This window comes from Haliotis rufescens, unplaced genomic scaffold, assembly GCF_023055435.1.
Source record: "Haliotis rufescens isolate VD_foot unplaced genomic scaffold, xgHalRufe1.0.p SCAF_85, whole genome shotgun sequence".
Taxonomy (NCBI): domain Eukaryota; kingdom Metazoa; phylum Mollusca; class Gastropoda; order Lepetellida; family Haliotidae; genus Haliotis; species Haliotis rufescens.
The window spans coordinates 195,305-317,200 of NW_025964378.1; the positions used below are offsets into that span (position 1 = coordinate 195,305).

The 121,896-nt window shown below is 40.7% G+C and overlaps 3 protein-coding genes across 6 annotated transcripts; 2 read left to right on the forward strand and 1 right to left on the reverse strand.

The window, feature by feature from the left end:
* Positions 1 to 45,393: 45,393 nt before the first annotated feature.
* LOC124146918 lies at positions 45,394 to 90,080 on the forward strand. 3 transcript variants are annotated; one of them, XM_048390177.1, is made up of 6 exons: positions 45,394 to 45,634; positions 45,975 to 46,219; positions 46,519 to 46,768; positions 85,905 to 86,046; positions 87,887 to 88,045; positions 88,551 to 90,080. In XM_048390177.1, exons 3-6 carry the CDS (start codon positions 46,663 to 46,665, stop codon positions 88,681 to 88,683), a joined length of 540 nt encoding a protein of 179 aa, XP_048246134.1. In that variant the 5' UTR covers positions 45,394 to 45,634; positions 45,975 to 46,219; positions 46,519 to 46,662; the 3' UTR covers positions 88,684 to 90,080. The 3 variants fall into 3 exon arrangements, with proteins under 3 accessions (XP_048246134.1, XP_046373435.2, XP_046373437.2); XM_046517479.2 differs by having other exon boundaries at positions 45,394 to 46,219; XM_046517481.2 differs by having other exon boundaries at positions 45,394 to 46,219; positions 46,583 to 46,768.
* Positions 90,081 to 99,429: 9,349 nt separating this feature from the next.
* On the reverse strand, positions 99,430 to 100,640 carry LOC125377272 (beta-1,3-galactosyltransferase 5-like). The gene has a single exon (XM_048390179.1). It carries the CDS (start codon positions 100,347 to 100,349, stop codon positions 99,531 to 99,533), a length of 819 nt encoding a protein of 272 aa, XP_048246136.1. The 5' UTR covers positions 100,350 to 100,640; the 3' UTR covers positions 99,430 to 99,530.
* Positions 100,641 to 109,304: 8,664 nt separating this feature from the next.
* LOC124146917 (beta-1,3-galactosyltransferase 5-like) lies at positions 109,305 to 112,047 on the forward strand. Of its 2 annotated transcripts, XM_046517478.2 has the most exons (3): positions 109,305 to 109,592; positions 110,810 to 111,062; positions 111,556 to 111,688. In XM_046517478.2, the coding sequence occupies exons 1-3, from the start codon at positions 109,584 to 109,586 to the stop codon at positions 111,585 to 111,587; spliced, it is 294 nt and encodes a 97-aa protein (XP_046373434.1). In that variant the 5' UTR covers positions 109,305 to 109,583; the 3' UTR covers positions 111,588 to 111,688. The 2 variants fall into 2 exon arrangements, with proteins under 2 accessions (XP_046373434.1, XP_046373433.2); XM_046517477.2 differs by having other exon boundaries at positions 109,310 to 109,592; positions 110,810 to 112,047.
* The last annotated feature ends 9,849 nt before the right edge of the window (positions 112,048 to 121,896 follow it).

A 121,896-nucleotide genomic window follows, 5' to 3' on the forward strand; every position in this document is an offset into this window, starting at 1 on the left:
TCAAATTAATGCCAGAAGTACAATAAATCAATTTGATCGCATCTACATTGATGTATTTTATTGTTCTGTTGAAGTGTGGTTGTTACTTGATCATGATGTTAGACTGGAAATCATGAAATTACTTTTTACCCTTCAAAACTGACTTCCAGAGGGGATAACGCTTCGGTAAAAATCAAGTGATGTAGCAATATAGTCTACGATATATCACTACAATAAAATTGCTTCACAATACTTTGAAGGCTGTTGTGACGTTCGGTTACGTCACAATACAAAGTCATCACTTATCTCTGACACTGAAGCTAGTTAGATGTACTTTTTACATTTAAGACACTGATTATAACTGTTATAATATGTCACCACGGAGAACTTTAATCGACTTCTGTTGATATATACGATATCAAAAGACACTTGGGTGAGAGTCGCTTTATGTCAAGATTATCATACTTTAAGTACCCGTATGCAGGAAACTCAGGGATAGAGACTTATCACTATGATAGGGTGTTTTCTTATGTGTTCATGAAGTCGAGCATAACTGACATTTTGTAGTTAATTTGTAACGCGAGGACAGCAGAACAAATTTCTCTATATCACCTTAAATCTGTGAAAACAATGAACATTATCTGCAAAATAAGGATTTTAACAAAAAAAACAGTATGAGTCGAATATAGCAAGGTCACTACAGTTTCAAAATATACTACCGTGGGGACCGGTGTCGTTGGCTCAAACGACTCCCCCTAAACTTGACTCTAGAGTCATATGGTCCTAGGCTCAAATGACTCTAGAGTCGTCTGATCCTGGGGAGTCATTTGAACCTCCTACACCGGGCAGCGGTAGCTGCTAATCGCCTTTGGCAACGGTAGAATTTTCGTATACCTAACTAGCAGCTTAGTAGCACACTAGTACCTGCACACACTCGGCCATTTAATCAACTCCCATCTCGTGCTTTTATTATAGGCACGGGCATCCACGGTTTGGTGACTCGTGCCTCTCCTCTGGTATATCACACAATAACATTTGTTTAGTGTGCAAATGACAAAGCTTAAACAAAATAGCATTGTCTAATGAAACATTTCTTATGTTTGTAATTATAAATCATGTGCGTATGCTATAGTCCTATGCTAACTATGTGCAAGCCAAGGTGTCAAGAGAATTTTAAGAACGTAGAAGCCATGATCCACGCTTGACGAGTCCCGGATGAGAAGGCATCTTTATCAGATGGTACCCAGAATTCTTTGATACTTACAGTCACGTGGCCGTCGTGTAGAATGAGCTCCCGTGCCTTTGCTACCACGTTTCCAACCTTAAGCATGATGTTGTGTCCATGCTTTACCCCGTTGTTTAGATGACGGATATGTTTGTCCTTGTTTGAGAATGAGGTCTTTGTGTCAAAGGCATGATGCCAACACGTGTTGGGACAACAGGACATGGTAGCGGAACCTGAATCCGCACTTAAAAATCCGCCTGCAACATACCATCTTATGATATCTACTTTCCCCAGTAACAAGGGATTTGTAGGTTGTGTATCGCGTGACGTATGACAGGTTACCTGCATATTCACAGTACTGATACTGCCATCTACGTCGTATGTATCAAAGTTAGGATTGATTTCCCCTTCAAATAGACTGGTCAGAACAGGTACTATATCATTGGCGGAGGGTGTGAATACGCACTGATCGTCTTTTACAAACCATTACTTTTCCTGGCGTTCCCATCGTCATCCACTGACATATGGGTGTACTGTCCGTCCGGGAGAAACAGCTCGAACTCACGCTGAGGGGATGTTTCAAAGGAATCCCAGGACGCTTTACTCAACCCTCTTACCGACCGGCCCAACATTTTCCCATTCAATTCGACGCGACTTGAATGGAGGTCCATAACCTTGCTGGAAAGGTTCAAATCAGCTTTGACGAAAGTGAATCAGGTCGTAGACGTTTACCAATTTCTTAAGACCCACGAGCACGGGTTTGGTACTGACAGACCAACAATCATAATCAGTACGATGACCTACAATCAGCAGATCCTGTCACGATGTCGACTAACGGACACAATTCTGCTCAGCGGATCACCTCACCTTAAACGTTTCTACTACCTGTATCGGGGACCTTATATTTATGTATTCTAAGCAGTGTGATGGTGAATGTTCTATTACGCTGCAGTCAGCAAAAGCACAGACCTGTTTCAGTTTTCGCAATTATAATTGCGATATAGTGACATTAGTTCAAGCCCCAATGCTTTTTATGAAGTAGAATCGCTCACCTGTACAAACCAAATCTGTTTGTGACCAAGTTCCATTAGACAGGCATACGGATGTTCCGGTGCCCGATGAAGAATACCCCTTCACGCAGAATGAGTTGGCTTCAGCACCAAACGTCGTCTTGACGCAGTCGACCAAGGCGCGGTCCTGATAGGGAGGAAAGCCGCAGTCAACAACTGAGTGACACAACATATCATTAGTCAATGTTTGAAATAAACATCGGCCTGTAGGCCCGTGGCCGACAGATTTGTTCTCGGGCTGCTACTTTTACATTTCAGCATGCTGTTTATTTAAGTAATTATTTATTATATATAAGCATTATTTAAGTAATGTGATAATCATGACCTTTATATTTATTTTCGGTAGGATTAGACCTTTCAAATGACATGTAGTCGATATTTTACACGCTGATAATTCCTGATAAATGTAGGCTTAATCTATCTATATTTTGTTTGGATTCTTGAAAAAGTCTAAGCTTAACATTAAAGAGTCCTTGTTTCTATTTGATAGGATTGTTTCTCCAGTCTTATGTTATGCATCATGTGTTTGGGGATTTGAAAGTGTTCAAGTTATAGAAAATGTGCACTGCAAATTTCTTAGAAAAGTTCTCCATGTTAATTCAAACACTCCAGCAGCAGTCTTGTATGGGGAGCTAGGACGGTATCCATTACATGTAACAACCATGTTCAATTCAATTAAGTATTGGCTGAAAATATTAAACATGTCCACAAATAGGTATCCTAAGGCTTGCTATCTGATGTTATATCAGTTAGATGGGGCTGGTAGAGCCACATGGGCAACTAGAATAAAATATCTGTTGAACATACTTGGATTTGGTCTAGTTTGGTTTGAACAGGGTGTTGGTGACATAACCCATTTCCTTAGAATTTGCAGAAAGGTTGCAGGATTGTTGGAAACAAACATGGGCACTATCTATAAGTGAAACAAGTAAGCTTAATAATTATTCCATTATCAAATCAGTGTTGGAGCCTGAAAGGTATTTGCACAATAAGAAGAAATTTAAGAATTGCTCTTAATCAATTCAGATGTGGTAACCACAAACTGGCTGTCGGAATTGGGCGGTGGGGAGGAGTTGCTAGAGAGGATAGAGTATGTAAATATTGTTTTGATAATCTGAGTGTATCAATTGTTGAGGATGAAGTTCATTTTATTACATCATGTTACTTGTATAACAAATTCAGAAATATGCTTTTGCCAAGTATTTGCACTAGTAATCATTGTACTCTCGACAAATTTGAGAAAGTTATGACAGATAATTCTTTGTCAGAATCTTTAGCACTGTATATTGTTAAATGCACGCAGGCAAGGCAGGTTTATCTCAGGGGTTAACGGGAGACAACTTTATATATAGTTTACGAGTGCTTCACTTACTTTTGATGATTATAGTAGATCTTTTCTTAATGATTATAAGTGTTGTTTGTAATTTAAAATTGTTGTGACTTGATTATATACACATGTACTCTGGGCTGGAGGCCTTTATTACAGAATAAAAGAGTCTTGAAGAGTGTTGAAGTCTTGAAGTAATCTATCACCACAGAGTCTCTAGGAACTCGGTGTGATAGAAGTAAAAGCTTTTGGTTGATTGGTTGTGTTTTGTAATTTGTATTGCAAAAGTATGTCTTCCTGCTTCAGCTAAAATGTTTGAGCCCACAGTTTTGTTCGACTTGGCCTGCAGTTTTTAAATGTGCTTGCCCTTAAGGATCTCAGTTTATTCTGCCATAACGTTTCGAAATGAGAGCTGGTATCTTTGTTTCATAATTTATCCTTCAGGTTTTACCAAACAATGAATTGTAAGCTGGATGTGCGGTATGTCGTAAACAAATGTGCTGTGACCAGCAAACAATTGTTCAGCATAAAACATTATTTATCTCCTACTGATAATTATATTAACACTGGCCTTACTTGTAGAACATGCATCTTCCCGAGGCAAGCGTGTCCACTTGCCTATATCAAAGCCTAGTTTCTACCCTTGCCACATCAAGGCCACGTTTCTTGGCTCAACATTGGTGCCACCTCGCGAAGATCACGTGTTGTGTTTCTTTAAATGAAAACGCGATATCCAATCAGATCGCTGTTCTTATCTCGTATAGCTTCACAAAGATGGCGACTACGGAGTCGATCAGATAATGAAAAGATAGGTGATAGTCATCTGGTCTCAATATTTTGTATGGCCCCAAATCACTGGCATCGTCGTCCCATGGATGCAATCAGATCCCGAATTGTGGCATGGTGAATGTTCACTCCCTTGCATGCAGTGCGTGTGCCAACTGTCGGAGGTTCTGTGGTTTGTTTCTGACGTGCTTGCATTCGTTGATGCAGTACATCCAATAAATATTCGATTGGGTTTAAATCTGGAGACCTGGAGTGCCAGGACCTGGATGTTGTGATTCCTGAAAAAGGCACGTCGTGTTAGGTGGAATGTTGTCTTGTTGGTAAATAACGTTCGCTTGTTGGATCATGGGAACGGCGTGTGGTCGAAGAATCTCATGCGTGTAACACTTTGCCGTTAAACTACCAAGAACTCGCACCAAGTCTATTGTACCAGTGCAGGAGATTCCTGTCCACATCATCACACCACAACCACCAAATCTGCACACTTCCTGTATGCAGTTTCGTGCATAGTCACAGTCTTGTAATGGTTCTTGGTGCTTAGTGGAATAACATGGCTGCAGATGAAGATGATTCTCCTGTTTGCAGGCCGATGGCGTTGTTGCCTTGGGATTCCGTTAGTCGTGGCATGTTTTTGATGTTCACTTGCTGTAAGATTGTGATGGCATGCAAATGAACACCCAACGTTTTATAGCCCACCAAGTGATTTCCACACAAATCAATCCAAGTTCATACAGACATGATCAATTCATTGTTGGTATTAATTTTGTATGGATGTCAGCAACACTGTCAGATATTTACGATTTTACTACATTTGCGTTTCCTATTTTGCAGAGTTTCGAACGATACCTGCCGGCTAAGTGAGAAATAAATGAAATGATGAGATAGACCCCATTTAGGTCACGACCTCAAATAGGTTTGTTTTGCAAGCTGATAACAGCTTATAGTGTGATTTCAGCACTTTCACTTGGACATTTTAATACTTTCTACGATTTTTTTTCTCACGAATTTGACTGCATTGGCTTTTTGTCCTTCCACGTTTTTTTCTCATTCGTTAGATACCCCCCATCTGACTCTGACGTAGTGGAGTAATGAGGACAATGCAGTGTATTGGAACAGTCTCTCCAGATTATTAACTAGGTTATCCAATTGTCATTCTGAGGCCACAGTCAGCTGTTCACTCAACCATAAATTGTGTTGTTTTTAACTGTCCAACGGAGTCGTGTCTCTGATGGTACAGGTGCAGCGGTGCAGCAGTAGTTGGCAAATGTTTTCAATGCTTGATTTGAAGACAGGTTAATTGGTAAGAATGCGTTTCTTTTCCTGAATTCATATGCAGGGGAAGTTCAATAGATGGCTCAGCACAGACCAGACAATTTAGTCGTTCATTTTTTCATCTGTATTACTGTATTTCCGTTTCTCGAATTTGATTTCAGTAAAAATGTTTGTGGTTAAGCATTCTCTGAAGTATTAAAATTACATTGTTAACTGCACTTGTCCTTTAAACGACGATGCACTTCAGGATTGCTGGGAAATAAACAGGATTCGTTCTTGTTGTATATTACGGCACCGAATGTTTTATGGCAGTGTATATGTTAACTATATTTCTCATGCTAATTGAAACAGCAATTTTTTTGAAGCAATAGTATAATGTTATGTTGTGGCGGTGACCTTGATACAGATTGACGTCCTTGATGTTTTATCGTCCGCACTCCAGACACCTGCGTTAACCCTACCGGTATGGAGAGTTCGGCTGTGAAGAGCAAGCTTGCTAGCCAAAGACCTGACTTGCATCTATCTACTTGCCTAGAGCGGACGGAATACCAATCAGATACATTGTAACTCGGACTTGTGAGTGCTCTGACATTTATCGTATATCATGATATCGTAACAACCATACTTCAAAAGAAAAAGAAAATACAACAATGTAGGTGCGATTAAGAAGAGACCAAATTGATTTATTGTATTTCTGGCATGAATTTGAGAAGCATAAATACAGACATGATAAAAACGGAAAACGTCAAGACAAGCAGGTTATGACAAAGAAAACAATATATATTTTGACTGGCAGTTCAACACCACAATGATAAATGGCACATACATCTAAATGACGTCACACTACAGATACTTCACATTTCTACTTATAGGAAGCCGAAGCCTCTATTTCTGTGATTTTAAGAAAAAATTCTTCAACGTCTGTAACTTTGACCGAAGCCCTGATGGACGTACGTTGGCTTTGGTGAGAGCAATATATTTGTTGTGACGTTTTAGAATTTGCCTCAGTACCTCGTCAACCCTGTCATTCTTCTCAGCTGATATCTCAACATGTCCGTGTTCCCATTCACAGCTGATATTGAGGTCCCTGTAAACTCTCTCGGTCTTGTCAACTGACTCACCAATGTCTTTCTTGTTGGCTACAAACACAATAGGAACGTCGGGTCCTTTCTGTGCCAGGATCTTTTCTCTCATGTTGACAGCAGTCTGAAAGGAAGCGTCATCTGTCATTGAGTAGATCAGAAGATAAACATCGCTAGTTGGTACTCGTTTCAGAAAGATTGTTCTATCTGAAGATGCTTTTTGAATATGTATGTCCAGAGTATTTCTCAAAATGTCCAGGATAGCATCTGTAGTCTGTCGAGAAACTGAAGTGGCGGTCTCGCTCCAACAGCTCATCAATCTGGACATAAGAGTGTGCTTCCCTACACCTTGATCTCCCGTTACTAAGAGGCTGAGAGATTTAGCACCCCTTTTATCACAGCATTCTTGATTGATGGTAGATTTCTGTGCCATCATAGAAAGCTGATATACAATGCTGCTGTTCATGAACCTCAACCAAAAATGCTATTACATGCTTGAGTCCAGAGGAATTTATACTATTTGTCTGAAACATGTTCATGTTCAGGGACATACATGTCTATACCATTACACGTGAACATGAATAATATACTTTTATCTCACGCATCGACTGTAGTCACGATATGTGAAGAGAATGCGTCATGGTTTGTGTTGCCACCTAAGGTGTTGGTTATATTATCCATACCAACATCAAATTCTTTGAGCTGACTGTTTTTTAAACAATTCCCATTCATGTATAATGTTTATATTAATGTACCGTACTTTGCAGTGTTTGTACTTTTATAAGCAAATGAAATGAAGCAAATTCTCATTATGTTCAAGCTTTCTTTTTTCGGAAGGGGCAGAGTGTTATATGGCGGTGTATGTAAATTATTTGTATTACAACATGCTGTCATTGGCAGGGTAGTTCTTAACAGACTTTTCTAATCTAATTGTTACATGGTAGTGTATTTTATTGTTAAACAATGATATTAACTGTGTTACATTGTTTCTGTTAAGAAGTTCAAGTTACTTTATTGCTGATGTGGTGTGTAAACTTCCGGTGATATTATGTTATAGAAACATTTGAAATGTTCGAGACCCGCTAGACTGGTGAGGACACTGTGTAGAAGTTTCCAATAGCTTGTTAGGATGTATATATAGTGGGACAAGAGCGTGTTTAAGTATTGCACACACATTTCATCACATCGGAACCAGCTTTCATGTGAGGATTACTCATCATACCTGATGCCCTGCTTGCTCATCTCGATATCTTTATCACTGTCGCCGCTGGCTGAATATATATTATTATCACTGACGTTTGCCATCACTACTGTGTTTGTGTATTTCATACTGATCACTGCCATCATGTTAGATATTGTACCACCATTCTATTATTTACTGCCATTGTAATTGTTGTGCAGTAATTTGTAATTATTTGTAAACTTACTTATTTTTTGTAATACATTTGTTGATTGTATACTGCTTATGGGTTGTTTGTTGGTTACACACAAGGTTCTATTACGTACAGATTTCTGGCTTAACACATTGTTTCAATTTGGGAATCAACACATAACACTTTTAAACATATGTATCTTCTTGGTCTTAGAGCAGTTTTAATGTCTTGGTCAAAACAATTTTTTAGCCGATTCAGCATCTATAAATGCTCCTAAGCTTATTATGAAACTCAGGGACTACAGCCCAACAGCAGAAACATCGACCCAGTTCAGGGAAATATATGTTTTTTATTTTGAAGTTTACACGATGTACGGCTTTTCCATTGGACGAAAGGTTGGTCAGATGACCCCGAAATTGACTTTCAAATGTGTATCAAGAACGTGTTTTTCACGAGACTGTGTTCTTGAAATGACAGAAACACTGACTACTTCTACATTCTAGGGGGAACCCCTGGGAATTCCCCAGCACGAAATAATACAGAAGCTTTGTTTCTCATCATTAATGCCCTTTAACCTTGAACTTAGCGTTTTAGCATACATTGGAAAAAGTCACAAGCTCTCACTCTATTAAGGTCCATACTCCAATGAACACACACAAAGTAAAAGTCAATTCTTAAATAAAAGCGTCAATGCAAGAGATTATCTCGTTTTGATTATCTGCCGAAACAGATTCAATTTGGCGTTAAGGGCAAAATAGCCCTCAATGAAATGTCACGTGATACTTTGAAATGCAAACTGTGATGAGTCTCCTGTTGGTGTGATTGTGACGGCGTGCTACCTATAATATTGTCTGCAATAAAAACTGATGGTCGTGATATACATGGAGCATAATGTAGGTCTATGACTCAGATTGTGTGAATCCAGTCGCCCATGGTAACTCTCCTTTGCAATGAGAAGAATCTAGTTTACGAGCTTCATTTGATCAACAACCATATATTTCAAGAAACAGAAGAGAAGCACATTTGATTGAAAACGATACAATAATATATGTATTTGCATCAAACTGCAGATGTGACAGATCTCTGTGACATGAAAGTCACTGACATGCATCACTTCCGGCTTTTCCTCAACATCAACATTTTTAGTTGTAACTTTGTTGAATGAATAAAATATCCTTTATTTTCCCCAAAATACACGGCTGCGTATCATAAATGTTTGCATCCTTCATATCTGCGGGAATAAACGATTGTCTTTGATGACGCTAATTCCTTGGCGGTAGATGCAGGCCAGAGAAGCTGAATAATTTTCCCTTCAAAATGTTTTCCCATCACTCTTGTTGCTAATATGTGGACGCGGGTACTTCTTCAAACAATATACATGGTGATGTTTTGTGCCCATGGAGTTTCCAATCAACAGCCAATCAATCATTTCAACATTCTGTACTTTGGCTAAGTTAAACATTTCTTAAAATGGTTATCAGGAATGGAAACTCCTTTCCACAGAATCACCTGTTGTAAAGAAGCTGCATGTTTTCCAGTTGGTCGCAAGAACTTGGTCATATCATATAATCAAAGAAGCAGAGGCAGCAACGACAAGGGTTCTTAAACTACCATTGTCATGGAACAGCTAGAACACATGTCTTTAGATCATCGATTTCGGTTTCTATATTTAAATATTAACCTGTCATCTTGAAATAAATATGAATGAGCTTTTCAGAAACTTAATACAGCGAACGATTACAATATAATCTTCTTTGAAATATATAGAAAGTCGCGCTGGATATTTTGCTTGTGTAACATACAAAGTGACTGCTAATATAATGTCTCTTTGTGTACAAGGATTATTGATGATACCGGACTAATCAGTAGCTATGCAAGAGACACTGGTTCTTTTTTAACAAACTTCTGACAGAGAAGAAATTTATTAACTATTTACTCAAGAGTGATTTGGCAGCCTCAAACACTTCATGAACTGGAAATTTGTTTGGTGCGAGAAAGGAAAGGTTCTGCAAGTCTTCTTCCAAAGACATGTCGACTCAATGAGATGGCGATGTGCGGCCTGTATTGTAGCTAAAGGTGGCGACACACGCCACTGATAGACATAACTGACACTTGTCATTTTTCTGTTTGGGAGTACCCTGTCCTTGGTGGGATGGAGGGGATGTTTCAATAAAAAGGAATCACAGGTGTCAAATGTTTTCTCTGTCATCATTTCGTAGCTAGTATTATCTTCATATCATTTATGGTCTTAACGCTATTCGTATTTTATGTACAACTTGTGTTTTTTTCGCGTTGAGTATATAAGTACGTCTTGCATTATAATATTTCAAGCGTATTAGAAAAGAAATATATGTTTGTAATGTCAAGCCTCAGTGGTTTAACACAAAAATGATTTTAGATTCACCTTATAATAATTCAAAAATGATCAGAAAAAAAAATGTTTCGGAAAATGTAATCGATAATTCTGTCAATGCATTCAATCGCGTAATAGCTAATTTGTTTATAAACATTAAAAATATATCATAAATCAGAATATTAGTTACAAATGTAATACGAAATTGGTTCACTATTTAATAACTCCATTTATTCAGTAATTTATTTGTTTATATGAAAATATATAATTGAAATTTCACTTACTTTTCAGTATTTCTGTTTTTCTAGTGAATACGCTTTATGTCCATTTTATTTCAACATGGCATCGTTTGACCGAGGTGTTGACCGGGACATTGGTGGCATAGTATACTGAACCACAAAATTAACGGAACGTCACCATGGATAGATATATGAGGAACCTTATTTGTCCAAACACTGTAAACATACTTTGAGACATATTGAAAAGATGAAACTTGGCAAAACTGATCATCAAGGTTGAAATTGAGGTGACAAATGTTCTTAAAGTGAAACACAACACTAGTCCATGAGAAAATGACATCACAAGTCATGTTGTGTGTCCGCCATGTGCATTGATGACTGCCGTGCAGCGTCGATACATGGAATGGATGAGGCGGTTGCTGAAAGCCAAAGGCACTTGAGCCCACACTCTGAGGAAGGCCTGACGAAGTTCAGCTGCAGTTGTCGGCCTCGGTCGGACGTCATTCAGCCGTCTTTGAATCTCGTCCCACAGGTGCACAATGGGATTTTAATCGGGACTAAGGGCAGGCCACTGAATGGTTCTGATGCCATTCTGCTGGAGAAAGTCACTTGTTGCTCTCGCAGTGTGGGCACGGGCGTTATCATGCTTAAACTCGTGGTTGCAGCGACGTGCCAAATGAGGTATGGCGTGTAGTCTCAGGACTTGATCAATGTACCGAGCTGCTGTGACACCATTGCCTCTCCCTGGACCGATGTTCTGGAAGACCACAGGGCCGACCCTCTGTGCAAGGCCAATTCCATCCCACACCATGATGCTCGGACCACCCCACGAGTCTCTCTCAACAACACAAGCATCCGAATAACGATCCCCATGGCGTCGCCAGACTCTCTCCTTGCAATCTGCAGTTAAGATACAGTAACGGCTCTCGTCTGAGAAGAGGACTCTTCTCCACTGCTGGTGGCGCCAATGCTGGTGCTGTGTTGCCCACAGAAGACGGTACCGGCGATGTCTTGGTGTCAGAATGGGTCCTCGGTGTGGCCTGTGACAGTGGAGGTGTGACGCCCTATACCGAGATGGGATATAGACTACTGTTGTGTATGTCAATCTGGTCTCTTGTGGGTATCCATGGCACTGCTGCAGCAGTGTGGACCCCACAGGTTATACTTATGTTGATACCCCCTTCAAACTTGTGTACCCCAGATAAGATCTGTGTGATCTCTCCCGTGGGGACCAGTTTGTTTTCGTATCGAAAACATGAGACTTTTGCCACTGCTAATGTATCCATACCGATGCTTATAATCAGATCCGGCGATGTTGAGTTGAATCCTGGGCCTTTGACTACAGAACTTGATGAAATGAAGAACGTAATTTTAAAACATATAAAAGAGTCAGAAGACAAAATCTACAATAAAATAAAAGAATCAGAAAGTAACCTCTACACTGAAATCAAGTCAATTGAAGGAGGACGTAAAATCTCTCAAGCCCGAACTCCGCGATTTAAGACATGCGGTATCAGATATCAATGGCCATTTAGATGTCCACAGACTTGACATTGATGCTGTTAGTTACAGATGTCATGAACTGGACAGCATGTACATGGATTTAGAAGCAAGGGTTGAGGGTCAAGAACGCAGAAGCAGACGGAACAACATGGTCATGTATGGTGTGAGTGAGTTGCTTAATGAAACCTACACTGAATGTAACAATAAAGTATTAGATATTCTTAATAAGGCTAGAGTCACAAAAGACATGGGTCCACTTGTTCCCAGGGATATTGAAATAGCCCATAGAATATCTACGAAGCGAACTGACAAAATAAGACTAGTCATTGTTAAATGTGTCACTGGGAAGATAAATGGCAATCTGTTAAACTCAGGTCAGCGCTGAAAGAACAAGGCATTGGGATCGCTAATGATCTTACACTGTTTCAGCGTAATGAGTTAAATAGACTTAGAACTGAAAAACCAAATTTCAGATTCTACTATAAGGGAAACAAATTACTGCAAGAGGAGAAGGAGGAGGATAGAGCTGATAACCCAGCACCCAGTCAGCAGCGAGTGCCCCGGAAATCCCCCCGAGGTACCATGAGACAACTGAGATCACACTCACGACCGGCTAGCTCCGGGAGTGGACAGACTGAATAGTGGTGTGGTCAGGGCAAAGGTGTGAATGGTGTCCAGGTAAATTTTACGACACTTCACAGTGACAGTGAAAGTAACCAGGACTGTGATGACACAGCCACTGTTAGTTTCATTTTTTGGAACGTTTCAGAACTTGTATATAGGTTAATGGACAATGACTTTTTTTCATACCTACATCAGTATAATATAATTGGCCTCACAGAAACTTGGGTCACTGACCATAATTTATCAGATATATTTACTGAATATGGATATGTGTATAAAAGTGCAGACAAATTAGCAGACCATGGAAGACTCTCTGGTGGAATTACAATTTTGATTAAAAAGATGTTTTATAAGTATCTCATCTCTATTAAGATAACAAAAAATGCTATTTTCTTTGTATTTGACAAGTCTATGTTTGGTTTTGATCACAATTTCTTATATGCATGTGCTTACATCCACACAGAACGTTCCACATGGTACACTAAGATGCCAGCAGATTGTAAAAATGGATTGGTATATTTCACGAGAATCTGTATAATATTTTAACATCTGAAAATGACATGTATATTCTCTGTGGCGGAGACTTTAATGCCCGCAAAGGAACAAAGGCTGACTTTATTGAAGATGTAATAGTCGAACAAACAGAAAAGCATTGCCAGTCGCGTTACGACTTTATACTAGATTATTTTAAAGAAACATGCTACTCTGTGGATAAGAACATTAATGCCTTTGGTAGATCTTTACTAGATTTGTGTTCAATTTTCAACGTACATATCATGAACGGGAGATGTGGATCAGACTCAGGGCGTGGAGATTACACATTTATTGGATCACTCGGTGCCAGTCTTGTGGACTATGTAATTGCATCATCTTTTATATTTGACTGTGTAGATGATTTCGAGATTTCATCACGTGCTGACTCTCCACATCTTCCAGTTTCTGTGACTTTACGGACGCTTCATCCCCACCCATGTAGCAACAATAGTTCTCGTAGTGATAGCGTTTCTGATTATAAGTTTGTTTGGGATGTTCAGCACTGTGAAACTTTCAGAGAAAATTGACTTACAGATGAGGTACAGACTGTGTTGAACATGTCCCGGGAAGAAGTGTCCGTCAATATTAATAAGATTATCGATTGTATAGTTGAGGCAATCTCAAAAGCTGCCTGTTAAATGAAAAGAAAAGTTAAAAGTTCAAATTACTCGGAAAGGGTTAATAAGGGGTTTGATAGAGAATGTGAAGAATTGAAACGACAGAGGTGTAAGTACCTAAATAGGTTTAGACAACTTAAAGACAGGGATTCATTACAACTTTATAATGCAGCAAGAAATAAGTACAATGCCATTTGTAGACAAAAACGAAATAACTACTTCCAAAAACAAAGGATACTCTTAGCAAACAGTATATATGACCCAACCCAGTTCTGGTCAATATCAAGAAAACTTAGAGGTAATTTTTTCCAAGGCAATGATATCAGCACAGGTGAATGGGAATCTCACTTTAAAACTCTTTTCGAATCAAATAGTAATATGGATATGGACCATGTACATACTACAGAGTGTGGCCGAATTCGTGAAACCGATGATGTCGTAACTGACATTTTAGATTCTCCAATTTCTTCTCAGGAAAAAATGAATAGCATAGATAATTTGTAAAACAATAAATCGCCAGGAATTGACAAAATGCTACCGGAATTCTTCAAACACTGTGCAGATATCATAATACCATATTTATCACTTGTTTTTAATCACATTCTACAGAGTGGGAATTTCCCCGAATCATGGACGGTTGGCATAATTGTCCCCATCCATAAACATGGTGATATTAACAATACCAATAACTACCGAGGTATAACACTTTTAAGCGTCTTCAGTAAATTGTTCATTTACATTATAAATAAAAGATTACAAAATTGGGCAGATATAATGGGGAAAATTAGTGAAGCACAAGGTGGTTGTCGACAGGGTTATTCTACCATCGATAATATTTTTACACTACAAAGTCTAATAGAGAAATGTCTTAGTAACAGAGGTGGAAAATTTTATGCACTTTTCGTTGATTTTTCAAAGGACAAAACTATGGACACGGTTAGAAACGCACGGAATTAGCTTGAAAATGAGTAATCTTTTGAGAAGTATATACACCAATGTCAAAGCCTACGTGAGAAATAATAACAAACTGTCAGAAAGTTTTACTATTGAATTAGGTGTTAGACAAGGCTGTTTAATGAGTCCGTTTCTATTTTCCTTTTTCATTAATGAATTAGCTACTCAAATACAAGAAAATTGCTCCCATGGTATACAGTTACATCCAGATCTTACGGAATTATTTCTGTTGCTGTTCGCAGATGATGTCACACATTTCTCCACGACAGTGATTGGTTTGCAAAGGCAAATTAATGAACTTGAAAAATTCTGTAAAGAATCAAACTTTGTTGTAAATAGAGAAAAACTGAAAGTTATAGTCTTTAAAAATGGCGGAAAACTAGCATCAACTGAAAAATGGTTTCACAATGGAGAAATTTTGGAAGCCACATCTTCCTATAAATATCTAGGTGTTTATTTCATAAATCAACTTTATGGCATTTTCACGTCAATCAAGCTGATATACAAGCTAAAAAGGTTTGGACTGGTATATTTAGACAGTCTCCATTTCTAAGAGACATCTCATTTAGATCATATTTTAAAGATTTTGATAAAAGATAATTCCAATACTACACTATGGTGCTGAAATCTGGGGTATAAAAATTCATGATCAAATTGAAAAGTACATTTGTTTGTTTGCAATAAATATTTAAGAGTTAAAAATAGTACGTCCAGCATAATGGTATATGGAGAAACGGGACGATATCCGCTGTATATTCAATCCTACTTAAAAGTGATTAAATACTGGCTTCGCTTGATAAACATGACTAATGATAGAAACCCTAGAAAGTGCTATGATATGTTAAGACTCTACAACAGTACACGAAAACGAAATTGGGTAACAAACGTAAAAGAATTATTATTTATTACGGGTTTTAATTATGTGTGGTATAATCAGTGTGTAGAATCAGAACCGCTCTTTTTAATGTCCCTCACCCAGAGACTAAAAGATATGTATTTGCAAAAATGGTTACAATTAATGTCCAAATCAAATAAATGTTTATATTATAGAATCATGAAAAGTAATATTGAAATTGAGGCGTACCTCTGTAAACTTGAGTTTTAAAAAATTAGAATTGCACTAGCACGATTTAGATGTTCCTCTCATAACCTGTATATAGAGACTGGTAGATATAATCACACTGATAGAAGAGACAGAATATGCACATTGTGTAACACAAATACAATTGAAGATGAGTTCCATTTTCTCCTGGTATGTCAAGCTTACAAACATTTACGTGATAAATATTTGTCATCTTTCTACTCTGTACACCCGAATGTCCATAAGTTTGTAGATCTTTTAACTTCATCTAATGATACTATGTTATGTAACCTGTCAACATATGTTTATCACGCGATGTCACATAGAAACGGAATTGCTAGTTAACAACCACGTCACCTACATGTAAATACGCATTGTTCTATAGGCCTGTGGCCTTTTAAGTACTGAATAAAACTGCTTGACAGTGGAGGTGTCTGCTCGTCAATAGTCGACACACGGTGTCTGCACTGATGTGTCGCTGGTGTGTCCCCATGGTCTGTCGAGCAGTTTCCGCAGGAGTAACAAAGCCATCTTGGAGATGCTGTCGCACAATCTGACGATCCTGACGTCGGGTGGTGACCCTTGGTCTTCCACTACGTGGTCTGGTACAGTTGCTGGAGCCTGTATATGGTCCTTACGTGGACTTGAAATGCACTGGCTACTTGCCGGGCGGTTTGCCCAACTTGAAATCGTCCAAGGGCTTGGTGTCGCTGACCTCTTGTCAATCTTGGCATGTGGTAGCAATTCAATAACTAATGAATGATATCCGATCTGGGTGGATTTTTATAGGGCAAGAAATGGGGGAGCGCATGTGCATTTCAATTTGTAGGGAACTCACGTGCATCGGGTTACCATGGCCGTTGCCGTGATGCGTTTCGGCGAAAGATTCTACTGTCATCTGGTTTGTTTTTTCAATCATCAAATTTCATTTTTCATTTGTGATCTCACTTAATTGACCTTGTTTAACAAATCTGACATTCATCCAGACAGCACAGCCCCGGTCCCGTCTATGGTGAAAACTTTTTCCCACTGTCGTGAGTCTAGAAACCAGATGGAGGGTTTCCCACCCTCTGTTACATCCTCGACGAAAACGGACCCAGGAACGTGGATACACTTAGCATCGCGACCTGTCGTAGAAGCCATGATCCACGCTTGACGAGACCCGGGTGAGAAGGTATCTTTATCAGATACCAGAAATCTTTGATACTTACAGTCACGGGGCCGTCGTGTAGAATTACTTACCGTGCCTTTGCTACCACGTTCCCAACCTTAAGCATGATGTTGTGTCCACGTTGTACCCCGTTGGTTACATGACGGGTATGTTTGTCCTTGTTTGAGGATGAGGCCCTTGTGTCAAAGGCATGGTGCCAACACGCATAGGGACAGAAGGACATAGTAGCGGAACCTGAATCCGCACTTAAACCGGTTACCTGCACATATACAGTACTGTTACTATCATCTTCGTCGTACGTATAAAAGTTGGGATCGATTTCTCCTTCAAACAGACTGGTCTGAACAGGTCCTTTATCATTGGTAGAGGGTGTGGATACGCACTGATCGTCCTTCACAAACCAAATGAAATCTCCGTCATACCTGCTTTTCCTGGCGTTCCCATCGTCATTCACTGACATATGGGTGTTATGTCCGTCACGCAGAAACAGTTCGAACTCACGCTGGGGGGATGTTTCAAAGGACTCCCAGGACGGTTTACTCAACCCTCTTACCGACTGGCCCCAAATTTTCCCATTTAATTGGAAGCAACATGAATGGAGGTCCATAACCTTGCTCGAAAAGTTGAAATCAGCTTTGACGCTGAGTTCAGGCTTACAGGCTGCGGCAATTCGAGTCTTTAAGTCATATCTCTGGCCACTCGGCGTAGTTGATGCTGTTATCGTGGCCACCTCTTGCCATGTGCTATGAGACCGTGCTGAAACATTTAAAACACACAGCTCAATGAAACATATAACAATCAACTTTGTATAAACGCTTCTTTAAATAGCAGTTATACATGTAGCTTATCAAAATGAGAGAGGAAAGCCCACAATGAATCAGGTCGTAGACGTTTACCAATTTCTTTAGACCCACGAGCACGGGTTTGGTACTGACAGACCAACAATCATAATCCGTACGATGACCTTCAATCAGCAGATCCTTGTACGACGTCGACTAACTGACAAAATTCTGCTCAGCGGATTACCTCGCCTTGGACGATTCTACTACCTATAACGGGGACCTTATATTTATGTATTCTAAGCAATGTGACGGTGAATGTTCTATTAAGCCGCAGTCAGCAATATCACAGACCTGTTTCCGTCTATAATTGGCCAAACAGACTAGTGGTTCGAAGAACAAGCAATGGGTGCCCGTGTCCGTCAAAACCCAGCCAGGTCACAAACTGTATGCACCCGATCCCCTCTTTAATTGGCTCCCACCACAGTCGCGTGCCATATCCTGCCTCGATATTCCCGCGAAGGTTTTAATGCCGACTATTTCGTTCATCCTCAATTGACTAAATAGCATTGCTCTGCTACTAGCCAAACATTCATTACTTCGGTATGTCGAAAACAAATGTGCTGTGATCAGCAAACAATTGTTCAGCTTGTCGTTTTCAGAGATAGAGATTGTCTACTGCCTCATACTGATAATTATATTAACACTGGCCTTTCTGGCAGAACATGCATCTTCCCGAGGCAAGCGTGTCCACTAGCCTCGTTTCTACCCTTGCCACATCAAGGCCACTTTTCTTGGCTCGACCGTGGCGCCACCTCGCGTAGATCACGAGTTGTGCCCCTTGAAATGAAAACGTATATCAAATTAGATCGATGTTCCTATCTCGTATAGCTTCACAAAGATGGCGACTACCTTGTCGATCAGATAACGAAAAGATTCGCGATTTCATCCCTGACACAAAAAGACATAGGCAATCGTTGGGGGGTTTAAAAGATGAAAAAGACATATTCGTGTCAACAGGAACGGTAAATCACTTTCATACGAAGGTGTACTAGTCGTGGATGTTGATTTTGTGAAACCATCTCCGATTGGACTATCGATATGGGCGATAGTCTAATCATATTTAGCACAGGAAAGTGGGCTTGATGTGGGTGGAAACAAGACTTTGATAAAAAAAAAAGGCTAGTGGACGCCTTTGCCTCAGAAAGATGTAGAACATGCAACTCGATTTATTCTTGCAGATTCCCCACATTTATGCTTTCACTGAAGCTTTCATAATGATGGTAAAAACAAACTTAAGACACCATCAACCACAAAAGTAATGAACTTGTTTAATTTTGATCTCAACTGTAACCTTCAAAGATGTTGCAGTTCGTTGTGCTGAGCTGTGTCTCGTTGATTCGAGCCCAATGTCTGCTGTTATATCTGACCCTACGTCTGTCAGCACCTCGTGCTCATGGGTTTCACCAAAGAGGGTTTCAAAGTCTTACATGCGTCACATTGTCAGGGTTTAACCACAGTAACCGAAATAAGTGTTCAAAGTACCATCAAACCGCACTCATTCGCCCTCAAAGCCTAATTTAGAGCCGCCACTTCCAGACCTCTTCAGCACAGAGGTAAAAGGTATATTTAAAATAGGTTTGGATGTTCTAAAAGTAACCAAAGAATGAGATTATAATAAAAAAAACACTTACTTTTACAGTTCAGCTCAATATATAGTTGACCAGTGTCCCCAGTGCACGTGCTGACCCTCCGAAGTCGTCAAAGGCTTCTCTGACGGGTATGTGGAGTTGAATGACGTTGACGCCACCGTCACATTTAACTCGACTCAAGTATTTGACATTTACCTCGCTGAAGAATCAGTGATAAAATCATTCCAGTACTGTGACACCTCTAGGTGTTCACACAGTTTTTCTCTCTGTGTGTAACGGTTTCATACCCAAGTGAAAACATTGCTCAAATATCATGCCTATTATATATTATCGTCATCCAATATTTATAAGTTCAATGTATTACTGAAATCAACTACAAAAACGATACATGAAAATGATTTAACTAAAATACCACCACAGTAATGCTGTCAGATCACTGTTTTTATCTGTATGGAAGGACCTGAAATCAACATTGGAAGTATTGACTTATAAATGGTCAAGATAACCTTATTCCCAGACATGGTCGTCTCACATCTACATCTACAATTGATTGAGGGCGGTGGCGTAGCCAAGTTGTTAACGCGAAGACCCGGGTTCGATTCCCCACATGGGTACAATGTGTGAAACCCATTTCTGGTGTCCCCCGCCGTGGCATTGTTTGAATATTGCTAAAAGCGGCGCACAACTATACTCACTCACAACAATTAATTGAATGTGCTCCATATACAGGTACTACCGGTTGAACACACGCGCAATCCTCTCGCAAACACCGGGTGTTATAGCTACAAGTTAGCAATGAAGTTGTGGCGTCGGTTTGTTTCATTCAGAGACTGAGTTTTCTTTAATGCAGCTTCCAACATTATTTCAGTTTTATCAGTCGTTTGTGAAATGGGCTTCACACATTGTACCAATGTCGGGAATCGAGCCCGGGTCTTCGGCGTGACGACCGAACGCTTTAACCACTTGGCTACCCGACCGCCCCTGAAAGTGTATGCGTTTACATATATATAAGACATATATATGAGGATATATTGTACCATAAGTAGCATGACAAATGAGACACATGTCAGCAATAAAAACTGAATATTGTGTTCATATGACGAGGCCAGTTAATGAAACGTCAATTGTAAAACCAAGGTATTACAATTGAAATGTAAAACCTCAAAGCAGATTTAGAAGTGACTCATTTAAAAACCAAGGTTTGGAAGATGAGCTGGATTCTAGGTTTACCCGAGGTTGTCAGGAACCTAATGCAATATATGGTAACACGGTGATTCATAATTGACATGCCTGTCATATACTTATATGAAACCTGTGCTAATTTGCATTCAAATACAATTAATTTAGTGATGTGGTTTTCTGAGCGGCCTCTCCTTCCTTTGAAATAGGCGTTGATGTGGACCTCTTTTTCCCGAACCGTATTGTTTTCTCCTTAAATATAAATGTTTTAAGTTTGAGAAAAGCATGATTTCACACCCATGGCTGAAGTGTAAATAATTGATGTTGCAATAGTTTCTTTTTTACGAAAAAAAATATAATCGTATTTAATATAATATATATAAATATAAGGAGGTTTGAAGGAGGTTTGAATGTATTATTCCATATTCACGCTTTCTTGTGAATTCGTGCGGGTTCACAAATCAAGGGGAGGATGCAATAGCCCTTTTATTCAATGCAGTCGCTCATAATAGTAGTCGAAGTCGGGTTGAATGGGATCGGTATAACGAGGATGTATTATTCCATATTCACGTGTTATAACGTCTATACTGTCTCAGAACATCGAACGTGTTGAGTGTACAGAACCACATGTGATACCACTCGGTGACTCTCTGGAAAATTCAACATAATATCTTGTTGTCCATTAACGAAGTGTTCTGGCAAAGCTAACACTGGTAATTGCTGTCTCTAACGTAGGACTTAGTATGGCCTAGAATCACTATCTCCTACGTAGGACTTACTATATCCTACGTAAGAGATAATAAGTCCCACGTAGGAGATACTTAGACAAAAATAATTTCACAGTGGCCCTACTACGCTTCAATAGTGATGAGCCATCTGTTGAGCTTTCATTCTTATGAATTCAGGAAAATAAACGCATTCTTACCAATTAACCTGTCTTCAAATCAACCATTGAAAACATTTGCCAAGTACTACTGCACCGCTGCACATGTACTAGTAGATACACGACTTAGTTAGACAGTTAAAAACAATACAATTTATAGCTGAGTGAACAGTTGACTGTGGCCTCGGAATGACAATGGGATAACCGAGTTAATAATCTGGAGAGATTGTTCCAATACACTGCACAGCCCTCATTAATCCACTACCTCACAGTCATGGAAGTGGGTATCGAACTTATGAGAAAAAAACCCTGGAATGAACCATTATGACAAAGAAAAAAATGATTGCGATTCTGTTGTGAATATCAATTTCTGAGAGAAATGCAGTCAAATTCGCGAGAAAACAAATCGTAGAAAGTATTTAAAAGTCCAAGTGAAAGTGCTGAAATCACACTGTAAGCTGTTATCAGCTTGCAAAACAAACCTATTTGGGGTCGTGACCTAAACCGAGGCATTCTCACTTCGCCGGCAGGTATCGTTCGGAACTCTTCAAAGAAGAAACGCAAATGTAGTAAAATCGTAAATATCTGACAGTGTTGCTGACATCCATACAAAATTAATAGCAACAATGAATTGGTCATGTCTGTATGAACTTGGATTGATTTGTGTGGAAATAATGAGCAACTGCAGCATTTTGGTGAAAAAATCGCAAGAAAGACATCCGTGTGAGAGCCTGGCGCAGAAACACTTCCATGCAAGTGCAACACCAATTGCTGGGCTATAAAAAAACGTTGGGTGTTCATTTGCAAGCCATCACAATGTTAGAGTAAGTGAACAGTAAAAACATGCCACGACTGACGTAAGCCCAACGGAACAACGCTTTCGGCCTGTAAACAGGAGACTCATCTTCATCTGTAGCCATGTTTTTCCACTAAACACCAAGCATACGGAACCTGGTAAATTGACAATGATGTGTGCCAATTTCAAGGAGTCGATTACCGTCTGTTGCTTATATAAAATATACAGCTAAAATCAGTTTCAATCAAAAGTCTTGTTTCCCCCCTTGCCACATCAAGCCCACTTACCCGTGTAAGTATGATTGGACAATCGCACATATCGATAGTCCAATCAGAGAACGTTTCGCAAAATCAACATCCACGATTTGTACACCTTCGTATGAAAGTGATTTACCGCTGCCGGTACCTGTTGACACAAATATGTCTTTTTCATTTTTAAACCCCAGGAATGTCAGGGATGAAATCGCGAACCTTTTCGTTATCTGATCGACTAGGTGTTCGCCATCTTTAAGAGATAAGAACAGCGATCTGATTGGATATCGCGTTTTCATTTCAAGGGGCACAACTCGTGATCTCCATGAGGTGGCACCAATGTCCAGCCAAGAAAAGTGGCCTTGATGTGGTAAGGGTAGAAACTCGGCTTTGATATAGGCTAGTGGACATGCCCCGGGAAGATGCATGTTCTACCAGAAAGGCCAGTGTTGATATAATTATGAGCATGAGGCAGTATGAGATAAACAATGTTTATCTCTGTTTATCTCTGAAAACGGCAAGCTGAACAATTGTTTGCTGGTCACAGCACATTTGTTTTCGACATACCGCACGTCCAGCTAACAATTAATTGTTTAGTAAACCCTGAGGATAAATTATGAAACAAAGATATCAGCTGCACTCGTTTCAAAACCTAATTGAAGAATGAACTGAGAGCCTTAAGGGCCAGCACATTTAAAAACTGTAGGCCAAGAGGAAAACTGTAGGCTTAAACATTTTAGCTGAAGCCAGGAGACATAATTTTGCAATATACATTACAAAACACAACCAATCAACCAACAGCTGTTACTGCTGTCACACCGTGTTCCGAGAGACTATGTGGTTGTAGATGAAGCCTACATTTATCAGGAATTATTAGCATGTAAAACATCGTTGCGACTACATGTAATTTGAAAGGGCTAATCCTACTGTATATAAATAAACTAAGCGGCATAAGAAAGCATAGTTTGGCAATTTGTAATTTTCCTAAAAACAGCGATAACTAGTGGAAAGTGGGTTTTGGGAATATGACTGCTCAGGAACAGGTTCCAAAAAACACCTCACCCGAACGCGCCACCTGTGACGGCGCTCGTGCAGTGACAAAGAAATGGTGAAACATGTTTCCCGCCTATGGCATAAACTGCACGTGCATGTTAGCTGTATAAATGCGTTCGTCTGCAGGGTATAACCACACGTGATGAAAGCACACAAAAGAAATGACACGACTGTCACAGGAGCAGAGAGAGAGAGAGAGAGCCATCGGTATGGCCGAAATGGGGGCAACACAGGACCCAATTGCCAGGAGGTTTAGTTGTTCACCATTGACAGTAGCCAGGCTGATTCAACGGTACAGGCAGACAGGGGGACACAGGACAGGCCTAGAACCGGACGACCCCAAGTGACCACACCACTGGAAGACGTTCAGATACGGCTCATTCACCTGCGAAACAGATTCGTAACGGCGACGGCAGCAACAGCGTTGGGACATCCCATTAGCCAACGTACAGTACTACGACGACTTCGTGCTGCTGGAATCCGAGCGTATCGTCCTTTCCGAGGAATGGTACAGACTGCTCAACATCGACGCCTGAGACTGCGATGGGCGAGGCTTGTTCGACGCTGGCAAGTGAGAAATTGACGTCGAGTGCTGTTTACTGATGAAAGTCGGTTTAACTTGTTTCGAAATGACGACAGAAAACGAGTTCATCGACGCAGAGTGGAACGTCTGGCTCCGGCGTGTATTCGAGAGGTCCATCCATTCGGCGGGGGAGGTGTCATGGTGTGGGGCAGTATTTGTGGAGATCAGAAGACTGATTTGGTGATTATTCAGGGAAACCTGAACGCTGTGCAGTACAGAGACCAAGTGTTGCAGACAGTTGTGCTTCCGTTCTTACAAAACCAACAGCAGAACGTTGACGTTTTGCCCTGGCCTTCCCACTCACCCGATATGTCCTATTGAACATCTGTGGGACCATCTCGACAGACAGATTAGAGCACGCCATCAGCCTCCCGTCAACAAACAAGGCCCTGAGAGACGAGTGGCAACCGATTCCAGACCACGTCATCAGAAGACTGACGTCATCGATGAGGCGGCGTATCACAGCATGCATTGAGACAGCTGGAGGTCATACACGCTATATAAACATACTAGCTACTACATAGTCGAATACGTTGAAAATATTTACGGTTACATTCTACGAAACATTCTTGTTTCTAATCATTTTGAATTATTATAAGGTGAATCTAAAATCATGTTTGTGTTTAGCCAGTGAGGCGTGGCATTACAATCACAATCACGTATTACGCTTTCCTATAACTTTTCTAATCCGCTTGAAATATTATGATAAATATTGACATAATTATAACCAATGAATCTGGTCTTCAGATTCTCACAAAAACAACAGACAAGTGAATTATATTTTACGGGCCCTTCATGTAGTTCAGTCATGATTGCATTTTTCAAACCGAAATTTAAATCAACTGAGCCTCTTACATGTGGCTTTCTCGCTTTGCATCCATATAAAGCATGAGACTATAGCATACACGCATGAGTTATAATTTGAAATATAAGAAATAGTTTTGTCATCTTAATAACATAATAAATGCAATGAAGTAAGATTGCAGCACTTCTTTTCCTATTTACATGCTTGTTTGTTTGTTGTTTAACGCCGCACTCAGCAATATTCCAGCTATATGACGGCGGTCTGTAAATAATCGAATCCGGACCAGACAATCCAGTGATTGACAACATGAGCATCGATCCACGCAATCGGGATACGATGACATACATGAACCATGTCAGCGAGTCTGACCACCCGATCCCGTTAGTGGCCTCTTATAATGCTGATCAAAATGCATCTGGAGTCGTATTTCTGCTTGATATGCCCAATAGACGGTAAGGCGGGGCTATCACATATCGAACTGCCTTATCGTCTATTGTGCATAACAAACAGAAATTCGACTCTAGATGCATTGATCAGCAGCTGTCTTCTTGAGTGCTTTGAAGCCAATCCCACACATATGATGAATTGCACAGTCATGAATGTGTAACTGTAGGCATTGTAATGTTTTATACAATCATGTTATCACGACCAACCCTTCGATAAAATCGTTCTACAGAGAAAGTCAAGTGTTACCCAGCAGACGAAAGGTCGATCACATGACAGTGAAACTGACAGTCACAGAATGTGAACGGCACTGTGTAGAGTCCATAAGTATTTAAAGAAACCGTTCTGAGCCGTCCATGGTAATCCTAGTGAAGACATCCTCGTTCTATGCAAGACCGATACCATCTCCCAATCTTGATTTTGCTTATCGCTGAAAAACGGTTTTGATTGCTTGTGTCTTGATAAAAGATGTTACACGTAGCCTTGACCTATTGACCTTGAGAGGTATTTCCATGGTCAAAAGCATGTGTCTATGAATCGCTATCAATCAGTAATAATGCCAAGCGTTACCGAAAGAGGTTCTTGCAGACGAAAAGGCACCCGTCACAAACACATGCAAAGGCAATAATGCACACAACAAACAGCTGACTCAGTGATTCAAGAGACGGTTGCAGTCGACATCATTCGTTTATGTATTTACGTCGTCATCTTATCGACGCTCAAATACTATAATTAACAACTTGCAGATAACCCAACGTTGTGTTAACATTGATGGCCATTTGACGTAGTGTACTTTGCAGTCGATGTACATGCATGCACTGCAACTTTCTTGAGACAGGTCCTGACATTACTGTTGATATGAAGCTAATATTTATAAATACATCTTGCCTTGCCTCAATCAACTGGATATAATTTATCATATAATTGGCAGGTTTCTCGGCAGGATAAAGCCAACGGATAAAAACGATATCCGTTGGGGGCCATATGCGGATAAAGGTCAAGTAGGGACTACTTTCAGTGTTTACAAGCATGGCGTCGCCCTTGTCATTCGGCGATCGAGTCAGAATTAACCATCGGGAATCTGGAGAAACTACTGGGATAATCAATTATAATTATCAAAAGAAGCATACTGAAAATCAGTGTCTAACTGAAATTACAAATTTTGGCAACTTTGGAGATATATAAATTGGGAAACAATGTTGCCAGGGCACTAGCCAAGCGGGATCAGTTGCCATATCTGTGCTTATATCTTTTTCCACAAACTAAAACAGTTGGATTTGGCCGAAATGAGTCATAATCGTTAACTTGTCTCGTTTTGTCGCTGTGTGTACATCTGATTGCACTTCGTAACGTAATGTCAGGACAGGCCTTCTGTCAACAACGTCTGACTGTGGCCGTTACGTCTCATAGACTAGGGTTAGAGTAGCTACCCTTTGATAAAGGGCAGTTAGTTAAGCCGACAGACCGATGGATTGCCACGAAAGGCAAGGAGAAACAATATGTGTAGGCAGCTGTTGTTTTGTATATATATAGCTACGCTACTGTATAAGAAACAGGTGTCAATTGGAATTATACTGGCTACTGTCATTGTCCGACTGACACATCACCTACCTTCTGACGTAATATATATTAATGCGCACATTCCAGGAAAAATTGCAATATTCAGGTAATGTTTGGGAGAGATGGGAAGAGATCAGAATTAGATAATGAGATTTGTGTTTGGATTTGTGTTTGGGGATATTCTGTATTAGGAATTAACACTGTGTATATAGCTCGTCATGGCTCGCAAAATACAGTTCTTATTCCTTATACAGGATATTAAAATCGTGAATATCTGAGATCTGAATATCTGGTCATTTTTGCATGGAAATCGATTTGAGTGGAAAGAATGAGGTACTGCAGAAATTAAGGGAAAAGATGGAAAAATCGCAAAAAACACAACCACGTGAGCCTGGCGCCGAAACACACCAACATAATGTGCACGTGCAACTTCACGTGTTGGGCTATAGAAACGTTTGGTTTTCATTTACATGCCATCATAATCTTCCATCAAGTGAACAGCGAAAACATGCCACGAGTGACGGAAGTCCAACGCAAGAAGGCCATCGGCTGAAAACAAACAGGATAATCATGTTCAGCTGTAGCAAGTAATTTCCTCGTAGCACCAACACCATTACAAGACCGTGAACCTATATCAGACACACTGGACAACACGGGACCTTACCACATCCGGTCGACCACGTATCACTATTAGAGCACAGGACAAATTGATACGGCTACGGCTTACGTCCAAGAACTACCACGGCCACCTCTACAACTACGGCAATACCAGGATTGCGTAGGATATCAGCCCAGACAGTAAGACACGTTTACGCGCTGAAGGTATTCGGGCTATACGACCAGTTCACGCTGTCATATTGACGGATCTGCATCGTCGGCGCCGCGACGTCAATGGTGTCAAGGTCAAAGAGTATGGCCACAACTGCAATGGAGACAAGTTTGGTTCAGTCAGGTTTTAAGCTTCGCTGTGCGGATGGTAGACGTCGTGTTTACATCCAATAAAACGCAGGTGAATTATCGACAGCGTGGTGGATGTGTAGCGGATCAATTGCACCTGGCTGCCTTACTATGTTTCTTTACTCACTGGATACAATAAACAACAGAGTTGCCCTGATATAAACACTGTGGTAATTGTACACAGATATGTTGCATTTCTTACGATAATTGGAAGTAGCGACAAATAGTGGTGTATTGATTACTGTCTTACATCCTGCCCTGTTTATTTAAAAGAAACAGACGACAATTAACAACGTGTGTTCCTTCCACTCGTATTACGCTGGTGAAGACACCGCCCATGTTTACTGCACGTCCGAGTAAACATGCAAAGTGTATAACTTTTTACATATCAATGTCTTCTGTTAGAAACGAAATAACGGTTCCATATACACTCTTCAGGAAAAGAAACGCACAGGTAGTATGTAGTTCATTTAACCTGACTACACAAAAAATCCGGTATATAAATTGGATATATGTAATCGGAAAATGTTGGTAGTCTGGTATTCGACAAACGGTGCGTCAAAACGCAGGTATTGTCGATTTGCAATGTCTTAAACGGCATTGTTTTCACACTTGTTCAATCATGTCATGGAGGAAAAAAGTAAAGCAAAATGCACGTGCAAGTTATGGCATTTGTAACTCGTGGTAGTGGCTACTAAAAGGCAAGCATAAGCCAATAATTTGTTATTCAATTGTCAACAAGTTCGAAAATGCCGATACTCAGCGCTACCGATCGGAACATCGCCTTAGGGCGTTTTCAAAGAAAGGAATCGCAGTTTTTGTTGCACGCCACTTCAACGTCCACCACAACACCATTTGCCGCCTGGGACCGATATGCACACAGTTCAATTCCACTGCAGACCGCCCGAGAACCGGCCGACCAAGAGTGACCACCCCTGCACAGGATCGCGACATTCGACTGTTCTACCTACGTCATCGCAATGCAAAGCTACGGAGACTGCAGGAAGTATTCCTGGTTTGAGGAGGATATCGGACCAACCTTTCAGGAACCAACTTCGCGAGGCTGAAATCCAGATCAGTAGACTACCCCCATAATGCCAACATCAACGGCTTGCCCTGGCCGTCGAGATCTCCAGGTCTCAACCCAATCGAACACCTTTGGAAAAAACTCGATTGATGTGTACGTCAACGTCAGAACACGCCGCAGACACTCCCACAACTGGACAACGCGTTACAAGCAGAATGGCGCAGAATTCCGCAGGACAGAATTCGTACACTTATCCAGTCAGTGCCGGGGAGATGCAGAGCCGTGAGTGCTCCCCGGGGCGGTCACACGAGATACTGAGTTCAACGCCACCTTGAGGCCTTATGTGACATGACAACGAACAGTTTTCAGTGCCGTTGTACAACGACAACATTTCATATTTGTATCTATGATATTAAAATAAATATATCGCCATTACTAGCTAGGTACAATAAATTTACTAAAAATCGTTTCTTTTTTGAAGAGTGTATACCTGTACTTGATAACTTCTATCTATTCATTTCTTACATTCACATGGTTCGAAACAGGTCAAGGTATGTGCCGTTCAGGTATATTCTCAAATTTACATCAAACTTATTAACATGTATACTTGCTGTAAATAAAGTCACAAAATCATTTCCATAATCATAAGATACATCTGCTAAAAGCTGTCTATTGTACGATTCTGACTAGTAGTAGAGCCGTTTAGTGAAAAATTGTGCACTTTGTGATAACAGAATGAAACTTGGCACAATTGTTGGTAATGATATTCCAAATAATTTCAGATATAGGGCCACCCGAGGATAACCAATATAGCCGCCATGGAAGAATGAAATTCTCAAATCTCGTTTGAGCATTTTAGACATACTAAATATATTATAAAAAATTAAGATTTTGGAACTCAACACTACATGTTTAAAGTAAATAATTATATTTTAGTAGACTATTTGTTTTGATTTAGGTAATCTAATGTGTGAAAAAAATAAGGAATATGCATCTCTTTCTTTTTTGGCATATCTTTAAGATACATCATCAAAGCCAATTAACAATACCAATATTGTATACTCTTATGGTAAATAACAGAATATTGAAAGAACAAAATCTATTAATATGCTGTTACATGGCTCGTGTATTGTATGGCTTGTGACAAATTAATGTGATCACATTTGCAAAGTGGTGTACTAATTAAATGTGGCACAACACAGTCACACCTTGCTTTGCTCTCTCATACTCACAGCTACATCTCAGAAGCTCTAGGCATTACTTAGAAGCTTGTGGTTGTGTAGTCCACGAAGGCACATGATCATGTACTACTGATGTTACCCATCCTCTCTCAGTTGGTGTGGAATCATCTGTTTCGGCCTCCAGACTTCGTCGCCAACAGTGGCCAGCTCTTTTGACATGTTGGTACAATGCAGATGATGGAGGAGGAAAGGAATCAATTGGTCTACCTTTCTGAGTGAATAAGTCTTTGGTTACCTCATCAACCATTGTACAGATGCTGGCCCGGTCATAAATTACGTCCACAAAACGCTGAATGACTGGCATCGTGTTCTTCACATCCTGTTCAATCATCAATGAGATTGAAAGCCTGTGTTTTTTCATCATACACATTCCATGTTTCCCACGCTGTCTTTTTGCTTTTCCCTTCAGAATGATAGCTGGTCACAACCAGTAATTGCAAGAAAAGCTCGAAGAACAGGCTTTCCCTGATCTATCTGGCAAGGACATGAACAGCCAAATGTCTTAATTGTTTGCCAGTTCCAGAAGCTATTCAGAAGTAAGACGCATCTATTATGTTTTACCATGTTTTCTAGTGGCTTACACATTGCCTTACACATACTTTCATTCCGGTTTCCTGAGACGCTTGAGGGTTTTCAGTATCCTTGGTTTTCTTACATTCTGTGTTGTGTATGTATGTAGATTCTATGAGATCATGATGTAACTGTGTGACGTAGTGGGGCAGTTAGTTTTAGGTTAACGGTTGCGAGAGTGATGACGTGGTTCGGAGGGCTGAGCCGATTGTGTCGATTTGTCAGTTGTACATTGATTGCAATTTGGGCCAAAATATTGACCCTTTTCACACTTTCTTCATCTTGGATCGAATACCAGGCTTGGAGAGCAAAGGAACTAAATGTACCCCTGTTTCACTGAAGGGCAATCCAAAATGGTATCCTCTGGTAATGGCATCCAAAATAGATTGTTTTATCATTATTACCTTGGCGAACTCAAGATCGTCATGTTTATTTCACGTGTTTTGGTGGTGTATGCTGCAGCCTTCACTATCCAAATGCCTTGATTCCAGTAGAAATAAAGAACTCTTTCTGGTATGACCTTCATCTAAACATATTACGATATGAATGAAAATAGTTTACAAAGTAATTCGTGTGTCAAAATAAGTATTCAGAAGGGGTGATAACTCTCTTCAGTTTTTACAATGACAGATAAAACTTTACTTTTCCTTCAAACATCACTTATTTAACCGAATAAGATTGCATCGTGCACGACAAAGGTAGGAATGTGTGGAATGTTTTAAATAGATTAAAATAAAATAACTAAAATTTAAATATTGCATGAAATCTAAGAAATCAACGAATTGAAACAAACATATGATGAATATGGAGATAGGGAATTATAAATCAAAAGGAGGCTACTAATACACAATGTCTGGATCAGATATGGGTACAGATGAAGGAATCAAGGATGAAAAGGATGTTCAATCGGTAATCAGATCAAGATGAAACAAAAATGTACAAACTACATGTATGTTGATGGAGTGAGACATAGTAAACTAACTAATCAGTAAATACCAATCCCTGTCACAGGTTGAAATATGTGATGTGCAATCTTTGACATCGAACTGAAAAAGCCAAATACATGCTGGCTGTTGCTATTTAGTCGCAGGACAATAATTTCAGAATTAATTTCAGAATGTCAATAGAAACCTTGTCAATGGATTAATTAACGTAGCGATCTGGGCCTGTACATATATTTTGTTACACTTCAGTTCAGAGTGACATGAGTATACATAAAGTCATCTTTTAACAAACGATGGTTTATTCTTTCTTGGACACTGATCAGGATCCACTAACAACCAAACTATACATGTAAATACATTAAATCTGCTAAACATAATTGCACAATTATTGTGGAGTAAGAAAATAAATTTGGCTACCTTCAGGGAAAGAGTTAGTGAAACAGATATCCGAATGTACCAAGTCTCTCTGGTGAAGATAATGAAGTTCAGGAAGTTAAATACATTATTTGATAAAAGTCTTGACCAAACAATATTTTGAAAGTATTCCTTTCATAAATGTTCACTAATATATACACAAATATTTATTTACAGTCTATTTTCAGTACTTCTTGAAAGCTGGATATGTGTACATATTATAAACTGACGACCAAGAGAAACTTTACCAGAGTTTGTAATCACTCTTGCTCAAATACAACAAAACATACATGCATGAAGTAAAGTGTATTGAGAAGATAAATATATCAACATAATCAACACTGAAAATGGCAATCATGCCGCGACCGAGAATGACGTCAGAGCCGCCCAAAGTTGGGTGTGGTACAAAACTCGAGCTTTCAGAATCATGGACAATAGGCAGAGTACATAAACAATCGCTCACGTTTAATAACAAGTCATTAGTAGCGTGTGTGACCACCAAATGCCTCAATACACGCAAAAACTCTTCGACGCACAGAAAGAGTCAGTCGTCTGATGAGGTCACGTGGGATTTGACGCCATTCTTCTTGGAGGGCCAAGATCAGTTCTTGCCGGTTGGCTGGAGAGTGTGGTCGTTGTCGAACACGACGATCCATCAAGTCCCAGAGGTGTTCTTTGGGGGACATGTCGGGTGAGCGTGCAGGCCACGGCAGGCCGTTGACGTTGTTTGCTGCGAGGAAGTTAGTGACAATTCTGGCTGTATGGGCTCTAGCGTTGTCATGCTGATAAAGACACCACGTGGCTGCTGTTGGAGAAATAGTGGGACAACTAGACGAAGAATGTTATCCATGTACCGCTGAGCTGTCAAGTTTCCGTCAACGATGACCAGCGGTGTCCTCTCCTGCCCACAGATCCCTCCCCACACCATGACACTCCCTCTACCATATGGAACGACGTCCTGCACGCAACAAACCGCCGTTCGTTCACCCCTTCGGCGGTAAACACGTTGTCGTCCATCAGCCCTAAACATAGAGAATCGACTTTCGTCAGTGAAGACAACCCTCTGCCAGTCACGTCGTTGCCAACGTCGTACAGTCCGGGCCCATCTCAATCGCAGACGACGATGTTGCGCTGTCAATAGATGTCCTCTGTATGGTCTATAAGCCCTGATTACATGAGCCCTGAGTCTCCTGGCCACTGTCTGTCGACTAACCCTGTGACCTAAGGCATTTGTCGTCGATGACGTCACTGTCAGGAAGCGATTTCGGAGGTGCAAGGTACGCAAGTACCGGTTATCATGGGGCGTGGTCACCCTGGGTCTGCCTGTTCTTTGCCTGTCAGCGGTCCCTGTCTGTCTGTAACGTTGTATCAAGTTGGTAACGGCAACACGGGAGCAACCGAAGGTTCGTGCAATATGGGCGTGGGTGGTTCCAATCTGTACCATACCCAAGGCTCGTTCACGTTGTTCGACTATGAGTCGTGGCATTTCTTTTGTGTTTTTTTTATCACTGTGGATGTCTGACCTGCCGTTGCAATCGTTGCAATTTTCTGCATACACTATTGTTGCATTTAGGTTATGTTTTAGATAGACTTTGTCTGAAATTTATATTTTCAGTTGGTAAAGTTTCTTTTGGACCTCAGTTTATTAATATTGTTTATAAAGAATTCAAGACTGATTACATATACCATATCACACATATCAATTATTATGTTTCTTGATGCCATGTTCAGGTGAACTAATCAGGGTTTCGAAGGAAATATTGAAATTGTCATTGTAATATGATTTCAGCCATTAAATGATTGAGATATCACACGAAAGGTTCGGCATGCTTAGAATATCTTTATCATGTTCATACGTTTTTCAGATATTATCAAAATCTAATAATATAATTTGCCAGCAAAACATGTAATTTTATCCCCAAACTGGAACACAATATAATCTCAGAGAATTTATAATAAATAACTATCTGACATATCATCCCCAAACATTGTTATTATTACTATATTTCCAAAACCCGACAATGCATTTGATGAATCACTATTATTCTAAGTTGGACAACCTAAAAACCAAATAATTAAAATCAATTCTAGTATCTAGAACAGGTAAACAAAATGTTTGTGGGTTCAATTAAATGATTCTGATCAACCTTATGGTTGGATATTATTAGTGAGTGCTTGATATGCAGCTATCTAAAATATTCCGGATTTGCCAAATTTAACATTCCAGATTTGCCATATTTAACAAAACAACAACAATAACAACAAAAAATACCATGCCTTTATTGATCACAATATGAGCTTGTTTATCAATTATATCAATTATTCAGACTTTTCAAAAGTGAACATGGCATGTCCTTTGCCCAGGTTTCTTTGTGAGTCAAAAGAACCTGATTAAATTTCAGGAGGCAATAATTTTATTGGTTGTAAACAAATCGTAAAATTGTCTTTTTCAGAATAGTGTCTTTCATAAATCATAAGTCTGATAAATATAGACCACATGGCAGGTGAATATGGTTTTTCACCACAGCGAGTACCATTTAGGTAAAAAAATGACACATTGACATAAATGAGACACATTGTACCAAGTGTGTCACTATCAGCAGAACACTCCTCCAGACCTCCACCACCTGAGACGTTTTCAGTTTTCACAGCCTACATGTTCTTCATCTAGAAAGGGAATCAAATGAGGCGACTCTGTACACTTTGTAGATATTAATTTTGTTGTGTTGACTCAGGACTCCAAGTCTGAAATACATATTTCAATAATATTGTAAGTGAGTGTGAGTGAGTTAAATTTTAACGTCGCTTCGGCATCAATAATATTGTAATACCTCTATGATTGTTTTATAGACAATACATATTCATCTACTCTCAAAATAGTTTTAGGAAAATTTATCAGAGTGAATCATGTAACACGCTACTTCAGTTCTGTATATCAATGTCACACACATATTCATTCTTGTTTAAATGGGGTGAGATGAGGTGAAATGGGGTTTAACGTCGCGTCCAAGATTATTGCATTTATATAGCGACGTGCATGCACGTGTGTGTGGCTGCTTGCACTAGTCCAGACTGATGCCGATTTATAGTGCTAGCACGCTGAGATACCATGCCGCAGTTTAACATGAATACCCTACTCAGACACAGTGTACTGACTCTGAGCCGACCAGTCCTTGTTTTAGCCCTTTAATGCCGAGCGCCAGACAGGTAACAACAAGTACCATCTTTTAACGTCTTTTGATATGACGTGGCATGGGATCGAACCCCAGAACTTCCGCTCTCCGGGCGGACGCTCTACCACTGGACCACGGAGGCTGTTTGTTTAAATGATCAGGTATTGTGTTTGACAGGTTTTGATATTGACATCAAGTATTTAATCACGAAATACTTTGTTTGGTCCGAACACGCCGAAAAAATACTTTAGCTGGAGTGAAATCACGTTATGTCACAGCCACAGTCAGTCTTCCTCATGAATATTGAAAGTATGGTTTTCAGAGTAAGATCACAAAGAAAATATGATATGAATAAAACTTGTATTGATTGGCATATTAACATGTTTATCTCATCTTGTGGTTTACTCAGATTGATATGTTGTTGTGGCTGTGCCACTCATGAAAATATGATCTTTGTCAGATCACAAGATGCGATACATACATGGTAATTTACAAGGACAACCAATCTGTTCTATGTATTTATAAATTGAATATTTATTGTATGTTTGTTGACTTGATTGATTTATCAAATGATCAAAATGATCACACCACTTGAGTTCTAAACAGTGTTTAGAAAAGCCAAATATTACATTATAATAACATAATTATTGTTTCGCCGCTCAACGGCTCTTTGGGTGAAATATAAATCGTGGTCATAGGCGACGCACAACAGCAGTGATGGTGCTGACATAATAACGGTGAAATTAGAACTAGATACAATAGAGGGAGAAGCAAAAAGTAGTCATCGGCGACAGCAAACGTAATGTTTTGAAGTCATAATGCCTACATCGGGAAGTTTTATAAATTATACTTTTGAATATTTAAGGGAAGGTTTCAAAAGCCTTATGAACATCTGTTCTTTTCCATTCGTAAATGCTCGTCATCGTAAACAATTTATAAAATAGAGAGACAGTTAAATTTGAAAAATATTTATAAACTGTTTAAGAGTTATCTGTTTCTGTTCATTTCTGATCACATGAATTCACATGTAAATGGAACATATACTGGCCATTAAGTTGGTTTTTGTTCATTTCATGACATGATTACATTGGTACAGAGAAGTAAATATTTTGTTTACAAAATTACATATCAAATTGTATATCACTTTAAATATGTCTACACCTTTCACGTAATAATTGAGGAGAAATAATACACTTCGAGTCGAGATAACTTATCTATCAATATTGACAAGTAAAATAACTACCTTTCACAGTCACAGCAGCTCTAGTAGACTAGTAGAGGTCTAATAATTTATTGGAATGTATTTTAGTGCATTACAATTTACACCAATCAAAACTGATGCAAATTCTGATTTATTTATGATTACAATAAGATAAATAAACTTAACATATCAGTTTAGTTAATTTCTGACATCTTTCTAGATATGGTCAAAGGTTAATATTTTCTACTCGCCAAAGACCCAGCCAACTTCAAATTCAACTCCCAAAGTTATTCAAACTCACACCTTGACCAAAAGAAATAATTAAAAAGCTTGGGTGAATGGTGTGTAATGAATGTATTAAGTCGGTGTTCAGCTACTGTATACAGCTCTGGGAGTTACCAGGTGGTCATGGATGTTTGAAATTGAAATCACAACAGAACGGCCAGACTCACTTGCTAAATTATTTCAGTACGGAGACAAGATGACAGTATAATATTTTGTCAATAATAAAAATGTGAGCTGTTCAACGTAAAAGTTGCCGTGATAGTATCGCATTGTCATATTATCACAGTTTGTCCCGATTGCGTGCCTTTTTGACAAAACCATAAATTATGTATCATGTGCTATCCGGCCTCACTCGTATGCTCTCGAAGCCTCGCTTTCAAACCGGAAGTAGCAAAGTGTGAAAAGGGTCAATAGAAGTGGAATAAATGTACATGTTATTGTATCCCGTGTTTCCGGTATAACTTCAGCAGCATCAATATCTTGTGTGACCTCCTCGGCGATGTCGTAATTGGGTATACGGTCACACTCCTCTAAGAACGCAAGTTCCAGCCACTGTACGTTGTTCAGCAGGTTTGGTCTTTGTCTCATCTGTCGCCAAAGATGATCCCAGAGATGTTATATCGCCGAGAGTGAGTGAGTTGGGTTTAACGCCGCTTTTAACTGTATTGCAGTTATATCGCGGCGTGTCAGCTTAATGTCGGAGGAAAGCCCGAAGTGATGCAGGTCTCAGGCGTTTACCACTTCGGTGAAACCCACGAGCACGGGTATGGTGCTGACAAACCTAGAAACATAATCGGAATTCGAACCCACAATCATAGGTTTCTGTTGTGCCCAAGGGACGCAACTCTGCACAGCGAATCGCGGCGCCTTAGACGACTGGGCCATCCGTGCCCCCGTTTTCAAGTTGAAACAGACTGGAAAGTATACTTCACGGATGCAATGACACGGAAATACCTGCCGTATTGACCTATTGGATTATCTCGCGCTCTAGTACCACCTTAGGGGGTTTATAACAGATTTATTTCTTAGACGACTGGGCCACCCGTGCCCCCCTATAACGCCGAGAGGTCGGGTGAGGTTGCACCAGGGGAACACAGGTACGTTATTGATGTTGACAATGGAGCAGTGCGGGGCATTGCATTGTGACAGATTAAATTCTTCAAGTTTTTATATTAATTTGTATGTAAATATTTTATATTTGCCATATAGTTTATGTAATTCATTCTTTTCAGCAGCTAATATTTAATTAACCTTCATGCCAAGGGCAACGCAGACGTAGCTCACTTAGTGAAATTAATTGGCACCAGCCATATATTTCATGTAATTCATTCTTTATATTTAATGTGTGTAAACTTTAATTACTATCATTGCAATGCCATGCTGGCGATAGCTCGCCTAGCGATGCAAATTTAAATCAACCATGCTATCTGAAGTGTCTACTTAAATCCAATCTATTGTTTTCTTTAGCTGTAGATTACTTAATGACCGTAGTATAGACATCCAGACTGTGTAATTAACGCAGCTACCGTCGTATCACGGTCACGTGACATTAACTTTACCTGTCAATTACTTAATGGCCATTGTATAGACAGCCAGACTATGTGTTTAACATCGTGTCACGGTCACGTAACACCAAATTTAAAAACTCATTAGACATCCAGACAGCAGCTGTAAACACAAACAAATATTAATCTGATGTAATTAACGCATCTTCCATCAAGTTCCTATTAGTAAAATACCTAATCTATTTCAAACCACCAAAATTGTAAGTAAATGACACTAAGTATGTTTTGGCCAATCAAGAGAATTCCAACGTTGATCAGTGGTGTTTACAAAACCTTTTAGATTATAAAAAGAGATCCGTATTTCATATCAACGTCATTCTAATACAGGAGACTAAACACAGCGAAACATCCTACCCGTGTACACCCAACATAGAAAATACAGAAAATAAAGAAGTACAAGAGAGTACTTTATACGCCGGGTCTCTAATGACTACACAGCAAGTGGGTGAGAGGACCACAAGACCATGCGCTAAGGTGAGACGTACCATTGCTGTTCACAGTGATATTGGGTTAAGAGCTTTGTGTCTAAATCCACTGACCAGTATTCAAATATGGCGTCGTGTTGTTCTCCCAACCGCCCTCTATGCTTGTGAATTATGGGCAAACATACCATCAAATGAACTCCGTGAATTAGAACAACTGCAACGCTACTTTGCCAGATCAATACAGAACTTTCACAAACGATCCCCAACTGATGCAACTACTCAAACTCTTGGTCTCTGGACTGTGGAAGCAGTGATTGACAAGACTAAACGTGCCTACCTTGGTAGACTCTGTATGTGTAACACATCAGACTAGGACAGTACCTAAACAATTGTGTCTCAGATACATCTGTTGTCCATGATCTACTAGGCATTACTAAGAAGTACAAGCTCTTCCATTTCATGGAAACGTATCTCACATGTCCCACCAAAAACGATTTGGAAAAGAAAAACACGGTAGCTCGACTTGAAAGACAGAAATGGATAGAAAAGGTATCTACTCGCCTAGATCTGACACGTTTCCATATGATACATGAAAGACTAGCTCCACAGATTGTTGAATATGTGTGACCTTTAAAACATGAATAGCAGGCCAATATATGCATTAGCTAAAATAGGTATTTTACCAATAACAACTGGTATATGTAGAATGTGTGAAGAAGAATGTAACGATATTATAGTCACCAGTTAGTAAACTGTGACAGTCTGGTGCCGGAAAGATATAACCTGTGTGAGAAACTTTTTGATATACTGTATCTTAACCAACATCTTTAAATTGAAGATTGTACAGACAACGAAGTCAGAGTTGTGACAATACTTGGTGGCTTAAAGGGGAAGTGTACACGCAAAAGTTACTTTCTTTCTTTTTCTAAACAAAACGCAATTTTAGAATTAGTTAGTATCTGTGTTTGAAAATATACACTCATTTTTTCACAGTGAAAGTAGGAAGCTCACAATAGTGTGAAAATGATATGCCGTTATGAGGCCTTCGTTTTTCGAGCTAAACAGGCCTGAGTTATCCCCCTTAGATTATGACGTAATTGGTGCCAATTCAACTAGGTCCCTGTCTATTCTCAACGCAAAAGATATCAAGTACCAGTTTGCGGTAAAACAACATGGCCTACGACACACTCCGGCGCATTGGTGACTCAGCATAACACTATGCTAGCTGGCATCTGAGACGCAAGAATCACACACCTGTACCTACACCACGTGAAGCGGCTCTAACAAAGCATGATGACGTCATAATGTTTATCAATTGGCACCAATGACGTCATATTGCAAGGGGCATAAGCCATGGTGTTTTTCTTATGGAAATAGAACACTTGGTAAATGTGAAAAATATAAATAACTTTAATGCGAAAATTATGTTGATTAATTGTGAAATTTTTATATTTTTGTCTATGACACTTCTAGGTTAACACTTTTAATGTGGAAAAAGTACAAGAAAAATAGGTTCATTTCCGTGTGAACTTGCCCTTTAACGTATCTAGTAGAGGAGATGACACAAGGGCTCCATTTATAAGAATAGTCAGCAGAGAAATAAGCTCATGGCAGCTGACGTCTATTCTCTATCTGTAACCTGACAATATACATATCTGTTATCATGCATGTACATACTGATTAATCAATTTCCATGTTTGTACTCTCCGATACTAATGGAGGAAATAACGATTATTCATTCATTCATTGCCAGTGGCAAGTCCATGATGACACTTGGGGACGCGACCACCTTCCTATACTCACCTACATAGGTAGCCCACCACAATTAGAGGAACAGCCCAATCCTCAGCCCACATGGGATTATGTAAAGGTTGATTAGCCCAAACTCAGGAAGGAATGTTCATCATTCAAATCCTCAGAAATTGCCTCAGATAATTTTGATCCTTTTCGTCAAAATCGGTCCACAAAACCGTCACAACTCTGGTACCATGGTGGAACAGGGAAATTGCAAAAGCTAAGAGAGTAAAAAAGACAGCACTAATAGGTCAAAAAGTGATCAATCAAACTTCACCTCATGGACGACTCTAACAAAAGTCATGGTCCACCTTCTGCAAATCAGTAAATGAAAACAAATATGCTAAAACAGTCTGGAGCAAAATACACACAATCAGGGGAAACATTAACCTACAAAATGCCCAAGTTAGCTAACACCCATACAGTCAAACAAAAGGCCAACATTTTAGCTAAACGCTTCTCATCTGTCAGCAGCAACAAAAATTGCAAAAATTGCTTGTGCATAAGATATCAAAACAGACGCAAAGCAAGCATCTGGTATACAATAGACCATTTACTGTGACAGAGTTTGATGATGCATTACCACATAGAAAAGTCACTGCACCTGGTCTTGACATTATCAGTTACGAGATATGGAAACATCTACCTGATCAAATAAAGACCTTACTGAGTTGTACCACACGATAAGTCCCCAAAGCATGTGAACATGCCCTACCAAACTGATATCGACCGATTTCACTCTCTTCAAACGTGTGCAAAGCTATGGAAGCCATGGTTACAAAAAGGCTCATGCATAACCTTGAAACTGGCAACCACATCAAACCTGATCAAAGCGGCTTCAGGAAGGGACACTCATATCTAGATCATAAACTAAGACTGGAAAATGAAATGAAAAAAGCTCAATTCAACAGACCATACCTAGCCGCAGTTTTTTAGCACAAAATGGAGGAGAAGGGAACATGACAAACTTCACAGACAGCTCTCTGCAAGATAGGCCACTATCAGTTAAAATAGGGAATAATAATCTGACCCTATGACAATGGACAATGGCACGCCACAAGGTAGCATTATAAGCCCAACCCTGTTGAAACATCATGATCAATGATCTATTTGATCAGGTCAACTTTCCTACCCAAACTTCTAAATTCGAGATATTTCGCAAATCCGAAAAGAAAATCCAGTTAGTCATGATAGGGTTACATCAAAGTGAAAAATAACTGTGGGGAGTTCTATTCAAACGCAGGGGAAAAGATGCCATGATACCCCGTCTCTCCATAAAAGGCAAACCAATCAAATTCGAAAAAAGTCAGAAAATGTTCCAGGGGTGATCCCAGATCAACACCTCACCTCACTTGGAGCATTCATACAGGGTATGTGGAAAACAGATGTCATAAAGCTCTGAACATACTGCGGACAATTTCAGGCACATCTTGGGGCACCTCGAGGGACACTCAGCTTGACCTCTTCAAATCACTTCTCAGATCAAAAATAGACAATGGTTGTGAGGCCTATCACGCAGGATCAAATACTGTCTTAAGCCGCCTGGACAGAATACAATACAAAGCCCTAATGGTAACCACAGGTTACAGGTACTTCGTAAGAAGCACTACAAGTAGAAACAGGAGAACTCCTATTGAAAGTAAGAGGAGAGCAGGCAATATTATCGTTCTTGGGACACGATTATCAAACCCTTTGTTGACAAAGATATTGCAAGACAAAAGCCACGAGGTGAGGCCCTATCTCGGAAAAATACCCCACGAAAGACATCTGGGACTAAGTACGTGAACTCATCTGAAGTCACAATTGTGATGACATTCAGCCACCAGTAAGTCACTTCAGAAAAAAACTCTCAAAGGTGAGACTGCATTAACATCAAAAGTCACTAAAAAAGAAAACCCAACTCTACTACGATCAGTAGCTAACACTAAAATTGAAACTAACTGGGATAGCTGGGCATATACACTGATGGATCCAAAAATCCTATCAACAACACTGCTGGTTACGGGATCCATATCCAAACTTCAACACCCTAGCACATTCCGATCGCTTGCCTGACGGTCCGTATTCCCTGCTGAACTGGAGGCAGTTCATCATGCACTAAAACTCACCCCGAAACTACCGGAAGCAAAGGCAGACATCCTATCAGACTCGCTAGGTGCACTTCAAGCCATCAGCGGCAGAAACTCAAACTCGAGACCAAACACAGTCAACAATATTCTATAAGAATATACACACATATTGGACCAGGGGCAACAAGTGGAGCTGTGTTGGATCCCGTCTCACATGGACAGTCATGGAAATCGAGAGAAAAAACAGACACTCTGGCGAAGCTAGCTTAAGACAAAGCGGAGAGACAGCCCATTCACGTAAACAAGTAAACTAGAGATAAAACGCAAATTCAAAACCTCCACAGCCCAAAGATGGCAAGCCCAGTGGGGCGCAAGAAGAATCGACAGATGGCTATGCAAAATTCATCCCGAGATCCACCAAAATACTCATACTCAAATGAAAGGATAGTTCAAGTAGCTATCTCACGCCTCAGATTCAGTCACAAAAAAACACCATGACAAGGTATGCCCATTTTGCAATCAACCTGAATTCATTGCTCACTTGTTACTGGAATGTCAAGACCATGCCCCAGCCTGGGCTCTGTTAAAACAAGAATTGCAGTTAGATCCGCTATCTGTCGTAGATCTAACTCTAATTCTGAGAGATGAACAGCTACTTGAACGTATATAAACAGAGCAGCCAAAGCTAAAAAAATATACGAAAATATAAATCATGCCAATACAAAGACAGAAATTTAATGAGTTCTTAATCTCACAAGTATATGTACCCTACTTACACACATGAGTCCCAAAGAGGGACAGGTCAGCCGACCTCTTAAACACTTTAAGCAACGACAACAACAACAATCATCATCATATCAATATATTAAACCTAAAAATAAATACTGAAGCATCTCTTTGACTGATCACTTTCTACATTAAGGTAAGCTCACTTGTACAAACTCGATTATGTCAAATAATATCATGATTGGAATTTAATATTTATGAGTAGGAAGTGGCAAATAGTATGTATATAATGTACTTGCATGAATATTGTCATGCATAATATCTTAGTCATTGTTGAATATGAATTAGATGTATTGTCATGATTAGTTGTGTATTTGTTGCACTAATGAATGTGTATCAAATGTGTTCACATCATTTATAAGCTGATAGGAAACTAATACAAATATTTGGTTCAATGTCAAATATCATTTATATATGATTTATATGACGACCTTTGAGGTATCATTGAGATATGATTTAAGTAATAGTATGAATGGTTCCTCATTGATTGTTATCCAATGTTTTATTGAAAGAATGAAATATTATAATTAAGAAAAAAACAACGAGTGGGAGTTGTTTATTGTACAATAAACAACGACCACTGGTCGTTTATTTCTTATATGAGAAGTCAACATTCTGCACAGCCTCTTTAAGTATGTTGATGAAATGTACAAAATCTTAAAATATTTACCCAAATTTTAATAATTATGACTTCCTGAATAGAATCTGACCGCGGAAATGTCGGACAATCCATTTTAAGAACAGGTGGGTTAAGTTTGGTATTTCCTGCAAATACTCACAATCCTCACGTCGATCATCTGTACCTTTTCTCTCAAAGCCGATTGTCATATCTCGCTTTTGGATGCGATCTTTCGGCCACTGCGTTAATCTGCATTGCCAAGCTACATCTACGGGGAACAACTTACTCGACACTTCCCCCTCAAAAATAACGTCAACTGATATAGGACCTCATCAAGTTGCGAGCGCAAATTCGATTCTCCAGAAATGACGTCGCGACCGAACCACGCTTCGTTCTTTATTGTTCTTTGCGATTTATAGCGTAGCTATCTTATATTTTTTATTATGTATACAAACTCTACTCTAGATTCGAACCCACGAGCAGCGGATCCTTGCATAGATATATTAAATATAGGAGGGACACAACTCTGCACATAGACTAACAGCACTTAAGTCCGATGGAGGATTATGTCAACAAGTTTATTGAGATTGAAAAAAAGCTAATTTTGCAGAAAGAGTATAATGATAAATGAAAGCTCTATTCATATTTAATTCATATTATATCATTGATATCACGAGATATAGTGGAGACATCACGCACTGCGTTGTTTGTGTTACTCAGAAGGTGATGGAGTTTAGACGAGGGAAAATATCGATTTGTATGCAAAATGTTTTTAAATGAATGTAATCACCACTTTCAGCCGTTTTGTCGCAACATTGAAACTATAACCACAATGGAATAAGGACACTCCGGGTCACTAACAAATAGAACCGGAGGAAATAGGGGGAAGGATAGACTGTGGTGTAAACTATCATTCAGGCGCTCCAAACAATAGAATTTACTGGGCACGTGTTCCGGATTTCAATTTGACGGTTCCAAGGGAAACTTTGATTAAACCACGCGTCTGTATATCGGGGACCTTTAAATGCAGGCACCACGCATGGCCAGTATCAGTGCCTTCGTTACATATGGAACACGATTTTGAATGATGGTGTCTGCTATCACTATTGATTTTCCGTCGATGAATGTTCGAGACACGCGAGTGTGATTGATCAGTCCATCAACGTCTCTGGTTGAGCGCTGGCGACACACTGCAGCAGACGACAAGACCAGCCGACCACACAGCGTAGCAGACGATCTCTTTATCAGCGACTCCGATGCGTGGCAGACGATCTCTCTTTCAGTGACTCCGATGCAGGTTGCGGAGAGACATGGCAACTGATCGCGAATGCATGAAGTTTGTTGAGTGAAAAGACGTGGCAAGAGATGTGTAGTAATACAAGTCATTAGGTAGATAAATACATATTTTGCACTTTTTTATTAGTAAAGTGGCCAAAGGAATAATGCGTCAGTAGCAAATTAATGCAAGTCTTGTGATGTCATGAGGGTAAAGCGCAGCTTGAATGTGAAAAATCAGGATTTTACAGAAATTGACTAAATTATTTTTTCATGAGCATACAACATCACAATTGTCTTTGAAGCCAATCCGTCAACAGCCAGTGGCCGTTCAAGATAGAAACAAGTTCTTTATACTTCAAAGAGACAAAGTCATCAATTGAAGATGCGGATAGGCCTTTTGTTGTACCAGTACGTGTAGAATGTCATGGTAACAATAAGTCATCGCTTCCAGGGCTGAAGGATATGAAGCGAAGTATATAGACACCAGCCAGTCGCGTGCATCCGGCGGATTGAAAAGCTAACCAGTCGTGAGGAATCATCGCGAAGGTATTTCAGACACGTTCATACCAAAAATAGAAGACGACGAGGACAGAGTTGAAAAGCAACTGCAGCAGACGACATTTGAAGACATGGAAGCAGACGACAAATGAATGGGTGTTTGAGTTGTCATCGAATGAAAACAGTTACTGGACGAGGGTGAGTAATACGAAGAAAAGGGTCATCCTATTTATATATTGTACATGAAGAAACAGAAAACCAATACACGGATTTGTACTAAATTAGTTAATGGCAAGAAATCTGCGATACCATTTTTTAGTAATTAATCGCCTTTGAGAAAACATAATATAATAGATATAATGAAGTTATCCAAGGCACTTACTAAAAACAATCGGTTTGAAGACACGACACAAAAAAAGAATAACTAGCCAAGGCAGGAAGCGCATATGTAATATGTTCCAGTGGGTTGTTTGTAAGTAACGTATCGTCTTCCTCAGGATCGAAGAAACAATAACAAGACAGCTAATAGGCTCCCACGGGCATCACTTTACCTCCTTCCAGAAACACATTCCATCTGTGACGTAGGTGAAATTGAGGCAAAGTAGATACACTGAAGCATTACATGCTGCGCGGGAGATAAGATGAGTAAGATCATGGCCGGATACCCAGTTGGAGGGTCGTTTTTGATCGCCGTCTACGTCTTTGTTTTGGACATCGTCACCAACGTAGATGGTGCATCCAATGCAGGTACGTCCGTTTCCATATCTTCTTGATACATAGATGTTTTGTCTTTATTATCATTATTATTATATTCAAAATGGGATTTATTGACCATCTATACTTACAAGATCAACAACTATGGTGCCTTGTGTGGTTACGTTTCAGGCAAGGGGCCTAAACGGACATTTGAATGAGTGAGTTGGGTTTAACGCCACTTTTAACAGTATTGCAGTTATATCAAAGCGTGTCAGCTTAATGTGGAAGGAAAGCCCTAAGTGATGCAGGTCTCAGACGTTTACCACTTCGGGAAACCCACGAGCACGGGTATGGTGCTGACAAACCTAGAAACATAATCGGGGCGAACCGGGATTCGAACCCACGACCATAGGTTTCTGGCGAGCCGTGGGGACGACACTCTGCACAGCGAATCGCGGCGCCTTAGACGACTGGGCCACCCGTTAAAAGGACAATTTTCTCACGAGAAAACTAGTTTGTTACTGAGTGAGTGAGTGAGTGAGTTGGGTTTAACGCCGCCTTTAACAACGAATTGCGGGCCTGAGACGAATGTCAGCCGCTTCCCCTTACTTAGAACATAGGTTATTTCCTACCCTGTGTTTGTCACATCTCACGAGCATGAAACATCCATATTTTGGATTTCTTATTCCCGTGATTATATCAACAATAGTTCATGTATAGACGGACAGTTTAATCAATTATTCAAAGCCAAATAACACAGACTTCGTTATGCTGTTATTTTATTTCTGAAGCACCACATCTGATATTTGGAAACCAATGTTTAAGCTGTTATCGAATCGCAGTGCAGTAGATGTATCTCATTAATAAAAATGCCCAGTTAACCTAAAAGTTCTGAAACAAACCTGTCAGGTAATTGATTATCGGATTTGAAAAGTGAATTAATCTCACACAGTTTGACATAAGACGTGATCTTATAGTTGATCTTCAGACATGGCAAAACAGTTCAGTCGTAAATGTCTGTTTTATAAGTAAACAAGTAAACATGTCACGCGGCTTGTCAACATGGGGGAAGGGTTTATCTAAATGTGGGAATCTGCGATGTTTATCCCAGATAAGCATGTTTCCTAAGACAACTCATTACAGTATGTCAATACTTAAAAAGACTTTAAACGTATAGAGAAAATCACTCATCGTTATTGATAGAAGATTCAACAAACTAGTACTAAGCATGTATGTATGCACGTTTGGCTAGAACTTGTTAATTATGGGTTTGTATCGTTCCTGCCAGTGTTGTTGTTGCGTATCCTGAGTGAGTGAGTGATTGAGTGAGTATAGTTTTACGCCGCTTTTAGCAATATTCCAGCAATATTACGGCGGGGGACACCAGGAATTTGCTTCACACATTGTACCAATGTCGGGAATCGAACCCGAGTCCTCGGCGTGAGGAGAAACGCTTTAACCACAAGGCTAGCACAACGCCCCAAGTACCCTAGACGAAGCTCTGAAATTCATATGATTTTATTCTATTGGTAATAATTTCATGTGATTTGATGTTAGAAAATAAGATGAAATTAACAGTCCTCAGATAATAATTCTTTTGCCGGGATCTCACGTGGTATCTTCTCACGAGGAGTTCGAGTTAAAGGAGTTCGAGTAAGTGATTATATATCGATATATGCGATGTATAAATTTCGCGGAAACATGACTATGCTATGGTAATTAGTTGTTAAAGATAAACAGATATTGGAATAATGATACAATATGTACGTTTGAAACCCCTGATATATCATTCCATGTAACTTGTGAAAGGACCAAGTACAACTTGAATAGTAATACAATATATGCATTCTGCTAACACGTTTGAAACCCCTGATATATCATTCCATGTAACTTGTGAAAGGACCAAGTACAACTTGAATAGTAATACAATATATGCCTTCTGCTAACACGTTTGAAACCCCTGATATATCATTCCATGTAACTTGTGAAAGGACCAAGTACAACTTGAATAGTAATACAATATATGCCTTCTGCTAACACGTTTGAAACCCCTGATATATCATTCCATGTTACTTGTGAAAGGACCAAGTACAACTTGAATAGTAATACAATATATGCCTTCTGCTAACACGTTTGAAACCCCTGATATATCATTCCATGTAACTGTTGAAAGGACCGAGTACAACTGGAATAGTAATACAATATATGCCTTCTGCTAACACGTTTGAAACCGCTGATATATCATTCAATGTTACTTTGAGAGAACTGAATATAAACGGAATAATAATACATAATATTTTTTTTCTGTCTGGTTTCGGCTAAATCTTGAGCTTAATAATTCAGATCCATGTCCGTCGCCTTGGAAAGTTTAGGTCTCTCTCGCCTATTTGTCCTATGTTTGACTTGCTGTGTTTTGTCATTGGAATGAATCGATAACATAAACAAAAGGATCGATTGATACAGCTGTGAACTGTTTGAACTGATTGGATAGTTTAGAGATAGGTAGGCCAGAGCATTCGTCAGAAATAGTAATACCGGCATCTGCTATTTGTTAACGCTGCACTGGCAATATGCCAGCATAAATGACGGCCACCTGAGAATATTACAATCACAGATATTATCAAATGATTGGTATAATAGCAACGTCAATGAACTCTGCGTGTTACAGAGGTTTCTTGTGATTATGGAAAGGGTTTTGTCGCTCATATTTCTAGGAATATAAGAACTGTGATACTTTTGTAGTGATCACAATTTTCCCGAATAGTATAAATCTCGTTATCTCTCTGTTCCATCGAACATATAGGGACTACCCTCTTTCTCCTTTATAATCTTATGTCATTCTTTAATTCTGTAATCGAGAAAAGTAAACTCGTATCTCATAAACGGTACCTTATAACAGCACGTTTTTTTCTGAAATGTGCGCATTAATAATTCACGTTACAAGATCAGTGATTAGTCAGCCCGACGGTGATAACAGGCAATTGTAGAAGCAGAAAGAGAAACATGTTAAGGCAGTGTCGTAACTACCATATAGGCAAAAAATTTAAAAGCACATAAAATAACTTTGTGAGTGATCGCCTATCGCGGCAGTACATCGGTCGGCCCGCTAGAGTAACCTCCCTTCATCAAAGGAACGCTACTTCAGTCAACGAGACGTCACAATTGTTTTGGGTCTGCCTGGTTCGCTCAGTCATTAGACTCATTACATTGTAAGAATGTAACAACATATGTATTCACGTGTCCAACACAGCGAGAAAAGAAAAAAGTAAAAGTTCCGACATATATAGTTCGGCCAAGTCCTTCAGTTATTATTTAGGAAAGGGGGCACGGGTGACCCAGTCGTCTAAGGCGCCGCGATTCGCTGTGCAGAGTTGCGTCCCTTGGCAAGCCAGAAACCTATGATTGTGGGTTCGAATCCCGGTTCGCCCCGATTATGTTTCTAGGTTTGTAAGCACCATACCCGTGCTCGTGGGTTTCACCGAAGTGGTAAACGTCTGAGAATGCATCACTTGGGGCTTTCCTTCCACATTAAGCTGACACACCGCGATATAACTGGAATACTGCCAAAAGCGGCGTTAAACCCAACTCACTCACTCACTATTATTAAGGAAAAGATCCAAAGACGTAGAGGTGGTGCCGGCGATTGTTAAAGGCCTAAGTTAAGCCAAGGTTATATCTAGACTGTTATTTTCAGCATTTCGGACCAATATTTTGATATAATGATAACAATTATCTATAATTTATCCAGATTGCCGTTGGCCAATTCTGAGCGCCGTTAAAAACGCTCGACGCCGTGTTCGTTTGTAAACACTGAAAGTAGTACCTACCTGACCTAATGTTTTTGAATATCTAATTCTTAATAATCCCAATGGATTCTGTTGTTCTTCGTTAGCTTTACATTGCCGAGAAACAGACAAATAGAGGATTCATTTACAGTCTTGTTTTTAATATGCGACCAGAAGGTCCGGGGTTCGATCCCCGGCCGCGTCATACCAAAAGACGTTAAAAGACGGTACTTGTTGTTACCCTGTCTGGTGCTCGGCATTAAGGGGCAAAACAATGACTGGTCGGCTCGGAGTCAGTATACTCAGTGGGGTATCATGTTAAACAGCACCATATCCGTGGAGTATACTCTATTTCAACTTGAAAACAGGGGCACGGATGGCCCAGTCGTCTAAGGCGCCGCGATTCGCTGTGCAGAGCTGCGTCACTTTCGGCACGCCAGGAAGCTATGATTGTGGGTTCGAATCCCGGTTCGCCCCGATTATGTATCTAGATTTGTCAGCACCATACCCGTGCTCGTGGGTTTCACCGAACTGGTAAACGTCTGAGACCTGCACCACTTGGGGCTTTCCTCCCACATTAAGCTGACATGCCGTGATATAACAGGAATACTGTTAAGAGCGGCGTTAAACCCAACTCACAATAACCTGACATCGACCGTATTGAACTTATTACTTTTTTAATATTGTGGTGGTTTGTGAACAAAGGCATGTTTATACAGCTAACGGGACATATTTATATACTACTCAAAAGAAGTTAAGGAACACCCAATTTTTGTATATGACTTTGGCATATTAACTATGGACATTATGAAAATAATCGTGTGTTCTTTAACTTCTTTTGAATAGTCTATAACACTGATCTGAAAAGGCTCACACAAACCGAACAGCGTAAAATAATCTAAATGCTATTGGCATGCAATACATTCACTCGTATATTTAAATATTGTTTGTTTATGTGTTGTTTAACACGCACACAGCAATATTCGAGCTATGTGACGAAGACCTATAAATGATCGGGCCTGGGTCATAAAATCCAGTGATCGATATTGTAAGCAACTATCCATTTCGTCGGGGGTACGGGGACATGCTATCATATCGCTATCGCCTCTTACGGCAAGCATGCGTTGCTGAAGACGTATTCTCTCCCCGGATCTTCAAGGGTCTCGATGCTCGTGTCAGTCACAGGATTGTCTGGTCCGGATCACCCGATCCATTTGGTGGGGATCAATCCTAACCCGGAATCCCTACAGTGTACATATATACAGTCAAGTCCCGTTAATCCGACATGGTTGGTTGCATATGATTATGTCGGATTAACGAGTATGTCGGATAAACGAAATTATGAAGTATTAACGTTCGTGATCGAAAATCGGACAACTACACAATAGATACAAACACTTAATAAAAAGTGAAAAATAAAATATTCATAACGTTAAGTTACATTGTTTGAGGAATATGTTATGTACTCTTGCAACCTCTAAAACGTAGCACAAAACAACTGTTACGGACTGTATGACTGATTCAAAATAGCATAGTCTAGAATGGAAGTCGCCAGTTTGAAACTGGTACCGCAAAGCTCAAGAAAGCTGCTTCCTTATTGGCTAAGGTCGACTTCCTGTTTGTCATTTCATTGGTCGGTCACAGTTCGCGAAAGGTCGTTCTGACGTGACCTGTAATGGGATGTCCTCGGCGATAGCGAGAACTTCAATGTGATTTTAATTGGATTGAGCTAATCTTAGCATGTGATACATCCTGTTTTGTTAATTAAGAGCATTAATTGTTTTTTGTTACGAAAGTTTATCTCTGCAGCTGTTATGTATGTATGTAAGTACATGTAGGTGAGGTGAAATGGGGTTTAACGTCGCGTCCAAGATTACTGCACTCGTATGACGATGTGAATGCACGTGTGTGTGCGTGGCTGCTTGTTCTAGTTCGGACTCATGCCGATTTATAGTGCTAGCACACTGAGATACCATGCCGCAGTTTAACATGAATACCCCACTCAGACACAGTATACTGACTATGCCGACCAGTCATTGTTTTACTCCCTTAATGCCGAAGGGTGCCGAGTACCAGGCAGGGTAACAACAAGTACCATATTTTAACGTCTTTTGCAATGACGCAGCCGTGGATCGAACCCCGGACCTTCCGCTCTCCGGGCGGACGCTCTACCACTAGACCACGGAGGCGGTCGTAAGTTCATGTCAGCATTTGTAATGACAGGTAGGCATGTAAAAGTTAATTTGCAATGTGTTCCCTTGAAAATAATGTAGAATATGCAAAGTGCACTTGCAAGGCTTGATAGTAATTTTCTATGTCAATACTGAAGGTAGACATCATGAGCATCTGTTTATGAATCACAATCAAATAGTGATGATACCCGGTGTTCCTGAAAAGGCGGGTGTATCCTGGTCCAACGTTGGCTCCCATCTCAAACTCACGCAATGTGTCACTTTGATCATTCACATCATCCTTTACCAGATGAAGGGGCACAAAGTCGCATCAAAAATATTTCCCGCTAATGTTATATATTACCGTACTAGATCATGTTCACATGTATGTGTAATACTATGGATATAAGAATCAGAAACTTTTGTACCATTTACAGAACGTGCCGTAAATAAACCCATGTTGCAAATTGACCTGTGTATTAAATGCATTCACGTGCCTTACCGTTTTGGTTCATTCCAGTGAGTAAGTGAGTGAGTATTGTTTTACGCCGCTTACAGCAATATACCAGCAATATCACGACAGGGGACACTAGAAATGGGCTTCACACATTGTACTTATGTAGGGAATCGAACCCGGGTCTTCAGCGTTACGAGCGAACGCTTTAACCACTATCCCGATACCTGGTTCATGTGAATATTATTGACACATATCAGACATTAAATGACTGACAACTTTCATTTCGTTCTTACACAACGTCTGTGAACTTACGACGTGGTCAAACATGTAAGTATAATCAATATGTATAATGGTTGGTTGGTTGGTTTGTTGTTTAACGCCGCACTCAGCAATATTCTAGCTGTATGACGGCGGTCTGTAAATAATCGAGTCTGGACCAGACAAACCAGTGATTGTTATCATGAGCATCGATCCATGCAATTGGGATCGATGACATGCTTCAACCAAGTCAGCGAGCCTGACCACCCGATTCCGTTAGTCGCCTCTTGCGACAAGCGTTGTCGCCTTGTACGGCAAGCATGGGTTGCTGAAGAACTATTCTACCCCGGATCTTCATTAATGCATCCTACAAACAGCCTCTCATTCCATAAACAGATCCACTGCAACAGGACCTCTAATTAGAAAAACGATTCTTTTCAAATCCCGACCGAGTGGCACTTCTAAATACTTGTACGATACAAGAATGACGTGCAATGGGAGTAGCTGTTAAGGGAGTAGCTGTTAAGACATACAGGAAACTCCTGTCGAGAAAAAGAATGGAGGCAGATTGTCAGCGATGCGTTATGTGCATCTCTAAATGTCGACAATAATTTGTACTGGGAACTATTGACGCTGAAGTTCAGTCGGAACATTTGCATTGTCTTCGAAATGAAGGAAGTTGCTTTGGTTTGAAACATATAATAGCCGTCCACTCTGACTCACATATACACCCTAAAATGAGAAGAGGATTTGGGAAAATGTTGTTTGACGCCATCGTCACTAATATTCAAAATTCGTCACCGTGACGAATATCGAGTGTGGACCAGGACAGCCGGCGATAGATAGCCTTGTCGTAATATATACTTTCTTGTCTGACTCTAATTATTTCATCCTTTCTGAAACCATCTCTTGTATTTTAATTGCTTTAAATGAATATTTTAAGAGCCTCACTGTTTATATCACGACATCCCGAAAAAAGGCTCCATCATTAGGAAACGTGGACAAAAGGTTCGGTTGCTACGCCGTGTGGTTGTTGCTGAAGGCTCATTGAAGCGGTACGTGTTTTTTTTCGTAATGACGTACTGTTCATGTATGGTCCGACATTCACTGTAGGCTGATAAAACTACAATTCTTCTTTTATACCGATTGCTATGTTGGACAGTTGGAGAATAGGAGAAGTTCGTAGCAACGCTGTGTCGCAACTGCAACTGGAGCTTTACTTTGAACATAATAAATTAAAACAACGTCATTCTTATCAAACTACAACGTAGCCTGAAGCCACAACGGAACATATAACGGAATAAACAAAATATCCGATTGATGTGCGTATAGATTTGGAACTAATTATCATTGCGATGAGCCTTCGCATGAATATTTAATACATTTTCCAATAATGTTAAGATAAGCGATAAGAAATATTGAAAGTGCTGACTGTAACAAAGTGTATGCAAACATGTGTATCAAAAAGTGGGACCCGTGAAGATGATTGACGCGGCAGGATGTAAAGTGACGCGCCGACGTCCAGAGAAGCATGTCTTTCCGTTTTCGGAGATTAACGCAACTCATTTATTCTCAGAGCCCTGAAGATCCGGGTTAGAAGAGGTCTTCAGCAACTCATGCTTGCCGTAAGAGGCGACTATGCTTGTCGTAAGAGCCGACTAACGGGATCGGGTGGTCAGGCTCGCTGACTTGGTTGATGAGCGTCATCGTATCCCAATTGCGTGGATGGATGCTCATCAATGACTGGATCACTGGATTGTCTGGTCCAGTATCGATTAGTTATAGACCCCCGTCATATAGCTGGACTATTGCTGAGTGTGGCGTTAAACAACAAACAAACAACAAAATGTGGAGAGAGGTCGAATGTTAATTTTGTTTTCGACATATGTCACGGCTTTTTTAAATATCGAGCCAAGACCAACCAGTGGTTGATAGTATGAACATACACGTGGACACGGTCTGAAGGTGCTCGGTATCGGCTCTGTTCCGGAAAACCCATTCGTCATACTTCAACTAAAAAAATTAAATCTTGAAAAACATGCCGGAATAATGTTTACTGTAAGATTGCTAAACAAACATGTACCACGGACTCTTGATTATAAAGTGCCCGCCGTGATATTGTTGGAATATTGCTAAAAGCGGCGTAAAACGATACTCACTCACTCACCCCCAATTATAAAGTGAGTGACTGAAGAATGTAAAACAAACTGTTTGCAATGTGGCGCTATTCTAATTGTGAGTGAGTGATTGAGTATCACTACATTGAGCACATTGTATGATTAGTTCTGTTCATACCGAAATGTGCAGCATTACACAATGCCCGTATTTAAGAATATATATAATAAAAAAGCTTTTAAAGTGGTATGAATCCATACCTCGCTCCCTTCCTCCACCACATACTTGTTCTCCCCCTCACTCCAAAATTCCTCATTTCCTCCCTCTCATCCTTCCTCCCTCTTTAATTTCCTCTGTTTATGCAAGGAATATATGATCTCACATGTCAAGCTATCCACATACTGTAAACTACGGTTATAACGAAGACGCTTATAACGAATTGACCGATATAACGAACTTATTTTTAGTCCCGGCCATTTGTTGTATTTATGCTGTCTATATGCTTATAACGAACTACGATTATAAAGAACAAAAAATAGTGGTCCCTTTGAGTTCGTTATAACCGTAGTTTACTGTAATGGGTAAACGGTGCCACGTCCTTTATACTTTCACCGTAACAATCTCCCCACCATAATTCATCTCGATATCTGTCATATCTCATTTCACCATGACAACTCCCTTGGGTCTTTTGGCGGCCATATTTGATTCAGGTTGAAAAATAAATTCTATGTGTCACGAAGGCCAGTATTTTTTACTTAGTAGCATCAATTTGTTAGACTCTCACTCCCAGACGTTATGTAGTTACGCTTCAGAATAATTGCTTATTTTTTTGTCTACTCTTCCAAAATAGATTGCTTTTCGCTTTGATATAAAGCCCGAGCACTGGAAGATAATTGATTACATTTGATGAAGTGCTACGGGCGTGGATATATAAATCGATGGCGGTAAAAATGATAACTTATGTCATGTTGCCCCTATTTTTCTGAGAAGGCATATTATAACCACATGCCGAATACAGATTGTGGACACAGTGGGACACAGTTTACCACAAGGTTTGCAGGCACAATTATGTAATTTCGAGCCATTATTCCCCTGGAACTAAGGAACCGAGCCGATAAAATCATATTGGAAATTACATAAGCCGTGCCTGAAAATATTTTATGTAGTTAATATAAATGTTGACATTCCGTGATCCGACGTTCCAAACCAAACAACTGACCTTTTGGTAAGGATATTAAGTTATTTATATTTACAGTGACACCCCATAAATCCGGAGGTATTGTCTCTAGTAAAACCGCCCTGGTCGTCCTGATCGTCCGCATTAAAGAACTATGGACTTACTACAATTGTAATGTGTGCAAGTTGTTCCTAAATGAACTTGTCCTGAGTTTTCGAACCAACGGGTGTGGTCATCGGGGTTTCACTGTTTCTTTCACACCTGTGGGTGCGAAACGATTTTGCGATAGTGATTGAGTGAGTGAGTTGGGTTTAATGCCGCTTTTAACAGTATTCCAGTTATATCACGGCGTGTCAGCTCAAATGTGGGAGGAAAGCCCGAAGTGATGCAGGCCCCAGACGTTTACCACTTCGGTGAAACCCACGAGGACGGGTATGGTGCTGACAAACCTAGAAACATAATAGGGGCGAACCTGGATTCGAACCCACAATCATAGGTTTCTGGCGTGCCCAAGGGACGTAACTCTGCACAGCGAAACGCGGCGCCTCAGACGACTGGGCCACCCGTGCCCCCACATTTGCGATAACTGGTATCAAACACACGTGTGAGGTCGAATTCCAGATCCGTGATTGGTTGCTCCATGGTGATGACCTGAGGTCGGGTATATGGCGGACTACTTTCCTGATTCTAATTCATTGATAAGTGACGCGTGTTTCAGTCGAATTTCACGAAGTTTGATGGTTTTAGAGTGTCACTAAATGGCACTTTATCTTATCTTGCTTGCATCCACAAGATATGGCGGCGTGAATAGTAGGCAGTAAGCCATATGACGTCACTCATGACCGTTGTATTATGTATTAGTGCGCCCCGGCGATCAGAAGAATAGACGATATATGCATCGATTCGAGGCTCAAATGATGTCATTAGACACTTTTTGAAACAAATCCTTGTAAGCTAAATGGTATATGACAGTCACTTCTGTAACAATCTCTATATAAAATATCTAAACGTGGGGGGTACTCGGAAATAACTTAAATTTTCCAAAACACGTTTACAACCGGTAGTGAAGTATGAAAGTAGATGTTATGACTGCCAGCGATCATGAAGGAACATAGGGTAAGATTTGAAATTTGACATTTTTGGATAAGTAGTACCGCCATGATTTGTCAAACATTCATTTTCGACGAGGCATACTCCGTATCAGTCTCCCAATGGCAATTTGTCTGACTCAACCTGCAGCACCTGGAGTCTGTCCCACTCAACCTGCAGCACCTTGCCAAGTTCAGCCAACGTGGTCGGCGGCCTATGACGTTGACGCACACGTCTCCCTGTCATGTCAAAGAATAATAATCTATACAAATATCACACTCTTAGTGTAAACAGTTAAATATATCCAACGAAGTAAGTACTTCCACTTACTATTCCTGAAAATACTGTACAAATATCTCGAATTAATGTGTTCATGAGTGAAAGAAAAAAAACTTTTGTTTCGTTCCTACTTTCGGATAAATAGGGGCGGTCGGGAAGCCTAGTGGTTAAAGCGTTCGCTCGTCACGCCGAAGACCCGGGTTCGATTCCCGACATGGTTACAATGTGTGAAGCCCGTTTCCGGTGTCCCCCGCCGTGATACTGCTGAAAGATTACAAGCGACGTAAAACCATACTCACTCACTAACAAAAATCCTAGTTCCCCCAAAATATATATGGACGGTCTGGTAAAATTTCTTTTTGGAAATCGTAGTAATCACCTTTTTCCATCTAAAAGTAAATTGTCAATAGAGATTTACTTTCTGTACGGCAGTGTGTGTGCTGTGTGCTTTAGGGTATTCAGCTCGTCATTCTGGTGCATGCCTACTTTGATCTCTGCGCTGTGTCGTAATTACGTGCTGATGCTGCATACTCAGATTGCACATAATTTGCGTAGACAACAGTGCTTGCGTTATGTCAGTCCGTGTACGACGCCATAAGCGCGAGACGCACTAAATCATTGGCTAAGATAATTAAGTAATGGAGAAACCATGACACCGAAGGAATGGTATGATTGTATAACCGGGTAGGCACAGAAAAGCCGAGGACGCGTAGCCTACCCGGTTATACAATCATACCATTCCTGAGGTGGAATGGTTTGTCCAACTTATAAACCGCTATCCATTAATCTATGTCATTTTTGGAGCTTATATTTACGCGGTATACGGGTCGCAAATAAGCGCGGTATAACGAGACACGCTTTATAACAGTTGTTATTGCGGGCCGCTGCGCGAACTGCACGTGCAGAAGAGGGCAGTACGTGCAGGTCAGCGATATTATTGGGGCTAAAGCCCCGAAGATGGATTGTCCAGCGGAAACTTGTTCGGTACCCACAGATCCCGTTAACGTGGTCCATTCAGTTTCTAACGCTGATGGGGAATCAATCTCCCTCACACTCAACTTCAATTAAATGTTAACATGCCGAAATAAAGTTTTCGTCTTGTTCTTGACATTTTTATTTGAAAGTTTTTTCAAGTGCATTTTAGAGAAACTACAAATGCCATCCAGCAATCGGGATTTCACGACAGGTTTTACAATTGCTCCCCAGGTTATACAATTGCTCCCCAGGTTTTACAATTGCAATCGTCTGGGAGATGGTTACAACACCATGATAAGTATATAACAAAAGGTAAGTGAGTGCCTGTTTTTCATTACCATTATCTCACAAGTCTAGTTGTGGTGGCACGCCTTCCGGTGCACAGATCAGGAGAAATTTAACAAACGCTGGACGCGGAGAGTAGTTGGATGGGTGACCAAGTTCCGAGCTTCTTGGTCCTCGGTCCTGAACCACACCGAAGCACATGAAGCCCATGTGGTGACTCCTAAAGTAAGTGACTTAAATCGAACTGTGCCTCTGTTCGCACAGCAGTAAATAGGTACCTGGTAGGGTGTAACTGGGTGTATACTCCCTAGGGGTAATAATCTAGCGCTTTGCGAACGCTTCAGGGCCTAGATTTGGCCCATTATAAAATGCACATTATAATTGTAATTATTATTATTATAATAAAGATTAAAGTAACAAATGCAGCAAAGAGGGTTTGGGTGATCCTGGCTCATCATCAGCTCAGAGCCCTTTCCCCCTCTACATGCAGCCCAGACAGCGAATGGGACTTCTCCCAAGAAGTGCTGCCTAGTCAAACCCAACCAGAACTTTTCGGAGAATGTGAAGACTCCCCAACACTGCAGCCTTCTGCATTACCCAGATTGTCAGAAGGGCTGGATTCCTGTTAGCAAACCCGGGTACTCTCCCAATGTCAGTCAACTGATTGGGAGGCACCAAACCTAAGGCACCGAGAACAATGGGGAGTCGGACAACTTGGTTCTTGGATGCAAGCGTGACGTTTCGAAAGCGAGGTCTGCATATATGCCATGTTTTTCCTGAATTTTGTCAATCACATTAGTATCAAAAGTGACAGAAAATGCAATGATGTATATGATTTCGATCATGTTTGTTGGCCTGGATAGGTCTGAGGCTGCATGCGGGCCTATTCCGCGAAACATAATTTGTATTTATCACTTTCCATGACGCCCTCAACATGGATGTACCTCTGTGTCAAAACCACAAGCATTGCGAAGACGGTAATAAAAGCATCGAGCCACACCATCATGTCGCTTAAGGAGGCACGGGTGGCCCAGTCGTCTAAGACGCCGCGATTCGCTGTGCAGAGTTGCGGCCCTTGGGCACGCCAGAAACCTATGATTGTGGGTTCGAATCCCGGTTCGCCCCGATTATGTTTCTAGATTTGTCAGCACTATATCCGTGCTCGTGGGTTTCCCGAAGTGGTAAACGTCTGAGACCTGCATCACTTCGGGCTTTCCTCCCACATTAAGCTGACACGCCGTGATATAACTGGAATACTGTTAAAAGCGGCGTTAAACCCAACTCACTCACTCACTTACTCATGTCGCTGAAGATACTGTGTTTGCCCAAAGCTTGGCAGCCACTGACAATGTGTTGGACAGTATCATTAAATTCATTATATAATCTACATTTCATCTTTACATTTTGATGCAAAAATCACAAATTGACGGTTTCGAGTTGGAAGCGACTGGTCTTGGGCAGCAAACAGAAAGCCTTCTGTTTCACTTTTCAGGCCAGTCGACTTCATCCTTTCGAAGTTAAGCTTACCTGGTGGTCAACCATGCAGCTACTCTCCGTCGCCGGCGTTAAAGTTGTTCTTCATCTGATGTTCCAAGCGCTCAACGGACCGCGTGGTACAGGACGTGTTACCTTGGTAATTTTATTGTTTCCTCCCGAAACGCTTTTTGCATGCGAACTGCTGTGTTTTTTGTCAGATTTCAACTGTAAAAGGGATTGGGATAATTGTGCAGTTTGAGTTGGGATTGGAGACATCTTGTATGCCATTGTATACACACCCCAGGTACCATGTAGTTATTTAGTCAACAACATATGAGTCTCGCCCAGACTCGGGTATTTACAACGGCAGTGATATTGCTGGAATATTGCTACCTCTGGCTTGAAAGAACAGTCAGTCATTCAGTTTACGTAAGTTTCAAGGTTTTGTCATACAGTTAATGCAACCTCACTGAATTGAATATTAGTTACAATGTAGAGTTAAGAATAAATCTTGAACAAAATAAATTGTGTTACCGACATACCTCAAAGTGGCGTTATATTGGGTATGGGATAGGCATTCCACTCACTTCACACAGGATCAGCTTTTCTCAACATTGCCAACAATGCTATTCAGAACTTATCCCCGATGGAGAATGAGTGATTGAATAGGAATTTACGCTACTTTTAATAATATTCCAGCCGTATCCTTTGACACATTGTACATAGCCATGTGTGGAATCGAACCAGGTCTTCGGCTTGAAAAGCGAACGTTTCAACCGCTAGGCTACCTCATCGCCCCTTCAGGAGACGTTTAAGTCGCTTCCATCTAAAAAACACAGGTTATAAACAAGTTATATTTGGTTGCGTAACTTTGCATGGGATGATCTGGTATCATACAAATCAGGAGCTTCAGAAGGACCATCTGCCGGGATTAGGTGAGGTGTGACGCGGCCTGGGATCGAACCGCGGACTTTCCGCTCTCCGGGCGGACGCTCTACCACAAGACCACGGAGGCGGTCTCTGCCAGGATGAAGAGAATAAAAAGGACGAAAATAACACAATTGTTGTATAAATAATAAAATCAGACAAGTGAGGTTTATCCTCGTGGAAGGGATGACTCTGGTATTTCCCGGTCTTCTTGGTGTATTAATTTCGATTTTAATAATTGGCAATATTTTTTGTCTTCTTATCCTTGCAATTCCTGTCTAGCGGAAACAGACACGTCTCCGTTGTTTGACTCGTATATTATTTATCAGAAAGATTTCTCGATATTGAAAGTTTCACACTAGAATTCAACACATCAGCAGTACATCAATATTATATGATGTGTGAAACGTCCTTTGTTATGCGTCGCTATATATTCTGATAGAATATTCGCATTCAGCCGTAGTCATTATCTCGGTCCCTGTTAATTTATCCTTTGAGCTGAACAACTGTCCGACTCGCACGGATACGGCCTACAGTTCACGTGGTACTGCAAGTAAGATAAAAAAAACACGTTAACTCGAAGTCAATAAATTCATATAACATTTCGAGTAATCCGTAGGTCCGATAAGGATTCTACCGAGACCGTGAAGTAGCTTCGTCCGAGTTTGAATTGAAGGTCGCCCTGGCTCAATGTTCGCAATAATGACGGTCAAGTAGCCTCTACGTTTTTACTCGAAAACCCGGGTTCTATATATCCATCCTATTTCGATAACTATCCAGGGACCATTCGCCACCATAGTTGCGATTTTAGACTGAACCGAATGACACGGTTACAAAAAATAGCTGGCCAATCAACTTACGCTCATGAGCGAGAGAAATTATGTGCTATGTAAGAAATGAAAGGAATTGTGAGATGATAAATGGGGAAACAAAGCTGAGGTGGCAAATAAGTCCAGAGTATTTATCAAACAACCAAGGGACGCAACTCTGCACAGCGAATCGCGGCGCCTTAGATGACTGGGCTATCAAGTTGAAATAGACTGTAAAGTATACTCCACGTATGCAATGACACGGCAATACCTGCCGTATTGACCTATTTGATGATCTTGCGCTCTAGTACCACCTTGGGGGGTTTATGGAGACATAACAGATTCATTTCAGGTATTGCAGAACGCGTAACCGAACGCCATTCTCCTTCCGCCATCAGGCATACCACTATAGTTACCTGTATCGATAACATGATCAATCAGCATAAATATTAGCTGGATGTCACCGCCGACAACGGTAGGGTGGTTTATGATAAGGGTAACGTTATTTTTCGTACAAAACAACCTTCTGTGATCGTAAACCTTTGTTAAAAGCATGGGATTTATCACCTTGGCGCTAAGATCCCTTAAATTTGTACAACGGCGCCCGCCTGCCAGAGCCCACTTGAACAAAGCGATCTTAGCGCAACGACTGTTGTAAGCCTATGTTAAAGTATGGGAGTTACGATCATCTTAACGCTATGGTCGCTTTGTGTTAGTGGGCCCTGCATTATCATTTGCAGAAGCCAGAGGTCTGCGATTAACTGCTCGGCAAAGGATGGCAGCTGAACAGACCCGATGGCTCCTACAAATGACAATGTCCTGAAAAATAAATCACCGTTATTAAAGCTAAGATGTGAAGAAAATATAAAAAATATATCTAAAAATGAATACAACAAACAGCAGCATAAGCTTGGCTGCTGTGTGGAAACCTCACAAAAGAGGGCATTGATTAGCAATTCTACCATGAATATGGGAATTACACGATTCTGATTGGTCAATCAGAGGTTGTCAAATCACAATAAACCCTCTCTGATATGAAACAGCCGATTTCAGGACTTCTGTTCAGTCTTTGTCGGTCGGCATGTTAAAAATAAGTATATCTACAATTTTAGGTTACATAGTTGCGGTTACTACAATATTCAAAGGGTGTGGTGCAATACATTTCCTTCAGAAAACACGATAGAAATCTGAACAGAGGATGTATTGAAAGTGTTAGGGACACCCGAGAGCTTGGAATTTGGCGCTTTTCTACAAACGGCTGTAATGCGTCATAATGCGTGATATGACGTCATAATGGTGGCGTGCGGTGTCGAACGAAAGCTAAGCAATGCTTGCTTACTTTTCTTTAGGGGTGCTAACCTCATGTTAGCTCACCAGGTGGGCGTGCTTATATGCTTTCAGTGCCTGTCTTACGTTCGAGTGAAGTACGTGTAAAACAAACAGCTTGACCATATACCGCGCCATATTTTTTCAAAGGCTGTTGTCGGTGATTCCGTAATTCAGATCGAAACACTGGACAGAACCCATGCCGTATGGCAATATCATTGCTGACACCAAAGAGTTCGCGATTTATTTAGTCATAGTAGAATGGTACGGTGGCCCATGAGGGACATGGAGTCTGTTTTTCCGTATTTTGATATTTCACTTACATTTATCGTAACCTTTTGCAAATTAACACGACTTGTCTTACAAATATGTGATAAATCATGTGTAAAGAAGATATTGAATCGCTGAAAAAGGGAACGAAAATGTCAAAAACTAAAATGAAAATTTCAAAAACACAAAACGAAAATGTCAAAAACTAAAATGAAAATACAGAAAACTATTTCCACCGCGGTGATAATATTCCCACCGCGGTGAAAACTATTTCCACCGTGGTGATAATATTTACACCGCGGAGGAAATAGTTTTCTGTGTATTCATTTTAGTTTTTGACATTTTCGTTTTGTGTTTTTGACATTTTCAGTTTAGTTTTTGACCTTTTCATTTTGGTTTTTGACATTTCCATTTTAGTTTTTGACATTTTCACTTCACATTTCAGCGATTCAATAGCTACTTAAAAGTAAATTTTCCATGTTTTCGGATGTTTTTATACATGATTTATCACATATGTGTATTTCAAATTGTGTTAATTTGCAAAAGGTTACGATAAAAGTAAGTTTAAACATCAAAATATTGAAAAACAGACTCCATGTCCCTTATGGGCCAACGTAGAATGGAGACAAACATTCTTTGTTTTCATTGTAGATCTTGGTTACCTGTAGATTTAACCGCGCTAAATTTAACTTTTGAAACCCTACGCAGCGCGTTCGGTTCCAAACGTTCGTGGATAATATTATAACAGTATCCAGTCTTCACATTGATATATCAAATATTTATATATCAACACCAGAGACCGTATGCAGATATAACTTCCGAATTCGTATCTACTCCACACATAGAATTATATACTTGTACATATATTGTACGATCTCTTATGTATTTACATATGAATTGTTTTGCGGTGTCTACTCCATACACATAAGAATAATTCTATACTCTATTAACAGACTGTGTGTGTGTGGGGGGGGGGGGGGGGGGGGGGGGGGGCATTAGTTGTCAAATTATTTAAGGCGCGGCAATTCGCTGTGCACATTTTCACTCTTAGGAGCGCATGATCCTAAATTGGCGGTGATTATAATTCTTTGTTTGTCAGTACAAGCCCTAATTCATGGATTTCATGAACCTTTAAGAACTATTACGTGACCCTTGAAGATCCGGGTTAGAAAAGGTCTCCAGCAACCCATGAAGCGACTATGCTTGTCGTAAGAGGCGACTAACGGGATCAGGTGGTCAGACTCACTGACTCGGTTGATGCATGTCATCGTATCCCAATTTGTTGATCGATGCTCATGATGTAAATCACTTGATTGTCTGAACCAGACTCAGTTATTTACAAACCGCCGTCATATAGCTAGAACATTGCTGATTGCGGCGTTATACAACAAACAAACAAAGAAGAACTGGGCCTAGAACATCTTTGGGACTGCTTTGCCTCGTCTGGGTGTGGTCCCGTTTTCAACGTCAAAATGACTGGGGGTAATTAACCTGATAGCGCTGGTTACTCGGCTACCACCTTAAAACAGAGAGAAGGTTGCTGAGTCTCTTAGAGTGGAGTCCTTATCCGTGGCTGCCGAGTCTCTTATAGACGTCGCAGAGTGAGGTATTTACCATTGAACTCGTAATGTAGAGGTACTCAGGCCTTCCGTGGAATGCATTAGTGACCTTATGTTTACGCTATAATTTGAGTCGGTGCGTTAACTGTAATAACCGGTTACTTACGGAGTGAGCTCACCACTGCATATAATTAATATAATTATATTACTGCCTAACTGGCACTGGTGCGCCCGGCCCTGCATGGCATGTTAAAGCCTTGGGTACGACTGCGTTACATAGTACAGTGAGCGAGAGAGGTGGGTTAACGCCACTTTGAACGGTTTAATCAAGAGATACTGGTTTGTGATGCAAAGCTGCGTGAACAGCAAACGTTATCTGAAGAAATATATTTGGTTTCTCTAACTGTAAATTAAATATTGATAGAATAAAACCTATTATAGGAATATAACAACTGTATGGATCAATTTTAATGATTGTAGGACAATTATACCTGCATTCGGATTTCCTCCCACACGACGTTATAAAACTTATGTCCTGTTCAAAGCCGGGTTGAAACAAACCCGCTTTCATATGTATCTGTGCTGCACGTTTATTTGAAGTCAATACAGAATCTAAGCTAAGAGAATGGTTTTACGCCGCTTTTAGCAGTATTGAGGCAATATCACGGCGGTAACACCAGAACTGGGCTTCACGCAATGTGCCCATATGGGTCTTCGGTGTGACGAGCGAAAGCCGAAACCACTCGGCTATCCGATCACCTCCTTATGTATCATCAAGGTTCTACTATCGCCTTCAGTGCAGATCAAGAGACATCTGCAGGCTGTGATTGGATGATATTGTGTAAGATTTTGTATGTCTTTTAAATGTACATCCATCCAGTAATTAAAACTGCCCCTATTTTTCAATATTGGTGTGGACTTTTGAAACAAGATGACTTGTGCTTTATGTGAGCACAGCTATTTTCAAGTAGGCGACATTTGGTGCGGAACTGGGGTTGGTGTGTTCAGCTTCCAGTACTCGGAAAAGGAGCTGACTAACCTAGCCAAAATCTGTGTTTTTATTTCAGCTTTAAAGCCTGATTGTGCATATATGTAAATGTAATGACTGTTGAATACCTAGTTAATTTTTAAAAAGATATAACGTTACTATAGAAGTCTATATGGGAAAACATTTGGTTGTATGTAACCTCAAACACTTTAAAATTATACATGTTTCAAGTTTAGTGGCGAGCCAAGCTGAATGTAGGTTTGTAACTATATACATTACACAGTGTGGGTAAGACATGCACGACCCTGTGTAGGGTTGTCATCAGATCGGTCAGGTCTATCAGTGTTCTTAATATAAGGTATGGGTATTGGAGTGTCACACTATTTTACAATGAACAAAGCCGTATGGTGATACGTATCGCAATATATTGTTCAATTCAAATTTTGAATTCAGAAGCTATTTGAACATCAATGCAGGATTTGAAGTTCATAAATGGAAAAAAGGCGCTTGAACAGCAAAATGTTTACTCTGTCAAAAAATAAATAAGTAATGATGGACGCTCCGGGACAGTGATGACACACAAAAAAACCTCCAGAATGCTAACTTGCATTTTTGAATTACGGAAACATTTCGAAGGTACATGTATTTGGCAAATGAATAACATTAAACACGTGATAAAATCGCCCGATATACCGAGCATTAACACATGATATTGTGATACGTATCACGAAAAGAATGAACCTCAATTTACCGGTATACCAGTAATACGGCCGCAAACCCTACGTCTTTATATATACATGTACACGCCTTGAATCTATTAACTACTGAGCCTCTTCCTCACGACATTAGTCTGCGAATAAACCTTTTATTGTGACATTAAACATTAGTTCATACTGTATGCTGAGATTTAATATAACCCGAAGACATGTTTGAAGACAACAACCTGAGAAAATCCATCAGAGCGTGCGTGATTGTTTTGTTAAGTGAGTACTGCAAGTATCGGATGCGGAGGATTTGTAATAAAATAAGCTCTAATACTTCTTCGATGTCCGATAACCAATACACATGACGTGTTAACATTCGACCACATGTTCTCTGCCTCGCTGGTTTTAGTGTCATTAAAGCGAAAAACATTCTCTGTGTCGGTAAATCGACAAATCTATCTATAACCTTCTTTTGTATTCTGATGTGCCTTTCTTGGAATTGAAATGCTGACAGGATTCGTTCTATGCCGCGTGTTGATATTCTCACAGATTTGAGACGTGTATCAGCAATCTAGTCACTGACTGCAAGCAAGCGTTGATTGTCTTCATCAATTATAGTTTACGATGAACGTGGGATGGCTTTGTAAAGAACCCGATGCGGCCGTGAGCATATTGCGGTGTGTCCCAAACGTTCCATTAAGAGGAATATTTTAGACAGTAAACAATAATATGGGCTTATTGATGGAGTGATTGTGTTTTTTGTTTCCATGGTTACTGGATTCACTGGACAGAATGTTTGGGTATAGATGCTGGAATGGAATTAACTGATATAAAATACCACATTTAAAGGATAGGCGTCTATGCTTTTTAACGACATCAGAGAAAAAATGAACATCTCAACGCGATGCTGCTGTCGCGGCTGCTGCTGCTGCTGCTGCTGCTGCTGCTCACCATACCCATCCCTTAAAGCTATGTTCTGTCGGATGAAATATGAGAAATAAAAATAGGAAACAAAGATTAATACAAAGAAACGTTTTCCGAATCACAATTGGAAGAACCAATATTCAAATAATTGTCATTTTCCTGATGCAAGGGAGTTAACTGACTATAAATGTCCAGTTTCCACCCTTACCGAACCCAAAGGACTATGATGCTGAAATTTTTCCTTGATAATCTGACGTGTATCGAACAGCTGCTCTCAGAAACACTGAGTGAGTCTGGTTTAACCCCGCTGTGAATTTTATGATATCATGGCAAGTCATCTTGATGTGTGAGGAACGCCTGTAGTCATTCACTTTGGTAAAATACAAAGAGAACGGGCATGGTGCAGACAAACGTCGGCGAATCTCGAATTCGAACGAACGATCATAATAAGATGATTCTGGCATGCACAAGGGACGCAACTCTGCATAAAGAATTAAGTACGCATTAGACAACCAGTCCCCTATCATTGTGATCATTACTTGATACAAAAAAAAAAGATAATTTTCTTTGGACCCGTTTTATTTTAATCCCGTTATGTTCGTTGACCTCCACATACCAGTTCATCTTGTAATACTGTACTTACGAATCTCCTCTGATATCTCCTGGAGTTTCCAAGCTTCATGTTTCCAGATACTTTTTCCAAAAATTGCTCTCAGAATTCCGATCCGAAAAAAAATATGACCATTGTATATTGAAAATAACTACAGTCATTTCTGCATATAGTGAATATGGTTTTACGCCGCTTTTAGCCATATTCCAGCAATTTCACGGCGGGGGACACCGGAAATGGGCATCACACATTGTACCCATGTAGGGAATCGAACCTGGGTCTTCGGCGTGAGGAACGAACGCTTAAACCACTAGGCTACCCGACCGCCCTCATTTCTGCATGTATCATGATGACATTTGACATGCAGTTGACAATTTGGTATGTTTTATGACTTGTATAGATAACGTTGTGCCCTCTGTTCTGACAGTTTGCTCAACTTTATCTTTTGTAAACCATGTATGCATGTATCAATGTGATGTAAGTACAATGAAGATGTCTGCTGTGTAGACACTATTCTATGTTCTTTTAAGCTTTGTCTTCATCTTATCTAAAAGGAATTGCAGGTGGGCTTCACAGCCATGTAACTAGAAATATCTTCGTCCTAGCGATTGAACATCTTTCTCAATGAATTAATTGTTATACATTCACCAAACGCGTACGTGATATCTGATCTGCGGCGTTAAATCACATTATATCATTTTTATATTATAAGATGTTACAGTCTCATTAAAATCAGATCTTAGTTCTCGCTATCGCTAAAGAAAGATCTGAGGACATCCCATTACGGGTCATGTCAGAACGACCTTGCGCGAATTTTGACCGACCATTGGAAGGACTGACAAGAAGTCGACTTATGCCAATCAGAAAGCAGATTTCTCGTGCTTTACGGCACTAATTTCAAATTGGCGACTACGCTTCGAAACATATTTTGACAAATTCTCGATTAAAAATTTGAAACCTGAACAAAAGAACATTCTGGAATGGCTAATAGATGGTCTAGATTGTATGCATTCAGTCGTTTAACCTGTAACTATCGTTCGGAATACCCCCTGTTAAAGTTATCGAGATTGTATGATTAGAAATCACATTCCGAAGGTCACTTTCATGATCTGGTAAGCGACGCTCTGATCGGTCGGATGAAAGGTCGTTCTGACGTGACCCCTAATGGGTTGTCTTCAGATCTTTGTTTAGCGGTAGCGAAAACTAAGATCTGATTTTAATGAGATTGTAAGCTACTTTTTTACAGGTAATTTTAACCCCTGGAGATCCGGGTTAGAATTGATCTTCAACAGCCCATGCTTGTCGCGAAAGGCGACTATGGGATCAGTTGGTCAGACTCGCTGACCTGGATGATGCATGTCGTCGTATCCTTATTGAGTAAATCGATGCTTGTGGTGTCAGTCTCTATCTGGTCCAGACTCGATTATGTACAGACCGCCGTCATATTGCTGGAATATTGCTGAGGGCGAAGTTACACAATAAATGAAAAACAAAACAGGATGTTGCAAATCAATTTTACGCCCATGCTTAAAATACAACTACCACTAAACAAAACAAGGTGGATAGTTCTATGGATATACAACTTCTTTATTACAATAAATGCGATGTTTCGGCATTGTTTTACTCTATCATGCCTTGCTAATCCTATAAAGTGTTATGCGTACATCAATCAGGCGTTTATTATTCTGTTGTGTAAAGATCAATTCATCTCCTTTCAACCTCGCATAAGACCCGTGATGATCCGGGGTAGAATAGGTCTTCAGGAACCCATGCTTGACGTAAAAGGCGACTTCGCTTGTCGTAAGAGGCGACTAACGGGGTCGGGTGGTCAGGCTCGATGACTTTGTGGATACATGTCATCGTGTCCCAATTGCGTGAGACCCGTGAAGATGCGGGGTAGAATAGATCTTCAGCAACCCATGCTTGCCGTAAAAGGCGACTATGCTTGTCGTCAAAGGCGACTAACGGGATCGGATGGTCATGCTCGCTGACTTGGTTGATGCATGTCATCGATCCCAATTGCGTGGATCGATTCTCATGATATTAATCGCTCGATTGTCTGGTCCAGACTCGATTATTTACAGACCGCCGTCATATAGCTGGAATATTTCTGAGTGCGGCGTTAAACAACAAACCAACCAACCAACCAATTGCGTGATCCGGTGCTCATGATGTCAATCACTGGATTGTCTGGTTTAGACTCCATTATTTACAACAATCAAACAAACGTCGTGTATACATCAATTGTCCACATCTATATATATTGAAACGTCGCACTCATTGTAATAAAGAAGGTATTTATCCATAGAATTAAGTTCCTTGTTTATCATTCCAACTTCTAAATGCCACTTAAAGAAATCACTGAACAAAAGCAGATGAAAAGAGGGTTCCGCATTTCCAGTTAGGATCATTGTCAAAGGACAGGTCGTAATGTATATAATTCAAAGTAAATAAACTAGTGGGATGGCAAGTACGAGGATTAAATTCATCAATGTTTATCTGCTGTTTATCTGCATTCCATATGAAACATGTACGGGAAAATGTATAATTACATGTATCATAATTTCTTATGTGAAGTTTACACAATATATGGAGGACGGTCACACGAACGCTAAGCTGATATCCATAAGCGTATGAACGACAAATTTTGACGTTCGACGTTTTTTACGAAACTGTGTTCTTGAAATGACGTAAACACTGACGGACAACTTCCACGTTCCTGGGGAAAACCCTGGGGATTCCCTTGCACGAATACATACAGAAGCGTTGTTTCTGATTATTTAGACCCTTTGGTCGTGAACTTGAACGTTTCAGCATACATTGGGAAAAGTTAGAGAGTTTGATTGCATGCGTGTGAACGAATGTGTGACGACACATCCTAGTGAACAAAATCATGAACAATAAATGCACCTCCACACTATCGACTCGATCCGTGTCTAGTCAGTGACAGGCATCAACGTTCTACAGAAATATATTAATCATCCCCATTATCTATTTGACACATCTATAGATCACCTTTCAATGATCGGAAAATTGATCAATGATGTCTGACACTAGCACTTGATATTCCTCTCGTCACGTTACGTGCGGCCATTTTGACGTTCTGTACTTGAGGCAAATGTGTTACGACACACTGACTTACTGAGGTACTTCTTGGCAGATCTTTCTCATGTAATGATGATATTATTTGAGTCTATTTCTTGTGACTAAAACTACAAAAGATGTTACTGTTGCGAAATTTGAGCATACATATGCTCATGTCACCTCTCCTGTAACTGTTTTGAGGAACCTTTCGAAGTAAATAGATATAATACAATTATGATATAAAAGATTATTCAAACAGTTTTGTCCTGTATGAAGGTACATACTCCAATAAATTCATATACAAGACTATTCTTAAATAGTTTCTCACATAATATTTGATATATTTCCCATCAGTGTGACGTGTGAGCTCGTTTAGATAAGCTACTAAAAGTGCGTTAACAGGTCAAATCCAGTTTCTTGGTTAAAACGGAATATATTTAGATTTTTTTATTTATCTCACTGTTGTCTCTGGCCAATCATCATTCCCAACATGCTAACAATAACTGATTATGTCCTCGTACGTCTAAATCTTGGGTCGTTTGTCATGCTATCAACCATTATTTTGTCTGGCACTGACTCAATTATTTTATTAAGGCGACTGTGGTTCAAACGACCATTCGCTCACACGCACGCTCTTCGCTCTGATTGAGATCTGACAATTGAAGTTGAGGGTCTCTCACTAGCAACATACACCAATTACGCAAAACATTGTTAATACGGCCGTTTTCCCCATGTTCTATTGACTGGTTTTACACCAAATAAACGCTTGTTCGGTACGGAGTAATGTCTGTAACAGTAATTGTCCGCAAAGTGCGGACTGGTTATCTTGTTTGAATAGGTTTCACTGAAAAACCATCTGCGTTGACTTGATCCTAGCTCACGACCCGTTCATCCGAATCAATCTACAGGATTTCAAACTTGAAGTCCTATATCCTGTAGCGCCACGAGTGGTATCGATCAACTCTTCGTTACCTAGGTTGTGTCTCTGCTGTGTCACCTTCCTGGTTATAGACCACCCCTCAAACATGTCCTGCTTCCTCTGTGTGGGATGTCTGTGTACATGTGGTCTCGGACAAACAACGCTGACTAGTGATGTTAATATACTTCACAGGCATAAGCTCTGCAGGTATTATCCCATAAAACATAACAAATGGGAATAGATCTGAAGCTACACCACGGAGACAGGGCGAGGATGACTCGACTAGATGGAAGGATGCTTCAGCTGAAGCACGTTCATTCAGGCACACGCAGTTTCGTGTCGGGTTCAGTGAGTGTAGGGTGCAGGGTGGGGGATATCGGGTAGGGTGGGGTATTACTGCATGGTCCCTCACCTTCTTCACCTTCAACAACCAAAGAAATGTATCCCGGGAACGGGAACAGGATGCAATTGTCTGTAAAAGATACAGATACAATTGGCTCAGCCCTCCGGAACACATCATCCCTCTCGCACCCGATATCCAATGCTAACTGCCAAACTACGTCACACAATTTCATCACAATCTCATAGAATATTATACATACAAAGCACAAAATGTAAGGAATCCACCGAAACCGGAAGGGTGTTTATTCAAAGGGAGATAACTCCATAATTGTATTACGTGCACGCCACAAGAAAAGGCAACCTCCTAAAATCAGTTCTTAGTTCTCGCTACCGCTAAATAGAGATCTGATGACATACCTATTATAGGTCACGTCAGAGCGAGCTTTCGCGAACTTTGACCGACCAATGAATTGAATATTAAGTTGACATATTTCTGTAGCTTTACGGAACCAATTTCAACCTGGCGATTTCCATTCCAGACTACGCTTTGAATGGGTTTACATAAAACTCTGTATTCAAATTTTATAAACTGCACAAAAGAAAATTGTGGAATGTCTTATAGATGGCCGAGATTGTATGGCAGTACGTCCCAGGGGCCGTGGAAAGTCTTTTCCATAAAGTTCGCTTATTGAAGCGAGAGATAGACGATGATTTTGACGGATTCAGTTGTACAACCAAACTGTCCTTCGGAATACATCGTGTTAACCTTTACGAGGTTGCATGATTTGAAAACATATTCCGACTGTCACTTTCCTGATCTGGTAAGCGACGCTCTGATTGGTTGGATGAAAGGCCGTTCGGGCGTGCCTCGTAACAGGATGTTCTCAGATCTTTGTTTAGTGGTAGTGGGAACTAAGATATGGTTTCACTGACATTGCAAGAAGCAGTGGACAAAAACATAACTTTACACAACCGGGTAGCTAACACCATATCCTTTGGCATTACAACATCCCATGTGGTTGACCTCTGGACTTCTAACATTATGACATCTGGATTTCTCATTGTTGACCACTGACATTATGATCTCTGGATTTCTCTTCGTTGAACTCTGACGTTATGGCCGCTGGATTTCACTGGGTTGGCGATGGTGGTCCGGTGCCTAGTGGTGAAAGCGTTCGCTTGTCACGCGGAAGACCCTGGTTCGATGCCCGACATGGATACAATGTGTGAAGCCCATTTCTGGTGTCCCCCACCGTGATATTGCTGGAATATTACTAAAAGCGGTGCAAAACCATACTTACTCACTCACTTTCCCTGGGTTTACATCTGACATGACCTCTGGTTTACTCGTTGTTGACCACTGACATGACCTCTGGTTTACTCCTGATTCACCTCTGACATCATAACCTCTGGTTTTCTCGTCGTTTACCTTGGACATTATGACCTCTGGTTTTCACGTGCTTGACCTCTGACATCATAACCTCTGGTTTTCTCATCGTTTACCTTGGACATTATGACCTCTGGTTTTCACGTGCTTGACCTCTGACATTATATCTCTGGTTTTCTCAACCTCTGTCAGTATGGTATTTGGCGTTAATGTTTCATTTTCTCGTGACATTTGTTACATTTGACCATTTTCTAAATGGCATTGTGTGTTCATAGCTTTCGGCCATGGGAGCCGTGCCAATTTACACTTGTCCGAGGCGTACACAAAGGACGTGATCTAGACTACCAGTTGTCGGACTTTCACTTTTTTGTGGAAGCCTCGGTGGCTGAGTGGGTTAGATCGATGGCTTTGTGTGCTGGCGATTAGGTGCCTCACCCTGGCAGTGTGTGTTCGAATCCCGGAAGATGCTCAACCCAAAAAAGTACTAGATTCTGTACTTTACTAAAAAAGTGTCATCCCAAATATAACATTTGACACTTTCTAATTGGCATGGTGTGCTCATTACGGGATACCTGATCGTCAAAATGGAATTATGACAAGTTAACAAACAAATCAATGGAGCTGGGAAACGTATTCTGCGTTATCGCCTGTTTGTACGCTGAAGTCAGTCGGTTGTGAGAAGTTGTAGACCGCCTAGCGCAACAGAAGACCGCCGAGCGTAACAGAAGACCACCGAGCGCAACAGAGAGTGGTAACTCGTGGCAGCGATAAAATGGGGAGCTCCTCGAACGAGGTATCACTATGAGGAGCCTATGGATGTTTAGACTGGTTCCCGTATGTTCCGCTTAGCAAGTATGTGTCACAGCTTAGGTTTACTTGTTTAAACATGATGAGACTAACGTACAAAAGAAAAACCGACCTCTTAGTCGCTTCTCTCTATGCATCCCTTCATTCGTTGGTGTTGATACGCAACAAGCCAACAAAACAAAACTCAAAGGAAGTGAATTGATTTTATTTCCTCTTAAATGAAGTGGATAATTGCTTTTTTAGTACGTGTGCTTGCAGTCAGATAGGCAAAACTTTAAAGAACGTGGAAATAAGCACGTTATTGGACATACCACCGTGTACGCAGTTATAAGATGAAAGTGGTGATATATTGATCTTTCGAACATAAAGAGTTAGCGTAATAACTGATTAGATTTTTAGTTGTGTATGTGAGAGTTCATGAAGTGAGAACATCGGCCATACACTCCTCTGAACAGCAGAATGTCTCTCTGTAGTGAACTGAATGACGCTATTGAATGTATATTAGGACTACGACAGCTACACAACGAAACACAAGTACCTGACAAAGACAGTTAATGAGTCAGGATAAACTGTGTGTATTGTCCGTTCACTTAATAAACAATCGCTGGGGTAATTGAACCTGATGCATGGAGCTTGAACTATTTCATATCTTATCGAGGAACAAGGTCCTCAGTCGCGCTTTGAAATATACTTATGCCTAGATTGTTTATTAGATTTGTCAACAGCCATGCAGAACAGGTGGATGTCCCAGTCCTATATATTTAAGAGCCTTGTAAGAAACTGTAGTGTCAGTGAAGATGGGCAGGTGGGTTGGTGTAGTATTTGAGGGCTGGTGTCCCGATCCTGTATATGTAAGTGCCTTGTAAGAAGCTGTAGTGTCAATGAAGATAGACAGGTGGGTTGGTACAGTATTTGGAGGCTGGTGTCCCGGTCCTTTATATGTAAGTGCCTCGTAAGAAGCTGTAGTGTCAATGAAGATAGACAGATGGGTTGGTACAGTATTTGGAGGCTGGTGTCCCGGTCCTTTATATTTAAGTGCCTCGTAAGAAGCTGTAGTGTCAATGAAGATAGACAGGTGGGTTGGTACAGTATTTGGAGGCTGGTGTCCCGGTCCTTTATATTTAAGTGCCTCGTAAGAAGCTGTAGTGTCAATGAAGATAGACAGGTGGGTTGGTACAGTATTTGGAGGCTGGTGTCCCGGTCCTTTATATTTAAGTGCCTCGTAAGAAGCTGTAGTGTCAATGAAGATAGACAGGTGGGTTGGTACAGTATTTGGAGGCTGGTGTCCCGGTCCTTTATATTTAAGTGCCTCGTAAGAAGCTGTAGTGTCAATGAAGATAGACAGGTGGGTTGGTACAGTATTTGGAGGCTGGTGTCCATGTCCTTTATATTTAAGTGCCTCGTAAGAAGCTGTAGTGTCAATGAAGATAGACAGGTGGGTTGGTACAGTATTTGGAGGCTGGTGTCCCGGTCCTTTATATTTAAGTGCCTCGTAAGAAGCTGTAGTGTCAATGAAGATAGACAGGTGGGTTGGTACAGTATTTGGAGGCTGGTGTCCCGGTCCTTTATATTTAAGTGCCTCGTAAGAAGCTGTAGTGTCAATGAAGATAGACAGGTGGGTTGGTACAGTATTTGGAGGCTGGTGTCCCGGTCCTTTATATTTAAGTGCCTCGTAAGAAGCTGTAGTGTCAATGAAGATAGACAGGTGGGTTGGTACAGTATTTGGAGGCTGGTGTCCCGGTCCTTTATATTTAAGTGCCTCGTAAGAAGCTGTAGTGTCAATGAAGATAGACAGGTGGGTTGGTACAGTATTTGGAGGCTGGTGTCCCGGTCCTTTATATTTAAGTGCCTCGTAAGAAGCTGTAGTGTCAATGAAGATAGACAGGTGGGTTGCTACAGTATTTGGAGGCTGGTGTCCCGGTCCTTTATATTTAAGTGCCTTGTAAGAAGCTATAGTGTCAATGAAGATAGACAGGTGGGTTGGTACAGTATTTGGAGGCTGGTGTCCATGTCCTTTATATTTAAGTGCCTCGTAAGAAGCTGTAGTGTCAATGAAGATAGACAGGTGGGTTGCTACAGTATTTGGAGGCTGGTGTCCCGGTCCTTTATATTTAAGTGCCTTGTAAGAAGCTATAGTGTCAATGAAGATAGACAGATGGGTTGGTACAGTATTTGGAGGCTGGTGTCCCGGTCCTTTATATTTAAGTGCCTCGTAAGAAGCTGTAGTGTCAATGAAGATAGACAGGTGGGTTGGTACAGTATTTGGAGGCTGGTGTCCCGGTCCTTTATATTTAAGTGCCTCGTAAGAAGCTGTAGTGTCAATGAAGATAGACAGGTGGGTTGCTACAGTATTTGGAGGCTGGTGTCCCGGTCCTTTATATTTAAGTGCCTTGTAAGAAGCTATAGTGTCAATGAAGATAGACAGGTGGGTTGGTACAGTATTTGGAGGCTGGTGTCCATGTCCTTTATATTTAAGTGCCTCGTAAGAAGCTGTAGTGTCAATGAAGATAGACAGGTGGGTTGCTACAGTATTTGGAGGCTGGTGTCCCGGTCCTTTATATTTAAGTGCCTTGTAAGAATCTGAAGTATCAATGACGATAGAGTTTAACATCTTTAATCTTTCAATGCGACGCTTCGGTACAGATACCAGTGCCTGTATCACACAAATGTTGTTGTGTTTTTTTTAAAATATTTTTTATTTAATTCTGTATATGACATTACAGAGTTATACATGGAGTAGCACGTCTTGTAGCATACTTGTTAGGTATAGGTTACCTATACAGCAGACAGCAGGTCAGCAAGTTTAAGTTCGCTACCGGTGTCCATCAAAGTTTACAAATGGTGAAAACGGGCAAATATTTGCCATATTTATTAACTTAGTGTGAAGCTAAATCCTTTGTCATTGAATACACATATTGCTATTGCTACACCGCCGGCAAAAAGGGTTTTATGTGGCATGAGCAACAATGAAACCCTTACCACTTGACCCTTTTTAAAGATTTGATACAAAAATAAGTCCTATTCTCTTATATGGTGGTGAAATCTTACGTCTGAATTTTTTTAAAGAAAGTGAAGCAATACATTTATTGGCATGTAAACGCTTTTTGTGTGTTCATTCTTCTACTTCAAGTCATAGGGGTGAATGCGGTAGATATCCATTATATATATATGCTCTAAAACATGCTGTAAAATACTGGTGAAATCAATGTCACGGAGCTGTGCTCCAATCATCAGGGAAGTCATTCAATGAGAATAAAGTGATAAAGAAAACGTGGTAATAGGTTCAAAGGTACTAAGTGTCTACAGTTACAAAGAAATCCATTCTGTGCTCACACAGAACATAAATTAATTCTATAATTAATATACGACCAAGTTTTAGCCAATATATCTGTATTACAGCTATAAAATGGAAGGTAGCTAAAACGACACTTTGACAAGATATGGACCCGGTGCGTCGACTGCCAATTTAGTCGGCTGTAACCAATTATCACCTGAGTCAATTAACTCCACGCTCTAATGAGTGGATAAACTCGGCTCAGTTAACAAAAGGGAAATAAATACCGAGAGGTTACCCCAAAATAAGTCACTTCGACCACACAATAGACGATATACGTCTCAAAATCAACAGTTACTACTCTTAAAGTTCCTGTTACTTTGACTGAACAAGGACAAACTAAAGTTCCAAAATAGATAGTTCATGACTTGAAGATTGGTTATCCCCGGATTACTAGAAAAAAACTGAGCATTAGAAACAGTAGTTACTAAGAGTTTAGAAATCACGGGAAAGTTGGTTATCCACGTATAGCCAGAAAACACTCAGTATCACAAACCCTGAACTGCGTTTAGTTTAGTACACCCAGACTAAGTCAGAATCCAGATCGACAAAGCCCCGAACCCACTTACTCATGTAACCCGAGTTTCTACCGTCACCACTCCAGTTGCGAGACAATCTTGAAGATTTAACGAAGCCTGGAGGGTGAAGATACCAGGTATCGAAGTCTATATGTACCGCGCGCGCGGTCATCCTCCAGAGTCATCCTCTGCTGGACCATCGGGGGATACAACTGACTGAGGCGACAAGCCAACCTGTGTTTCTAAACACGGTGAAAACACGAACATCAAACTGACTACTATATCTACCCTGGAGATTTAAGTAGGGTTGTCACGAAAAATCAAAATATCGATATATTGCTATTGGTAAGCACTTAAGGTCAATAAATCGATTGTTAAATCAGTTTCCGATCAAGAGTATCGATTTCAATTAGGAATATCGACAGTTACGATTGCATTTACCATATCATCCGATTGAGTCACCGAAACACGCTCGCAGTGAAAGAAGTAATGTGGGAGCTTCTTTTTCTTAAATTATTAGGGTAAAGAAAAAATAAATCAGTCATACATCAAACTTTACTTTTTATTTGTTGTTATGGTTATCACATTCAAAGGAAACTTCAGTTCCAAGGTTTAATTGAACTCTAAAATCCATCTAAAATGATACACTGAAAACTATCGCTTAACATAGCGGCACTGGACCGCGACATGGGTAAAATTGATCCATGGTATCAAACTACAACGTATAGCAGTGACGTATGGCGACGTATTAGAATTTTTGACAAAAAGCCCGCAACGCTGAAACGCGCTATGGATAAGTTAGGTGTAAGTTGTATACGTTAAAAGCACGCTGGTATACGTTGCAGTCACCGAGGCTTAAAAACATTTTTGTGCATGCACAAAATTTTCGGCGTATTGGAATCTATGGCGGTATGAATTATACGTCAGGCATACGTTAGAGGTACGCTCTACATACGTCTCCATACGCCAGATATACGTTACCCATACGTAACGCGCGTTTTAGGCACCTTTCCCCAACGCTGAGCGCGCTAGTCATACGTTACTCACACGCTGGGCATACGCTGACCATACGTTGAACACGCCAGACAATACGCTTTTATACGCTGTCATAAGTTATGTATAAGTCAGTCATACAATACTAATCCGTTATACATGCGTTTCATACAAGGTAAACTCTCGGAATGTATACGCTATGGATACGCCAAAATCATGGTTTTTCGATGGAAGCTCGACGTATGACAGCTTACAAACTGTCTTTTAAGGCTATGTGCAAGTTAGTCTTAAACGTTGTAGTGTGACAGGGCCATCAGCAAAGCTCAGATGTAGTTTGCACAGCTAAGAATAGAAATAGGAAGATACATCCAAGAGCCACGAAATGAAAGATTGTTTTTATTTTGTAAAGAAGGACTGTTATTTTGAGGATGAATATCATTTCGTTCTTGTCTGTGAACATTTCTATTCCATTAGATGTATCTACTTGCCTTCAAAGATTCATGTTAACCCCTTTGTTCATAAATTCAATTTACTCATGTGAACAAAAAATGAATCACTGTTAAAACAGCTTGAGTCAACATGGGCTACATAAGAAGAAATAGGTGGTGTCCTTCAAAATCTCACAGAGCAAACAAAAAATTGTATAACATCGGAAACGCAGCAAATAACAAATGTCAATAGTTCTCATGAAATTCAATCCTCTTTCTCCATCCATTAATTCAAAAGATGAATATCTCCTGTGTTGTCATTTCATGACAAGTATTTGAATAGGTTGTCTCCCTTTATCAGGCCAAAGATCTTGTTCGACAGGCAGAAAGTCAATACGATTCATGTAACATTAAACCTGTCACGTGTCGGGCAAGCAAAATAGCAATAAACGCTTTGTAATTTAAAACTCACAATATAATGTTGTTTTGTATGTATGTGTCAGGTGCGTCAACAAATTGATTATTTATTATCCCGATTTTTATCCGTATGTGGGGTACAGATGTTATATTCTGTTTTTTTTTCGAGTACCTGAAAATTAGGATGTTTCCTCTTAGTAAGTAAGACATTTAAAATTGTTGCGATGTGATTTCCACATTGAAATGCAAAGTTAATCCAGAAATATACTGAGTCAAATTAAAAACTTCACATTTTTAAAAGTAATCCCATGTATGATATACAACGGACAAATGTATCAGAGAAGGTAATTTTTAATCATTAATGTCCAAAGAAGGATTTTAATGAACGGTGGTAGCCATTATTTGTTCCAAGCACCTACGGTATTCGGTAATAACATCAACAGTTTAAATCATAAGTCCCAAGCACGAGAATCTGATGGCACACAAGTTCAGTAGCGTGTATGGCCACCATGTGCGTTGACAACTGCCACATTACGCCTCCGCATGGACCTTATGGTGCTTGTGAACACATGATTGGGAAGACGACGCCATTGTTGCTGCAAAATGGTGCCAAGATATTGCAAATTCTGTGGTTGGTTCTGGAGAGTGCGCAGACTTCTGCCAAGAGCATCCCAGACGTGTTCGATGGGATTGAGGTCGGGAGACCTTTACGGCCAGTCCATGACGTTGACTCCCGCATTCTGAAGGAAATTCTTTGTCAAAATTGCTGTGTGGGGTCTGGCATTGTCGTGTTGGTAGATCAAACCGGGTCCATGTGCTGCCATTAAAGGCAGAAGTTCTTGTGCCAGTACCTGGTCGCGGTAAGCAGCAGCGTTGAGGTTGCCACGGATGACAAGAAGCCTGGAACGTGCATTGCCACAGAAAGCACCCAGCACCATGACACTTCCGCCTCGAAATCTATCAACTTCCTGTACACAACACTGGGCGTAACGTTCATGACGGCGCCTCCACACCCTCGCCCTACCATCAGCAAATCGAAGATTAAATCGGGATTCATCACTGAAAACGACTTGATTCCAATTCCTCTGAGTCCATCGTAAGTGTCGCTGTGGCCCGCAATATTCAAATTCGTCCCGTTATCTCGTCTAAACAATATGTAACATTTAGCATCAACGCAGATGCCAATTCCGTCAATAGAAATAGAACAGAATGGAAACAAATGGAACAAACCCATTCTAGTGAAACATAAAACGACTGTATTTGAAGGGCTTCGTCATCTTTTTACTGTTATATGATACCTGTTTGGTCCAGATCTGAGGACACCTCCATCGAAGGTCTCGTCAGAGGAACCTGAGCGAACTTTGACCGCCCAATCAAAGTGAAGGATGAGTGAGTTCTTAAGCCAATCAGATGTCAGGTTTCATAAAAAACATTCGGCTTCGTTTCGTTACCGCCTTGATTCGCAAAGTTCGATCTCTGCCAAAGAAACCGCCGTAGAACACAAATAAACCCCTCATAGTAACTCTTTTGAGTGTAGATTCCATGGCGCTCATAAACGACTGAGTGTATCAAATATAAAAAAAACACATTATATCTGGGCATTATTTTTTTCACATTCGGAGATCCTCGAATATATTCGTTAGCAAGATAAAGAAGTCAGATATGCTTGTCTTGAACCTTAGACGCCGTGTGTCTGAACATAGACTTCACTTGAAACGACGGTGTCCTCAGATCCCCAAGCACAGAGTTATCGTATGGGAATATATCAATCTCATTAAAATCAGATGTTTTACTTAATCTCATTAAAATTAGATCTAAGTTGTCGCTACCGCTTAACAAAGATCTGAGAACATCCCATCATTAGTCACGCCAGAATGCCCAATAAAAGCCCATTCTTCCGAACAAAAGGATCTGATGTTAATGAGATTGAGTAAAAGATCTGAATTTAATGAGATTGGTTATTCGTTAAACGCGAAAAAGGAAGAGTGAAATATGAATGAGGACAGGGCTTATTTCTCCTTCGATACAGGAAATAACATGATTGAATTATTGGTGTTGGGTCAGGTCGAATTGCTCATGTAACCATGGAAATATCTGACAAAACATACATCGTTGCAAAGTGCATTCGTTCCTGTCAATATACCTCCATGACACAGAGATAACAAACACGTGGGATTCAGCGGGCGCACTGTTTCCGAAATCCCCCATGCCAGTGAGCACGCGTTGATCGATACCTTGTCGCAGGATGTGCATTAACGTTGAGGGCAGACTTCTCGTAAAAGGTGTTATCTCTGAAAAAAACCACAAATCACCTGACATATTTGATTTGTGGTATAATAATAATAACGACACCAGAATGAAATCCATTTTTTCATCAAGACGTGCACTGGCACGCAATGTCGTGTGCATGCGATTGAAAGTTTTTTGTTTCTTTATGTCCAGACTATTTACAGTTCCCAGCTGGGGTAGATATTAATGTGACTACTACTTCTACTTATTCTTCTACTGGGGCACGGGTGGCCCAGTCGTCTAAGGCGCCGCGATTCTCTGTGCAGAGTTGCGTCCCTTTGGCACGCCAGAAACCTATGATTGTGGGTTCGAAACCCGTTTCACCCCGATTGTGTTTCTAGGTTTGTCAGCACCATACCCGTGCTCATGGGTTTCACCGAAGTGGTAAACGTCTGAGACCTGCATCACTTCGGGCTTTCCTCCCACATTAAACTGACACGCCGCGATATAACTGGAACACTGTTAAAAGCGGCGACAAACCCACTCACTCACTCACTATGCTTCTGCTACTAGTCTTATACTTCTACTAATACAAGACCTAACATGGTACGCGGTATTGTTACGATATTCAAAACGGTCGACGTATGGGACTTCGTTTTGGGCAACATGTAGATCTATTACAGAGCTGATCGACGATTTCACCCATAATCTCTTTGAAACTACCCAACGGGTAATTCAATGCACGAAAATATATTTTAATCGATCACTTTGTACCCTTTGAAATCATTACCCCTACATGTGTTTCTTTGTCATGTTATTTACTGAATAGATGTTAGTTTGAGTACGACTGTGCCCCTGAAACAGTGACCTACATAATGTTCAGTGATCTAAGAGTTCCAATCAAAGTAAACAACCCCATGTAACCAGAACCAGAACCAGAAATGAGGGTTTGGTTAGCACTGATTTGAACAATAAAACGTTGTTTCAGGTTTATGTGCGAGAAACACGAACTTACTCTGATTGAAGACTCTTAGCACTTACATGTATTTGAAGTCCACGAGCGTGCAAGGTGCTTCCAGATCTAAGGCATTATCAGGATCTTGTATTTGAACCGAAGCCCAGCCAATCCTGACACGGCAGAGATAAGGATGTCGGGCCGGACACAGATAGAAATAAGATAGACCAAGCATGTGCCGGACTGTTGACGCTGAGGCTAATCTCCGCTCTCCTTGTAACAATAAAACGAATACCAACTTCATGTTGATATCCGTGAGATGATATTAATGTCGGATATTCCTCAACATGCTGTTTATTTGTAATGTGACACCGGATATGTGTTTAAGTAGTTACCAATGCCTGTTGGTTGATGATCAGGATTTGTTCATTTGTTTATCGAATAATTTTTAGTGATATTACTTTTTTTGCTTGTTATCTTCTGTTTTGATATTTGTTTGTGGTTAACGTTAATTCGCAAGAGCTGCCCAGTTACTAACAACTACGCTTTGATTTAGTTTGATGAAGTTGTTTCTATGGGGTCAGTTATCTTCCATATCCAATTCCTCGGACTCAGACCTCTTTGGACTTATTGTGATCTGTATTATCTGTAATTATGCACAATGGTCAAGTTGACATTTGTTAGTATAGAATACTGTAATATATTTTTTAAATCAATATAATGCTTTCAATGATTTTGCACACTGTGTAACACATCACAGAGGAATTTACGCAGAGTGTACACTCCCGTTGTTACCATGTGCTTCTATAATTACAAAACATACAGAAGTCAATCTTATAAAAAAGTAATTCAACGTTAAATAACTTCTCAGCGTTTCAAATCATTAACACAAAATATTGAAGACAAAACTACGAAATCAGATGTTACCAATTTCGTGTTTTTGTCTACAATTTTGTGTCTACCTCTCGGACCGCTCCGTGGTCAAGTACATTGGGTATATGTGCGGAGAACGGAATGTCGGTGTTCGATCCCTGGCCGCGCCATGCCAAAAGACTACCAATGGTACTTGTTTGTTCCCTGCCTGGCGCTCGGCATTAAGGGATAAACACGGACAGCAAAAGTACAACCCAAGCCCCGCCCACCCTATCATCAGCCTATCAGGAAACAACAGTCCGGAAGTGGACGTCGTCTAATGTTTTTTGGTTGATGGAACATTAAGGCAAAACCTATTGCTTGTTTAGTCATTTAAATGCCACGGAACCACTTGCAATTTATGTAGTAAATATTAATTGAAAAAGACAACCCCGACCAAAAATGATTAAGTTTCCACGAGTAAAGTGATATCTTAATTCGCTTTTAGTATATAATTAGATATATATTGATATCGAACTATAGACATTATTATGGAGTTTGGTTTATCATGAAATGTACTTGGTGATATCAAAAACGGCATTTTATGTCACTAATACGAATTTGTTATGTTTAGGTATTTAAAATATGTTTATGTAATAATTTCACTTTAATGATATGTCTGATTCAATTTTTGGGGGATGATTTATAAATTACCTTACAATAATTGCTAAATTTCAGATAACAATGGTCTGTGTTTCCGAGCCGAGTCTCTCGGTCATCGCGAGGGCAACCTTTACTACTGCAATGACCCCGCACTTCCGTTGTGCTGCGAGAAGGACAGTACGCATACATGTTGCAAGGCAGAGACAGCGAGAAACATGTAAGAACTGACCACACGCTTTGAATTGTGTTATTGTTTGTATGTTGTTTAACGCCACACGTTGGCAGATGCATGTTGGCATGTACATGGGAGGTGAAATGCTTTTTAACGTCGTGTTTAAGATTATTTGACTTATGCATGCACGTGTCTCTGTGAGTGTTTGTTTGTTTGTTTTTGTGTGTGTGTGTGTGTGTGGGGGGGGGGGGGGGGGGGGGGGGGGGGGGGGGGCGTACCATGCTGCAGTTTAACATGGTTACCCCACTCACACACATTATATTGACCCAGAGCCGACCAGTCCATGTGTATCCCTTCATGCCGCGCGCCAATCAGGAAACAATTATCACATTATGTGAACTAATCAAGCAATCAGCAGGGATGTTCACGAACGTAAACAGGCAGTTCCAAATGAAGAAGAATATAAATGTCGTTTAGTATTGTACATATTTTTCAAACCGTCGTTTTAGTCGCTCTTTCAAACAAAGACGAATTTCTTTTAGCCGTAGTTTCCTTTCTCTTACTGAAAATATGAGCCATGCATCCTTTCCTTTTTGATTGGGCGGTCAAAGTTCCCGAAGCGTTAACCTAACGAGTGTGGAGACACATGGGTTTGTCATGCTGTTTATTGAATTGAAGAAAATGTCTGATTTTATCATATTGTCAACACTCACTGACATTTATCCACGTGACGTTCGACTCCCCTTAAAACGAATGGCCACTTGGCGTTGATACTCTGCTGCTGGACCATTTTAACCCATCCATCACGATTATAGATACTCATAGCATTGATGGGCTGATATAGGTTTCTTGATACAACTGATGTTTTACAGCACACTTGTTGCCATCGCGTTCTGAATGTACGAGTGATGGCAGGTAGTTTCGTTGGGACCCCATGCTCCTTACTCAAATTTAACGTGAGACAATGCAACCATGATTGCCGTAAAAGGCGAATATGCTTGTCGTAGAGGCAACTAACGGGATCGGGTGGTCAGGCTCTCTGACTTGATTGATGCATGACAACGATCCCAATTGCGTGGATCGATGTTCATGATGTCTATCACTGGATTGTCTGGTCCAGACTCGATTATTTACAGACCCCCGTCATATAGCTGGAATATTGCCGAGTGCGGCGTTAAACAACAAACCACCCAACCAACTGAGATAAATTGTGCATATCACACTGAGATTCGATAGAGTGCGTGAGTGAGTATTATTTTAGGCCGCTTTTAAAAATATTCGAGCAATATCACGGAGGGGGGCACCAGAAACAGGCTTCAAACATTGTACCCATGTGGGCAATCAAACCCAGCCCTTCGACGTGACGAGCGAACGCTTTAACTACTAGGCTACTCAGCCGCTCCGAACAAGCCTTACAATGGGTTAAAGTTCTCTTGAAGTTCGAGAAATTTCTATCTCCATAAGTTCAGTTCTAGAAACCACGTTACGCCCGCAAAAGACGCAGTTCAAGGAACCAAACAAACGAAAACTCGTTTTATCCACCATTCGCTAATTACAAACGGCTGTGCCCCGTGGAGATCAGGATTATAACTGGTCTTCAAAAATTCCATGCTTGTCGCAAGAGGCGACAGGTTCGCTGACTTGGTTGATGAATGTCATCGCATCCCAATTGCATAGATAGATGCTCATGATGTCAGTCACTTGATTGTGTGGTCCAGACTCGATTATAATGACCGCAGTCATAAAAATTGCGTATTGCTGAGTGGGGCGTCAAACAAACAAACAAACGGCTGTTGTTGCTTCTTAAAATGTCATATGTCAATAAAATGTCATATTTTAAGACAAAGAAAAAATGAAAATGTTAGTACCATTCCTCGTGTTTCAGGAATGACCAGCTGATCTTGTGGGGGTTCATGGCCTTGACAATCATGTGTTTCGGGGGAGTGTATTACTACTTCTCCAAGGAAGGGGACTACTGGGAGTCCCCCACGATGCGACTGGCGGCCGGCCACATGGCGAGAAGGTTTGGAATCAGGAGCTTTGGGCAAGTATTAAGGAATTGTTTTGTTTTTTCATAAACAATATTTTTCAGCCACTCTTTCGTCCATTTTTTTATCCCCCCGGGTTTTTTTTATGTGTGAAGCCCATTTCTGGTGTCCCCCGCCGTGACCTTGCTGGAATATTGCTAAAAGCGGCGTAAAACCATACTCACTCACTCACTCACTCACTCACAGCGTGTCAGCTTAATGTAGAAGGAAAGCTTGGAGTGACTTTTTAGACGTAATTACCACTTTGTTTTACACCACGAGCGAGTTTATGATGCTGACAGACCTAGAAATATAATGGGGGCGATTCGAACCTACGATCAAAGGTTTCTGGCAACTCGACCACTTGCAAATCTGAAGCTGCGTAACTATGTATGTTTCGTGGCCCTGTTGGCCCATTGTCCAAATTTCTTATGCAGAGTTGCGTCCCCTTGTTCGAAAAAACCGTTGTGATTAAACAGATTATTATTGATATAAAAGAACAATAAATTCACAATTTCACAGGAAGAAAAAACTGGACGACAGCGTATCCCCAATACAGCGTGATTTCGACATCATGGAGGATTCCCACCCTATGAAATCTCTTTCACCGGAAGCGCCCGCAGTTGAGAAGCCGGCAGACATTACCTTGACGTGAAGATATGAAACACTCTTTGAAAAAGATATATCTGTGATAAAAAAGACGTTGGAGTAAAGAGTATATATTTTTTATCAATAGTAATTGTCTAAGCTTGGACATTTTCAATATCATTGTTTAGCTTAACTATTCCGTCCATTTGGTCGAAATATCGACACGGCATTTGCCCAATCTCGAGGTGGCACAGTGGTCAGTGCGATTGCTCGTAGCGAGTTCCTTTCCAAGTGTTACTTTCTTGCTTTTCCCTTCTGCAGAGGCATTATTATGACGTTTCACGCCGTTTTGATCCCTTGCCGACCTAGGCTGGAATTCCTGGGCTCGATCGTAGCACAACCAGTGGCTTTTACGAGTTATGTCCCTTTTTTGTCCCATTGACCCATCAGATTCCACCTCTCATATCACTTACGTTTACTTCATCAAAATGGCGGTGCCCAGCCAAGACAATGTGATCGATAATCAAAACGTATATTATAGTAAAACGGTTCTTACATGGCGAAGTGCATCAAATCACTTGAGCACCTTGCTTAAAAACATGAAATGTTTTGGAAACTATCTGTTGACGCCGAGTTGCAGGTACAAATGCTCCGCAAATCCTGCAAGCGACCGAAATCTATATGGCAACCGGATGTCGATTTCGTTACGCGATTTTGATTGGACTATGCATAGACTCGTTAATCCAGCCAAAATAGAACTCAATAATGCCAGCCTAGTTCGGCAAAGGTGGAAACTGGACTTATATTGTCAGTTAACTCTCTTGCCTCTGGAGAGATATGCTTGCTGGTGGTAGTGAGTTCACTGCACGTATAGGAACGTTTCCTTCAAGCATTGTGTACATTCCTTAATTGAGTAAAGTGTTTCGTCATTCGTGTTTTCTGCATCAAACGTTATGGACACATGGATACATGCTGTTGAAATCAATGTGTGTATAGACATTCTGTTACAGTGTTGTGTCTAACACCTCTTGATACAGCGCCAGTTATGCCACGTTGTGTCAGCTTAACGTTAAAGAAAAGGCTAACTAGTCGCAGACCTTAAAACTTTGAAACGAGTTCGGGTATGATGGTGACAGACCGAAAATCATCATTATAAGGCGGTCAAGGCAAATCTAGGATTGGAACCAACGGATATCGGATCCTGGGACGACTTAGAAACACAACTCTGCCCCAAGCGCCATGTAAGTCTTATTGAGTTGCCGATAAGCAATACGGTAACTTGCAATGTTACCACCGTGGACAGCTCCGTGGCTATGTCGAGATAGAATTGGTCCTCAGCAACATCATTTATTGATGTATCGTGTGTTTTGGGATGATGGCGTGTCATCGTGATAGTGCGGATCAATGCTCGTGTTATGAAGTCTCAGGTTTGTCTTGTTCAAACTCAATTATTTACATGAATGAATGAATGAATGAATGAATGAATGAATGAATGAATGAATGCAAAGACAAATACGTTGTTTGCAATACGTCAATGTACACAATGAAAGAATACAATTTTACACTTTATTTCCAGAGTTAAATCCAAAGAATATTTATAGGCAAATATTAATATTTACAATACTTATAAACCATAAAACAAAACAAACAATATAAACCATGAAAAAAAATATATAAACCATGAAAGCATGTGATACCGTGCCTCTGAATACTATTTAACGTACTGGTTGCAAGATATTTTTTCATACAAAGGTAATACTTACGCTTGTCACAATATGGCTGCAATACTGCCAAAGTGGCTTAGACTTTCAATCGCACAACTGACAATGTCCAATTTGTTAGCAGCAGCGTTTTTTTCATGTTTTCATGTTCCATATAGAGTAGCAAACAGACAGTGTGATGTGTTCCCAAGACTCATAATCAATGGTTTATCTAATTAATCATGTCGCATGCAAAGTGTAGATTCTATTGTGTGTTTGCCAAACGAGTATTTCAACAAGCTGACTGAGTGTGTGAGAGTTAGGCTGTAAAAAAACTTTATAAGAGACTATGCGATGACGACACTGGAGGTTTATTTGAAACGTCCGATTCAGTGGATAGAGCAAATGCCCGGAGAAGGAAAGTGCGGTTGTCAGCGTCATACCCAAAACGTTAACAGCTGGTACTTATTGTTTCCCTGCCTGGCGCTCGGCAGAAAGGCGATGAAACCAAGGCTGGTCTGCTCGGAGTACGTATTCTGTCTGAGTGGGGTTCACTGTTAAACTTACGGGATGGCAGTTCAGTAGGCAAGCACTGTAAAACCGGCATTGTTCCGTACTAGTACAAGCAGCCACACTCACGCACGCACACGCACGCACACGCACGCACATACATTTGCAAACTTCGCGGCACAAATGCAGTAATCTCTAATGCAACGTTAAACCCCATTTCACCTCACTGTACCTTATATTCAATCACAAGTTCACTCAGCCGGTGTGTGTATATGCTTAACTCCTCTTTCTCGCGGAAACTACACTGTGTCGTCTTGGTCACTCGGTGATAAGATTAGATAATCAACGGCAGTTGCACATGACTGTATTTTCATAAGTATCTATTAATCACTCTCTGCAGTAGCTAATACGTCTATATCTGGACACGTGTTGCTGTCGGCAAGGATAAATTAAGATTATGGGATTGTACGCGCGCTTCAAATTAGGGCCATAACTCTTCCGCCCTTGTCATGCATTCGGCTCGCCTCAAGGTTCTACTACACCAAATCAGAACCAGTTTGGACAGTGCGGTTTTCATAGGGAGCCTTCAGTGCAGATCGAGAGCTATCTGCAGGCTGTGATTGGAGGATATTCTGTAAGATTTTTATGTCTTTCAAATGTACATCCATCCAGTTATTAAAACTGACCATGTTTTTTCTATGTTTAGTACTCACTGTCTTTTTCAACATGATGACTAATGCTGAATGTGACCACAGCTATTTTCAAGTAGGTGACATTTGGTGCGAAACTGGGGGTGGTGTGTTTAGCTTCCTGTACTCGGAAAAGGAGCTGGCTAAGCTAGTCATTTTTTAATTTTTTATTGCTGCTCTAAGGCAAAACTGTGCACACACGTACAGGTAATAGCTGTTGAATGCTTTGTTATTTAAAAAATAATTATAACGTTACTATAGAAGTCCTTGGGAAAACATTTGGTTGTGTGTAACCTCAAACCCGGAAGAATATTCTCATATTTCTAGACTGTACCCCGCAAAATATCGACTCTATGTATGTCCAGACTTCTTCATCTGAGAACAAGCTTTCAGTTTTTTACAGTAGCCTTGCAAAAAATGTAAACTGATACATATATCATGGAGCATGTATTGAGGCCAACAATCTCAAGATGTTTTGTTCAGTCTTGGAATATGAGAACAGGAAATATCTGAAGTCGTTTTTATCTCAAATGCAAGACATCGCAGTGCTTCGTCACAGGAAATCATAATGGCACTTATAGTGCGTTTGCCTTATTGTCCTACGGATTCACTGACTGCAGCACAGGTTGAAATGGAGTCAGGTAAATGTAGATAAATATTTAACAGGAACAAACCATTGAGCACTTGTACAGAAGGTACAGTTGACATTACAGAGCATCATATTATCACCAGAATAAAACTTGTATTGCAACCAGGCAAGTTAGAGATAGAATATCCAAAGAATGAATTGTACTGGCACTTAGTTAGAACTCAAAGAATACTTCTACATGGTTCTATTGCTTAAAATAATTGGATTTAAAACTTTCAACAATTAAAAACAAAATAGATAACTGCTGATGGGCATCTTAGACATCTCATCTTTGAAAAGCAACATATTTGTTTTTATCGTTTGTATCTCAATCGTATTATTATGTACAAATAAAAATATAAAATGCAGCAAAGAGGGTTTGGGTGATCCTGGCACAGTCAGGCTGGTTCGGCTCATCATCAGCTCAGGGCCCCTGCCCCCTCTACACGCAGCCCAGACAGCGAATGGGACTTCTCCCAGGAAGCGCTGCCTAGTCAAACCCACCCAGAACCTTTCGGAGAATGTGAAGACTGCCCTACACTGCAGCCTTCTGCTTTACCCAAATTGTCAGCAGGGCTGTATTCCTGGTACCAAACCCGGGTACTCTCCCGACGTCAGTCAACAGATTGGGAGGTACCAAACCTGAGGCACGGAGAACAATGGGGAGTCGGACAACGTGGAACTTGGGATGCAAGCGTGACGTTTCGAAAGCGAGGTCTGCATATTTGCCATGTTTTTTCTCATTCTTTCAATCACGTTAGTGTCAAAAGGGCCAGAAAATTCAATGATATAAATGAGTTTATTGGATTTATCAAAAAAGACAAAATCAGGTTTGTTGGCCTGGATACGTCTGAGGCTGTAAGCGGGCCTTTTCCAAAGAATTTTGTATTTATCATTTTCCATGACGCCCTCTACATATTCCGGGGCGTACCATGGGTGGACCTGTGTGTCAAAACCACAAGCATGGCGAAGACGGTAATAAAATGATCGAGCCGCTCCATAATGTTGCTTAAGATACTGTGTTCGTACCAAAGCTGGGCATCCACTGACAATGTGTTGGACAGTCACATTATATTCATTAACTACATTTCATATTATTGTTATTATTATTATTGTTATTGTTATTATTATTATTATTATTATTATTATTATTATAAATCAAATATGCTACATATTTTAGTATGTACTATAAATATGTACTAATGGTAAGAGAAAATACGTCATCATAAGTGGGAATTCAACGTGCGTTATACATATACATGTAGTAACACACAGCCGATTGGACACACACACACACACATACACGTCTTCACACTTTATACTTGTACAGATGTACCCTGCCACTCACACACTCCTCCACAGAGACACACTTGACACACTCGACATACATGATTGACACCTGTACAAACATACACCGGAGCATTCACTGTACACAACCTCGAATACATGCACTAAGATCAGATATACTCACGTCCTTCTATTCCATATATTTATACACCCACCTATACAAACATATTACCATGCATCTATATATACACGCACGCTCGTACACCCACACACGCTCGCATGCACCCACACACACAGACACACACACACACACACACACACACACACACACACACACACACACACACACACACATACGTACATACATACGTTAACCACTTATACTTGTCTGACAATGGCAAGTGACAAATATTACGACATATATTATGAAATAAAATTTATAATGATACTCTTATGCATCCTGTATAGTGACACCCTATAAGTCAGGACACTATCTGTTGGGGATAACTTTTATCAAGTGAACGGAAATAACAACAAGACGATTATTGGTCAATCAGAACGTTTACACTTGGATCGGTACCTCCCAGTTAACGAGGTTGGATCTGTAAAACTGGCACAAACGCACCCTAGATGACAGACTTTGGAAGCGCATTAGTGCCATAGTCTACAAAAGTGTTATCTACGTAGAGGATACTAACATCTACGTAGAGGATAATAACATCTACGTAGAGGATACTAACATCTACGTAGAGGATACTAACATCTACGTAGAGGATACTAACATCTACGTAGAGGATACTAACATCTACGTAGAGGATACTAACATCTACGTAGAGGATACTAACATCTACGTAGAGGATACTAACATCTACGTAGAGGATACTGACATCTACGGAGAGGATACTAACATCTACGTAGAGGATACTTACATCTACGTAGAGGATACTAACATCTACGTAGAGGATACTAACATCTACGTAGAGGATACTTACTTCTACGTAGAGGATAATAACATCTACGTAGAGGATACTAACATCTACGTAGAGGATACTAACATCTACGTAGAGGATACTAACATCTACGTAGAGGATACTAACATCTACGTAGAGGATACTAACATCTACGTAGAGGATACTAACATCTACGTAGAGGATACTTACTTCTACGTAGATGATACTTTCCGGAGAAATCACTTGAATATGTTTATTCTCATGATTTCTCCATCACGGATAACGTGATCATGACTATAAAAGCAATAAAAACTATATCAAACCAATAATCGTCATCATCCTATGAAGCACTGAAGCACTTATATTTAAGCGCGGATTTTTTTAAATGATCTCAGTATGTTGTGAAAATACGGAAAAGACCAAATGAAAATATACAACCAACATTTAATTAAATTAACAGTAATTAAATAATCGCCTTTATTTAAAATATTAATGTTTATAAACTACATGTAGTATCCGACTAGGGTCGCAATTTCACAAAACAAAATCAATGTCTGAGTAGCGATACGTGCGATTATTATATCACATAGTATCATCTACGTAGATGTAAGTATCATCTACGTAGATGTAAGTATCATCAATGTAGATGTAAGTATCATCTAAGTAGAATTCTTTTAAGACAGTGGCACTAATACGCTTCTATAACAGACACATAACATGGCGCTTTCGTTGTGCACGCGGGGCTTGTATCGCAAGCCCAGCCACACACTTGACAAGTCATAGTTACTGTTATGTTCCTTTATATTGAATCAACCTGTTTGAGTATGTCAGTGCTATTGCTTGTTTTGTACCTGTGTTTGCCGACTGTCAATAAACGTTTCGACAATGTTTACATTTCGTTATTTTCTGTTCCATTCTCATCTGCTGATTCTATTAGAGTAAATTATTATACTTAAGTGGGCTGGAGTAGGTCGATTTAACGCCAAACTACCTCCGTCACCTGTCAACTAAGGGTCGAAAATTCTGCTGTGATAATATGTGTGGCAAATAGCTCTTCCTTCGTGACTTACCTTTGAATATGTCAACTTAATCTCATCGGGGCGCAAGGGTGGCCCAGTCGTCTAAGGTGCCGCAATTCGCTGTGCAGTGTTGCGTCCCTTGATCGTGGGTTCGAATCCCGTTTCGCGCATATTATGTTTCAAGGTTTGTCAGCACCATACCCATGCTCGTGGGTTTCACCAAATTGGTAAACGTCTAAGACCTGCATTACTTCGGGTGTTCCTCCCACATCAAGCCGACATGTCGTAATTTAACTGGTATCCTGCGGCGTTAAAACCAACTCAGTCGAGAGTACCTGGGTATTAGCTTTCTTTTGGTCACTGATCGACACATGTTTTGTTGTATGTACTTGGGAGAGAGCAACATTTTGCATTGACAGTCACATAGTGCCATTGGAATTCTCTGTTGGTGACATTGAAATCAAAACGACCTTCTCACATCAAGCCTTTAAAGGTATTAAAACGTGTGACTTTTAGATGACTGAGGGCCCTGGTACCCCGGTCGTCGGAGGCGGTGCTACTGGCTGTGATTTGTTTGTTGGTGGGTTAACGCTGCACAGATATGACGGCAGTCTATATCAAAATCAGTCAGGATAAGATATTGTGGTATATCTGACCAATCACCCTTCTTTTTTGTTTGTTTCTTGTTTAACGCCGCACTCCGCAATATTCCAGCTGTATGGCGGCGGTCTGTAAATAATCGAGTCTGGGCCAGACAATCCAGTGATTGACATGAGCACCGATCCACGCAATTGGGATACGATACACCCATCAACCAAGTCAGCGAGCCTGACCACCCGATCCCGTCAGTCGCCTATTACGACAAGCAGGGGTTGTTGAAGACCAAATATAACCAGATCTTCATGGGGGCCTTTTTCAATGGGTCGCAACAAAGGACTCGTCATCACTTCATTGTGTTCCAGTAAGCTCATGTCGAGATCTTTTCTATTCAATTTCATCTTTTCTATATGATGTATTCAAAGAAACAAGTACACCTTTGGTAAATAACGGTAAATGTTAACTTGACGAGATGGTATGATGTTGGGATGTATTTGTTCTTTGGCAAACATTTTTAGAAGCTGATGGTTCTCAGAGATACCTCGGGGCAAGGGTAACCTCGGATCTTTGTCTATATGTAAACAGAGAGCATAAACTATTGGTCTCTGATAGAATAGAGAGGTGAGGTGAAATCGCGTTCAAGATAATTGCACTTATAAAGTGTGCATGCACTTAAGTGTGTGTTTGTGTTATTCCTGACTAGTGACAGTATTACGGTGCCAGCAAACTGAGATAGTAGGTGTAGTTTAACATGGATACCCAATTCAGGCACAGACTCTGAGCCGACCAGTGGGTTTCACCGACTATGCCGGGCGCTAGTCAGGGTAACAACAAGTTCCCATATTTCAGTGTCGGATTTAGTTAAAACGCTCCTGACGTATACACGTTTATGTCATGGTATCACACCCCCAAAAAAGCAAAATAGTTTCAAATTATTCTATTATTCATCCTCAATTATCCAGAGTATCGTATCCCTATTTAATAACAGTTTCTTCTCTATTATATTAACAGTTTCTTCTCTATTATGTTAACAGTTTCTTCTCTATTATATTAACAGTTTCTTCTCTATTATATTAACAGTTTCTTCTCTATTATGTTAACAGTTTCTTCTCTATTATATTAACAGTTTCTTCTCTATTATATTAACAGTTTCTTCTCTATTATGTTAACAGTTTCTTCTCTATTATATTAACAGTTTCTTCTCTATTATGTTAACAGTTTCTTCTCTATTATATTAACAGTTTCTTCTCTATTATGTTAACAGTTTCTTCTCTATTATATTAACAGTTCCTATGGTCATGGATATGTGTATAATTCAGACCAGCTGTACAGGTCGCTGATAACTAGAGAAAGGTTAGGGATCAGGAAATATTTGTATATAGCATAATCATTTGTAAAACATTAGCCTTCACTGCAAAAATTTCAACAACAACAAAAAATCATGCTCACTAACCTTTTTAGTGCAGTATATATGCTTCATTGGTTTATACGCATGTATTTTTTCATGCGTACGACCATTTTCTTCGATTTTGTAAAAACGATGTTTAGCTTGACACTGTTGAGCGCTGGTCTGCGCAAAAGCGCAACATGTAGTGAGTGAGTGAGTGAGTTGGGTTTAATGTTGCTTTTAACAGCTTTTCAGTTATATAACGGCGTGTAAGCTAAATGTGGGAGGAAATCCCCAAATGATGCAGGACATTTACCACTTCGTTGAAACCCATGATCAGCGGTATGTTATGCTGACAAACCAAGAAACCTGAGACCTGCATCACTTCGGGCTATCCTCCAACATTTAACTGATACGCCGTGATATAACTGGAATACTCAAAGTTGTAATTGGTGTACAAAAAGAAGTTGAATCCCTAATGTGAACTACCTTGCACCCAGCTGTTTTGTCCTTGTCAGCAAGAAAGGAAAACAATCAATTAACCTGTAGTTTCATAATATTTGAAATAAACTAAGCTATTGATAGTGTCAATACAACAATGTCATGCCAGTAAGAGATTGTTCAGTCCTTGTAAGAAAGGGGAAAACTATCAATCAACTTGGAGTTACATTAAGTTGAAATAAACTGATCTATTGATAGTGTCAATACAACATTGTCATGCCAGTAACAGATTGTTGAGTCAAGGAAAGGATTAATAGCAATCAGTGTTTGAAATTTAAAACAGCCATGGTGACTGAAGTACATTAGTGTTAATACAACTGTGTTCACCCAGAAACAGCTTGTCAGCCTTAGTTTTTGTTCCGTTTCTCAAAATGTGAAGGTTGAATCCGGAGTTCCCCGGATCAACGGATCACTAGGGACACCAACACTCGGCCATCTTTGATCTGTCAATTTCGAGAGCCTTTACTCACTTGCAAAGTCTCGGTGCAGATACCAGCACCCTTTATTAAGCATTGCGAGAATGGTGCTGTCAGACTGAGGATCACAATCGAATCACAATTCAAAAGATCTACATGTACTACGCCAAATCAGAATCAGTCGACCCGTGAAAATCCAGGGTAGAAAAGGTCTTCAGCAACCAATGCTTGCCGTAAAAGGCGACTATGCTTGTCGTAAGAGGCGACTAACGGGATCGGGTGGACAGGCTCGCTGACTTTGTTGATTCATGACATCGATCCCAATTGCGTGGATCGAAGCTCATAGTGTCAATCAATGGATTGTCTGGTCCAGACTCGATTATTTAAAACCCGCCGTCATATAGCTGGAATATTGCTGAGTGCGGCGTTAAACTACAAACAAACAAACAGAATCAGTCGTTCAACAAGCTTTCATACAGTGCAGATCGAATGAGCTGGCAGCTGTGATTGGATGATTGTCTGTAAGATTTTTCTGTTTATTTGAATGTACATCCGTCCAGTAACTGACCGCGCTTTTCTATATTAAGTGCTGTCTTTTTATGACATTTGGTGCGGAATTGGGGGGGGGGGGGGGGGGGGGGGGGGGGGGGGGTGTGTGTTTAGCTTCATGTACTCGGAAAACGTGCTGGCTAAGCTAGTCATTTTTATGTTTTTTTTAGCTGCTTTAAGGCCAAACTGTGCACACGTGTACATGTAATAGCTGTTCAATGCTTAGTTGTTTAAACAAAACATAACGTTACTGTTGAAGTCAATGGAAAAAGATTTGGTTGTGTGTAACCCCAAGCCAAGACAAGCGAAAAACTAAGGGACGCAACTCTGAACAACGAATTGCGATGCCTTTTACCGTTCACTGGAGCGTGTCCATTAAGCGTGACGATTAAAGTATAACTATGCAACAGAATAATCATGAATAGGTCATATGACAATTCGGTTTAATTCGTAAGTGTAGGCCATCGGCCCATTGTTACATTCATATTACAAGGGACGTGATGTACACAGATCTTATTGTTCTGACAATAATGTACTACGAAGTGACGTCGCTTGATAGATATAGATAGCTAGACGTTTAATTAATTAATCATTTGTAGACATAATGATATTCTATTTTGGTTCGGTCGGATATTCACAATATATGTGTGAGATAATAATAAGTTAATAACGTGTGGTCGATCAATGGTCTCGATTTCGTGACTTAGAACAGAGCGACTCGTCATTAAAACGTTTCCATATCTCCTGGCCCAGCGCGGGGTGAACTTTCTGTGCAACGATCTTTGTACCAGTGACATATTCACACACTTTGGGTGGGTCAAATATATTGTACTGTTTCCTTGTCACGCCACGAAATCTAACCCCGCCGATGGAGTAAGCAACAACCCCGGTAAGATGGGCGTCCTCCATGTTGTCGTAAGGCAGATGCTGTGCCGTCTTCAAAATCCTGAACGCCAGATCTGCGGGCATGAGGTAAAAGTTCCCCTTACAGTGCGGGGGAAACTGAGGAGCGGGGTATGAGGCTTCACTCACAGCGTATTTGCCTGTTCGTTGTACTTTGCTGAAAGTGAAGAATGGCCCCATTATTGTGTTGGTCATATTCCCTGATGTCAATATGTCCAGAAACACGGGGACATCGGGGAAAGTATCCTCGTCAACTTTAGCAACAAATTCGACTTCTCTGCAGAACTGATAAACCCAACGTATCCCCATCAACACTTTGTATGTCAGATTGAAGTAACTCTCCTGAACAGACACGTGGACTATGTCTCCGTATACATCGGATTCGTGTAGCAGTGCGTCGTCATTCTTGCTCATCCCAATCACAAATATGACTCGAACGGGCTTCCGTAACGGTTTACCTGCCCACGTGTTTGTTCTGTTAACGCTGCCCCATGTTTCACGCACAGCTTTCCTCAACTTCCAATTTTTCGTCATTGAGAGAACGAGAACAATCAGAAATGGCTGATCGCTGTTACAGGGTCCTCTTGTGGCCGACATGAATTCGAAATCAAGGGGCGTAACTCTCTCCAGACGAGGAACAAAAAACTCAGAATAAGGGACAAGGCTGGTATGATACTTGACTTTGACAATTGGAACATTGACACGTGAACCTTTAGAGTATGCCCGTTGGGCTGGCGCAATAACGACTGTTTTCACCGTGAGGGTGTCCTCGTAAGCCACTCGACTGACTGAGTGTATATTTCGGTACACGAATGCTGAATTGATAACGAATCCAGTGATGACGAACGCTAGTATATGCAGCAATTCTTTTCTCACGAGGCGAAGGGCGAAAGGTACACATCCCTGTGAAAAACAGAATAGCTTGTATTTACAAAAAGGACCAGATAAATATTTCACCGTCTGTGGAAATAGATTGCAATATTTTGTGAATAAAGACAAACATCCTCGAATCTCTGTGGATACTTTCGCTTATCAATTTGTAAAGAAATGGGCGGGTGTCATTTGTGCGTGTGCTTAATACTCAAGTCGTTGTCGCCAATGCAAATAATCCACGAAACGTTTGGTAGTTGTGCCTGTATTCAACAGGTTATAAAATGAGTAAGTTTAAGATGAGTAATACATTTACACTTGTACAAAAAATATCAAAATCCAAAATGTATAACGTTTCGTGTTTGTGCACACCACACCTGCTAAATCCCTCCAGAATTAATACAGCGCTCATGGGTTTCACCAAACTAGTGAACGTCTGAGGCCTGCATCACTTAAATACTGTTAAAAGCGGCGTTAAATCATACTCACTCACCTCAGATCAGTTATCAAATTAATATATAAACTGATAGCGATAGCGTTTTGTTTCAGTAATAAATTTAGATTGAAATACCTGGGATCCTTTTGGGACCTTTGAATGGGAAGCATGTCAACGGAGGTGTATAACGTACGTACATTTCTATCAATAAAGTTAAAATGTGGCAGTCGGGTAGCCTAGTGGTTAAAGCGTTCGCTTGTCACGCCGAAGACCCGGGTTCGATTCCCGACATGGGTACAATGTGATATTGCAGGAATATTGCTAAAAGCGGCGTAAAACCATACTCACTCACTCACTAAAATGTGGATTACAATTCGGCAAACACTCTTCAAAAATGAAACGCAAAGGAGATAATGAGAATATTGATTTTGTTTATTCATGAAACCTTTTAATACAAATGCAATACTTTTGATTTGGCGATGTTCGTCACATGTTCTTTAACTGGTGTCGTACACGAACGAAACCGTTTTACACTTTTGTGGCTTTATACAGCAAGTTTCATGAGCCTGCACGAAATTGTAATGGAAAGGAAATAATAAGCAGAATGCACGCGCAAGCTGTGACAACCATATGCAACGAGTGAGTGAGTGAGTTGGGTTTAACGCCGCTTTTAACACTATTCCAGTTATATCGCGGCGTGTCAGCTTAATGTGGGAGGAAAGCCCGAAGTGATGCGGGTCTCAGACGTTTACCACTTCGGTGAAACCCACGAGCTGACAAACCTAGAAACATAATCGCGGCGAACCGGGATTCGAACCCACGACCATAGGTTTCTGGCGTGCCCAAGGGACGCAACTCTGCACAGCGAGACAATGATTATAAAAGGTTGACGTTAGTCAACATTTTGTCATATATTTGTCGCCATTTTGGACGTGTGAAAATGCCGCAACTGAATGCTGCTATTCGCAACATCGCCATGGGACGTCTTGAAGCTGGAGAGTCCCAGTCTGCAGCTGCACGTTATCAATGTACACCAGAGTACCTAGCTCGTTTATGGGATCGGTATATCCGCCTCAATTGAACCTAAAATCATCCGAGAAGTGATTGACCAACAGTCACCACCCCTGCACAAGATCGCTACACCCGGGTCTTTCATCTTCGTCATTGACATGCTACTGCCACCGACACTACAGGAAAATGCCTGTTTGAAGAAGGTATGATCGGACCAAACAATCAGGTTGGTTGGTTGGTTTGTTGTATAACGCCGCACTCAGCAATGTTCCAGCTATATGAAGGTGGTCTGTAAATAATTGAGTCTGGACCAGACAATCAAGTGATTAATATCATGAGCATCGAGCCACGCAATTGGGATCAACCATCAATTTGCATCAACCAAGTCAGCGAGCCTGACCACCCGATCCCGTTAGTCGCCTTTAACGACAATCATAGTCACCTTTTACGGCAAGCATAGTCACCTTTAACGGCAAGCATGGGTTGCTGAAGACCTATTCTACCCCGGAATCTTCACGGGTCCCAAACAATCAGGACTCGTCCCTGTCCCTGTATTGGGACATTTTCATCGACGACAACATTGAAGCAAGACCGTACAGGCATGGACTCTGAGAAACTGGCGCCAAGTCTGGTTCAGTGATTAATGACGATTTCTTCTCTGACGCCGAGATGGAAGACAGCGTGTTAACCAAAAACCGTTTAAAAATAGTCGGAAGTGTGATGGTGTGGGGAGCCATATCCTATACACGGAGATCTGACTTGGTGGTGGTTCAAGGGAATCTGCAGCAAGTGGATACATCAACCAAGTTCTTCAACGTCACCTTCTTCCGATTACCAACCGCCAGAGGGGGTTGATTCAACATGACAACGCTACACCACACACAACGCGTGTCACTGTTGACTTTCGTCGTAATTCAAACGTCAATGTCTTGCCATGGCCTTCCAGATCTCCGGATATGAACCCGATAGAGCAACTGCGGGGTGAACTCGATAGACGTGTACGTCAACGTCAACATACGTCACAGATACCTGCACAACTGGCCAACGTGTTGCAGGTAGAATGGAGAAGAATTCCACAGGACAGAATCCGTAGACTTATTCAGTCTGTGCCAAAGAGGCGGAGAGCAGTGATAACAGCACACGGTGATCACACTCGGCACTAAACGGAACCCCCCCCCCCCCCCCCCCCCCCCCACCCCCCCCCCTCCCCTCGTTGACGTACGTGTCTTGTGACAGGAAAATCAGTATTTCCATTATGTCAACAGAACAGGTGACTCTCACCATGATAAGTTTCATTCTGTGTTAATCAAATTAAATAAAATAATTTATCCACATTTAATTGAATGCAGTAAAAAGCTTCAAAGATAACCTATGCGTTTCTTTTTTGTTGAGTGTGTATGCCAAATAACCTTTTGACATGGATAATCACATATGTCAATCCATTTAAATAATATTACACACTTGACAGATTATGAGTTCAATAAACTACGGTTATAACGAACACGTTCATAACGACCTGACGGATATAACGAACAATTTCTTGGTCACGTCCATTTGCTGTATATATGTTGTGCATATGCGTATATCGAACTACGGTTATGAAAATTTAAGACTAGTGGTCTCTGTGAGTTCGTTATAACCGTACTTTACTGTATAGAGAGTCGGATGTGTGTGATGGCACTTTTGTTTGAGACAGATTATTTCTCAGTCAGCGCTCTAAACATGCATTTATATTTGATTAAGGTGCTTTTATATGTTAATTGTTTCATATCTGAACTTTGAAATGAGATACTGACATGATCCCAGCTGAAAAAAGGTAATATGAGACAAAAATTATATTTTGAGGGTTTACCGTTCCGGAACGTATAAGGAAGTTAGCAAGTGAGACGGGTTTTAAAGTCGCTTGGAACAGCTTATTTGTTATATCAAGGCGTGTCTGCTTAGTGTGGGAGGAAAGCCCGAAGTGATGGCGGTCTCAGACGTGTACCACTTAGATAAATCCCACCAGTACGATATAGTGTTAACAAACCTAGAAACATTATCGGGGCGAACCGGGATGCGTGTTCGTATCAGCGCAATGGCAGAGAAAGCCTTGGGTAATGCAGGTCTGAGGCGTTTACCCCTTTTGTGATACCAACGACCGCATGTTCATTAACACACTCATTTGATTAAAACGACGCCAACAATTTAGATATGTGACATATTTTAAGTAACTTAAAGGTCATTTACCTTGGCCATGGCTGCGACCCTGAGGTGGGATAATTCGGCGAGCTATAACGCTACTACTGTGAGAACAGCAAACAGGTGACATCCCCTAGCACAGCTTCACTTTAGAGTGCGAACGGTTCATTCCCAATTGTAAGACCCCATATTGTCAGCCGTCCCAATCATCAGAGAGACCAGTCAAGCGTGACCAGTGTAACTTCCTGGTCTAAACCAACTAATTACTGAGCTGCTTCATACTGTGGGCAGAGTAAGCTACTCCAACTAGGTAAGTGATACAGATTAAAACGGATTATGATTGTACTTATAAGTTGTGTTTGATCTGTGTCGGGTTGCGTGTGTTGTTTTTTTTATCAAAGATTAAGCGTAGTTTTTTTCAATGATAGAGATTATATGAACCTCAATGAAGATTAATAACATCTTTTAACCGTTGGGATTGTTTAGCAATTAATTCTTGATAGGTTACCTCCTCAAAGAATCGAGCCAGAGGCCAGACCACACACTGGAGATGTATCATCAAGACCATCTTCCCGAGGCAAGAGAGTTAACTGTCTTTAAAAGTCCAGTTTCCACCCTTGCCGAATTCCTGGGCTCGATCGTGGCGCCATCAGTGGCTATTACGAGTTCTATGCCTCTCCTATGGACCAATCAGATTCCATCTCTCGTATCACTTGCATTTGCTTCAAACAAAACGGTGGCGCCCCGTCAAGACGATCTGATCGATAATCAAGATCTATATTGTGATAAAACGAGTCTTACATCACGGAGTGCATCAAATCACGCGAGCACCTTGATTAAAACATGAAAAGATTTAGAAAATATCTGTTGATAACGAGTTGGCGGTGCACATGCTTTGCAAATCCTCCAAATGACCGAAATCTGCATGACAGTTTACGAACCGGATTTCGATTTCGGAGCGCGATTTTGATTGGACTATGCATAGACTCGTTAGTCCAGCCAAAATGTAACTCCATAATACCAGTCTAGTTCAAAAGGGTGGGAACTGGACTTTTAAAGTCAGTTAACTCTCTTGCCTCGGGAAGATGCATCAAGACCTGCCGAGGGAACTCCACAGTTTGGGACTTCTTTAAATATGTCTCGGACCACTGCACCCACCTAGAGATCCACCTGTCAGGTTTCCCAGTACTTTGAGGGAAACGGGCCAGGAAGAGAAGTCGGAAGATGCCAAGCTGACACAGATAGACTTTGGTGCTTCTAAGGAAGAAGGTCTTCAGAGGGAAGGCTGGTGCGTCTCAAAGAGAAGCTGGTCAGTGGGCTGAAGACACCTCTTGAATTCTTGGATGCTGTTGGACATTTGCTGAAGCTGGGCTGAAAAAAGACACTGCACTGAACTTCGATCAGTGTACATTGTCTACATTGTGTCTTTTGCAATAATGTAATGAAATATATCCTGTAAACAATTCAAAATATGCAATTTCTAGTTAATGCTTAAAAATGTGTGATATCAGACATATGTTCAGTGTTTATTCTGTATAAAGTGTCTTTGTAATCATGTTGGGGCACGGGTGACCCTGTCGTCTAAGGCGACGCGATTCGCTGTGCTGAGTTGCGTCCCTTGGGCACGCCAGAAACCTATGATTTTGGGTTCGAATCCCAGGTTCGCCCCGATTATGTTTCTAGGTTTGTTAGCACTATACTCGTGCTCGTGGGTTTCGCCGAAGTGGTAAACGTGTGAGACCTGCATCACTTCGAGCTTTCCTCCAACACGCCGCGATACGCCGCGATATAACTGTAGTACTGTTAAAGCGGCTTTTAAACCCAACTCACTCACTCACTCACTCTAATCATGTGACAATATTATGTCTTATGTAACATGATTTCTGCCGTATAAGTACTAATTGTGAAATATGTTTCACACTATAAGGTTGAATAAATAGAGCCTGTAAATAATTAAAAATATGTGACTTCTGGTAAATACTTCAAAATGTGTGATTTCTGGAAAGATTTGATGATTAAAAGTGCATAATGAACCTATCCTGTACATTTTATGGAATTTTATCGCAAAAATTAAATTGTCCCAGAAAATTCTTGAAAAAGAAGTTTTGCTTCAGACTCTAGAAAAACAATCAACTTGTCTGCCACAAAAATGACATTGCTGCAATGTGGTTTTCTTTAAGTTTTCAGGGTAACCATATTTACCATATTTTAACGTATTTTCATTTGAATAGGGCGTGGATCGAACCACAGGCTCTATCCACTAGACCACGGGAGCGGCCTCTCAGTGGCCGTCAGGTTCCTGAGAATGTACCGATGTTACAAGCAAGTATATAAGACAGAATACTATGTTTCAAATAAGATGCCCAGAAACTATAGATTGGCACAAGCCAAGTTTAGGTGTGGCGTGGCTCCTATTCGAGTGGAAACCGGTCGGTACAAAGGTGTACCTGTTCATAATAGAAAATATTTTCACTGTAATGACAGCGTAGAAGACGAGGTCCATGCTTTGTTTCACTGCGTATTATATGACGATATCAGGGCAACTCTTTTAAATGAATATTTTGCTAAATCTTAATTCTTTTTAGATATACCTGATATCGACAAACTTTGTTTAATTTTCAGTGATGCCAGTGTGTGTTTTATACTAGCCAAAGTCTGCTTTTTTAATTCTTAATCGTTGAAAGCATCTTTTACATGGATAACGTTTTACTATATTATCTTTATAGCATATATGTATGAATTTTATGATAATTTGTCTCTCATAGTTCTATTGAATGGTTCTGTACATTCTATCTATGTCTATTTGTACAAAGCTTTATTATGTATGTACAGAAGTGAGACACTAATAAACTACTGTCTGTCTGTCTGTCTGTCCAGTTAACACGGAGCACACCAATTAGGAATGAACAATAAATCACTTTTAAATTATCTTTGTCAACAATTTGGATTTAAAGTGTATGCAACCATATCAGAAAGCATGTATACCTTAAACAACTGGTTATTTAAACTGAACATTAACGTAGATTATGTTTTCACGAGTTCAATCAGTAGGTATAAACATCCATGATGACGTCACGTCGAGACGCAAACCCATCAAGCAAGTTTGTTTTAACGCTGCTCAAAACGGTATTTCACTCAATACAGGGCGTATCAGCCTTGACCTAGGAGGAAATCCCCAAATGAAGCATGCAGGTCTAAGACGTTTACCTCCCTGGTAAAACCAACAGGCACGAGAGTTGTACTGATAAACCCAGAAACAAAATCAGGGCGAACCGGGATTCGAAACCACGATCATAGGTTCCTGGTACGTTCAAGAGACGCAACTCTTCATAGCAAAGGGCTGAGCCTTACACGAAAGGGCGACCTGTGCCCCCATGTCAAAAATAACTTTACGCTGTATACAAGTTAAATACTTTGGTTGGTTGGTTTGTTGTAGCAGTATTCCAGCTATATGACGGCGGTCTGTAAATAATCGAGTCTGGAACAGACAATCCAGTGATTAATATCATGAGCATCGATCCACGCAATTGGGATCGATGACATGCATCAACCAAGTCAGCGCGCCTGACCACCCGATGCGATCAGTCACCCTTTACGACAAGCACTTTTCGTCCTGTCAAGTTGGTAGAGTGAGTGAGTGAGTATGGTTTTACGCCTCTTTAAACATTATTACAGCAATATCACGAGGGGGGACACCAGAAATGGGCTTCACACATTGTACCCAAGTATATAGGCAATTGTGATTCTGGCTCACAGCCACTAAGGCCAGATTCACCCCCAAATACCTATACCACAGAGGTAATTTTTTATGCAAAAACCGCAATGCGATTCAATAATCGTCATGGATCGTATTAAAAGAAAGATCAATATTAATTAATAATGAATAAAATTTACTATAGCCTGCGAGGATATTGGAAAGGTATAGGAGCAATACAAAAATTAGTCACTGCGGCAAAGGTATCTTAAAGATGTGGCCAAGGACTGGTTAAAGAAACAAGCGATATGGCAAATATATTTACCGGCCCAGCGTTATATACTAAGGTAGAAAAAACCCGTTTCTAAACCTAAAAAAATTAAACTACATTGAATGTCGCCCAATGGGCGAAAATATTTCACTTTGCTAAATGTTTACATATATCCTTGCCCCATGGCCTGACATTTTTGAAATATGTTTTGTTCGATCACACCAACCTACCAGAATCTGGCAGACCTGTATGACGTAGTCGCTGGCGGGAGAAATGCCAGATACTGTTCTTCGACGTCACACAAAGTTGCATGATGTCTCAAAACGTAACTAACGGGACGAGCTATAATTTCAGAGATCTCACATACATGTTGTTACTTTTGTTTGTTTGTTTATATGTTGTTAAACGCCGCACTCAGCTTGTTCCACTGTTACCCTGCTGCAAATATGTGTGGATCTACAGTTTGTAGTTTGACCAGACAGGGATTGGCTATTTGACCATTATTGTTTTTGTCTGTTTGTTGCTTAAAGCCGCACTCAGCTATATGACGGCGGTCTGTAAATAATCGAGTCTAGACCAGACAATCCAGTGATTGACATCATGAGCATCGACCCACGCAATTGGGATCGACGACATGCATTAACCAAGCTGACCATTATTGAGCGATATCAGATTTGTGTGTTTGTTTGTTTGTTGTTTAACTCAGAAACGATATCAGAGCCTAGATATACATGAAGCTTAAGTTAAACTGAACTACTGTTCAAAGCGAATGTTTGCAATGAATATTGTATAGTGTTATGTGTTTGCTTGTTGTTTAACGTCGCCCTCAGCAATATTTCAGCAGTATGACTGCGGTCTATAAATTATCGGTTATAGTAATTCAGCCTTTGTCGGAAGAACCGTGTCACTTCGTTCTGAAGTCTGCCCGCGGTTCAACTACCGGTAGAGCTGTGCCACAGGAAACAGCGATCTATTAATTTCACCTCAGCATATAGTCTCTGACAACCACTTGATAAGCGTGTTGCACGTGCAAGTTCATCTTGTAATGCTTCATTTACTCCATTCGTCAGGTGTTCGGATCAGTTCATTTGTCTCATAGGGGTGGGTAGGTCATAGACATATACAATTTCATGATTGGTCACTATTTATTTGACGTTTATTGACATTTTGTAAGTCTGATGAAACATCGTCTCTTCTGATTTGAAAAGTTCCCACGATATAGATTAACATACATGGTTACTGAATCTGTTCTCGGTGTAAGAATAATTCTCTCAAACGCATCTTCTTCTCTCTGCGCTGTGCTCCCAGAACACAGTGATATGTTGATGTGTCTTGGAAAAAAGCAGCCTGTGTGTTTCTTTCAAAGCCATGGCCAAGGTAATTTTATATTATTTACAATCCTAATCTTATTATCATGGGGCATTGTCCACCGGTCATATCCATTTTCGTTTGTAAGCATGATTCACAGTGAGTTGAGTGCAAATATGTTGTTAAATAGGGTTCGAATCCTTCATTCGTTTTAAAATTTGACCCGTGAAGATCCGGGTTAGATGAGGTCTTCAGCAACACATACTTGTAGTAAGAGGCGACTAACGGGATCGGGTGGTCAGACTCGCTGATTTGGTGGCGCAGTCGAATCCCGGTTCGCCCAGATTATGTTTCTAGGTTTGTCAGCACCAAACCCGTGCTCGTGGGTTTCAGCGAAGTGGTAAACGCCTTAGACCTGCATCACTTCGGGCTTTCCTCCCACATTAAGCTGACACGCCGTGATATAACCGGAGTACTGTTAAAAGCGGCGTTAAACACAACTCACTCACTCGTTACCATGGCCACGTGCCCTTGACAAACACATTCATGCCATCACACTCTCAAGTAAACAGAGCATGATATACTCACCACCAAAAAACACGCGTTCCATAGAAACATATAGAGAAGTACGTAAGTTAAGAAGAGATGTTTCAAATATGCATCAATTACTTACACAACTACAAGCACTTAATTGTTAACACAGAGTGTCCTTATTCTTATCACACTATGCTGCACGTGATTTCCAATCTTTGCACTCTAATTCAGCACGAAACAAATGGTGCATCTCGAGTCCTGATTCTATGACGTCAGATGTGCTGCATTCATGACCGTCTGTTCACACAACAAATCTCTTGAATATGAGTTATTCTTCATATATCTACCAACGTGTATGGTATTTGCGTTTCTTTTTGGTTTGTTTGTTTGTTTGTTTGTTGTTTAACGCCACAATCAGCAATATTCCGATCTGACCAGGCAATCCAGTGATTGACATCATGAGCATCGATCCACGCAATTGGGACACGATAACATGCATCAATCAAGTCGGCGAGCCTGACCACCCGTTAGTCGCTCTTACGACAGGCATAGGTTGCTGAAGACCTATTCTACCCGGATCTTCACGGCCGCGGGTCCGTTTCTTATGGTAGTGATTTTACATGGTAGGAGTAGAATTATCAATATAATCTTACATAACCACCAGCTATTATTTCGTGTCTTAGTGGCATAAAGAAATGGTTATTGTACTGGATTTGCCATTTCATTTACTAATTTCCCATTCCATATTACAGACCAATCCACGCTGTGACCCCTGTCTGTTGAGGAGACGTGTGCTGCATCTCTTTGCGTTGAGCCTATTTGGAACCATTGTGGTCATCAACCGGCTCTTCCTGAACCAACGGCGCACTGTCTATGAGCACAAAATCGTTCCGATTGTCAATTCTCCAGTAATTGAACGGAACGGTCGAGCATTCTCAGAAGGGCCAAGCGGTACCGTCCCTGATCTAGTTCCAGCCACGAATCACTACAGCATTGTCCCTTTTGGTAAGTTTTTTGTTCCTCGTTGGGAGAGAGTTACGCCCCTTGATTTCGAATTCATGTCGGCCACAAAAGGACCCTGTAACAGCGATCAGCCATTTCTGATTGTTCTCGTTCTCTCAATGACGAAAAATTGGAAGTTGAGGAAAGCTGTGCGTGAAACATGGGGCAGCGTTAACAGAACAAACACGTGGGCAGGTAAACCGTTACGGAAGCCCGTTCGAGTCATATTTGTGATTGGGATGAGCAAGAATGACGACGCACTGCTACACGAATCCGATGTATACGGAGACATAGTCCACGTGTCTGTTCCGGAGAGTTACTACAATCTGACATACAAGGTGTTGATGGGGATACGTTGGGTGTATCATTTCTGCAGTGAAGTGGAATTTGTTGCTAAAGTTGACGAGGATACTTTCCCCGATGTCCCCGTGTTTCTGGACATATTGACATTAGTGAATATGACCAACACAATAATGGGGCCATTCTTCACTTTCAGCAAAGTACAACGAACAGGCAAATACGCTGTGAGTGAAGCCTCATACCCCGCTCCCCAGTACCCCCCGCACTGTAAGGGGAACTTTTACCTCATGCCCGCAGATCTGGCGTTCAGGATTTTGAAGACGGCACAGCATCTGCCTTACGACAACATGGAGGACGCCCATCTTACCGGGGTTGTTGCTTACTCCATCGGCGGGGTTAGATTTCGTGGCTTGACAAGGAAACAGTACAGTATACGTTACCCTCCCAAAGTGTGTGAATATATCAACGGCACAAAGATCGTCGCACAGAAAGTTCACCCCGCGCTGGGCCAGGAGATCTGGAAACGGTTTAATGACGAGTCGCTCTGTTCAGAGTCATGAAGTCTAAGGAGCTGATGCTAACGTTGTTAACTTACAAATGTATTATGCATGACATGTCAATATATTTGATATCACTGTATTACTTACTCACTGGTAAAGGGGGAATAATAAAATGGACACAGTTCCAAATCTGCCTTTAATGACGGTTTCCGGTTTGTAAAAAAACATGTCAAATGCAGAACTTTACAAAACAAAGGTGAGGTGAAATTGGGTTTAACGTCGCGTCCAAGATTATTGCACTTACATAGCGACGTGAATGCACGTGTGTGTGTGGCTGCTTGTACTAGTCCGGACCGATGCCGATTTATAGTGCTAGATCATTGAGATACCATGCCGCAGTTTAACATGAATACCCCACTCAGACACAGTATACTGACTCCGAGCTGACGAGTCCATGTTTTAGCCCCTTAATGTCGAGCGCCAGACAGGGTAACAACAAATGCCATCTTTATCGTCTTTTGGTATGACGCGGCCGGCGCCAACCTGAAGGGGACAATACTATGACTGGTCGGCTCGCAGGCCACCTACGTTAGAACTGTAAAAAGTATGTATATACCAGTAAGTACAAAATCTTATGTGAAGATGTAAAATATCATATATGTAGGGCCACGGCCAGTCTAAATTCAGATCGTTCACTCCGATACGATACCTCTCAACATCTAACGACACCTCAATAGTAGCGTCAGGTGAACCCTGTATGAACTGCCTGCACAATCCAAGGAAGGATTCGTTTGTTCTTGAACCATCAGATGTGAACTTTCGGCAACGAATCGGATTCGTTTCTTTGCCATCTCGAGTCACAGGTTTCGATTTTAACAAAAGAAAACCCACACATAACAGAAACACTGCTCTCGATGGTACTCCCCTTTGGGTGTAGATGCAGTGGCGCTCAGAAACGACAGGGTATATACGATATACAGAGCTATATAATTGCACGGCCTCTGTCATTTACAATTAAGACCTAAAACTTAAATACGACACATTATTTATTGACATAAAAGACATGTAGCGTAAATGTGAAAGGCCTCTTAATTTATATACAACATGTTCTAGATATGTATGGGTGACCACTTGTGGATGGGTGACCACTTCAATGTGGATAACATGCTGCTCAAGCTGGCTGTAGTTGTGGGATGTTGGGTTGGTTGGTTGGTTGGTTGTTTTACGCCGAACTCAGCAATATTCCAGCTGTATGACGGCGGTCTGTAAACAATCGAGCCTGGACCAGACAATCCAGTGATTAATATAATGATCATCTGATGTTGGGATGGGTTGCCGACACATGAACATAGTTTGTCCTTTTGTAAAAACAAATTGGTGATTGGATACAATAGGAAGTAATAAAATAGACTTGGACTTGGACTGGGATTAAATGCTTACCGCAGTATCACTGATAAAAAAGATCCGTGAAGATCCGGGGTAGAATAGGTCTTCAGCAACCCATGCTTGTCGTAAAAGGCGACTATGCTTGTCGTAAAAGGTGACTAACGGGATCGGGTGGTCAGACTCGCTGACTTGATTGATGCATGTCATCGATCCCAATTGCGTGGATCGATGCTCATGATATCAATCACTGGATTGTCTGTTCCAGACTCGATTATTTACAGACTGCCGTCATATAGCTGGAATATTGCTGAGTGCGGCGTTAACAACCAACCAACATACATTTTCTCTGATTGCTTTTTTGAGTCCAAACATATTTTATTGTTCAAATCAGTCCCAATATTAGACTCCTTGACTGCATCTGGAAAATTTGAAATATTATGAAAATGTAATAAATACACAGATTGATGTTAATATTTTGTACCCCACCCATTCAAAAATGATGGACCCGCCCTTGAATCATCTCCTTTCCATTACTCACTTTGCTTTTGTTTGAAGATATTGATTATTGGGCACAAATAGACCTTTAATGGTCCTCTTCGCCTTAAAACCCAAATTCACACTACACCATTGGTAGACGGTGGGCACGGGGGGCCCTGTCGTTTAAGGCGCCTCGAGTTGCGTCCCTTGGGCACGCCAGAAACCTATGATTGTGGGTGCGAATCCCGATTCGCCGCGATTATTAACCCAACCCACTCACTCACTCACACAGAAGATGTAACGCGGCGCCTGGCGACAGTCAGGCATCCGAAGCGACTGTAAAATCTCAATTATATTTGGAAGAGGCGTGTCGGAGCACTGCGCTCGTAGCATCAGTTTCTCTGTTGTATATTCATATAAGACTTCCCATTACTTTTTGTTATCGACCTTCTCAAAAGAGGCCTTAAAAATCAGTAGAATGAGAAGTGAATGGGCTCTTACCATCATCAGTATCAGGCAACTATGGTGGCCGTGAGGGGACATCGCTTTATCGTATTCTACTGCGGTCGCGAGAAATCTTTACGACGATACGGGAAAGCGATAGCACGAGATCAGAAAACGATATCACGAGATCAGAAAACGATATCACGAGATCAGAAAACGATACCACAAGACGAGAAAGCGATAAAACAAGACTTTCTCGCGGCCGTAACTGAAGCCGATAAAGCGATGTCCCCTTTAGGTCTTCATACGTACTTTATACACGTTTCCGCAAAAGGCACAACGCTTGCGGATCTGCAACAGTTCAAGAAAACTAACTCATTAGGCAAAGGTGGGCGTGTCCTCTTTATGCATGAATTATAGTAATTCACGTGAACCCGATTCCATCACTCCTATCATGTTTTAGTTTACAATAAGATTATTTTATTGTCAACATTATTTTATTGTATTTGTTCCCCAAATCAGAAAAGCAATCTTGAATTATTCCGGACAAATATGACTTTTATATTTCCCGACTCACTGTTGATGTATTCTGGCGAGAGATTCTACATTGACAAAATATAGTAAAACGGTAGATCCATTCAATTTTATACTTTAAGATAACAGTTTGTAAAATAAAATAAAAATCGATTATTTCCTTTTCACCAAAAGTTTTATTGTAGCGAGTGAGTATACATGTAGTTTTACGCCATTTTCAGCAATACCACGACGGGGGCTTCAGGTACATGTATATATACCCATTGGATCGAACCAGGACCTTTGACGTGACCAGCGAACGCTTTAACCAGTAGGCTACCCTGTTGTCCCCGATTCATTGCCAGATCAACATAAGAAATACACTATTCCAACGGTATCTAAAAATTGACTCTTTACTGTTTTATGAAAGATGCAAGTTTTCGAAGAATAATGGGGGCACGGGTGGCCCAGTCGTCTGAGGCGCCGCAATTCGCTGTGTAGAGTTGCGTCCCTTGGGCACGCCAGAAACCTATGATTGTGGGTTCGAATCCCGGTTCGCCCCGATTATGTTTCTAGGTTTGTAAGCACCATACCCGTGCTCGTGGGTTTCACCGAAGTGGTAAACGTCTGAGACTCGCATCACTTCGGGCTTTCCTTCCACATTAAGCCGACACGCCGCGATATAACTGGAATACTGTTGAAAGCAGCGTTAAACCCAACTCACTCACTCACTCGAAGAATAATCTCATTCAAAGGAACATCACCCCAGCGGCCACATTTAAACGGGGTGTCCTTACTGTGCCATTGAAAGTGTTTGTTCAGAAGCCATACGACTGCAAATACCCGCGAATGTCTTCATGCCAACAGTCAGGCGAGTTAATTACCTCGCGTATAATGTTTCCGCAGTGATTCGTGATTGTTGGTTATTAAAGATCAAAGTCATAGAATGATGTTATAATTACCGCTCTGCAGGTTCCTTGTGTGTCCTCAAACCCAAGGCCATCAGCGTAGTTTGTCAGACTAATGCTATCCAAAAATCTCCATCAACATAATGACTCTCTTATGTCAAGACTGTGAGGTCAAACCGTCAGTACAAGCGGCACATTTGTTGATGGTGGTTTGGTAATAGCTAGGGTGACGTTTCATTTTAACAGGATGTCTCCGGGTCCAGATGATTTATGATGGAATTTCCCAGCATTCTCTTCGCGATCCTCCACGTGATGGTTGCTTTAGGCTTGTAGGCTTGAAGTTAGCTTGAGAACAGTTTAAAAGTTCACTTTATATATAAACCTTAGTTTCTTAAGTTATGAGGTTCATCCCCGACTATCCTCCAAAATGTAATTGTGGAAATGTTAGCGTGGCACGTAACAGTCCGCTGTCAAAGAGCTGGGTGCCGTTGTACAAAGCGATCTTAACGCTAAGGTGATCGAGGTAGGGGGTGTCACTGATATGGTCTGATAGAACTGACTTAGAGACAACTTTGGAAACTGAGCTCTGATGTTCTTTATCCGTGTCGGGTTTTGAGGGTCCTTGATGTTTCACCAAAGGAAGCTTGTCCACAATTTTCACGGAATGTGGTACACTCCTGATGGTTCTTGCTGTTGGCTGGATGGTGGTTGTCTGAATGCTGTTACGTTTCTTGAAAACTACATCAATGTTGGCCTGTTTCGTTGAGTCTCTGGATTTTGTGGCTAACAGTAACATATCCCCGAGTGTTTCACCAACGTGGTGATAGGGTCCTCTAGGGTTCCTGTGCAGGAAGTTAACACGCCGTGACATAATGTGTTATGTACAAAGCGTCGTTGAACCCAAGTCTACCCCTCCCCTATTCACGACCCCCCCCCCCCCCCCCTCAACCACACACACACACACACACACACACACACACACACACACACACTCACTCATCCACAGCTAGAATGCATGTCATCGTATCCCAGTTCTGTAGATCGATGCTCATGATGTTGTTTACAGAGCGCCGTCAAACAAACAAAGCATGGACTATCACGGAACCAGGATAGCAACACGAGACTTAATTCACGCTCCTTTGACGGTAGGTTGAGGTACTTGACATAAATTAAATTGCCACTTACACAATACTCTAAAATGTTTGACACAGTACACACATACCAGAATACTCGATATATTAAGTTTGAGGGTATTTTAAAAGATTCTTGCCGCGCCCATACAGGTGACTGTGACGACACGAGGGAAGTAACGACTACATCGGTGTCCTCGATGTCCGGAGGGTTGTCGCTCTTTGACCTCTGTGGGAGAGGTTAAAACTTTCGAAATGTTTTTCAGGTAAGACAGAAATAAATAATTAATTTTATTGGTGTTGCTTGTGTCGTTATCTTAACAAGGTTCCTGTCTGAAAACGAAGCGGGACTAAAATACACAAAGGGAAACAACTCCCGCGACCTTGTTGATTTACTCGCAACATGTTCGCCCTTAATTAAATAATACTACAGTTGCCTGTACTACTACTACTACTACTACTACTACTACTACTACTACTACTACTACTACTACTATTACTACTACTACTACTTCTACTACCACTACTATTAATAATAATAATGATAATACCCGTGTCTACCAATAGTGAGTGAGTGAGTTTAACGCCGCTTTTAACAGTATTCCAGTTATGTCACGGCGTGTCAGCTTAATGTGGGAGGAAAGCCCGAAGTGATGCTTGGTTCCAGACTTTTCAATGTCGGTGAATGCCACGAGCACCTAGAAAAATAATCGGGGCGAACTGGGATTCGAACCAACAATCATAGGTTTCTGGTGTGCCCAAGGGACGCAACTCTGCACAGCAAATCGCAGCGCCTGAGACGACAGGGCCACCCGTGCCCACCGTCTACCTATGGTGTAGTGTGAAGCATTACCTATAACAAAAGCCGTGAAAAGCTATTGCGCTCCTCTATCAAATCATACCAATAAAGTAACAAACAATTATTGTGACGTGTTCCCTAATCTTGATTGGTATTGTTTTAAATCTGATACAAGTTTTACCCTCAAACTCATTATCCCATGATGAGCTGTACCGATCTACTGACTGAGGTATGAATCAGATATTAATCCCTTTTGTCTTCCTTGGTTTCTTAAGACCACTGTCTTTCTGGTAACCGTGTGACATGGAGTTTCTCCACAACTGGAAGCGACGCGTGAATATCCGGGGTAGAATAGGCCTTCAGCAACCCATGCTTGCCCTAAAAGGCGACTAACGGGATCGGGTGGTCAGAGTTGCTGACTTGGTTGATGCATGTCATCGATCCCAATTGCGTGGATCGATGCTCATGATATTAATCACTGGATGTGTGGTCCTGAATCGATTATTTACAGACCAACGTGACTTGGTTGATCCCGTTAGTCGCCTCTTACGACAAGCAAAGTCGCCTCTTACGGCACGCATTGGTTGCTGAAGACCTATTCTCTACCTGGGTCTTCACGGGTCGGGTTTTACCAAGGTAAGAACCATTAAGGACATGCAACAATTCAGGTTTCCTCCCACATGAAGCAGACAAGTCGTAATGTAACCGTCATACAATTCAAAGTAGCGTTAAACTCACCTCACATGCAAGAACAGTGAGTCTCAGTCCTGTTTAATCTCGTGGGCGAGTTGCGAAGATAATGGTGAAAATGCTAAATGTGGCGTCACTAAATGAGACTCAAATGCATCTCACAGTCGCTCGAAAAATACTACTTATGGAGCCAGTCGGTCAAGATCTAAATCGACGTATGAATATAAACAGTTAAGATAAAAATAAACTAAAGAGCATGCCCAAACAAGTGCACGTTTTATAATATTCTACCAGATTCGTTCTCTAGACACTGTCTGCGCCATCAACGCACTAGTGACGTCATTAGTGACGTCATGTTTGACGTCAGACCGCGTACTTCTCAGATAGGTTTGGGTTATCTCTCTCTTCAAAGAAATATAAGAAATACTCCAGGGGCAGTCGGTCACAGGTTGATATTTCGTAAGACACGAAGAGTGTTTTGCCGCTGTGACATTACAACAGTACTCTATTTTTGTGTCTTCATCCAGTGTGGTACAGATTTCACATTTTGTACAAGTTATCATTCTCAGACATAGGCGAAAGCCTTCAAATCAGGTGAGGTGAGGTGAGGTGAAATGGGGTTTAACGTCGCGTCCAAGATTATTGCACATATATAGCGACGTGCATTCATGTGTGTGTGTGTTGCTGCTTGTACTAGTCCAGACTGATGCCGATTTGTAGTGCTAGCACACTGAGATACCATGCCGCAGTTTAACATGAATACCCCACTCAGACACAGTATACTGATTCCGAGCCGAGCATTTTAGCCCCTTAATGCCGAGAGGCAGACAGGGTGACAACAAGTACCATATTTTAACGTCTTTTGGTATGACGCGGATGGGGATCGAACCCCGGACCTTCCGTCCTCCGGGCGGACGCTCTACCACTAGACCACGGAGGCGGTCCGTTCAAATAACAGCAATTAGACAGTACTTAGTGTCCTGTTTCTCTTCATTTGGTTTTGGATTGAGAAAACCCAATATCTTACTTCTTTGAAGTTATTTTTAGGGAATTCCACAGGGTCTGGTTTCATGCAGTCAAGTTGGTAAATAGCTTAATCAAAGGACCAAGACTATAAGACATTTAAGTGAGTGAGTGAGTGCGTTTGAGAATTATTTCAGTTAAGATGCAGTCTTTGATTTGGGTATGGTGCAACCAGGGCGAATCTAGAATTCTACAAAAGGAAATGTTAGTCGAAACCCACGATCACATGATTCTGGGAGGTCTAATCTTTGCTCAGTGAATTGAAACGCTATTGAATAGAAGGATTTAAGAAATCAACAAACATGCATGTCCTTTAAAAGAGAACGTTCTGCTTGTGACTGAGCAAGTGAATATTGCTTAAATCACCAATAGCAATCATGCAGCTATTCGCGGCGACTGCTTGTGAGAGTAAACTATCTAATTAAAACTACTCCATCATAAGCAACATATACCACAAGAAAAACATAAGTCCAGCTGTTGCAACAGACCTTCAAAGTTCATAATCGCTACACCATTGTCAATATACTTAGGTAAATTAGCACCACGATGTAGAGTGCGTGAGGGAATTGGGGCGGTAATTATAACCATTTTTGCTAAAGAAAGTTATTGCTCACTTAAGAGTGTGTTGACTGATAGATATATTTCGGCACTGACGAACAATGCCAAAGAAAAATATGTGAGGACATTGTATATGCCTGGTGAATAAATAAATGTATAGCTTATCTGCAAAACACATGCATCCTGGGCCCAAAGTCATGAACAGTTATTTTATAAATTCAAACTTAAATGATTTAGGATTTCATACGCCCTAAGAGTGTCGAAGATAGAGTGGAAGACTGTAGGTAAGGCGAGGGTCATGGCCACTCGTCATGCGCACATGTCAAAACAGAAGAGTACATTCTCAATACGTGACAAGCATATCTAAAGCTGACGGCGAACTGTAGCCTGTATTGTCATGACTTTTTATCACACTCATGGGCATTTGAGGAGCACTCCAGATACCATCACAGGAGTTGAATGAAGGTGAGACAGTCTGTATGCAAGAAGATAGAGAGTGAGCCAAACGCTCATTGTTTAGGAGTTTCCATCCCGTGGCACGGAAATAAACCAGACTTAGCCAAGTGCGAAGCGTCTCGTACAACCGCACTGAAACGACGAACAGTTTGAACTCAGTAACACTGAGTGATTACACGCTTTTTTACACTGCAGTCGACAATATTCAAGTCATATCCAGGGGGGTTGTGAATAATCAAGTCTTGGCCGGGCAATCAAGTCATCAGAAACCATGACCCACACCCGTTGGGGCGAGATTGCGTAAAACATCAGCCAGACTGCATTTGTCGGATGATGACAGACATTGGATGCTGACGAAGTATTCTGCAAATTCTCAAGTTAAATAAAAATGTCGACATGGTGTGACTGTTTAGGTAGGCAGTTGGATTAATGTTTACCATATTTCTCCAACAAGGAGATCCTTTTGTGGTGGAAGCGGTTTAGGACGTCACATAATTCCATAGCATTCTTAACACAAGGAGAAAATGCCGGCAAATGGCATAACATTTGGGGTGTTATATATTGTTCATTTGATACTCGGACATTTTGAAGTTTGAAACCTCCAGCTAACACTTCCAGTTTCAAATGAAATGAAATACTCAATTATTTCAAAACTATATTTTGCGTCTTCATTTTTCCGTAAACAATTTCTTTTTCCAAATGCACAGCAAATAAGGCAATATATGTGACAACACCCACGAACTAGAATGGCATATGTAATGAACACATTTGGTATGGTAATGTATGCCATGTTCATTCATAAAGACACGAGACAAAATAGAGGCGCCTATGTAATGTACACCTTTTGTAGAGAAATGCATGATTGTTTATTCATATAGCATTGCATGGACAACAACAATCCATAGTCTCTCATCTGGTGTTATTGCATAGTCCCTGCTTACCATATATCAGTTATGAATGGAGTGACAGGATTCTGGAATGACATTCAACTTGTATGAATGGAGGATTTATTTTAAGTCGTCGGACTTCCTAGTTCATCACTATGCATGACGCACTGTGCCGTTGCGGATATTGGCAATCTTATGTACAGACAGTGTTCGAGAACAACGCCCTCTGAAAATAACTTCGCCATGATCAACACCGGTGCGAAACGTCAAGGATTCGCATAATGGCATAGATTTCTTTGACTCTTCAACACGATTATAATTTAAGGTTGGAATCATGTTTTTAAAGACCATTCAATACGCAATAAAGCAATTAATGTAAGATTAGAATTGATGGTACATAATATTTTTCAAAGTCCAAGAAAGCTGCCTTTGCAAATTAATAGCTCAAAATGTCCTCGAATGAGAGATCGGCTCATGATCACGTGGTGTCTCCGTAATGAACTGCCGACGCTACTCGTTAAGATCCGGTCAGAATTGGTCATGCTTGCCGTAACTGGCGACTATGCTTGTCGTAAGAGGCGACTAACGGGATCGTGTGGGCAGACTCGCCGACTTGGTAGATGTATGTCATTGTATCCCAATTTCGTGGATCGAAGCTCAAACAAACAAACAAACAAACCAACAAACAAACAAACAAAACTCCTAACCAACCTTGGGCACGTCAGAAACCTGTGACTTTGGATTCGAACCGAGCCGTTCTAGGTCT

Coding starts and splice junctions, on each gene's coding strand:
- LOC124146918 (XM_046517479.2), top strand. CDS start 46,663: ATGAGTAAGATCATGGCCGGATACCCAGTTGGAGGGTCGTTTTTGATC. Junction 86,047..87,886: donor GCAGAGACAGCGAGAAACAT/GTAAGAACTGAC, acceptor CTCGTGTTTCAG/GAATGACCAGCTGATCTTGT. Junction 88,046..88,550: donor TTTGGAATCAGGAGCTTTGG/GCAAGTATTAAG, acceptor ACAATTTCACAG/GAAGAAAAAACTGGACGACA.
- LOC125377272 (XM_048390179.1), bottom strand. CDS start 100,349: ATGTCGGCCACAAGAGGACCCTGTAACAGCGATCAGCCATTTCTGATT.